Here is a 144179-nt window from a genome sequence, read left to right as displayed (position 1 = left end):
TAGCTCTCTGGCATCCTACGAGGAGACTTTATACCAAAGGCTTAGCAGAACTTCTTGTCATTAAGATTCTTAAATATATACTAGTTAGTATAGTAGGATGGAGCCCCGTATTCCCAATACACAACTACAACTAGTGGCAAATCTTGTTTCCTCTACTCTTCATCCACTCCCTGGATTATTTTGAAACAAATCCTAGTCTTCATATAATTTCATCTCTAAATATTTCAGTATTTATAAATCCATACATTGCAATTGTTGATACAGTCTTTTAATATGTAGCTTTCCTTTCCATCCTTTTTTTTTCCTTGCAACTTAATTTGTTGAAGAAATTGAACTATTTGTTTTGTGAAAATTCTAACAATCTGGATTTCGCTGATAATGTCCCCATGATATTATTTCTTTAATAGGTCTCACCACCTCAAATTTTCTGTAAATTGGGAGCTGCTTCTTTCCTTACCTCCTGCCTGCCTCCCTCTTTTTTTTTTGGCAAGAATATTTCATAGATGGCACTGGGCACTTATATAATGTGTCTTTTCTTGTAGTAGCCATTGCTGATCATTGCATAGGTCAGTTAATATTTAGGGATTGCAAAATGGCAAAGTTCTATCTTTTTGTGTGATTTATTTGGATTACTTCTATGTAAAAGAGAAACTTCCCAATATCAACTATTTGGTTACTCTGAGGTACAATCTCTATAGGAAAGACAAGATAAATGCTTGATTCTTCCACTTGCCTGTTTTTGAAATAATTACTTTGTTTCCTATCATGCTCCAAAAATTTGTTTACCTTGTTTTTTTTTAAACTTGTGTTTTTATGAAAAATTTCAAACATTTTTAAAAGTAGAAAGACTAGCACAATGAAACTCATGTTCCTGTCACCTAAATAATGCATTCGTATTCAGTGTTTTATCTTCTATAACCATACTCATTCTGTCCTACTTGGAAAATTATTGACTTAATTCATTTCACACAGTAGTTTTCAAACTGGTAAAAAGTTGTATATAATATTTAAAATTTTCTGCCTTGGGACTTCCCTGGTGGCGCAGTGGTTAAGAATCCGCCTGCCAGTGCAGGGGACACGGGTTCGAGCACTGGTCCAGGAAGATCCCATATGCCGCAGAGCAACTAAGCCCATGCGCCACAACTACTGAAGCCCGCGTGCCTAGAGCCCGTGCTCTGAAACAAGAGAAGCCGCTGCAGTGAGAAGCCCACGCACTGCAATGAAGTGTGGCCCCAATCAATGCAACTAGAGAAAGCCTGCTTGCAGCAATGAAGACCCAACGCAGCCATAAATAAATAAATAAATATCCTTCTTTAGAAAAAAATGTATGCCTAATTGGTAATTATAGCCATGTTTTTAATTGCTGGTTTTTTCTGCTGTGCCTTTTTTTTTTCCTTCAGTCACCTTGCCAGAAGGATTTTTAAGAACCTGCTTTTCACTTGTTTTGATCCCCCAAATAAGTTTATTTTTTAGTTCATTAATTTTTTTTTAAATGCTGTCTTTGGATTTATTGATATGTTGTGGTTCTTCTGCAAAAGACTTGGTGTGTTAAATCATAGCTGTCTGCTTTGATTGCCTTGTTTATCCTAAGGATTTCCACTGCATATCTATCCCTTATGACAAAAACAATAAATATGGGCTTGAGAGTGAAATAAAACTAGGTAGGGATAAAAACTTACTTGAAAAAAAAAAGTTTAGGATTATCCCAATGATTCTCTCTCTCCCATACCTTTTATTCCTGTACTGCCTTTGTGTAGGCTGATTTTTTTTTTTTTTTTTTTTTTTTTGCGGTATGTGGGCCTCTCACTGTTGTGGCCTCTCCCGTTGCGGAGCACAGGCTCCGGACACGCAGGCTCAATGGCCATGGCTCATGGGCCAAGCCGCTCCGCGGCATGTGGGATCCTCCCAGACCGGGGCACGAACCCGTGTCCCCTGCATCGGCAGGCGGACTCTCAACCACTGCGCCACCAGGGAAGCCCCTGTGTAGGCTGATTTGATAGACAAATATGTTCACTGGAGGGTCCAAAGTAGTAAAAGTTATTCTAACCATGCCATCAAGTGTGTAAAGCACTGGTATGTCGTTTCCTGCAGCATGATACTAGCTTACAAACTAATTCTAAAGAATTTACCTGATTCATTGACAACTAGTGTTTCTAAACATCTCTGAATATGGTGCGGTGGCTCTCAGTCCCAGATTTTCCAGAACAGGCATAGAATCTGTATTTTCAGATCATGCTTCCAGTTTTTTGTTTTTTTCAAAAATATAGTTCTTAGAGCTACAGAAACAACTATTAAATAGTGTGCTTGGCATGTGACAAGGCAGCTCACTTCTAGACTATAAATTCTCACAAAGGCAGAAAGATAAAAGAGATTACAGGGTTCTAATGATAACCCCTATTCACTAAGAAAGCATAGTCTCTCCTTAAATAAAGCACTCCTGCAGAGACCAGTATACAGTAGATTATCTGTTGAATAAAGATTTGCATTTCCTTACAGCTGTTAGGAGCTTCTGGTGGAAGCAGCCCCCCATTTTTTTCCCTTGGCAGTCCCCATCCTTCACCCGTGAAGTAAAACTACTGAGACCATTATAGATAGAACCTTGGTGCTTCTGGTGACTTTGTAGACAGAAAACTGGTTATTATAGACCAATACTTTGTCTAAACCAGGCTGCCCGCTGGTCATTGAAATACACAGGGAGCTTGAGTGAATACTCACAGAAGGAGATGGGGGCCCTGCCTCAACCTACAAAAACACCTACTCTCCACCTCCACTTTAGGGCTTTGGGAATTTGGTGACAAACTCCAACAAAGTGTATGTATTCACAGATTTCTACCCTTAACTGGAACTATTGCCTCTGAACTATGCATTTTCAGGGTAGCCATACCTTGTTCCATCATGACCCCTAAAAGCATAGATTTCCCAGATATTGTCAGTCCAAAGGAAGCCAAAATATTCCCTCGCATAATGTATTAGTTTGCTAGAGCTGCCATTACAAAGTACCACAAACTGGATGGCTTAAACAGCAGAAATTTATTTCCTCAAAGTTCTGGGAGTTAGATGTCTGAGATCAAAGTTGTCGGTAGGTTTGCTTTCTTCTCTGTGTGTGTCCTAATCTCTTATAAGGACACCAGTCATACTGGATTAGGGCCCACTCATGTGACCTCATTTTACCTCAGTTACCTCTTTAAAGGCTCTGTCTCCAAATACAGTCACATTCTGAGGAACTGGGGGCTAGGACTTCAACAAGAATTTTGAGGGGACACAGTTGAGCCGATAGCACACATTTTTCCCTTAGGAGCTCATGGCCCTGCTAAGAATCTTCAGGACCTTAAGAGCAAGACTCTGAGAAAAGCTGTCTATTCTTTAATCTCATTGACTGGGGCCTGTGCTCTTTGTGCAGGGAAAAGAGAATTGAGATTGCAGATGTTTGAAAAGCAAAATTCTTAAATTGTTAAAAACATAAGTCTTATACCAAAGATAGCATGAGTTTAAGTTTTATTTAACTCATTAATGAAGGAGATGGCAGAATGACAGAGCTGGATAGAAAAGAATTAGAAGAACTAGGTTTTGGGCTTCCCTGGTGACGCAGTGGTTAAGAATCCGCCTGCCAATGCAGGGGTCACGGGTTCAAGCCCTGGTCCGGGAAGATCCCATGTGCCACAGAGCAACTAAGCCCATGCACCACAACTACCAAGCCTGCGCTCTAGAGCCCGCGAGCCACAACTACTGAAGCCTGCGTGCCTAGAGCCTGAGCTCCACAACAGGAGAAGCCACCGCAATGAGAAGCCAGAGCACCACAATGAAGAGTAGCCCCTGCTCGCAGCAACTAGAGAAAGCCTGCACACAGCAACAAAGACCGAATGCAGCCAAAAATAAATAAATAAATAAATAAATAAAAAGAAGAACTAGGTTTCATATAATTAGTGGGGAAAGGAATTCTGAAATGAAATTTCTAATTTAAATATAAAACCAGTTAATCTTCTGCAGGCAATTAAACGGTATAACATTTGAGGTTCTCTTCTCTTCCAGATACTTAAAACAAAACAAAACATCCTTAACAGTTTTCTACAAGTTAACCTCTAACATAGGATTGTTAGCCACCTAATCATCATTTGGTATTATTTCAAAGTTTTATTTTTCTTGCATGAATAAAGTCATCAGTCAGAATCTAACACATATTGTCATTTATCCTGAGTCTCCTTGAACAACTTTGCCAGCCATGGACCTTAAAAGACGCAGTTCTAAAGATTGGCTTCTGGCATGACAGCATGAGGGGCTCTGCTGACCTGCTCCCCAGTAAGATTGGTGAAAAAAAAAAAAAAAGGTTTAAGGACTCTGGAAATGGTCCTAAAGATAAACAGCACACAAAGAAACATGTATTCAAGAACATCTACAAAAACCTAGTAAGAAAGGTCAGAGTCTATGGTATTTGAACCAAGATGGCTTCCTCTCTCCCTGGTCCCAGCTCCCAGGCAGACAGCTGCAGCCAAGACCATCTCCCGGCTCACAGAGGATTTTCTTCCTGGGAGCTGCAGAACAACAGCTTTTCTCATCTTACCCGCAGCCATCTGTTGCTGAGACTAAGTCCCGAGTGTGGTCAAGAGGTGGGGGCTTTGCTCTTTCACCCAGCCCCTAATCATGGAGTCGAGACTTGTTCTCAGATGGGGCATGTTGAGAATACTGGGGCCTGTCACTTTTGCCCTGGCTACATCAGGACAGACTTTACATGTCCATTTAAGGAGACTTGACTTTATCTTGCACACAGTGGAGAACCATGAAAGTGCTTTAACTTGTGTTGTCAGTATGGCAGCCACTAGTCACATGTGGCTTATTGAGCACTTGAAGTGTGGCTAGTCCAAACTGAGAAGTGCTGTAAGTAGAAAATAGACCCTGGATTTGAAGACTTGGTACAAAAGAAAGAATGTTAAATATTTTATTAATAATGTTTCATATTTAATACATGCTGAAATAATACTTCGGTATATTGTGTTAAATAAAATATTTTGAAATTAATTTCACCTGTTTTAAAATGTGACTGCTAGAATGTTGTAAATTACATATGAGGTTCAAATTTGTGGCTTATAGTTATATTTCTATTGTTCAGTGCTGCTTTAACTCACTGAATGAAGACAGAAGAAGGTCAAGAGCATGATTTCTGAATCCAGACTGTCTGGGTTCAGAAGAGCTGTGCAAAGATCCTGGGCAAATTTCTTAGTTTCTTGGTATATTAATTTGCTAAGGCTGCCATAACAAAATACAACAGACTGGGTGGTTTAAACAACAGAAATTTATTTCCTTATAGTTCTGGAGGCTGGAAGTCCAATATCAAGTTGTCAGCAAATTTTGTTTCTTTGGAGGCCTCTCCCCTTGCTTGCAGATGGCCATTTTCTTGCAGTGTCCTCACATGGCCTTTCCTCCGTGCTCATGCATCCCTGGTGCCTCTTCGTCTTCTAAGGACACCAGTCGTATTGGATTAGGACCCCATTCTTATGACCTCATTTAACCTTAATTACCTCCTAAAGGCTTATCTCCAAATATAGTCACATTGGAAGTTAGGGCTTCAACCTATGAATTTGGGGGGACACCATTCTTCCGTTACACTTGGCGTTTTGGTTGCCTCTCTATAAAATGGGGACGATGATAATACCTTTCTTATAAAATTGCTGTGAGGAATAAATGAGTTACTATACATAAAGTACTTAGAACAGTGCCTGAACATATTAAATGTTATCCAAAAGCTATCTTTTTTTTTTTTTCAAAAGCTATCTATTATTGAACAGTCATTTGTTCATCCAGGTCCTCGATCACATGATAGACTGACCTTCATCTTCCTGTAAGGAAATGATCCACACCCTCCAGCTAAGCCAGAAATTTGAATTAAACAGGGTGCTGTCAACAAGGTGGAGCCTCTGCAGACACCTATTCCTTATCCCTCTACCAGTGTCTTTTTTCAGCACTATTTTTTCCATTTACAGCAGTTTCTCTCAACTCTTCTTTATTCTCCTTTGATAAACATGCAAATCTCATGCTCCCCTTTAGGGTTATTAGAAAGTTTATAATAATGTAACCATCATAGCTAAAAACAAAACAATAGCAATTTTTTTTTTTTTTTTTTTTTGCTGTACGCGGGCCTCTCACTCTCGCGGCCTCTGCTGTTGCGGAGCACAGGCTCCGGATGCACAGGCTCAGCGGCCATGGCTCACAGGCCCAGCCGCTCTGCAGCGTGTGGGATTTTCACGGACCGGGGCACGAACCCGTGTCCCCTGCATCGGCAGGCAGACTCTCAACCACTGCGCCACCAGGGAAGCCCAGCAATAGCAATTTTTGAGAACAAATAAATGCATATTGGTCTTTTTAAAAAATCCATGTTTTTTAACCTTATTAAGGTGGTTACCAATGTGAGCACTGAGTGTACAGTACAGCTCACCATAAAAGCTTTGCATCTTATGCAGTGTGGAAGACAAAGCATTTTCTAAGTCAAGTCTGCGCTTGCTTGGTTTGCATAGCCAGAGGCGCAGACAAATCATCTCAGCAAGGGTACAGTGTTGGAAATGATATAACGGCACACAAATCGCTTCTCTTCTCTGTGATAAACTGGGAACTACTTTATCCCTAAATTCTCCAATATGCTTTCCTAAATGTTCTCTTATGTAACTGACTCAAACCTGTGTTCATTTCAACCCTTCTTGAGATTTTTCCTGGCAAAGACTAAATATCAGGAAGGAAGAGTTTTCCCCCCGGAGTTTCCCAAAGGAAATTGGGGTCTACCCCTGACACGAGGAAAAGTTATCCTGAATTTATCCTGCAGCTGGACTGGAAGGGGTTGGGATTTGTTTTTCTTGGAAGCCAATCTCAAAATCCTTGTCCTTTAGAACACCATCAAGATGAGAAAATGAAAAGACATTTCAATATCAACTTGAATCTAGAAATGGATTTTTGTTATAAATGCTTACAGGAACAAGCAAGTTTGGTGTTCGACCCTTTATAATTCAGATTCAATGTTTTCAGGGCTTCAATTCTATATTCCAAGCAAAACAAGCTCAACTGCAAAGTTAGGCTTTTTCAAAAATTTTCAAAAGTTAGCCTCGCCCTAAAGTAGGGTAATAGTTTCTTTTTTTTTTTTTTTTTTTTTTTCGGTACGCGGGCCTCTCACTGCTGTGGCCTCTCCCGTTGCGGAGCACAGGCTCCTGACGCGCAGGCTCAGCGGCCATGGCTCACGGGCCCAGCCGCTCCGCGGCATGTGGGATCTTCCCAGACCGGGGCACGAACCCGTGTCCCCTCCATCGGCAGGCGGACTCGCAACCACTGCGCCACCAGGGAAGCCCGGGTAATAGTTTCTAAATTTAGCCAAGTGAATATTTCTTTGGCCACCCACAAACTTCAGTATGGGACTGAAGAAATTTGTACAAATTTGGCACCGTCATTCAGATATTCACAAAAAAGGCCAATAAGCCAGTCGTTTTCTACCCACATCCTGATTGCCTTGATGGCGACCTGCCAGCGACTCTAAAACTTACTGCAGCCACACCCATTGTTTGTCCCTCTTTTCCTCTTTCCCTCCTGTGACCAGGTTCTCATTCCCTCCTACCTCCCCAGAGATCTCACTCTGTCCACCATCCATTATCTATACCCATTGGCTCGTCTCTCCTGCTTCTTCCATCTCATCTGCTTCACTGGATTTTCCTGTCAGCCTTTTAAACATTCTCAACTCTCTCCAATCTTAAAACAAGGAAATGAAACCCCCGATGCTCCTTTGCCTACCATTCTACATCTCATCTTCCCCTTCACAGCCAGACTTCCAAACAGAATGGTCTCTGCTTCTTCATCTTCCTATACTCATTAAAGCCCCCTCTCTCGTGCATGGGAAGGACTCAAAATCAGAACTTGCTTTAAAATAAAAACCTACACTCCCCTTCAAACAGAGAATACTGACTTTGTGTTTGCACAGATGGTACCCAACATGCAGTATAGATGTTTGCTGAGCGCCATCTTGGTCCCGCAGCTTGTTCTGAATGCTTTCTCATTCCATGTTCTCCACGGGCCTGTCACCCTAAAGTGTCACACTTGAATCTCTGTATTTTGCATTAGGAAGTGAGTTTTTTAAAAATAAAAATATTTTCTATGTTTCCCCCCATTCTGAGAGTCTGACATGCTCCCTTCCCACCCCCTGGTTGATAATCACTGATCTAAAGAGAGTAAACATGTAGGGAAATAATAATTCCTTCTTTCTTCTAAGTAGACTATGGACCCAGACTTTCTGCACCAGTAGCAATGACATCCCCAGGAAGTATAGCCGATTAGAATGCAAACACAGCCTTGCAATTAGGGCTTCTGAATGCCAGGTGACCTTTACTCTCACAGTGGAAAGGTCATTGTCATGTTTCTCTTTTAATTTGTGACTGAGAGTGAATGTCATCACCCACCATCTCTTACTCAGAAGAAATTACCAGCCACTATGTAAATAATGCAGCTACAAGTAATTTGATTTCCCAAGACTGCAGACCTTTAAAGGGAGGTGATCCTTTATTTAAGGAATAACAGAGATAAAACCTGGAGAGGTATCGTCCTTGGTGAAACCAAGGCGAATATGAACATACCTCCTGGCTCCAAACTCGGGAAATTATTGGCCATTCATTCAGTACACGGTAAAGTACTTACTATGTGAGGTCCTGGGGTCACAAGGTCGAATAAGACAAGGCTCCTTGTCCTGGTTAGAGGGAGAGAAATAACTAAGCAGGCATTTATTAAGCACTGTAAGAGAGTATTTATAAAACACCAGCGTAGCACAATGGAAGGGAAAGGAGCCAGAGTGAAGTCTGGGCAGGGTCTTGAATGATGTAATAGTCAAGAGAGTGTAGGGCTTCCCTGGTGGCGCAGTGGTTGAGAGTCCTCCTGCCGATGCAGGGGACGCGGGTTCGTGCCCTGGCCTGGGAAGATCCCACATGCCGCGGAGCGGCTGGGCCTGTGAGCTATGGCCGCTGAGCCTGCGCTTCTGGAGCCTGTGCACCGCAACGGTGAGAGGCCCGCGTACCGCCAAAAAAAAAAAAGAGAGTGTAGGTGATGCTGTGATAACAGAGAAACCCTAAAAGTTCACAACTTTCAACAATAAATAAAAGTTCATTTCTATGAACCAGGCAACCATCCTCCATCTTGTAGTTACACCATCTAAAACATGGCCTCCAAAGTCTCCTCAGCAGGGAAAAAGCAATGATTCTTAAAAGCCCCGGTTCTTCTTTTTTTTGGCCAGGACGCACAGCATGTAGGATCTTAGTTCCCCAATGAGGGATCGAAGCCACGCCCCCTGCATTGGAAGCACAGAGTCTTAACCACTGGACTGCCAGGGAAGTCCCAAGGCCCTGGTTCTTTTTTTTTTTTTTTTTTTTGGCCCTGGTTCTTAAATGCCCCACTGCTTGTCTGAGAAGTGACACATGGGACATACTCATATCATGTGAGCCACAACCACAACTACTGAGCCCACGTGCCACAACTACTGAAGCCTGTGCACCTAGAGCCCATGTTCCGCAACAAGAGAAGCCACTGCAAGGAGAAGCCTGCACACCACAACAAAGAGTAGCACCCGCTCACCACAACTAGAGAAAGCCCGTGCACAGCAATGAAGACCCAATGCAGCCAAATAAATAAATAAATTTATTTTTAAAAAATACAGTGTAATTGTGTTCACAGGGTACAAATTTTGAATATATTTTATCAAAAACAGTAAATAAAAATAAAAAATTCAAATTATTTTAATATTTACAATTTAAGAAGTTGTTTTCTAGGGACTTCCCTGGGGGTCCAGTGGTTAGGACTCCACACTTCCACTTCAGGCAGCTTGGTTTGGATCCTTAGTCAGGGAACTAAGATCCCACATGCTACGAGGCACAGCCAAAAAAAAAAAAAAAAAGTTGTCTTCTAAAATAGTCAAAATCCTCTGTTAAAATGAAGAGTAAAATACACATTATGATGGGTTAATATCAACATTTGAAGTCAAAATCATTTTTAAAACCTGACAATTTAATTTTGTAAAGATTTGATTAAGTCTATAAAATCTAAAAAATAAATCTATAAACTTAAAACTATTCACAGTTCTAGCCTTTAATACTCATTTAGCTGCCAACAGTAAAGAACTGGGATCATGCATCATATGCATTAGATGTAGACCAATATATTTACAAATTTAAAAGTCATATGAATTGTTTTTTTTAAAATTTTATTTATTTTTTTATTTTTGGCTGTGCTGGGTCTTTGTTGCTGTGCACAGGCTTTCTCTAGTTGCGGCGAGTGGGGGCTACTCTTCGTTGGGGTGTGCAGGCTTCTCATTGTGGTGGCTCCTCTTGTTGCGGAGCACAGGCTCTAGGTGAGCAGGCTTCAGTAGTTGTGGCACATGGGCTCAGTAGTTGTGGCTCGTGGGCTCTAGAGCGCAGGCTCAGTAGTTGTGGTGCACAGGCTTAGTTGCTCCGCGGCATGTGGGATCTTCCCAGACCAGGGCTCGAGTCCATGTCCCCCTGCATTGGCAGGCAGATTCTTAACCACTGAGCCACCAGGGAAGCCCCATATGAATTGTTAAGGTTACAAAATACTCAACTGTCATGGTTGCAAAAGCTGTGCAAATTCGTGAGTACCTCTAGAGCCATGGATTAGGTATAACGTGAAGATATCCTCCCCCCTAAATTATTACCTCCTCTGTCCCCCTGCTGAGTGCACTCACCTCCAGCTGCCGCTGTGTGTCTATTGCCAGTAATTTATGTGGGATTAAAATGTATATATTTTTGTAAGTCACTTTCTTTTTCTTTTTTAAATTTATTTATTTGTTTTTATTTGTGGCTGCTTTGGTCTTCGTTGCTGCGTGTGGGCTTTCTCTAGTTGTGGAGAGCAGGGGCTACTCTTCGTTGGGGTTCGTGGGCTTCTCACTGCAGTGGCTCCTCTTGTTGTGGAGCACGGGCTCTAGGTGTGCGGCTTCAGTAGTTGCAGCATGCAGGCTCAGTAGTTGTGGCTCACGTGCTCTAGAGCGCAGGCTCAGTAGTTGTGGTGCACGGGCTTAGTTGCTCCGCGGCATGTGGGATCTTCCTGGACCAGGGATTGAACCCATGTCCCCTGCACTGGCAGATGGATTCTTAACCACTGCACCACCAGGGAAGTCCAAGTCACTTTATTTTTCAATAGGGCCAAGGGGCCTGGTGGCTGAAACAGCCTGTGCCCACTGTCACCCATGTTGAGGGGGAGCTGGGAACACAGAGCTGGCCTCCCTCCCCAGACACCTGCTGGCACAGCTGGGGAAGCAGCAGTCGCTTCTTGGATCCAAGTCTGGCCTCGGGCAGGGGCTTGGCAGAGAGGGCTGTTGGAGGGTCACAACCACCGCCAGGCCATTCTTGTCACCACCGTGACCTTACTCTCCTGCCCTGCTCAGGCCTGCTGGTGTTGTGCCTGGGGGAGGGGCAACACCAGTGTGTGGCACAGGCTCTAAAGTGGGTAGTAGGGGGAAAGATCTCTCCCTGGGGTCTTACTCCCAGGCCAGGGGAGATGAGCGTGACAGTGCACTTGTGAGGCTTTCCTGAGGGCAAGGCTCCAACAGCAGCCTGACAGGCCCCCTCCCCACTCCAGTGGGTGTAGCCGAAGCTACAGCCTTGATCCCATCCCACCCCATCCCCCAAAAGACGAAGTCAAATAAATGAGTTGATTGACAAAAGAAAGAAAGAAAGAAAGAAAAACAGATAGCGGACACTCAGCACTACTGGAAAATGGTATTTCATCATGAAAGAATCTGTTACATCCGTACTATCACAGAGATGGGATTTAATAAGTTAATTATCTGTCTTCTCTCTCCTTTATGTACTTTCAGTTCTCAATCCTCCCTACCCTTTGAAGTATCTACCTCTGAGGTCAGGAGTGATATAATGAGAAACTTTCTGGGTATTTCTGGGTATTTGGAAGCTGCCACCTCTTGTTTCAAGAATGTGGGGCAGGGATTTCCCAAGTGATGCAGTGGTTAAGAATCCGCCTGCCAATGCAGGGAACACAGGTTCCATCCCTGGTCCGGGAAGATCCCACATGCTGCGGAGCAACTAAGCCCGTACGCCACAACTACTGAGCCTGCGCTCTAGAGCCTGCCAGCCACAACTACTGAAGCCCGCGTGCCTAGAGCCCCTGCTCTGCAACAAGAGAAGCCACCGCAATGAGAAGCCCGCGCACCACAACGAAGAGTAGCCCCCGCTCGCTGCAACTAGAGAAAGCCCTTGTGCAGCAACGAAGACCCAGCGCAGCCAAAAATAAATTAAAAAAAAAAAAAGAATGTGGGGCAAGAGATGTGGAGAAACATTTCCTGAGTCTGGGTGGGGTTGATCATGGGGGTGGATGATTAGAGTTACAGGTTGCTTATGACAATGCTAAGAGGAAAAGCCTGAGCGATTTTTAATAAATTAATTTTCAGGTTTTTCCTGTCTTTCTTTTCTTCTTTTTTTTTTTTTTTTTTTTTGCGGTATGCGGGCCTCTCACTGTTGTGGCCTCTCCCATTGCGGAGCACAGCCTCCGGACGCACAGGCTCAGCAGCCATGGTTCACGGGCCCAGCCGCTCCACGGCATGTGGGATCTTCCCGGACCGGGGCACGAACCCGTGTCCCCTGCATTGGCAGGCGGACTCTCAACCACTGTGCCACCAGGGAAGCCCTCTTTTCTTCTTTATAATTTTTCTGTATTAAAATGTTTCACTTTCCCAGGCGGCTGCCCAAGGTGGCAGAGGGTCAGGTCCTGGTGCTAATGGCCCCAGCCGTCTCCCTGAGCAGCTGGTCACCCATCGAGGTCAAGCAAGTACTGCAGGGCTGGAAGGTGGTGGACATGCCCTGTGAGGGCACCGACATTTCTGGCAATTTCTACAGAAGCAAGGTAAAATTCCTGACCTTCCTTTGCAAGTGGATGAATGCTAACGAACGTGCAGCTGCCTCAGCTCCCGAGTCCCTTGCCGCATCTTTTGGATAGTGCATGGACGGCTTTCCCCAAAACCAAGTGATGCCAAGCCGCCCTGAGCCCTCAAGGTGTTTGATGGGACCCCACTGCCCTATGACCAGAAAAATCAAAGTGTGGTTCCTGCCGCTCTCAAGGCCATGCGCGTGAAGCTTGTGTGAAAGTGTGCCTCCCTGGGGTGCCTGGCTCAAAGCGTTGGCAGTGACAACAGCCCCTGGAGGAGAAGAGGAAGGAGAAGACCAAGGTCGGTTACAGAAAGGAAGGACAGCTCATGACGCTACGGAAACAGGCTGAAAAGAACGTGGAGAAGAAAACTGATGAATACGCAGACGCCCTCGAGACTTTCAGATTCCTGGTCTGAGCCTAATGAAGACTGTTTACTCCTCAAAGGAAAAAAAAAGAAAAAGTTCCATAATTCACCCATATGACTTTCATAATCAGAAGATGAACCAGAAAGTGCTATTTTGTACATTAATAAATGTAATTCTTAAGAATATGCCTGTCATTGGCAGGGCCCTCTGAAAAGTGGGGTTCAGGGTGGCGCTCTTCTTGCTACAATTTAAGAGCATCCTGGTTTGGAGACACTTCCTGGGGAAGGCCTTTGAGAGCACCGGAGGCTTAGGGCTGGACATTAACAGGATTTTCCTTTCAATTTTGGACTCTCTTCTCCGAGTATCTGTGGCAAACCAGATATCTCCAACCCTTAGGAAATTTCTTTGCAGTTATTTTTTGTTTTGGGGTTTTTTTTTTCAGAGAAAAGCCCTCTTCTGTCTGTCTTGTGTTCTCCTTTGGGTCCCTGTTTTCATCTGTTGAAAATCTACCCATCTTTTAGGGTCTAGTTTGAAGGCTTCCTCCTTAATGATATCTTTCTTGATCTGGACAGCTGGAAGGCCCCTTATCTGAGGCCTCATAGGCCTTTGTTTAAGCCAGACAGATGCTTCTTAGAAACTAGGTTGATCTAGAAGCCATAGTCCTTCCTACATCTTGGCGGAGGCTACAAATGTAGTATGTGGTTTAAGGAAGACACGGAACCTCCCCTTTTAGGCCACTCTAAACAGGTCCTGGGAGCCAGCCTGAGGTGATTTCAGGCTCATTACTTCTGCGTGAGGTGGAGAGCTGGTCTCCAGAAAGCCATTTCTAGTGTATTCTGGAGTCATCATGTTCTAAAAGACCAGAGGTAAGTGCAATGGACTGTATCCAACAATGTGAAATGTAATGGGTAGGCATTTAAGGTCATACACTTGAGTTATACAAGATGTGAGTCTGTTACAAGGGTTTAGTATTAGGACCTGTGGGGAAAGATCCACTTGATTCGACACTGGTCAGACTATTCCTCAAGTATAGTGCTCAGTTTGGGGCATAAATAACTCTTTAGGTAGATGTAGCTTAAAACAAAAACAACAGGGACTTCCCTGGCGGTCCGGTGGTTAAGACTTCACCTTCCAATGCAGGGCAGGTGCGAGTTCAATCCCTGGTCAGGGAGCTAAGATTCCCACATGCCTCATGGCCAAAAAACCAAAACATAAAAAACAGAAGCAATATTGTAACTAATTCAATAAAGACTTAAAACAACAACAACAGTAAAACAAAAAGTAGTGACCCAGAATGATGACACTCAAAGACACGTCCTAGAATGCCACATGGAGAGGGAGTCCAGCTCAAATAAGCTTTGATTTGTGAAAAGGCATATCAGTTAAGTTGAGAAGGGAGGGATTCTGAAGAGCCAGCGTGCTCACAACTTACAGTCACACCTACTGGTTTTGCTGCCTGGCACTATTTACCCTTCTGATGAAACATTACCCTGTGTTTCCATCAGGAACCCCTCCTTCCGAGCTCAGTCCTTGGCGTTTGGGTGAGGCTGACCCCACGCTCAGGCTGAGCCCTGGAAGCTCTAGGTTAATTATTGATCCTGTCCAGGACTATGGTGTGTTTGGTTTACTATAGGCACCTGTCCCCAGGGAGAAATAGGCTTCAGGCTTTTGTGTCACTTCTGGGAAAGAGCTTTCTCTCTCCACTGGATTTGAAGCTGAGAGGGTGTAAGAACTGCTTTGCAGCAGCCATCATATAGTCGTGAGGGGAAAACCTGAAGAACAGAGCAAGCAGAGCTAAGAAGAAGAAACTGGATTCCAGGGGCACTGTTTGTGTTTGGTCAAGTCACACCTTAAGTTAGATCTGCCAGTGAACCTCTTAGGTTATGGGGGCCAATAAATTCCAGTTTTGCTTTCAACATTTTGCATCATATGAAGTCACGTGAACCAAAAGTCTCCTAAGTAGCACACAGCAGGGAAATGAAGCAGAGGGACCCAGGAAAGAGGAATTTTGACAGCAGCTGGTGAGTTGGTAATATGGAGAGCTAGTCGGTTTGAGCAGGTGCAGGTGGCTTGATTTCGATGATGTGTGACACCTGTGTTTTAGGCGAGCATCTAAGAGTTGTGGCCTGTCAGCCTAATATTGTGCCTGTTATTGGCAAATTATATTTAAGAAGTAGCTACCGTGATGAGAAAGAATAATTTGATTTAAAAATTACCCGTGAGTGCTTAAGGTTTATTCCACAAACCTGCCAGAGAAAATCAAAGCATAAGAAATCTTTTGAACTGGCTAATACGTGCTTCATTTTCCATTACCCGCTTTGGCACAGATTCAAAGTTTCTCACTCATATCCATTTTAAACACCACTGTGCAAACAAGTCAGTACAATGTGGGGTGTCATCAGAGTCTAAGAGACAGTCACCTGGGGATAGATCATCTAGGAGCCACCAAGTCCTTGAAAGAACAGGAAATGAGACATGTAGGGAGATGACTAATCTGAAGATTGTCTACATTGGCTTCTTCCAAGGATGCACAGTTGAACCAAATATTAATATCCACTGGCAACCTAGGGCAGACAGTGACTGACTCCAATCTTTCCTTCCTTCCTCAAATATGTAGAATACTTACTAGGTACCAGGAGTTTTGCCAGATACAGGGATAGCTGGTTAATACAGCACTCAAGCGGCCTCGAGCAACTTATAGTCTAATGGGAAGGACAGACAATTAAATTCTGCAAGTGACTTATAGGGCAACTTTGGAAGTAGAAATGTATACTTAATATTTGTGTATTTCACTGTATGTAAATTATACCTCAGTTTTAAAAAACAGAAATTTAAAAAAAAGAATCACTTAAAAAGTGGTACTGGAGGGCTTCCCTGGTGGCGCAGTGGTTGAGAGTCTGCCTGCCAATGCAGGGGACACGGGTTTGGGCCCTGGTCTGGGAAGATCCCACATGCCGCGTAGCAACTGGGCCCGTGAGCCACGGCTGCTGAGCCTGCGCGCCCGGAGCCTGTGCTCCGCAACAAGAGAGGCCGTGATAGTGAGAGGCCTGCGCACCGCGATGAAGAGTGGCCCCCGCTTGCCACAACTAGAGAAAGCCCTCGCACAGAAACGAAGACCCAACACAGCCATAAATAAATAAATAAATAAAGCAAACTGTCAACAAGTAAAAAAATAAACACTATTAAAAAAAAAAAAGTGGTACTGGAAATCCAGGCAGGGTATTATCAGAGCACCAAAATAGAGGTGATTTGTTGAAGATATAAAGCAGATGTCAGATTAATAAAAACATGAAAGAGCCAGTGCACCTCCAACCCATGAAAGCAGAAGAGGCTCTTCAAAAAAGTGAACTTTCTAATTAGAACACCAGAATAACCTCAAGTTCAGAGACAGCAGGGACAGGGAGAAGGAACTGGTATGATGGTGAACTGGTAATTAATTCATGAGCCGCAAACATCTGCACCCATTTTCTGCCTTAGAAGTGGTGGGTCCTGGATTTCTTCCCCAAGTGAAAATTTTGAGTAAAGCTTATTGCTTATCAAATAAGATGAGATTTATGATACATGAGTCTTCCATAGAAGGCCCTGGAGCCAGAGAGTGTAGCCATTGTGCACTTTCCCCCTCTCACCCTCAAAACCATTAGAGCTAGGACCACTGTAACCAAATCTCCATTTACTCCTAAAAAAGCAAGGATTCTCACCTGGCCTGGGGAAATATATCCAAACTACTAATTCTAAACAGATGAGACTCTCATGTAAAAAAGTAACGGGCAATTGAAAATCATGAAACAAATGAGGAAAACCAGCAGAAGTGTCATCCAATGCTACAAATAAATGAACAACCTCCTGATGAAAGAGTTAATCAGGAAAGAAAAGAACTTTAAAATATGATAGTTGGTATACTCAGAGGAAGTCAAGAAGTTATCACATTTACAGAAATAAAAGCATTCTATAAAAAGAAAGAGTTCTTGGAAATTAAAATCATGATTGATGAAATTAAAATAAAATTTCAACAGATGGACTGAAGAGCAGAATAGGTATGAATGAAGATCAAATTAGTGAACAGGAAGATTGCGTTAGAGCAGTCTCCCATATTCAGTGAATAAAGGCAAAGAAGATGATGAGAATAAGATAAATACGGAGCCATGGAGGCTACAGGCATGCTTTTAGAAATTGCCTACCATACATTCCAGAAGGGATAAATAGAAAAAACTGAGAGAACTAAACAATCAAAGAATTAAAGAAAAAATGTCTCTGCTGAAGAAAGGCTCAAATCTACAAATTGAAAGGGCCCAGTGAGTGCTGGGCAAGAATGATGAAAAACTACATCCTGATGAAATTTCTGAATTCCAAGGATAGACAGAAAATCCCCAAAGCTTAGGTTGAGTGTCATGGGAGACAAATCACCTGGAAGGAATTGGTAATCAAATTAGCCTGTGGTTCTCATCTGTAATACTAATACAGAAAACAAAATTCTGAGGAAAAATTATTCTGAATCTAGATTCTAGACACAATTACCCTATCATTTAATTATTTTGAATTCAGAATTCTCAACTCAGTTAATCTTTAAGTAAATGATGAGAGCAAAATCAAGATATATTTGGACATGCAAGGATTCTGAAAGTTTATCATCCAGGAATAGTTTCTGAAAGAGATACGATGTACCAGAAGATGAAGGAGGAAGGGGAGGAAGAGGAGGAGGGGGAGGAGGGGGAGGAAGAGGAGGAGGGGGAGGAGGAGGAGGGGGAGGAGGAGGAGGGGGAGGAGGAGGAGGAGGAGGAGGAGGAGGGGGAGGAGGAGGAGGGGGAGGAGGAGGAGGAGGAGGAGGGGGAGGGGAGGGGGAGGAGGGGAGGAGGGGGAGGGGGAGGAGGGGGAGGGGGTGAAACAGGAAGACATAGGACACAAAAACCAGCAGTTAGTAAAGAAACCAGTAAAACCTGCAGCTAAGTCCATTGCAAAATAATTGAATGCGCTATTTCTAATTTGAAGATTGCACTATTTACCAAGGTCGGTGAATGAGTCTTCACTGTTGGCTGGTATTTATCAAGCAAAGTCTAGCTCCATCAGCCTTCACAGCTGTTGTGGGCTTGGCTTCCTCAGCAATTGTGTCAGTCATGGTTAGAGGCGCCCCACTTCTCCTCAAGGCTGTGGGTGGCTGCAAGGGTCCTCAGGCTGATTCTAGGTCCGGAAATGGGCTGTCAGCAGGCTTCCTTTTGGGGTTTGTGGAACAAACAGACCAACAGCTGAGGCTTCCTCAAGTGAGGCAGGTGACTCTGTGTGTGTGTGTGTGTGTGTGTGTGTGTGTGTGTGTGAGAGAGAGGGAGAGAGAGAGAGAGAGAGAGGGAGAGAATTGGGTGACAGAGCCCCAGTCTCGCTTGGTGTTGCCCCTGCCTCCTGAGATCAGGGGGAGGATGGTTGAATACTATGCCAGCTGCTCCCTGAACTTCAACTGGAGTGCCTGAAGTTTGCTCCAAATTCAAATCTTCCGCTCCTCCAGCTTCTGCTGGTGGGATCACAGGATGTCTGAGTCCTGTCAGAGCGCCCTTGCCAGTGCAAAATGAGGACGGAGGGCCTGCTCTACTGAGCCATCACTTCCCACCCATGTTTGCTTTGCTTTTCTGAGAACACTGGTGTCCTGGATGGGTGACAGGTCAGACAGCACAGCTTCTAGAACAGCCATGTACCGCAGCCAATAGTCTACTTGTAACCCACACTCCACAAACTAACTCCAGGTAGGGTGTTTGGTTTGTGTGTGTGTTCTGGAGGAGGGAGAGGCGTGCTGAGGAAGGCAGAATAATCCTGCTGTTTCTCACATGGCAACAAAGTGTCTGAGTCATTGAGCTTTTAAGAATGGTAAGTCTGGGGCTTCCCTGGTGGTGCAGTGGTTAAGAATCCGCCTGCCAATACAGGGGACACGGGTTTGAGCCCTGGTCAGGGAAGATCTCACATGCCGCAGAGCAACTAAGCCCATGTGCCACAATTACTGAGCCTGCGCTCTAGAGCCCACATGCCACAACTACTGAAGCCCATCTGCCTAGAGCCCGTGCTCCACAACAAGAGAAGCCACCGCAATGAGAAGCCTGTGCACTGCAATGAAGAGTAGCCCCCACTCGCCACAACTAGAGAAAGCCCGCGCACAGCAACAAAGGCCCAACACAGCCAAAAATTTTTAAAAATTGAAACAAACAAACAAAAAAACCCACAGTGATGGTGGCTTTAAGAATGGTAAGTCAGGACTTCCCTGGCGGTCCAGTGGTTAAGACTTTGCCTTCCAATGCAGGGGGTGAGGGTTCGATCCCTGGTCAGGGAGCTAACATTCCACATGCCTTGTGGCCAAAAAAACAAAACATAAAACAGAAGCAATATTGTAACAAATTCAATAAAGACTTTAAAAAGGGTCCACATCAAAAAAATCTTAAAAAAAAAAGAATGGTAAGTCTACCAGTACTTGCCTTAGAGACAGTCTTCAGCAGGGCATTTCTCCATAGAGACAGGTGCCTGTTATCAATCGGACAAATCTGCTTGAGAGGATGACTCCATTCTGGGAGGGTCAATGTGGCCCCTTTCAGGAGGCCTTGCGGTGATCTCAGATGTCATGTCAGCTAGGGATAGATGTGTGTGACAAATGTGTGTGAGTGTGGAGTGTGGTGTTACAGAGGGACTGACTTTTATCTGTTTCAAACCCTCTATTTTTCAACCAACATCATTCAAAGGCTTCAAACATTTAAATCATTCCTGGTAATGCAAACTTCAAGCAATAAGTTCAACACCAGAGTATATCCAACTCATTAGAATTAGATATTCAAACCATTCCCGGAATACCCACAGATAAGCACTTTATTTACAATTTGCAAGCCCGCTAGTAGCATGCCCAAGCCAGCCTCTGGGAAAAGCAGTACGTCATTTCTGGTCAGGAGTGTGATGACCAAGCAAGGGACTTTTCCAGGAAAGTTCCAGGATATATGGTATCCAGCCTCCCTGTCCCTCTTCTCCTTCTGGCTTTATATTTTATCCAGATGAGAACCCACCAGGCAAACCCCAAACTTTACATTGTAAGCAGACACACTGAAGAGCTGCCTGGGGGAAAATGCTAGAGATACTAGGCCAGTGTTCATTTTCTATTTTCCTGCCCTCCTTCTCCTCCCACCCGTGGCTGCCTCATAGCCCATTCAGGGATCTCTAGGAATCCCATCCATTTACGTCTCAGGGGTTGGGGGATGGGGCTTTTCCAAGGGACCTTTCCTATAATTCTGATTTCCCAGGATCCAAAATTGATTTGGGGAGTCCTACATGTTAGTGCCTGCCGGGTAAAATAAAAATTGGTACCTACATTTTTTTCTTATTGATTTTTAAAATCATTTTAATCATGTTTAAATGTACAGTTCAGCGGCATACGTTCACCTTGTTTTGCAACCATTGGCACAACCCACGCACAGAATTTTTTCATCTTGCAAAATTGAAACTCTCTACTCGTTAAACATCAACTTCCCATTCCCCTCTCCCCCAAGCCCCTGGCAACCACCCTTCTACTTTCTGTCTCTATGAATTTGACTATTCTAAGTAACTCACATAAGTGGAAACTTACAGTACTTATCCTATTTTATTTTATTGGCCATGAGGCTTGTGGGATTTTGGTTCCCTGTCAGGGATAGAACCCAGGACCCTAGGCAGTAAGAGGGTGGAGTCCTAAACCCTGGACTGCCAGGGAATTTCCAGTACTTGTCCTTTTTTAACTGGCTTATTTCACTTAGCATAATGCCCTCAAGGTTTATCCACAATATAGCATGTGTCAGAATTTACTTCCTTTTTAAGGCTGAATAATATTCCATTGTATGGCTCTACCACATTTTGTTTATCCATTCATCCTTTGATGGATATTTGGGTTGTTTCCACCCTCTGGCTCTTGTGAATAATGTTGCTGTGAGCATGGGTGTTCTTTGTTGTCACTGAATGTTTTGATTGTGTAGCAAGATGCATTAAGATAGAGTTCAATATTTCTTAACCTTCGATGATGGGAAACAGGAACAAATTGGGAAACTCTCTGGATTATGTATACCTGCTTGATGTACTTTAAGATCACTTCCACGATATATGGTCAGTAATCTCAATATTTTAGGTAGGATTTAAATATTTTGTCTAATCACATGAAGGCTCACTGATGAGTAAATTACTATAAAAAAACTTTTTAAAAAGTTAGAAGTTATTTTTTTAAGTGTGGAAAATTATAGTTTTTCTGGAGAGCCAGGAAACTGGCATTTGGTGGCCTGAAGCCTGAAGAAGCAGATTGTAGTGAACAATATGTACACAGATGAGGAAAATAAAATGCTTTGAACTGGTAAAAAGTGTACTATGCATTTTTTTCCCAACAATTCCTACATAGTGGTTCTAGAGTAAATCTGAAAATATTATAAAACCTGCACAGGGCCTTCCCTGGCAGTCCAGTGGTTAAGAGTCTGCGCTTCCACTGCAGGGTGTGCAGGTTCAATCCCTGGTGGGGGAACCAAGATCCCACATGCCATGCAGCACGGCCAAGAAAACAAAACAAAACAAAAAAACCCTAAAAATATGAACATTGTGTTAATATGTACAAATGGTAACTTGAAGTGTGCATATAATTTAAAACAATTTTAAATTACATGTATTTTCATTTTTTAAAAAAATCTTGATATCATGGAAAAAAAGAGCTCTGTCTAAATTCTCTTTTAGAAGATATTTGTGTATTGGCCATGCTCTCTTAAAATAAGAACATTTTTCTTAAGCTAAATATTTTCTCGGCAATAATCTCATTGCTCCAAATTTAATGCTGGTTCAATATTCTCTTTTAATTCTAGTGACAAATACTGATGAGGAGATAATTTTTCATTCTGTGATTCCATGAACTCACCATTGGGTAGGATGTAGTTTTTTTTTTTTGCAAAAAAATATTTGTTTGAAAGCAAAAAATGAGCCAATAAAAAGAACTGATGAAAGTCACACAATCTAATGTAGAATATGAGTATAATGTATTGTACTAACGTAAAATTTTCAAAATTTAAAAAACATGGTTCATGCAAACATAAAATGAAAACTTATCTAAGATTTTATTTAACCAATTCATGAGGGACTCAGCAAGATGTTGACTTCAAAGGAGAACTAGTAAGATAATAAGGTTTAAAGGAAAATTTGAAGAATATATATGTATATATATTATATATATTTCAGTTAGGAATGATGAAATGAATTTGCTAATAGATGCAAAACTGGGTAACTGATTTATATCATATAAGACAAAATCTAATTAGGTTTATCTTATTTTTTATCTGGCAGAAATCACCCATATCTCTACTGGAAAAATTAACTTGCATTGCTATGGACAAGAATCTTTTGCATTATCATCAACTTTCTGCAAGTTAACTTTACCCCTACAGAGTTATAAATAGCCTAGTCAGTAAAAAGTCCACCAAAGGTGCACAACCCTCTAGAATCAATCTCCAGAAGGGCTATTACACAACACCCAGCACCCCACTGAAAAGATACTCAGTAATCTCTTTTGCCCATTTCAAAGTTTTGGATATTTTTCCCTGACATCATCAATTTAAAAAAATATATATATATATATACTTATACACATATATACACAAATGTATTTAAATTTATTTATTTTTCAGGGGAGCATGGCAGAGAAGGAGAGGTATAGGTTGGCTTAAAAATGTCTTGAATGTATTTTTGTTGAAACAGTGACATGATTTCAAAGTTCATGGAGAGCAGAGCTTAACAAAGAAACTGTCTAAATAATAGGAGATAGTTTGCAGTACCTGCACTGTCCATCTCCTACTCCCCAAAGCAGGCTCTTATCTTTGCTGAGCAAAAAATAATTAGCAAGAAAGCCTGCTGCAAAAGGGCCTCGGAAGTGTATTTTTAACGACTTCTTTTTAAGGCTGCACAACAAGTTGAGCCCTTATATGGGCGTGTTCATGGGTGGTTAGGGTTACAGTGGGCTCTGCTCTTGGGGAGCCCTACAGACATCCCCAGCTGAAAGCCTTCAACCTGGAACTTATTTTTTCTCCCCCTGAAGCCTCTCTACCCTAACTTGCCACAATTCCCTTTGTGTTTCTGTCTCAGTGACTCCTGCCACCATCAACCCAGTTGCCCAAACCAAAAGTTTCGGTGACATCTGTAACTTCTCTTTTCTTGTCCACCACAGTCCACTGGCCATAAAATCCAGTGGATTCCACCCAATACCACTCTCATTTGCCACTTCTCTCCATACTCGTTGTCAGTGCCCTGCTCCTGGACGTGTCCTCTCTTGTCTGGAGCCCTGAAGCAGCTCCAGGCCGTCTCCCTGCCTCCTCAGACCCAATCCCAATCCCACAGAGCCGACCCTGGGAGCCTTTCCTGATGAGGTCGCGCTGCTGAGAACCCCGTGACAGCTTCTGAGCAACCTCCTTGACTTGCTTTATGAAGTCTTCTTTATTTCCGCAGCTCACTGCCGCTCTCCAGCCGTCCGTTCCAATCTGAGGTGGTCCTGCTCGCCATTGCTAGAACACACTCTCTAGTCTGTCTCTTTGCCCACGCCTCTCACCGCTTAGACTCCTCTCCCGCGCCCTTCTCACTCTCAGGTCTTCGCTTACTTCTTCCTGAAGCCTCCTCCCTGACGCCCCAAGCTGAGTGTCCTCAGAGCAGCAGGAAGTCCTGCCAGCTCTCTCGCCCCAGACGGTCTTGTCGCCTGGTCAAGCCTGTCGCCCCTAGGTGGCCTGGACCGGCGGCTTCTCGCCCTTGGAGCTCCAGCCACGTCGCCCGGCTCGCTTTCAGCTCCTGGAAGATTCCCGCTCCTTCTACCCCTCACCCCTCTTCCTTTGCCATCCCGGGGGCAAAGGAGCTCCCGACCGCCTTGGATCCCGCGATCGTTCCACACGCTTAGAGCACGGGGGACGTTTCCTTCTGGCACAGTCCGGGACTCTACGTTCAGCTGTGTCACTAAGCCGGGCCCGCAGCGTGTCCCCGGGCCCCCCGCGTGCCTGGCGCGCAGCAGGGGGCACGGCCAGGTGAAGCCGCGAGTGGCTGAACGAGCGTCGCCCCCGGCGCGCGGGCCTGGCGGGGAGGAAGGGCCCGCGCGCCGCCGCCGCTCCCCGGGACCCCACGGAGCCCTCAGCTCCGTAGCTTGGCCCCGGAAGCGGCCCGCCCGGCCCCCTCCCCGGGGCGCCCGACGCCTTATCTCGGCGCCTTGGGGCCGCAGGAGGAGTCGCGGGCGCGCCGGGAGGGAGGCGGAGGCGGCGGCATGGCCCGGGGGCCCCGGGGCGCCGGCTACCCGCCTGGGCGCCTGCTGCCGCTCCTGCCGCTGCTCAGCCTGGCCCTCGGCGTGCCCCGAGCGCCGGGCGCGGACGGTGAGTGCAGGCGGGGAGCAGGCGCAGCGCGAGGTGGGGGTGGGGGGAGCACGGCGGCCCGGACGACGCCGGGCGCGCCCCGGCCGCTCCCCCGCCCCTGGGCCGGGCTGGCTAGGAGCCCGGTAGCGGGGCGCAGGTGGGGGATCGGAGGGCGGGGCTCCGAGAAGCGGGAGGGCCTCCCGGGCGGGCTTCCCCGCCTCCGGCCCGGTCCGGGACTGCGGGAGGCAAGTGCGCAGAGGCCTGGCCCGCGCCCCCGGCGGACCTGAAGCGAGTGGGGGCCGGGCGCGAGCGAGGGGGCCCCCCAGGAGAGCCGCGCCCGGCGCGCGAGGGCGTGGAAGGGCGTTCCGCCTGCACTGTCACGCTTCCGGCCCGGCTGTGGCTTTTCCGCGACAAATTCTTGACCCGGAGCAGTTGTCTTTCTACCTTTTAATTTGTTCCCTTTGATGAAGAACCAGATGCTAATACGGTGAGGAAGAAGTGTAAGGAGGTTTATGGGAATAAAGCAGCCATTAAGCCTTTCATTCAACAGATGAATGGTCCTTGAATAGTTTCCCTGTGAAGGATGTGAGGCCCTTGTGCTGGTCCTCATTGAGCTCATATTCTGCAGAAGACAGACGAGCAAATAAGCCGTTTCTAGGCAGTTGGAGTAGTTTTTATTCCCCCTGCAGAACGTAGTGTTGAACGTGGTACGAGTTACGCAGAGGATTCAGACACGGAGGGGAGGTGGCATTTACTTAAATAACTGTAATAAAGGCAGAACGCCATCAGTGCTCTGAAGAGGTGGGTGGTCAGAGGAGGGAAAAACTACTTCTGACCAAGGGAATCTGGTGGCCTCATGGATGAGGTGACCTTTGAACTGGGCCAACAACGAGTGGTAATATTTGGATATGGGAAGAGGAGGAAAAGGCATCCCAACTCATAGCAGAGGGCACAGCAGCTCTCCACAAATATGTGTAGAATGAATGAATTCCAGGTGGAGGGGACAAAGTGAGGAACCACAGGAAGGCATGAAAGCATGGGGGCTGTGTTTCAGTTTGACTGGTATGTAGGAGGTGCGTGGGAAATGGGGGGCAGAAAAACAGATTGGATTTAACCAGAAGGCAGAGTGTTGTGACTGGCAAACCAAGGCATTTAGACTTAGTTGTTCCTGGGCAGTGAGTAGCCATTGGAAATCACTGCAGCTTTTAGTATAGGGAGTGATGTAAAAGCTGGTATAAGAAAAGCTTCCAGCTTCCTTCATAAAATGAAACACTCCTGTAGTGGATGGCAAATTCTATGTAAGGAGATATGAGGGGACTTTGTGGCTCAGACTGCTGTTCCCCTCGATTTTCTTTACCTTGGGACTTTTACCATCACTGGACGGTGTTTTTCTTGACAGCCAACCTCCTGGAGTGGCCATTTTTATACATCAGATGCTCTGGTGGGCTTTCTAACTTCCTTCTCTAACGTGGTCTCCCACAGCAGTGTGTGTAAAAGCTTGCAGATGCTTGGAGCCTATTTCAGAATCTTTGTGTTAAGACTGTAGCCTAGGAAACTGTCCACTGGGGTCCCATTGGCTTGCTGGCCTGAGATGGTTGAACAAAGTAACTACCTAAGGCCATCCATCTGCAACTGCTTAACGGCTGTGGGGTGAATTTTGGGAAATGGAAGCCGGGGTTACCTGGTTGAGCCTCCTCTCCTTACGCAGGCATTTTCCCATCATTTACAACCGTGTAGAACCTGGTTTGATTAAGGGCAGGTTTCCTTGCAATGTGGGAACTGACTGGATGCTTAGGGCCATTGAGGAAGTTGTAATATCTGTTCTAGAAGTTCTGAGGCCGGAAGACTGGCCCCACAGTCATGACAGCAGGAGATGAGGACTGCATGTAGGTGATAAGGTGGAAAGGGAACTGGAAGGACTTAATGACAGATGTTAAGGTGCAAAGGAGCAGAAGAGGGAAGTTGGAACACTGAGGGTTTAGGACTGGGTGACTTGGGTATGTGGGTCTGTGGGAGGAGAAAAAAAGATTTTGGAAGAAAGATGCCTAGTTGTTTTGGAGATCCTGAATTCGAGGTAATGCTAGGACTTTCGGAGAGATGAAACCAACAGGGAGTTGAGACTGTGGACAGTAAGTCTGTGCAAATGATGGAGACTCGATGGTCACTTGAAGCCTTGAGGTTGATAAGAGTAAGAGGACCAAGAACAGATTCTTGGGAAGACTAAGTTCAGATGGTAGATGCACATGGAGGAGAAAGAGCAGTGGCCACACAGATCGGAGGAAGACCGGGCTAGTAGAGCATCAAGGAAACCAGGGGAAGCGGAGCCAAGTGAGTGGAGACTGAGAACAAGGCTTTGGATTTGGTGACTCTGTCAGTGGAAGCCAGAGCTAGCAGAGCAGTGAGGGTGAGAGCCAGATGCATAGGGCTCAGGTGAGTGCAGGACTTTGGCTGCAGAGTAGATATTCTTTAAAGAAGATAGAAGATAGAAGGAAAGAGAAGATAGCATTCAGTTGGGCTGGCCAGGTCAGTGCAAGAAATTTTTTTGCTGGGGGCAGTGGTAAAGCAGACTCCGACACGAATGAGGGGAATTATTGGGTAGAGGGAGAAACTGAAAATGGAAAAATAAAGGAGATATTTATTGGAGCAGGTCAAAAAGCAAAGTTGGTCTACAAGTGGGAAAGCTCGATAGGGAGAGAAGAGGGAAGGAGAAGAATGGAGAACAGCTCTTCCCTTCCTCCACAGCTAGCTACTTAGTGCTGTTCATTTTTCAAAAGCAGCCCAATTGTCCTCCCCGCTGGAAGCCCCTCTGTACTGTATTACATGGGCCACTACACACTTACTTATATACATACATATTTATAAGGTACCCTTGCTCTATACACTTACACCATATTGCAATGTAATTGTTTACTAGACTAAGAGCTCCTTGTGAGTAGGGACTGTGGCTTGTATTAGGAATCTGGTATGGAAATAAACGAAGACCACTCAAATGAGAACAGGCAAAGGCTGTTTATTCAGAGCTTGCTCTAGCAAAAGAGTCAGCGATCATCATTTACATTTGTCAGAGACTCACAGGCAGGCCGGGGAGTGTAAAAACTTTACAGTGGAACAGAAAGGAAGGTTTCAGGTATGCCCGGGTTGGTTGGGGGATGTTGCCATGGGGAAGCTGGAGATAGCTTCTCTCTGACAGCAGGCATCTCGTGTGATTGGTTAGGGGAGTGTATTTGGCTTTCTCTGATTGGCCCTAAGTTTGAAGCGTGGGCAAAAATTATGGAAGTTGTCCGATACTGATTAAATCCTGACCACTTGGGACTTATTGCTACAGAGGTTGTGGTTTGACTTCCTAGACCAATGGCTGCAGATTGTGGGTCAGAGTTCTATTTTTATGTGTGGTCTGGGGTTGTCCATTTGTATATTCAGTCTCTCACAGTAACATAGCTGAATTACATTTAATTGTTATCCAAGACGTTTCAGGGAGGAGAGAGTGGGGGAGCCAAAGTCAGGTGGCCTGAGTGTGAAGGAAGTGTGAAGTGGTAGTTGGTAGAGCAGGAGGGTGTTGGTGGCGGACACGGTTCCAAGCCCTAGGGGAACAGAGAGGTTAGGAATGGGCCAGGAGGGCTGGAACCAGTCAGTCCTGTTTCTTAACCTTTTCCTGGCATTGCTCTGAGTCTGGGAGTGGCTGGGGTTTGGGAAGGCCAGAGGGTGGACAGAGGGCAGGCAGAGGCCTTGAGAGGCTTGGGGAGCAATGATGGAGAGGGTTGGGGAAGTTTTTACTGTGTAAAGTACACCTGACTTCCTGAATCGTGCATTCCATAGGCTTGTCTTCACTCCGTCATCATGAATCACAGCAGCGTATTCCCTGTTCAGAGTGAGGAAGAGGAGGAAAGAAGGGAAACGGAGCGGGTGTGTGGTTTTGGAGTGACTTACAGTTGCTCAAAGTAATGTAGCAGGATTAGAGCCAATGAAGACGATCCCTGCCACGGCCTGTGTTCCCCCTCCGAGGACTTGGCCCTGAGCACATCCTCAGCTTCTGGTCAAATCCTAAAATGTGCTCCTAGGTCTCTGCAGCCAAAGGTGGCAAGAGGCCTATTGGCCTTAGCTCTGCAGAGGAGACAGGGGTGTTGAATTGCATGGATCTTAAAAAAAAAAAAAGGTATTCAGCTTGCTCGAGAATGTGGGGCAGCCTGTTCATGTGTGACATTCAGGACATAAACCTAGGGTGTGGCTACTTTGCTCAGAGCTCAAAAGCATTGACATTGGGGTGCTCGGCGTGGGTTGGTTCTGGAGGCCAGGTGTGGGACCCCCTCTGCAAGTTGGTCTTGGTCAAACAGGAAAATGGTCAGAAGAGGGCAAAAGAGCAAAAGCAGCTGCGGGCTGATAACCGTTTTATACAAGGAAAGGTTCTGGGTTCCTGATGGGGAATGGCAGCCCTGGGTTGGGGAGGAGAAGGGGACTGGATGATGGTTCCCATTGCCCCACAAGGATTATACTGCTTGAAACAGTAGAGTGCTCTCTGTCTTGGCAGATTTTTATTTTATTTTATTTTTTATTATTATTTTTAAAATATTTTATTTATTTATTTTCTTTTTGGATGCATCGTGTCAGTTGCTGCATGCGGGATCTTTCGTTGTGGTGCGCAGGCCCCTCCTTGCAGTGCGTGGGCTTCTCTCTAGTTGTGGCAGGCAGGCTCAGTAGTTGTGGCGCAGGCTTAGTTGCCCCACGGCATGTGGGATCTTAGTTCCCTAACCAGGGGTGGAACCCACGTCCCCTGCATTGGAAGGCGGATTCTTTACCACTGGATCACCAGGGAAGTCCTTTGGCGGATTTTTAAAGCACAGGCTATGTTTTTGTTTTTGTTTTTTTCTGTGAGGGATGTTGGAGAGGAGGTCTCTCAGGTTCCTTCTGTCTCTGGAATTTGATGCCGTCTCTTACAAGCAATGCAATTTTCCACAATGTTGCAGAAGACTTGGGAATGCTTTCTCTTCCTGAGCTTTGCGCCCCTTTGCTTATTTCCTCAGGTCATTGGATCTGTTTCCACATGTCTCCACGAGTTTGAGACAGGATCTCAGGAAGGTGGTGCAGTGGGCTTGTTTGATCTGACCGTGAATGGCTGGGGATGAGATTAAGATTTGAACTCAAGCGCTCTATTTGTGCTTTAACACTTCCTTCTTCCCTTGACAGTGGACAAAATCTCTTCACTGTTTTGTCACAGTCCAGCTGCTGTTATTTCAAGAGTGCATGTAAGTTGTTGCTTGAGTATTGAAATACAGAGTGAGAGGGGCAGTCTCAGGCTGGCAGCCTCCACTCCATCCCGTTGTCGAGGTTTATGTGATGTGTGGGGGAGGGGAGGGAGGGGTGAGCAGGGCTGAAAGGGTGAGGAAGCTGAATTTCCAACTTCTGAGTCAGGTATTACCCAGAAGGCTGGGAGGATGTGGAGGAAGCAAGGAGTGATCACGGAAATGAAGGTATTATGGTTCCCAGAATATCAGCCCCATGAATAGTTGGGCATCTGTCCACACAGCGATGTTGCTTTGGGTTTTTGCATCAATGCAGCTCTCCATCACTCTCTTCATTAGTATAATTGGGAGCTGGCTAAGCTGTCAGTACCTTCATTTACTCATTAACAAAGAGCTGTTGAGTGGTTGTATTAATAATGTCTCACATTCTAATTGCTTTATGTGTATTAACTCATTTACTCTTTAATCCTCAAAACAACCATATGAGGTAGGTTTATTATCATCCTCATATTACAGTTTTACAGGCAACTGAGGCACAGAAACTATCAAGGATTACCCAGCTAGCAAGTGGCCAAGCTAGGATTGTAGCACAAGTGAGCTCTCTCTCTCAACCCTGCTCTGAACCAGTGTGTCTCCTACCAGGCACTGCATCATGCATGACTTGTTTCTAACAACAATAACAATAGCTATGGAAAGAGACATAGATATTCATGTAAATTAGCTCTTTGTCTAGTGCTCTGAGCTCATACAGCATTTATATTTCTCATTTAATCTTCGCAACACGATCTCCGTCTTACAGATTAAAACCAGAGCTCTGACAGTTTCATTTGCCTTCCATCACATAATTAGGGAACAAGAGAGAAGACTCCAGCCGAGGATGAGACACCAAATCCTGTCTGGTCCTCTCATTGTTGGATGTGGATTTAGCTGGGTTAGTCACTACAGGGTAGAGAAGGGAAGTGAATCTAGGGTGGCAACCCTCAGCTGGGGGACACAATAATAATAACAAAGAGTGCTCGGCAGGCTTTTCCTCCTAGATTTTTGGAGTCCGCACTCTCCTGTTTCTCTGCCAGTAATTCTAGGCATCCCTAGGGCAAGGGGAAGAGGGGGGTCCCTCGCCCCTGTAGAAGTCCCCTTAGTTACTGTGTGGCAGCCACCTCTCTGCTCTCCTGAGCAGAATCTGCTGAAGACAAAAGTCAAGTCATCCTTGACTTGGATGAGAAGCTGCTGCCTGACACAGTTCCACCCCCAGGTTATAAGGAAAGCACAGTGGTCTTGACACAGGCCTGCAGAATTCTTCTCCACTGGGTTATTCTCTCTGTCATGTTGGTCCCATAGCTATGCTGTGCCTCAGTCTAGACTTGGTGAAAGATGTCTTCGGTATTACCTTTTTCTTTCCCCAGGATTCTGACTAAGTCCTTGAGATTGAGGGAGACTTTTCAGTGTTGCTGGTAGTGTGGTGCATCTGGGATCTTCTTAGAAATGCAGATTCCCAGACCCCACTCACACCTACTGAATCAAACTCTTTGGGGATTCTGTTTTAACAAGTTCTCCAAGTAGGGTGATCCACTGTCTTGGTTTGCACCAAACTGAGGGGTTTCCTGGGACAGGGGACTTTTAGTATTAAAACTGGGTTGAATTGGTTACTCTGTCTCCAGTGATTCTGTGTGTGTGTGTGTGTGTGTGTGTGTGTGTGTGTGAGAGTGAGAGGGGGAGAGAGAGAGAGAGAGAGAAAAAGAGAGAGAGACAACAGATGTTTATTGTTTTAAGTTGCTAAGTTTTGGAGTAATTCATTATGTAGCAGTAAAAAAACTATAAACTAGAAAGGAATACATATGTAATTAATGTCTGCAAAATTTACAATTGTTGCAAAATTGCTTTATAGACTAGTTGTATACATTTATGCTCTTCTCCAGTGATTCTTAACTGAGCTTTTGACCAATGAACACTATTATGTGGTCAGAAGCAGCCCCCAACCCCACCCCAGCCCCTGCCTTTCCTTGTATTGAGGTTGTGCTTCCTACCCCCCCTTTTTTTCCCCCAGAAGACAACTTTGTCCCTCAAGCAGTTAGAACTCAGAGGGCCTCCCTACTAGGCCCTGCAGACTGGGCTAATCATGGCTGAACAAGAAGCTTCAGCTGAGGTCTCTCTACCTCTGGAAACCACTTTCTCTTCTGCGGGTGGTCTGGGAAGCCTTTGGTAGACTGGCACACATCTTGTCTTTTTCGCCAGTATGGGAAACAAACATTTATTGAGCCAAACATGACAGGTACTTCCTTGGGGCTACACTTATGCTAAATTATTCCTAATGGATCATTAAAACAGGTACCCTAAGAATGAAGTGTCAGAACATTAGAGGGAAAGGACTTCAGGGGCCCTTGAATCCCTGCTACTCAAAATGTAGTCCACATGGCAGCTTGTTAGAAATGCAAAATATAGGGTCTCACCCCAGACCAACTGAATCAGAGCCTGTGGTTTAACAAGATCAGAGCCTGTGGGTGGTACTACTTTGCTTCTTAATATTTCGTGTTTATTAGATTCTTTCAACAGTTACATGAGGTAATCATTTTCTATCTAATGTAAGTTTCTGGAACTGGATGGATATAAAAATGCTGCCATCTTTATAAAGATAAGTATTCCATTTAGGAAAAAAATCAAACATCTTATCATTTTATTGTTTATTTCATTAGTATAGTGTTTGTGTCAATAGAAAAAAAGAATACAGATACATACATATATATGTATAACCGAATCACTTTGCTGTACACCTGAAACTAACATAATACTGTAAATCAACTATACTTCAAAAAAAAAGTTTAGTGTTTGTATCTATTATTGTAGTACCCACACACGTTGGGGTGAGTGTTCATCATTATATGGTTGACCACAGCTGGGTTTGTGGAGGTGACCCAGGACCCATTATTTAGAAGGTATTTCCAGGATTTTGGTTGCATGTGATTATGGATTGACAGTGTCCTTATGGTACTGTTTTAAAATGTTGTGTATTAAAATGTTAAAGTGGTTAAATAAATTTACCCCATATTGGTGGACATTTATTATGGGGACTCATTCTCCCTTCAGCTCTGTCTGTTGCCCCTATAATCAGAAGCCTTCCTGTTCTGTTTTCTCCAGGTTGTAAAACTCCATCTTATGCCAGGGTGAGTTAGGGGATCTGAGCATCTAACTACTCCTCCATATTTTCAACTTGTTCCTCAACTCTCAGCCCCTACCCTTTATGTTTGCCTTCTGGGGTGCTAAGTGACTCCATTCTTGAACCTTTCAAGTTGGCTTTTATTTACATTTTAAATTTTATTTTAATTAATTTCCCCTCCCTCCCTCCCTCCCACCCTCCCACCCTCCCACCCTCCCTCCCTCCATCCCTCCCTCCCTCCCACCCTCCCTCCCTTCCTTCCTTCCTTCCTTCCTTCCTTTCTTTCTTTCTTTCCTTCCCTCCTTCCTTGGCTTTTACTTCTTCCTCTCAGGCAGTTCCCATATGTCCATCTCTTTCATCTTCTGAAATATTGTCAACATCCTTGTCTGCTGTCATCTTCTCTCCCAGGGTTTATACCTTTCTGGTCCTTGATTTCATTTTTAAATTTTTGGGTGAGGGTTGCAAGTGTATTAAATCTGCTGTGTTTAACTGGAAGTCTTTCATTTGTAATTTAAAAGAAATTGTTATGTATTTTTTGTTACAAGCTCTTTCTTATTCCTAATGTTGTATGTTTGTATATAACCTTTTTTTCCTTCACTGGTCTTGAGTTTTGACTACTGGTCTTTATGATGCACTGACTTTGGCAAAAGTTTTTTGTTTTTCCAATGAATTTGAATATATTTTCTAATTCTTTAACATCTTTTTAATCTTTACTGAGTCCTAACCACCTCCCTCATAAACCCCTATTTTGTTTTTTCCTTTTTTTCAAGCTTCTTGTATTAAAATTTTAGTTTCTCCCATCCCCCCAGCCGCCTGCTTTTCTTTCTCTCATTTAAAATATAAAAACATGTCAAACTCAAATTTTCTGGTGTAGATAAGCTTTTATGTCTGGTATTAAACATTTCAATGTTGATATCCTCTTTGCCCCAAGAATTATTTAGAAGAGTGTTCTGTAGTTTCCGAGTAGGTTTTCTTTTGGGAATGCAAGTCTTATGTTTTATTTTGTAGTTTTATTACATTATTACATGGTAGTCAGTATGACCTCTATAATTTCTACTTTTTTTAAACTTGTTGCATTTTTCTTTATGGTCTAGGATATAATAAATTTTGTAAATGTCCTATGGTTAATTTAGTATTAGTGATAAGCATGGCTTGTCTCATTTTTGTGTTATATTTTGTTTAAAAAAAAAAAGCAAGCATGGTTAAGAGAATTTATATATATCCCTTTCTCAGTTGGTTTCATGCCTAGAGCAGCCTGAGAGCAAGTCTTTATTGCCTGGGTGGTAATGGGGCCAAGACTAAGATGAAATTCCATGCTGATATGTTCTCCTTACTAGGCCACGCCTGATATTACAGACACTGGGAGTGCAACACAGTATCCCACATAGCCTTGGGTAGAAATTCTTGTTTGATCTTGGGCCATGTATCACCATCTGGTAGATTTGAATGTTTCAGGAATTTTAGCCCCAAACATTTTTGCTACTTATCTAAATAATTGGGATCTGGTCATCCTGCTGGGACCTGGCTGTTATCTCACTGACATTTTAAACACATTCACCACTGTTTCCCTAAAAGGAAAATGGATAGGGCAATAGACGAGTTCTTCTCCCTTCCATTTGCTTTTTAAGTTGTAGGTAGTAGGACTGCAGTTTCCCTTATCCAGTTGGTCAATAAAAATACACTTAATGTTTATACCATGCCATAATGATGTATTGGCAAATGACATAATCCCTGTCCTTGAGAAGCTCGTTCATAATAGCAAGCTGGGAAGACAGAGGTGGAATAGAATATACTGACAAATTAATATGGTTGATATGGAAATGTACAAGTATTAGGGGCGCACAGAGGAAGATTTAATTTTCCTCAAGAATGGAGGAATGCGGAAAACCTTAAGGAGAGTGTGATGATTAAACTGGATCTTGAAATAGGAATAGGTGCTTGTTGGACAGGGAAGGAAAGATAGGCATTCTAGACGAAGGGAACATCGTGACTATGGCATGACATAAGACAGTGGATAGCATGTATGTATGGGAAAGAGTAGCTGGCCTCTTGCCTGGAGAACACTGTGTGTATTTGGGTTTGGGAGCAGTGAGGCTGCAGGAGTTAGTCTGGGGTTAGACGGAAAAGAGCACTGATTGCCAGGTAGAGGGATTTGCACTTTACTCCATGGGCAATGGGTAGCCATTGCAGGTTTCTAAGGATGGGATAAGGTCTACCGTTCATAATTTTGGTATTCAAATTTTGGTTCTCCATTTTAACGGTTTATTACCCAAAATGTGACTCACCTAGAGTAGGTGATTGAAATGTTCTTTTCCTGATATATATAATTTATGATTCAGCTTCAGATGTCTGTGCCACTTGCCATGAACATGCTACCTGCTTGCAAAGAGGAGGGAAGAAGATGTGTATTTGCAAATACGGATTTGTGGGCAATGGGAGGACTCAGTGTATTGGTAAGTTCTGAATCCTGGGTTGAGTTGAAAAGTTGAGTCAAGAAACAAGATTCTCTAGAGTTAAAGAGTTGATGTCCTTGGGGGAAAAACATTATTTTGTTCATGTGTTTTTATTACAAGAAGTTTTGTCAATTATAATAAGTCTTTGTTTTAGTGTTGGGATGTATCCTTTCTCTAGCGTTTCCAAGGAATTATCCCTCATGTTAGAGGTCATTGAACTTGAATCTCTGGAAACTCTCTGACCTAACACAGATTTGAAATCTGTTTTAACTCTTGAGTTTAACTTAACAACTCGAGTGAGTATTGCATTTTTAAATTTCTCTAGTTGTTTTGATAGGAAACTATTTAGTACCATGGGGAAAAACAAAACACAGTTGCCAACTTTTTGGCTGATTAGTGAAATACTGTTGCTTTGAGTCTCATGTCTACCAGAATTCATCCTCCAAATTTTTTGTAGTTGTGACCCTTTAGGGTCTTGGATGACTTAAAGAAATACAGAGACCTTTAGGCTAGAAACATCTGGGATAATTTTTTGTCTCATAGCATTCACCATGCCATGAGAGTCAGACAATATCCAGGTTCAAGCCCCATTCAGAGAGAGGGAGAGTTTCATAGTAACTTTGTAGTAGTGAATGTTAAGATAATCACAGTTTCCTCCCAGCAACCATGTTACCTGCAGTAAAAATATGGATAGTTTTGCCTTGTAGCTGTGGATTGACAGTATATACGGCCTTGTTGTGGTATCTTTGTTTTTGTTTTGTTTTGTTTTGTTTTTCCTCCCTAAAGAAAAATGGCAACTAAGTCCTGAGTTTAAATAGTCATATTCTACTTCACAGGTACATGTTTTCACAATCATACACCATTGCCCGTTCCTGCAGGCTGGAGTTGGGCCTTCTTGACCCTTTTCTCTTTAGAATTCTGCCCATAAGATTCTTCCCCCACTGCTTACGAGCAGGTGCTTGGAAATGAAGTTGGGATTGGGGAGCACAGACAAGGCTTTTCTACTCCCTCCCCTACTGAAGTCCTCCTTTCATGAAATCTCACTGCAATCTTGATTGTTCTTTGACTTCTGAACAATAAAAACTTCTCTGAGTGGGTGGAGGGGGCTTTATTAATTTATGTGGTACTTGCTCCCAAACACTAGACACTGCATATCCCAGTACTTGGCCTGATGAGACCACGCCGTAGGTTACAGGTAAGATCATAGGTGTGCCAGAGGTGCTATAACATGGTATTATGTCAAGGGACCTAAGAATTCTAGAATCTCATACAAACACAGATGTCCCTTCTTATGAAGTCTGCAGGGGAGATATGCCTCAGAAACAATGGCAAAGGACAGGAATATTCCATCTTATGCACAGGTGGACTTGTATCTGAAACCCCCGTGCCCTGCTCAGTAAGCTGGACTGACTGGACACTTGGCCTGGCAATGCCTTGAGGGTCTGTTCTGCTCATCTGAGCTCTCATGCAGATCTTACCACAGATGGTTTTAATGATGAATAGTGTTCCAGGTTTAATTAAATTAAAAAAAAGATAATATAAGAAAAATGAAAAAAAAAAACCCACCAGATTTTGAGTGGGGCTGGCGGAGGGCAGGGGGGTTGGCTCTTGAGTTAGCAGGAATGGAGTGCAATTGTGGGAGGCGACTGAACTGCTTTGAGGGAACCAGTAGTGGAATAAAACACTAAATAACAGACAAGAAAACTCCAGTTCATAAGTTGATGATATCCCCCTGCCAAAAAACTAGCTGGTTAGATCAGCTCTCAAAGGTTGCAAAAGAAATTGGTCACAGGAGTTTCCTCTGATGGTAGAGGCTAGGGCAGAGTCAGCAAACTGGAGCTTGGGGGTGGGGTGGGGGCGGGGTGGGGGGGTGGGGTGGGGGCGGGGTGGGGGGGTGGGGTGGGGCCGAACTTCACTGCCACCTGTTTTTCATTACTAATTTGTTTACTGATTGTCTGGGACTGCTTTTGTGCTCCAAAGTATGGATGAGCAGTTGCAATTGGAGACCTCTGACTGGCCTTTGACAGAAAAAGTTTGCTGACCCCTGGGCTGGAGGACGGAGATGGGAGGGAGGTTTACTTTCATTTTACATTGACGTCAAATGGAGAACAGTATGGAGGTTCCTTAAAAAACTACAAATAGAACTACCATATGATCCAGCAATCCCACTACTAGGCATATACCCTGAGAAAACCATAATTCAAAAAGAGACATGTACCAAAATGTTCATTGCAGCTCTATTCACAATAGCCCGGAGCTGGAAACAACCTAAGTGTCCATCATCGGATGAATGGATAAAGAAGATGTGGCACATATATACAATGGAATATTACTCAGCCATAAAAAGAAACGAAACTGAGCTATTTGCAATGAGGTGGATAGACCTAGAGTCTGTCATACAGAGTGAAGTAAGTCAGAAAGAGAAAGACAAATACCGTATGCTAACACATATATATGGAATTAAAAAAAAAAGTCATGAAGAGCCTAGGGGTAAAACGGGAATAAAGACACAGACCTACTTGAGAATGGACTTGAGGATATGGGGAGGGGGAAGGGTAAGCTGTGACAAAGCGAAAGAGAGGCATGGACATATATACAGTACCAAACGTAGGGTAGATAGATAGTGGGAAGCAACCGCATAGCACAGGGAGATCAGCTGGGTGCTTTGTGACCGCCTGGAGGGGTGGGATGGGGAGGGTGGGAGGGAGGGAGATGCATGAGGGAAGGGATGTGGGAACAGATGTATATGTATGACTGATTCACTTTGTTATAAAGCAGAAACTAATAAAAAAAAATGTTAAAAAAAATTGTTGAATTAGAAATACTCGGGGCAGGTTCTGTGGTCTCATCAAGCATCACATGTTCCAGCCCCTCCTCACTGGGTGATTAACATTATTTATAAGGGTCACTGACGATTAGCAGGAGCTGCTTCTGCCTCAATATTAGCCCTGCCCCTGGGTGAGACTTGAGTACTAATTCCATTGTGTCTCCTGGTAACTCAGAAGTAACAGATTTTCCAGTTAATCATTGGATGTAAAATCATCCTACTCTGGTTTTCGTTAAAAAAAAAAAAAAGCAAGAGAATGGTTGGGCTGGAAAAGTGGGATTCTGTTGGATTTGTTTCCCCAGGCCTATGACAAGATCTTTTTAAGTGTGGAGAAGTTCAAAAAGCATTCCCTTCTCCCAATCTTCAAATAAGATGGACTATCAGATTGAGATGTTGGGCTTCTCTTGTGGTTTTGTAATACACCTGGTGCGAGACTACGAGAGGCCCGCGTCCTGTAGTCTGAGAAGCATAGTGAGAGGAGAAGAGGCTGGGGAATAGATCTTTCTGCTGTTGTCACAGAATATTGATTCTCAAGTCCATAACACAGGAGAACAGTCTGGGTGGTTGGTCGTGGTATGGATTGACAGCCCTTTCTGTGCGTTGTCTCAATGTATCAACAGATAAAAATGAGTGCCGGTTCGGAGCCACTGTGGTCTGTGGGAACCACACATCTTGTCACAATACACTGGGAGGATTTTATTGCATTTGCCTAGAAGGATATCGAGCCACAAACAACAACAAGGCGTTCATCCCCAATGACGGCACCTTTTGCACAGGTACTCGGGAAGGGGGCTGCAGTGATGGCAACGTGGTGACGGCAGGACGGTGCCTGGTACCTGGGATGTGGAGGAGGGCGAGGGTGGGGACAGGACATAGTGTGATTTAAGGGAGGGACTCTCCTTTGTCTATGAGGGAAATTTGGACTTGGACTGAGTATTAGTTCATATTAGGGAATTATTGTTCACTTTGTTAGAGGGAATAACTGTACTGGGGTATTTAGGATAATATTCTTATTTTGCGAGCTGCATGCTGAAGTATCTAGGGGTGTTATGAAGTATCTAGTGTTTATCTGTAAGGTACTTTAAATGGCAAAATGTGAATGATTGTTGAATCTTGGGGGTAAGGGTGGGACTAGGGGAGACTGTAATATTCTTTTTCTTGTTCTGTGTGTTTGAAAAGTTTTATAACAAACAACAAGGGGGGGCTCTCCGAGATGGTGTGCCATCTGCAGTTTCCTTGGAGTGACTCTGGTACCCGCCAGCTCTGTGCACGTTGCCCAGGGGGTGGGCCCTGTGATGCAGCAGCATGCTGCACCTGTTAGAGATGTGGGCTTGTCTCCTGCAGGAATAAGTTGAGTGAGGAGTGAATAAGTCGAGCTTTTAGGACCTCAGTAGCTTTGAAGGTCAGATTTGGGGCATATGTTGGTCAAATACAAGGGGTGGGCAAAACCCTCCTAATTTTCAGTAGCTCCTGTATTATCTGAACTCTATTTACAGCCTGTCATGATAATATAGCTCTTAGGTTTTCTAAGAAAATCTTTGAACAGTAATGAAGAAGAAAGGCAGGAAAAGACTCCTGATTCTAAGATGGTTTTGCATAGTCTTAATGACTCTCCTTAAAAGCTTTGTGATATTTAAAGGTTTGGGGGAGAAAAAAAGAGAGAGGAGAGCATTTTTTATCTTTGTACCCACAAGGAATCACAGATTTTGATGCTCAGATTCATTCTCCCTCTTGACCTGTACCAAGGTAAAAATCCCTCAAAGGGAACATTTGATTTATTCTTGGCATGAATGAACACATTCCCTCAAAGAAAACATTTTACAATATCTCGTTGTTTTAGGTAGCAAATTACTTGCTACATGATTGCAGAAGTGCAGTGCAGACCCGGTGCAGCCCAAATAAGTAAATTAAAAAAAAAAAAGAGTAAGTGGAGAGATATGAGACTGATGTGAAAATAAGGCTCAGGGCTGTCATCTCTCTACCAGCATGACTCCAAATAGGCATGGCCCTGGTGTGTGTGCCAAATAGGCATAGACCCCAGTGTTCAGGGTCTGCTGAAAACTGCAAAATACTCTTTCTCTGCCTTTGAATTCCTCAGCTCTTGGGAATCCATCCTGACTCTATTGACAACAGCAACGTGCTTTATCATAAGCTCATTTCCTGCAGTACAAGGGCCTAATGCCATTTCTTCTAGAGAAATGTAACAGCACTTCAGCTTTGGCTGAGAAATGAGAAAAATGGGGGTTGGGTGTGGCGGGGGGAAAGAACCTGGAGGGAGTGAATGCTTTGCTTTGCCATTCATCATTTCCTGGAACCTGCTGCCCCAAACCTGTATCCCATAGGTCTGCCCATGGTGAAGTAAACACCTTCATTCCTACACGTAAATCACCACCACAGCTGAGACCAGTGTAGTCTGTTGGTGTCTCTCCCAGGTCAGGAGCCTTGTTTTCCATGTGAGCCTTTGCCCACAAGCTTCTCAGCTGCCCTGTTGTTTCGGGTCCCGGAGCAGCCTGCTGTGGTCTCAGACACAAATGCTCAGCCCCATCAAGATGCTGCTTGCTTGATGTGGGCTATGCTCACTAGCCTTGCAGCCATCCTGAGATTTCTCCCAGTGCTATCTCTAACAGAACTCTGCTGCCCAAATCCCAATCCTTTGTTTTAGCTGGATTTATTCCTAGAGTCATCCTTTACCACTCTGGAAGAAAGAAGAAGCAAGGAAGGATAAACCCAAGGGAAAAATCACACTGGGGACATGTTGCTTGCTACTGCCCGGAGCAGTGCTCATAGCTATTAGCTCCTTGCCTTACTCCCTGTGGAATCCCCTGCCTCCTGCTTAGGTCTCCAACTGTGGTGGGTGACGGCCTCAGACCCCTGCTACTGCCCCAGTGCCTTGGAAGGAGAGGCCAAAGATTCTCAATCAAAAGATCGTTAAAACAAAGCTCCATCCCCCCAAATGCCAGAGGCCTTGACTAAGGCCCCATTGTCACTCTTGGGGAGTGATGGGGCTGTGCCTGAGCTCCCCCTGCAGGTTAACATCTCCCACCCTTTACTCTTGCCTCTTACTTGCTCAAGCCCCAGGATATAGATAACCCAGGTTCTTCCCAAAGGCCCTGTTGAGTATAGTAAAATACATACACAGGGTTCTTTTTTACTCTATTAATTTAAAGTTTTGGGAGGAGTAACAGGGACAGGAGCTGGGCTTAAGTTTATTTTTGAACTGTCTGTAAAGTAGGCTTTCCTAAGCAAACTATCAATATTAGCAAGATTGTGAAGGAAATGCTTAGCCCTTTAAGTTCAGGCTCTTTGTTCATGGCCAGCGCATCTCTGAGTATGAATATGGTTTTTGAAAAAAAAATTTTATTTATTTATTTTGGCTGCACCAGGTCTTAGTTGCATGGCACGTGGGATCTTTAGCTGGGCATGTGGGATCTAGTTCCCCAACCAGGGATCGAACCTCGGACGCCTGCATTGGGAGCCCGCTGTCTTACCCACTGGACCACCAGGGAAGTCCCCATGAATATGATTTGAAAATGGTTTTCCACTTATTCAGCTACTGCTTTTGCAAAAGTTATGTGTCAAGAAAGGATGGAGCTGTTACCCTAGGATGAAGCTCTGGAATAGAGTCTGGGTGAATGGGTCATTTACTTCTTTTTTTTAAAATTGAAGTATAGTTGATTTACCATGTTGTGTTAGTTTCAGGTGTACAGCAAAGTGATTCAGTTATATATATATAACTTTATATATATATATTCTTTTCCCTTATAGGTTATTATAAAATATTGAGTATAGTTCCTTGTGCTATACAGTAAGTCCTTGCTGGTTATCTATTTTATATGCAGTAGTGTATATATGATAATCCCAAACTCCTAATCTATCCCTCCTCCCCACTTTCCATCATTTACTTCTGATTATAATGATCCAAAATTGTTCCTGCCAAAAGGAGACAGAAGAATAAGTCAATATTTCCCCCCAGAGAAGAAATATAGCTTTATTTTGTCCATTTATTTTTTATTTTTTTTGCAGTATGCGGGCCTCTCACTGTTGTGGCTTCTCCCACTGCGGAGCACAGGCTCCGGACGCGCAGGCTCAGCGGCCGTGGCTCACGGGCCCAGCCGCTACGCGGCACGTGGGATCTTCCCAGACCGGGGCACGAACCCGTGTCCCCTGCATCGGCAGGCGGACTCTCAACCACTGCGCCACCAGGGAAGCCCTGTCCATTTATTTTTAAAAAATACTTATGTAGATAAGTCAAGCAATTATGGACACATATAAAGGAGAAAGAAAAAAATTACCTAATATTAACCCAGAGTCAACAACTCTTTTTTTTTTTTTTTTTGGCTGTGTTGCATCTTCATTGCTGTGCGCGGGCTTTCTTAGCTGTGGCGAGCGGGGGCTACTCTTTGTTTCAGTGCGCGGGCTTCTCATTGCGGTGGCTTCTCTTGTTGCAGAGCATGGGCTTTAGGCGCGTTGGCTTCAGTAGTTGCAGCTCGTGGGCTCAGTAGTTGTGGCTCGTGGGCTCTAGAGCACAGGCTCAGTAGTGGTGGTGCACGGGCTTTGTTGTTCCATGGCACGTGGGATCTTCCTGGACCAGGAATTGAACCCGTGTCCCCTGCATTGGCAGGCGGATTCTTAAGCACTGAGCCACCAGGGAAGTCCCTGAATGGAATTTATTACATGGCTGTACCATGTTACTTAACTCATTATTTTTTCCCCTATTGTGATTGTTTTTCTGTTTTTTGCCATTATAAGAAATGCTCTAATGAACATTTTTGTACTTACATTCTTACAAGTAATTATCTCCTTATTATAAATTCTGGAAAATAATTTCTATGTCAAAGGGATACATACACATTTTACATTTTGATACATAGTGCCAGACTGTATTCCAGAAAGTTCATACCAATATTCTCTCTCACTAATCATTTCATGAAGGTCTTCATTTCTTTACATCCTTGCCAACACTGGATAATATCAATACATGATATGAATTTAACAGTTCTGATTTTAAATGGGTGTTTGTGTTCCTCTAATGTGGCTTCTTAAGATGTAGGTTTCTGAGCTGAACTTGGCATTTGAGGAGGGAAGGTGGCCTCTGTCTTAGAGCATTTAGATCTAGTGCAACAAGCCATGTGGCCACTCCCCTGATTCCAGCCAAGAATCCTGTGACAGTGAGTGTATGCATGTGCAGGCTCATTGCTCATGGTCAGGGTCAGGGTTATGAAGGAGTGGCTTGTGCTCCAGGGAGAACTGAGTCAGTAGAGAGGCGAGGTCCACTCACTTATTAGCTAACACGTATTGAGGACCAAAGGTCAGCCAGGCACTGTGCTAAGTGCTTTCCACATGTTTTATTTAACCTCTGCAAAAAGACCTACTATAATTAACTTCATTTTACAGAAGTGATTTGGAAAGGTCAAGGATCAGGTATTAGTACAACTAGTAAGTAGCAGAATCAGTTCTCAAACCTGGGTCTGTTTGACGTTCAAACCCATGAAAAGACTTTAAATATAGAACACCAGGGCCCTGGCATGTGGTCAGAGTGTCCTGCTCGGTTTTGCTACTTTCTACCAAGGAGTTGTTCTGGCTGTGGGTAAAATTAAATAATCCTATATATAGAATGGGGCATAGGGAATTTTCTCCCTTGTTTAGTTAAGTATGTTAATAAGGTTGCTCAGAACATTTTTTCTTCACAAGCTAATGTGTTGTAACCTTGGACACCCCATGGAATCTACCACTACGTGGAGAAGCTGTTCTGATGAATTTAATGTGTATCCAGCCAAGATTCTAGAAGTTTATTTATTTATTTTTTTAATTAATTAATTTATTTTATTTATTTTTGGCTGTGTCAGGTCTTAGTTGCGGCAGGCAGGATCTTTGTTGAGGCATTTGGGATCTTTCGTTGCAGTGCGCAGGCTTCTCTCTAGTTGTGGTGTGCGGGTTTTCTCTTCTCTAGTTGTGGCCCGCAGGTTCCATAGCCCGTGGGCTCTGTAGTTTGCAACACACAGGCTCTCTTGTTGAGGCATATGAGCTCAGTAGTTGTGGCACATGGGCTTAGTTGCCCCGCGGAATGTGGGATCCTTGTTCCCCGACCAGGGATCGAACCCGCGTCCTCTTCATTGGAAGGTGGATTCTTCACCACTGGACCGCCAGGGAAGTCCCTCTAGAAGTTTAGAAAAGGGCTGGTCTGTAAGCATTAGGAGGTAGCAGGGGATTAAAAGTCAAAATCGTGTCATACTCATCTCAGTGATACAGGGTAGATACATCGAGACATCATTAAGGCAATTGATATCTTTGACAATCTCTGTGGAAAAGATAGAGAATTGTTGATTGGATGATGGTACAGTTAGACTGTAAAGGGAGAAAGGGTGTGGCATAGTGATTAAGAATAAGGTCTGAGGGCTTCCCTGGTGGTGCAGTGGTTGAGAGTCTGCCTGCTGATGCAGGGGACACGGGTTCATGCCCCGATCCGGGAAGATCCCACATGCCGCGGAGCGGCTGGGCCCGTGAGCCATGGCCGCTGATCCTGCGCGTCCGGAGCCTGTGCTCCGCAATGGGAGAGGCCACAGCAGTGAGAGGCCCACATACCACACACACACACACAAAAAAGAATAAGGTCTGAGAAGCCAGATGTCTGGCTTCTGATCCTGGCTTTTGCACTGCTTAGCCTGTGTGACTTCAGTCCAGTTAACCATTCTATGCTTCAGTTACTTCATCTATAAAATGGAGATAATAATAGCATCAACCTCTCAGAGTTATTGTGAGGATTAAATAAGATGGAAAATAATCAGTAATAAATAATGAAGTGTTTAGAACAGTGCTTGGCATGTGCAAGATGACATGCAGGAGTTATTGTTATTAACAATCATTATAACAATTATTGTTATTAGGCTGTTGAATGATTGTACACAAAGCAAACTGATTAATGCCTATAGTGACTCATACAGAGCTAATCAGTATCTAGAAACTCCAAGTCTTTTCTATACCACTGCATCTTTGCCTTATAATACTTGGAGGCCTTATTTCTAGCAGTCTACTGAAAAATTCATTTTTCCCACTCACTATCTTTGAGGAGTCTGAGGCAAGGGGACAGGCTGGAATATGGCTTCTGTGTTAAAGGTATATATATAAACGCATTTTACAAATTCCTCAGTGGAATAACAAAATCTTGATAAGCTAAAATGATGGATCCAATCTAGGAACACATGTTAGATCCTGCAGTGTTGAAATCATTTCTAAAGTTTGTACTAGATTGAGACTGATTTTATTTTATATTACTTTTAAAAATCCTTTCTTAACAGTTACCAAACCTCCATGATTCTGTTATCAACAATTGTTTGTTTTACTGGTTTCATTTCTTACCACGCTTTGTTGTGTTTTATGATGTCTTCCCCTTTCTTGACATTATTTATTCTGATGTTTTTCACTGGCTCGAGTATTTTCTCAAAATCTTTTTCAGAAAGGAAATGTCAGTAGTGTAGTTCTTGAGATCACTCATGTTCTAAAATGTCATTCCTTTGCTTAAATATAGCACGATGTTTTGCTCTTTTCCTTAGAGCTCTATAAATATTACTCCAGTGCTATCTAGCATTTAGTGTTTCAGACAAGAAGTCCTGGGTCAGATTGGTTCTCTTTTCCTCATAGATTACCATTCCTTTCTCTCAGGAGGTTTATAGATTTTTCTCTTATTCCATGAAATTCAGAATGACTCATTTTTCAACATTCATGCCTGTCACCTTAAAAGGCTATTTGGATTTGAATACATAAGCTGAGAGATTTTTCTCTTGATATTAATTCTTATACATTTACTCCATTCTCTTCTGTAATTCCTTTTAAATAGTATTGAATATTTTGGGTCTGTCCTCATATCATTTTTTTGTCCCATAGTTTCTATCTTATATAATTAATATTTCTATGTGCTTTGGAGAATTCCTCAGGTTGAAATTTGTGAATTTATTTTCTAGCAGTGACCAACCTATTATTCAATGCCTCCATTGAGTTTTTATTTTTGGCATTCATATTTTGTTTTTAATTTCCAAGACTTCCTTGTTTTCTCAGAACCTCCCCTCTTTTTCATTAATACAGTATCCTCTTAACCTTGTTTGGACTTCACAGTCTCTTCGTATGTCAAGAGTGTCTTGGTTATTTCTTACTGCATAACCCCACTCCTCCCACCCCACCATTACCCCAAATTTAGCGGTTTAAAACAACAATTTATCATTTGTCACAATTCCATGGCTACGTGGTTTTGTAATGTGTAGACATAGTCAGCTGGTGGCTGGGCGAGGCTGGACTGTGCTGGCAGATGAAAGAAGGCCTCTCTCAGGTCTTCCCTGGTAGCCCAGTGGTTAAGACTCTGTGCTTCCACTGCAGGGGGCAAGGGTTCGATCCCTGGTCGGGGAACTAAGATCCAGCATGCCACCCGGTACAGCCAAAAAAAGAAGGCCTCTCTCACACATGGCTCGGGCCTTGATGCTGGCTGTTCACCAGGCCACTTTATTTCTCCTCCATGTGGCCTCTGTCTTCACATGGCATCTCATCTTTAGGGCCTCTCTCCCAAGCACGGATTTTCTTCAGCATGGACACTGGATTCTAAAAGAGGGAAAGAGGGGGAACTTCCCTGATGGTCCAGTAGTTAAGACTTTGCCTTCCAATGCAGGGGGTGCAGGTTCAATCCCTGGTCGGGAAGCTAAGATCCCACATGCCTCACGGCCAAAAAACCAAAACATAAAACAGAAGCGATATTGCAACAAATTCAATAAAGATTTTAAAAGTGGTCCACAGAAAAAAAAAAAAATCTTAAAAATAAATAAATAAATAAATTTAAAAAATGACGGAAAGAGGAAGCTACCAGCCATCTTCTCAGGCTGGGTCCAGAGTAGGCACTGTATCACTTCTGCCGAGTTCTATTGGCTAAGGCAAGTCTCAAGACCAGCTCAAGGGGAGGGGAAATGGTTTGCATTCTTGATGGGAGGAGAAGCATACAAGAAAGGAAGGAGAGGAATTGTTGACAGCTATCTCTGGAGCTGATCTCCCACAGAGTTCCCAGAGTTTGCTGCACTAAAGATGTAGGTTGATCAGAATTGGTAACTTGGGTCTCCTCCAGCAACTGAATGAATTACTGGTTCCCAGACAACAATCAGGAAGGGATGAGGTGTTCCTTGGTCCAAAACCAAAAAACAAACAAACCAATATAAAGAATGTAGTGAATTTTAATAAAATCACACTAAACAATTTAAAAGGATTCTGAGATTATATTCTTCCTTTTGGGGGTGGGTTGTTAAAATATTCTTTTTTTAAATGAAATCATAGTGCTAGTTTTTTTAAAAAAAAGCCTTTACTGGCAAAATAGAATATTGGCCACCTTATATCAGTCCTTCCAAAATGACTGGTCTTTGAAATCCCAGAGTCTGGGAACAACCAGGCTTTCTTCAGTCACAATGCCCCCCTGTCCTCTGCCCCCCGATGGTTCTTGCAAATATCCTGGAAAAAGTCCCCTTTTCCTTAAGGTACTTTTCTTTCTCTAAATGAAATTGGTGTGTGTGTGGCTCTGATGGAGTTTCCAAAGTTTTAAATTTTGTTCACTAAGCCAGGTCTGGGGGGAAAAGACTGCTAACTGGCAGAGAGGTTTCTTTTTCAGCCTCTGAATTATTGCGTGGTTTTTACTCCTGGACCTGGTACCACTGGCAATCTTCAGTCAAGGGGAAAAGTCGGCTAAGGAGCATGTCTTGTCCTTCTTAAAGGCTATTTTAAGCCCTTCCAATCTTGGTAAAATTAGCGAGACCCTTCTGAGTTATGTTCTTTACTTCTTGCTGCATTGTCCTATGCTCATGAGCTGGAAAGCATTTTTCACTCTGGTCTAAATTGTTTTGTATTAGGAGTTCTGCTTCAGATATTTTAGTATGAGGTTGAGGCTATCCTTATTTTATAGTAATTGAGTTGTGTTTTTTTTTGCGGTACGCGGGCCTCTCACTGTTGTGGCCTCTCCCGTTGTGGAGCACAGGCTCCGGACGCACAGGCTCAGCGGCCATGGCTCACGGGCCCAGCCGCTCCGCGGCATGTGAGATCTTCCTGGACCAGGGCACGAACCCGTGTCCCCTGCATCGGCAGGCGGACTCTCAACCACTGCGCCACCAGGGAAGCCCAGTAATTGAGTTTTTTTAGCATACTTTTTTGGGTTCATTTTGTTGGGTTATTTGTTTTGTTGATACTTGTTGGTTTTTGTAAATTTTCAGAACACATTGACAGATATTTATTGAGCACCTCTTAGGGCCTGTGATGTGAAGGATACAGGAGAAGAACTCTTAAGGAGTAAAATAAAATTCATGATACAATTACAAACAAATGCATTCACTTATAAGTGTAGATTGTGAATGTGAGAAGTGGCTGTCACAATGTTCCCCCACTTTTTTTCTTTTTTCTGTTTTTCTGTCTCTTATATTGGGGATGGGTCTCAAGACATAGACGAGTGTGAGGTTTCCGGCCGGTGCAGGCATGGAGGACGGTGCGTGAACACTCGTGGGAGCTTTGAATGCTACTGTATGGATGGATACTTGCCAAAGGGTGGGCCTGAGCCTTTCCATCCAACCAGAGATGCCACGTCGTGCACAGGTGGGTTTCTGCCAAAGATGCAGCATCCGAAGGTGAGAGTCTGTTGGTGGTGACTTTCTCCTGCTCTGAGCCTAAGTCTGTGGGTCTGTGTTGGGGATGTGTGTTGGATCTGTTCCTTTGTAACCTATGAAATAAAATAACAGTCAAGATAGAAGGGGCTATATTAAAAAAGCTAAAATTAGTATGTTTTGGGGATTTTGAGTAGTTAATAGATATTCAGATATTAACCATTATGTTAGATAGTAAACAGAGCTGATCTGGTAAGAGCCACCATCTCAAAAGTGACCAGGGAAGTTATAAAAGCCTATATATCTTAAGGTATTGTGCAATTCAGATGTTTTACTTTGCTGGGCTAGGCTTCTCCTCTTTAGTTAGTATCAATTAGTGAGGGTTGATTGCCAAATCCTTTCAGTTTTGTGCATGTATAGATGCTATTACCTGTGGAAGGCCAGAAGAATGAATAGAGACACTCACTGGAAACATGCCCAGAAGTCATGTGGAAATGAACCAGCCTATTTAAAATATGGCTCGGGTGTGTATAGGTGAGGGGAGAGGGCATGAGGTAGAGGTGGAGAGAGATTATGAATTTTGAAAATTCACATTCATATAGTAATGAGTTTGATGTTAATTTGTTTTCAGAAATAGACTGTGGCACCCCTCCTGAGGTCCCAGACGGCTATATCGTAGGAAATTATACCTCTAGGCTTGGCAGCCAGGTTCATTATGCTTGCAAAGAAGGATTCTTCAGTGGCCCAGAAGATACAGTTTCAAGCTGCACAGCCTTGGGCACATGGGAATCCCCGAAATTAAATTGCCAAGGTGAGTTTTCCAAAGGTCCAGCTTCCCAGCTTACACCATCTTGAGATTGTTTTCGTATTTCTCTCTAAATCTCTCTTTGGGGTACTGAATGAATTAAATAAATCCAATAAATTCCTATTGTTTCTAATAGGTTTTCAGTTGATTCTCTTGATATTTATAGGAATAATATTTTATCATCTGCAAATAATGATAATTCCATCTTTTGTTTTTCTATGTTTATAAAAGTTATATTTTTCTCTTGACTGACCACTTAGCTTGTGTTTTCAGAACAAAAATTTAAGTAGTAGTATTGACTTTGAATATTCTTTTCTTATTCCTGACTTTCATGGGAGTGTTTCATTATTCATTCATGATCTTGGCTTTTTGATGTTACATACATCTATTTATATTCTTATGTACACTGAGAGAGTGCTGGGAGCCAAGTGCTGTTCTAAGCACATATATATATATATATATATATATATATATATATATAGACTCATTCAATTACAATATCCCTATGAGTGTGTGCTATTATTATCACATTTTACAGATGGGAAAACTGAGGCATGGAGAAGTTAAGTAATTTGTTTGAGGTTATCCAACTAGTGATAGAGCTGAAATTTGAACTTAGAATTCTAGTTTCTGAGATTGTGTGCTTAATCACTCTGGTATATTGCTTCCATTTTTGTGATGATGTTGGCTTTTGGTTTGTTTCTACTTTTGGCTTTCTCTCTCTTCATCAGTTCACCAGTTTTTGACTATATGTACATAATATTGAGGAAGCCTTCATCTATTCCCATTTTACTGGGATTTAAAAAAAATCAGAAATGAGTAATTTTATCACGTCTTTTAGGCATGTATTAAGGTGATCATATATATTTTTTCTCCTTTTAACCAGTTATATGCTGGCTTATATTTCCTGATCAATACTAGCTGCTGGAATGGATTCTTCTGGGTCTTTGGTGTTTTTTTTCTTTTAATCGGGATTATATTTGCTAAATTTTACTTCGAAGTCTTGCATTGATATTCATAGGTGAGATTGGTCTATTTTCCTTTTCTATGCCATCTTTGTTGGTTTGGGTATTAATGCTATTCTAAATTTTGAGGAAAGAATGTGAAAACATTTCCTTCTTTCTCTATTCTCTGGAATACTATAAATAGGATTTTTAAAGATTTCACCTAGAAAACCATCTGGATGTGACACTTAGGGAGAGGCAGTCCTTGGGATAGTTAAAAAAATTAATACTTACTGGTCCTGTTTAAGTTTCCTATTCTTGTTGATATCCATTTTGGTAATTTACATATTCTAAGAAAAATCATCTATTTCAAGTTTATTTTCAAATTTATTTGTAGAGAGAAGTGTAAGGCACTCACATTTTTGATTTTCTGTAGTTATTTTATAATAGTGAAATATTGAAAACAATTTCAAATGTCTGTCGATAAGGAAATTGGTTAAATAAATTATAGCATGTACATAAAGTGGATATTTTGTAGCCAATAAAAATTATGTTGGGAAGAATCTTTACCGACATAGGTAAGTATTAACAGTATACTACTGAGTTACAAACTGTATGAATAACATGGTCTTAAGTTTGAAAAATGTACATGTAAATGTACATGAAAATGTTTCATATGTACATGTATGTTTATGAAAAAGTTTAGAAAGCTATGTATCAAAATATTAACCATGGTAGTTGCCACTGGGAGGGATCCTGGATGATTTTTTTTTAAATAAATTTATTTATTTGTTTTTTACTTTTGGCTGCGTTGGGCCTTCGTTGCCGTGCCTGGGCTTTCTCTAGTTGAGGCGAGCAGGGGCTACTCTTCATTGCAGTGCGCGGGCTTCTCATTGCGGTGGCTTCTCTTGTTGCGGAGCACGGGCTCTAGGCGCTCAGGCTTCAGTAGTTGTGGCACGCGGGCTCAGCAGTTGTAGCTCGAGGGCTCTAGAGTGCAGAGTCAGCAGTTGTGGCACACGGGCCCAGTTGCTCTGCGGCATGTGGGAATCTTCCCGGACCAGGGCTCGAACCTGTGTCCCCTGCATTGGCAGGCGGATTCTTAACCACTGCGCCACCAGGGAAGTCCTGGATGATTTTTATATTTTATATACTTTCTGTATTGAAGGAATTTTTTTTTAATGTATTAGAAAAAGTAACAAAGTTGTTTCCATTTTGGAAAAAAGAAAAAATAAAAGTTTTCAGTGAATTTATTGCGTGCATAGCTAAGAAACCTCAGTGATGCACTTGGCTAAGCTAATCCTTTTGATATTGATTTGCAATTCAGGCTCTAAACACATTCTGATAATTATCATCCTGCGGGTTAAGAAATTCTAAACGTACAATTGAGTTCTAACATTATCTTTCCATGGATCAATTGAAATACAGAGCTTAGATTAAAATGTGCCATAATGCATATCAAAGAACCCCCTAGAGATTTATATAAGAAGCTCCATATAAGATATTTTGTATTACTTTGAAAATCAGTAGTCATCCGGATTATTGTACTGAGAATGTAGAAAGTTAATTTAGAGGAGAGGGCTTGTTCCATTTCCCAAAGAACTGTCATTTAGCAGGTCTTCACTTCTTTTTTCCCTCCTGTCATAACTGTTCCCTTCGCCTGCTGACACCCTCCCCCTTCTTCCTCCCCCGTTTCACCATATGGCCACCGGCTTCTCCTGGCTGTGCCTGCTTCTCTCTAAACACACCCCTTCTTATTTATCCCTCATTCTTCTTTGGGGCTTCAGAATCTGGGCTATGTGCCAGCCGGCACTGTATTTTTAGCTCAGCGTTATGAAGCCACAGGAATTGGGAATTCCACTAAAAACACTAGCAAACTGTGAACTTGGATGCTGAGGAGCAGGTACTTTTGAAAGGAGCAGCCGTGCGTTCCAGACGGCAGCGTGTGTGTCCGGTAACAGACTTCCCCATCAGAGAAGACACAGCTGGAAGCTCCTGTTGTTTGCCTTCTCCCAATGACCGTGTCCCTGGAGGCTCTGCTGCTGCCTTGGGGGTGGGGGTGGGGGCATTGTGACACAAGTTCTGCACCTAAGCAGGCCTCAGACGTGGATGTTGGGAGTGAGGATGAAATCTTCCAAAATGGGTAGGAATTTGTGGAAACATCCATCACACACTTCCATCCGCTCTCTGGAAAAGACACAATCTCTAGCTTGCATTTCCTGTTATTTTGCTATTATTATTACTTTCTTAAACATTTTTCTGCTGAACATTTTATTTTTCTAATTTATTTATTTTTGGCTGTGTTGGGTCCTCGTTGCTGCGCACGGGCTTTCTCTTGTTGCGGAGCGTGGGCTCTAGGCACGCGGGCTTCGGTAGTTGCGGCACACGGGCTCGGTAGTTGTGGCTCGTGGGCTCTAGAGCGCAGCCTCAGTAGTTGTGGCACACGGGCTTAGCTGCTCCGCGGGATCTTCCCGGACCAGGGATCGAACCTGTGTCCCCTGCATTGGCAGGATTCTTAACTACTGCGCCACCAGGGAAGTCCCTTATTATTATTATTATTTTTTGATTTTCAGAGAAGGTGCCAGTTGTAAGTGACAGCTTAAAGAATTTGAGTTTTTATAATTCAACCAAGCCAGGAGCAAGGTGAGGGAATCACTTTAACTGTGTTATCATTAGCAACAAATCCAGAGTCCAGCATACTTGATAGATCCTGTGACTAGGTAAGTCTGGAGTCTGGGAGCAGAGTAAAGACAGGTACACCACGAACTGTTCTATAAGGGTGAACTCCTAAGTATCATGTGAGAAGAATGGGTAAAGACTAAGAGAGTTCAGGTGGGGAGATTGGGTGGTTCGTGGAAGGGGTGGCATTTGTGTTCTTCCCTTTGGTAGTTTGCCTCCCATGGAAGGGTACAGTGATGAGTGGTTTGCAGTGTAGGCAGACCGGTTGAGGGTTCCGGGACTGTCTTCCAGATTTTCTTCCCATCCTTTTTGGGGCCTTATCTTCCTTTCGGGCTGGGAATTCTCACCAGCAATGTGTCTGGTACTGAATAGTCCCTTTAAGAATCTGCTTCCAAGCTTCCTACTTCTTCTTAAAACCTTTCTAAAATCAGTGAAATGACCACTGCACTTAGAATAAAATCCAAACTCCTAACCATGGGTTTTGAAGCCAACAGGGGTTTGTCCTTTTTGGCTTTTATACAGGTTACGTCTCCCATCATTCTCTCCCAACCAGTATGTCAATCTCTTATCAGTTTCAGGGCCTTTTTTTTTTTTTTTTTTTTTTTGCAGTACGCGGGCCTCTCACTGTTGTGGCCTCTCCCGTTGCGGAGCACAGGCTCCGGACGCGCAGGCTCAGCGGCCATGGCTCACGGGCCCAGCCGTTCAGCGGCATGTGGGAACCTCCCAGACCGGGGCACGAACCCACGTCCCCTGCATCGGCAGGCAGACTCTCAACCACTGCCCCACCAGGAAAGCCCAAGGGCCTTTTCTCTCTACTTGAAATAATTGCCAACCTGTTTTAAAAATTGTTATTGTGGTAAAATACACATAATATAAAGTTTACCATTTTAACCATGCTTAAGTGTACAATTCCACGGTATTAAGTGCATTCACAATGTTGTGCAATTAACACTGCTGTCCATTTCCAGAACATTTTCATGATCTCAGAACAGAAACTCTGTACCCATTAAACAAGAACTCCCCATTCCCTCCTCCCTCTAGCCCCTGGTAACCTCTGTTCTACTTTCTGTCTCTGTGAATTTGTATTGTAGGTACCTCATATATGTGGACTCATACAATACTTGTCTTTTTTATATCTGCTTATTTGACTGAGCATAATATTTTCAAGGTTCATCCATGTTATAGCATGTATCAGAACTTCATTCCTTTTTGTTTCCTTTCAGTTTTATTGAGATATAATTGACACACAGCACTGTATAAGTTTAAGGTGTGCAGCATAATGATTTGACTCACATATATCATGAAATGATTATCACAATGAGTTTAGTGAGCATTCATCCTCTCATACAGATACAACATTAAAGAAATAAAAAAATGATATTTTTTTCCTTGTGATGAGAACTCTTGGGAATTACTGTCAACAATATTCATATGTCATGTTGTACATTTCATCCCTAGTACTCATTTATCTTATGAGTGGGAGTTTGGACCTTTTGAAGAATATCATTCCTTTTTCAGGCTGAATAATTTTCTACTGTATGTGTACACCACATTTTATTTATTCATTCATCTGCTGAGGGAGACTACCTGCTTTCTGCACAGGAAGCTCCTTCTCATCTTTCAAGTTTCAGCTGAAATGTCGTCTCTGACATTCTCTTGCTTAGTACCCAACACGTAAGTATATTATTTATCACTATTTTCATAGTTTTTATCAATCTGCCCTACTGGGCTGTAAATCTGGGAGCTCAGTGACCATGTAGTCTTCTTCAGTATCATCTCTTCAGCACCTGGCACAGTGCCTGGCATACCTAAGGCCTGTAGAAGCACTGTGAATCACCCCAAAAGGTGGCCCAGATGATGGCAGGCATAGTGAAATTGGCTTCCGGACTGCGTCCCAGCTTGTCCTGTGGCTGAGCCTTGCTGAAACCCTGGCACGTGGGCTTCAGTAGTTGTGGCTCGTGGGCTTTAGAGCGCAGGCTCAGTAGTTGTGGTGCATGGGCTTAGTTGCTCCATGGCATGTGGGATCTTCCCAGACCAGGGATCGAACCCGTGTCTCCTGCATTGGCAGGCAGATTCTTAACCACTGTGCCACCAGGAAAGCCCTGTTTATTGGTTTTTGATTCAAATGTTCTATTTACAGCTAGAACATTAAAACAAAGAGTTTTAATGTTATTTTTTTTAAAAAAAGAAAGATTCCTATGCAGCTCAAAGCATCAAAAACCATTTCACCTCTGTGAATGGAAGATCTTTTTAAGAGACATGCTGATAAACTCGTGTTTTTTTCTTCCAGCACTCATGCTTTTACCTACCCTATCACCTCCTCTGCAGTTTCTGAAGTGTTCAGATTCTAGCCGTTTCCATATTAGACACTATTTGTTGACAGTAAGTGTTTTAATGTGAAATGGAAAATTTTCTTTTTCCTCCAAATGATCTATGAATACGATCTGAAGGAAATGTATTATTAGTTGAGGTTAAAGTTCATGGGAAACTTTAGAATAAAAAATCCATCAAAAAGTAATTTTTTTCTTTCTCCTGTCTTAAGGGCAAGTACACTTTTTGTTACTGAAGGGCTTAGTTACAGCCGTTAATAAGCTATCGACACTTTTGAGAATGTGCTTCAGGGAATGCTATAACCCTCCCATTTCCTTCTGATGACTGTGATAACATTGTCTAAATTCAAGTAGCCACATATTGCGATGTTAGATTCCAATGCCAACATCAGTGATGTACGTAATTTAATGCCCAAGTGATCCTGGATTGAGGGTCTAACTAAATTTGGCCAAACTCAGAACATGCCATAAAGTGCATGAAACTTTGTCATAAGGTTACACTTTCAGCCTTATTCCTTAGGCTGTATTTCTTACATATAAACTTCACCAAAATTAATGTTCCTAATGATATTAATAACTCACATGACTACAGGAGATATTCTAAAGATATAGAATATAGACACAGCCCACAAAGAGCTTACTGTTAAGAGGGGAAGAGAATATTTTTATAAATGAAGAAAGTATAGGTATAAATGCTGAATTATCAGATCTAGAACATGAATGTAGTGTAGACTCTGGTATTCATCTGCCTAGACTGTTTGGGCCCTTACCACCTACCGTGTTGCACTAAATTCCAGGTGTTACATAAACCTTCTGATCTGATCCTGAGGCACAATAGAGACTTCTTCCTATTATTGTTGGGTAAAGATGAACACTGGCTTTAATGTGATTTTCTTCCATTTTCGTACTTGTATCTGCCCTTTTACTGGAGTTTTTCATCTAGTAGTTTATTTTTCTTGGAAGATCTTTTTTTTTTCCCTTTGCTCAATATCAATAAGTGGAATAGGTCAATCATTTATTCCCCCAGCATTTGGCAAAATGTCTGCCTCAATTTATAGACATTATTGGTCATTATTTTTTCTTTCTCAGCTTGGTATTTTTTGGTCTCTAAAACAGTCTTAGATTAAGCCTTATTTTACTCTGTTATTTCAGTCATCAATCACATTATTGTGCTGATATGTATAATAAATAGAAGTCATTGGTGATACAGTCAGTTGTTGATTAGATCCCATAAATTGCCTATACCTTTCATCAAACAGATTTCCTTCTGGAATATTTTCTTGGGTAGAATTTTTTTTTTTTTTTTTTGCATTACGTGGGCTTCTCACTGCTGTGGTCTCTCCCGTTGCGGAGCACAGGCTCTGGACGCGCAGGCCCAGTAGCCATGGCTCACGGGCCCAGCCGCTCCGCGGCATGTGGGATCCTCCCAGACCGGGGCACGAACCCGTGTCCCCTGCATCGGCAGGCGGACTCTCAACCACTGCGCCACCAGGGAAGCCCTCTTGGGTAGAATTTTAAAGCTAGCAGTGAGAATAAACATTTTTACCTTCAAGATATGAAACAGAGTTACAATATCAATGTGGTCCTTGAAACTGGCACAACACATTTACCCCCAGGGAGACAGACCTATTTTGAAGTTGATTATTTGAATAAAATCACAGATAATAGGATACTAAGGAAAAATTCCCAGTCATGTTCATAATTAGTTGACTGTATTCCTGATGCAGATCCAAACGTTGTTAATAATGTAATTAGCCAGAGAAACGTGTGCTTTAATGAACACCCCTATGCATATGCAATACAAAATTTGTGCTGCTTATTATTATTTTTCTTTCCTTTGGATGTTAACTGTTTTTAAATGTCTTCTTTCCTTGTGATAGTGATATTTTTATTACCTATTGCAGTATCTGTTGGATTGATTTTTGAATATGTCTTAATAGGGATCACCTGCTTTCTTGGGTACCATTTGGTCTGAGTAGAAGTGGCAGTGGCTGCCATCTCTCTTAAGCATGGTGGGAATATCTGTGATGGGCTTATGTTCCAGGCAAGACCTGGGCCAGACCCCCATGTCATAGGGTTAAACATCAGTACCAAGAAGACTTCAGGGCAAATACAGTGGCAGAGGAATTCCATTTCCAGCAGCTCTCTTCTCTGGGAAAGTTCTTGGAGACAAGATTGGGGCAGAGGGACTTGTCATAGAACCCTTCCAGACTGATGTAAATGCTTTTTTTTTTTTTTTTTTTTTTGCGGTATGCGGGCCTCTCACTGTTGTGGCCTCTCCCGTTGCGGAGCACAGGCTCCGGACGCTCAGGCTCAGCGGCCATGGCTCACGGGCCCAGCCGCTCCGCGGCATATGGGATCCTCCCAGACCGGGGCACGGACCCGTATCCCCTGCACCGGCAGGCGGACTCTCAACCACCGCGCCACCAGGGAGGCCCTAAATGCTTTTTCATGCAACCTTTTCTTCTGAGGTTTTAGCTAAACTATAATATGGTCAGTCCCAGTCAGAGCCTAGAGTGGACCCCTTCAGTGTGAAGCTGCCCAGATATAATGGACCTGGACTTTGGGGTCACAAAAACCATGGTTTGAATACTGGCTCTGCCTTTTTTTTTTTTTTTTTTTTTGGCTGCATTGGGTCTTCGTTGCTGCGCACAGGCTTTCTCTAGTCGTGGCGAGCAGGGGCTACTCTTTGTTGCCGTGCGCGGGCTTCTCACTGTGGTGGCTTGTCTGTTGCAGAGCACGGGCTCTAGGTGTGCGGGCTTCAGTAGTTGTGGCAGGTGGGCTCAGTAGTTGTGGTTTGCAGGCTCTAGACCGCAGGCTCAGTAGTTGTGGCAGACGGGCTTATTTGCTTTGTGGCATGTGGGATCTTCCTGGACCAGGGCTCAAACCTGTGTCCCCTGCATTGCCAGGCGGATTCCTAACCACTGTGCCACCAGGGAAGCCCCGTGGCTCTGTCTTTTAGTAGTGGTGTAATTTTTGAATGTGACACACTCTTAGGACCTCCATTTTTGTATCTATAAACTACATGAGAAAAACCCATCTACCTTGCAGTAGGGCTTTCTGTGAGAAATAAATGAGACAGTGTATATCTAATAGACTACCTTGTGTTTAGTAGGATTTTGATGCATGCTATTATAATTAAAATTATTGCAGTTTAAACAGCTTTCCCAGAATTCACTGGTACAAGACTGATATGTATTAGTTTTTGTGGGTCTTTTTCTCAGCTTTCATCTACTTGGTGTCTGGTAGCTATGAGTTACCTCTTTTGGATACAAAATATAGAGGTAATGTGTTCCTGTCTTGTTATATATACTTACAATTTACTGATGTGTGTTTCCTTCCTCAGGGGTTGTGATCATATCGAAGTAACATATATTGCATCTTGAACAATGATAAAGTAGTAGCAAGCTACCAGTGAACAACTCTTTATTATTTACTATGTAAAAACTACTATTGTAAGTAGGCATTGTGGGGAAGCAAGGGATTATAAGATAAAGATTCTGCCCTTTAGGAACTGTCCATATATTGGGGAAGACATAGTCATTAAAACAAACCCACAGGGGGCTTCCCTGGTGGCGCAGTGGTTGAGAGTCCACCTGCCGATGCAGGGGACACGTGTTCGTGCCTCAGTCTGGGAAGATCCCACGTGCCGCGGAGCGGCTGGGCCCATGAGCCATGGCTGCTGAGCCTGCGCGTCTGGAGCCTGTGCTCCGCAGCGGGAGAGGCCGTGATAGTGAGAGGCCCGCGTACCGCAAAAAACAAAACAAAACAAAACAAAAAACCTACAAAATCCTCAAGGAGGAAATAAAGGTCACATGAATAGGATAGATAAGTATTTTGATTCTACTGCTTCTCTCACTCTCACATCCAGTCTATCACCAAGAACCTTGTTCTGCTTCCAAGATGCATCTCGAATCCATCCTCTTCCTTCCATCTCCGCCATCACCTCTCAAGTGCATCCAAGACCTCATCTCTCTTTCTGTTGGGCTACTGCTGTAGACACTAACTAACCTCTCCTTTTACTCCTGTTCTCCCATCCCTTATCTACCCAACAGTCAAAATGGTCTTTTAAAAATCTGTCAGATTATTTCATTCCCTCGCTTAAAATCCTCCAATGGCATTCCACAGCTTTTAAATAAAACCCAGGCTCTTTCCTAAGGCTTACAAGGCCCTCTGTGACCTGGCTCTGGTCTTCTCTGCACCTTCATCTCATGCCACTCTCCCTCTTGCTAACTGTGCTCCAGCCAACAGGTTGCATTTCCCTTTCTGGAGCATATCAAGAGCTTTCTCGCCTCAGGGTCTTTGCATTGGCTATTTCATTTGATTGAAATGTTCTTCCTCTGGTCCTGGACAGGACTGGTTCATTCTCATCCTTCAGGTCCTAACTCTGATGTTACCTCCTCAGAGAGCTCAAACCGTTCCTGACCACTCTATTTAAAAAGTCTTTCCTATCCTATCACGTTATCTTTCCTCCTATATAACATTTACTACAATCTGCAATTACCTTGTTGATTTATTTTTTTGTCTAATTATTCTCCCCCTAAGTTCTGCAAGGGCAGTGATATTTTCCATTTTGTTCTCTGCTATAGTGACTAGCATAGTGTCTGGCATGTACTAGGTGCTCAGTAAATATATGAATAAATGAACAAATGAACATAGCCCACGAAAGTTCAGAGGAAGAAGGGATCCCTGTATTAGTCATGGAGCAGATTCATCACTGGGAAGGATTTTGCTAGGTCTGAGGGAGATAAGAGTGTACCTCGAGGAGAGAGAGAGGATGAGCAAGGTGGAAGGGGGTAGAAAGGGGGCATATACTGTAGGTTTTCAGAGATGCAGATGCTCTTGAGAGGCAGTGGGTGTAGGAGAAGGAATCTGAAGGATGTGGATTCTGCTCCTAGCCATCACATGACTACCTATGTGACTTTAGATGTTTTATTTAGCCATGTTGAGCCATTTTACCTGTAAAATGGGGGAAATAATCTCTCCACAGAGGGTTACTGTAAGAAGTAATGATATATACTTGGGGCCCTATTGGGATGCATATGATGCTAAATGGTAGCTATTCATACCAATATTTAATTTAGATTCTCAGCTGCGGGTATGCATACAAATCAAATTTGCAGCTTTGTAGAAATGTGGATGCCAAGAACCCAACTCAGTACTACTCATTCAGAAGAGTTATCTCTGGGTGAGGGTGGGGATGTGTGTGTGAGACTCCAGCATGGATGATTTTTCAAAAGCTCCCCAGCTGATTCAGATTGTATAGCTATTGTTTAGAACCATGTGTTTAATCCAAGCCACTCCGGAATCCTCTCTAAATATCTCCTACCAAGGGACTGTCCAACTCGAATAGCTCTGTGATAGGAACTCACAGAGTTGGGTCCAGATTGCCTACCACTGGACATCTACCTGAGTCCCTAGAGAACAGGCTATTGATTTCTTATCTACCCCCAAGTTAATATTAATTTAAAAAAATCTTGGGACTTCCCTGGTGGTGCAGTGGTTAAGAATCCGCCTGCCAATGCAGGGTACACAGGTTCGATCCCTGGTCCCTGAAGATCCCACATGCTGGGGAGCAACTAAGCCCGTGCGCCACAACTACTGAGCCTGCGCTCTAGAGCCTGCTCACCGCAACTAGAGAAAGCCTGCGTGCAACAACGAAGACCCAACACAGCCAAAAAAAAATCTTGTCGTCCCAGCTAAAGCCACCATGCCTTCTATTATTCTTGGTGATGTCCAATATAGGAGCCAATTTAGTTATCTTCTGTACTCTTATTCCTTTAGTATCTATGCTTCTCCCCTAATCCGACTATCTGTCACCAGGTTCCCTCCCATATCTCTCCAATATGCTGTTTAGAATTCCAGCTTCAAGGTCCATAGACCTGCATAAACCTATACCCTCAATCTATTCACTGATGATCCCTCTAATTTCCTGCTGTAACTGAACCCTGGCTTAAACTAGATGTTTTTGATGTCAACAATCACTGGGCAGTCTTAGGAAACATTAACCACCTGTTCGGTTGGTTGCTCATGTACACACAAATATACTCATGTCTTGGAATGTTTTGGGCCAGTAAACATGTCTAAAGGTTTGATGTTGGGAAAACATTCTGAGGGCCAAGGGGTCTTGTCTTGTGTCTGGTCAACATGTATGAGAAGGGAACAAATTCCTATGAGCAAACATGGGACTTGAGAGATAGATAGGGTTGGAGGATTTATTTAATGACCACCTCATTCTGGTCCCATAACTGCTCAGGATTTGCATCTGCACTGACCAGAGCTTAACTCTTTTTGAAAAATCTCAGAGCCAAGTGACTGGTCAGGTGGGTTGAGCTGTTATATTGAGAGTCTTATGATAACTCCAATGACAACAGATGAAACCCTGCTCCCAGAGGCCTCCCTCAGGGAAGTAACTCTGGGGTTCTAGAACAGACCAAACATCCATAAGGGGTTGGAGAAGAGTACAATTACAGTAAATCTGCCAATTCTGTATCAGAAGCTCATTTAAGAGAAGCCACATATTTCTAATGCCGTGAATGGTTAATGGGGAGTTGGGAACAGATGATAACATTTTCTCTGTTTTTGTATGCTTTATCTCCATAAATGGACTCATATTTTAAAAGTCTGGATATCAAGAGTGCTTAATTTTCTTGGCTTTCTGCAGATGGGGGAGAAAACTAAAAATCAGAATGAAGGCCAAAAGTTATGTATTTTTCTTTCTGGATTTAGGTATAACTGGATTACATTTGCAATTATTATGACTACTTTACTTTATATTTTATATTTATTACGTTTTCTTGAATAAAATTGTGTCTATGAGCTCCCCACTGCTGTATGGGAAATTTAGCATGTTTTATTTCTTCTCTTCACTTCGCTGCTCAGATTTTATTGAAATCGTTTGGAATTTAATTTTCAAATTATTAATTTTTTCACATTTTTCAGCCTTTATTGTGTTCTAGAATCCTTTATTGCTAGTTCTGTCCAGCTCTACAGTCACACTTAAATGATTATGGAGACTTACCTGTACATCCTGCTGGTTTCATTGCTCACTAGTGTTTCTTCTAAAGCCCTGTCCTTCTCCTTTCTTAGGGTATTTATTCTGATTCATTTTTTTTGTTGTTGGTCTGAGGTTATTTTTAAACTTTTTTCCAGAAAAGATACATGTATAGATTTTTTTTAAATTGTAAATATCTGAAAATGACTCTTTTATTCTTATATGAAGTAGAGTTTGGCTGGGTCTAAAATGGTAATGTCATAATCCTTGTCCTTCAGATTGTTTTCTGTAAATATTCCAGTGTCTTCTGGTAGTCAGAGTTGCAGAGAAGAAATTTCATGTCAATTTTATAATTCCAGGTTTGTCTCCCTCTATGCAACTGATTTATTTTTCTTTGAAAGGTACATATATATTGAATGTTTAGACTATAAATACTTTCCCCATTAATTTGCTTTAAAAAGTCCAGAGATTTTGTATATATTTCATTTACTCTTCAGTTAGCAAAAAAAAAAAAGAAACTACATTTGCATTATTATCTACTCAGGAGTTAATGATCTGAAGATACATACTAAAAGGTACCAGAAAATCTTAATATGTAAAATAACCCTGAGATGGATTATTTCATTGACCAAGGAATTCTCTATAGTATAAATAATCTCATAATTGGAATATTTTCTATACATGCATGTTAATAAATTTTATTAAACTCAGGGATCTCTATTTTCCTTACTTCTGAACAATCTTATTTTAAATACCTGCAACTGGATTATTTGATGGGGTTAGTGTTTTCTCTTCTCCCATATAACTGGACTCTATCATTACTAAATATTTATTTCTAAAAGGTGAATTATGGTGTAGAAGTCACGGGTCATAACAAGTGCTGTGCTACTTCCCATTGCAGAGATCGACTGTGGCCGCCCTCCGGAAGTGCAGCACGCGGTCCTAGTGGGGAATCACAGCTCCAGCCTGGGCGGTATGGCTCACTATGTCTGTCAAGAGGGCTTTGAGAGCCCTGGAGGAAAGATCACTTCTGTTTGCACAGAGAAAGGGATCTGGAGAACAAGTACTTTGTCATGCACAGGTATAGACTCCATTCTGTGGGTCTCCTGTCTCGTGGAAGCAAACAGCAGAACCTAAAACCTTCGATTGCTTACCCTGTATACTGCCCTGGCTGTGCCATTTACCTGGGCAGGTACCTGGCTTTAGGTTTGTCAGCTAAACCCTGAAGATTCAGAGGGTGGATTGGGAAAATAAGTTGGATAGGAAATTTTATGCATCTAATCTTTTGAAACCCACCTTAAATCACAGTGATTCCTCTCTCTTCTGCTTGGTTGCCAGAGATATTTTTCGCCATGAACCATTTTCTTAGGGGGGAATACTTAAAAGTCCTAATTAAGCACATGTTGACAGCTTTTCAGAGAGAAGGTGGTGTAATGTATATCGAGGTTTTTAATGTTTATTTTTAATTGTGGTAAAATATGAACAACATAAAATCTACCATCTTAACGATTTTCTCAGTGTTAAGTATATTCACGTTGCACAACCAATCTCCAGAACTTTTTCATGTTGAAAAACTGAAACTCTATACGGGTTAAACAGTAACTCCCTACTTCCCCCTTCCCACAGCTTCTGGTACCACCATTCTGCTTTCTGTTTCTGTGAGTTTGACTAATTGACCTCATGTAAGCAGAATCATGTAGTATTTATCCTTCTGTGACTGGTTTATTTCACTTAACATAATGTACTACAGGTTCATTCATGTTGCTGCCAATGGTGGGATTTCCTTCTTTTTTTCTGGCTGAATAGTATTTTGTAGTATATATATAAACATTATGCTTATCAATTCATCCATTGATGGATGAATTGTGTTGCTTCCACCTTTTGGTTATTGTGAATAATGCTGCTGTGAGCACGGGTATACAAATATCTCTTTGAGACCTTGCTTTCAATTCTTTTGGATATATACCCCCAAATGAAATTACCGGTGAGAAGGAGTTTTGATACTTCAGTACATATTCTAGCAATGCCATGTGTTAGCTCTGTGTCATTAGGTAAGGCATTATTCTCTCAGAGCCTCAGTTTCCTCATCTATAAAGGGGAGAAAATAAAACCTGCTTTTCCTACCTCAAATAGTTGTTGAGAGGAAATCAAATGAGATAATCTATGCGGAGCATTTTGAAGTTTAAACCACTGTGCACATGTTAGGTCTTTTACTGTAATTATTAACCTTGCTTGAAAAGGATCTTCTCATGAGTCAGAAGTGTAGACTTCCACATGCTTTATTTCACACCTCGGCCTCCAAGAAATAAGATGGGAAAAGGCAATAGTTCTTAGGTTTGTGGTGGTTGGCTGTGGGTGTGACAGATGGTTGTCACCTGGTCTTGAATGGCTCTGGGAATTTATTTCAAGCTGTTAACTTGCTTGGCTCTGAAGACAGATCTCTGAAGAGTGAAATCTCTAGGTAGCTTTGGTCTAGGTCTCTGGCTTGATTTTGTAGCAGAATTATGGAAGAATGTCTTAGGTGTTGCCAATCAAAGTTTTCCATAGGAAAGTCTAACCAGAGCAAATACCACATGCGGACTGCTGGTGATTATTTGTCCACAGAGGAATGGTTCATGACCATCTTGGGGTTAGGAATTTGATGAAATCTCTCAATTTGTTCAGTAGATGTTTATTTAGCATACACTGTGTGTGAGGTACTTTGCTGGACACTACCTTCTTGTAATTTACAGGGCAATAGGGTAAATAGACTTTTCTCCAAAGAAATGCACATATGGATATACATATAATATTTTACAAAATCATGGACCTCTGAAGGCCTTGGGTAAAGCATCTCTGGAGTAGATGAAGAACTTAGCTCTGCTGCTGAGGCCCTGCCTGTGCCATGCATTTCCCACATTCAGTTAATCTCCACCACAATTGCAGCAGGCTGTAGGCTAGAGATTGCAATCATAGTAACAAGGAGAGGCAGACACGGATGAGAACCCAGAGATCGAGTTCGGCCTTCTCTTAGGTCCCATTGACTTGCCGAACTTGCACAGAGAAGCAAGGGCAAACCTGTAACTAACGCCAAGGACTCCAGAGTCCCAGCCTTCATACTTGGGGACATTGAGAAGAGCTAATGCCGTTTTGAACCAGACTGATAGTCATTCCAAACTATTATTGCACCTCCAGCAGCACCTCTAAGAGTTATTTGGAGGAAGTGAGGCAGCTGCCTCGTGGGTTGCTGAATTCAACATCTGGGGAGGTGGTCTTGGCCCAGAGCTACCTATGGAATCCCTTGGTCAGAGAGCTGGGCCTAGCTTCTGGACCCTCAGCCATTTTCTTCATTGTTCAAGCTGCTGTGCCTCCACCATTCAGAATTCAGTGGGGGTACCAGGATTAGTCACTCCATGAAAAACCAGTGGATCTGCATGGGGCATAGTAAGCTATTAATTAGCTGATGCTTATAGAGCACTTTGAAGAACAAACATGTTATGTAACTGCTAATTATAATTACCAACCTCAGCCTGCCACCGTTCACAAAATCTGTGGCTCCAGCTGCAGCTGTTTCCATGGGTTTATGCAAGCTTTGATTTAAGGAGAGAAAAGGCTTTCTCCCTGAGGGCTGTGATCTTTCTGAGAGGAGGCCTCTATGCCCTCCATCAAGATTGGCAGCTAAATTCAATTTCCGCAGATAAAGGGGGCGATTTACATGCTGATTAATTCATGGCACAGTGCACATGATCGCTGGGTAGGTAGGTACGAGAGGCTTCTGGAACTGTAGTGAGAGATGCCGATTACCATGGCTCTTGCTCAGCTGCCCTCCCTTCCTTCTTTTTCCTGTTTTTCACCAACTTCTTCACACCTCCCCTTCTGTCCCAAATCTCTCTGTGTATTTTGTATTTACCTCCTTCAATGTTCACTTTTGGGTTTTTTCCCCATCTTCTTTTACGTTTCTGCCTAACCTGTGAATGCCTTGTACCCCTGTCCTTTGTTTTCATTCTGTTTACCCATCTTTTTATACATGAGTGTTTCATTCTAAATTGGGTAGAATAATTTATCTTCACTTTACGTGAGTTGTTGTTAGTTAAAAATATTTTTGGAGTGCCTATTTCTTTGGATTAATAGGACAGATCTGTGTGTATGTGTATATATATATATATATATATATATACATATACACACACACACACACATATATATTTAATTTTATTGAAGTATAGTTGATTTACAATGTTGTGTGAATTCTGCTGTACAGCAAAGTGATTCAGTTAGATCTGTATATGTTTTTAATGGAGTGTGAACTCCGGCAAGGTGGTGGGACTTTTTTTTTTTTTTTTTTAAGGCCAGTTTAGACTGGAAACTCCAGAGAGCTGAGAATTAGGCAATTACTTTAGTGTCTGGAAAAACCCCAGGTGGAAGCTTGATGTTCAGTGAGTCGGTTTACCTCAAGATCAAAGGGACTGATTCATTCTTGATAAGACTGTCCCTGGCTTTCATTCTGCACAGGTCGTTTGGCTTTTTACGTTTAGAATCTGAGTTAATAATGATGAAGTTGACGCTCACTCACTCCAGGCTCTCTAAAGAGCAACATCTCTATGGAAACACAGACTGGCTGCTGGGATCCTTTCTGGGCCCCTCACCCGACTCAGGGACCGAGTCCAAATGCCTCCAGGCCTCCTGTTAGCTCCTGCCCCTTCTGTTTTGTTGTTGATCCTCCTCTTCAGCCCAGTGAGTGCTCACTTGCAGCTAGACAGATTTCAGATAGAAGAGAAAGGTCAGCTGGAATAAATGGGCACATTTATGCAAGTAGCCACATGGCTGGGATTTGTTTGAATTTGTGCATACTGTTTAGACCGTCAAGCATTATAGCTACCATTGATCGTGCACCCACTTAAACACCCACGGCTCTGCTAGGAGCCTTGATGCTTGATTTCATTTTGTCCTCAGAAAAACCCTGTGAAGTATTGATATTTTCATTTCATAGATGAGTAATCTGAGACTGAAAAAAGTTACACAACTTTCACAGGGTCTTTCAATGACTAGTAAATGGCAGAGACAGAATTTGAACTCAGGCCTTTAAACCTGGAAAGCCCACAATCTGTCTCCTGCCACTTTCCTAAGCTTGAATTATTTGTAGACCACCCTGACAATGTTTGCCAGAACAAAAGTATTTTTTAATTTAATAAGTTTCTTAAAACAACTTATGTTTAAAACTTAAATTTTTAATTTAAATTTATTGATCAAGGACACAGTAATATATGTGATATCATGAGTTTGATGAACACCTGGGTTTTTTCAAATATACACAAAAATCAATACAAAGCAAACATATAAAAATGTATTCATGTGCCACCAAAAAATCATCCTAAAGTGTATAACGCATTTTAGGAAAGCACTACTTTAAGCCATGCTGCTTCTACCTATTTTAATGATTTAAAAAGAAGAAAGGAAGCATAGCAAAACACTTATAAACACTTATAGCCAAACATGCATTTATTCAAAGTTGTCACCTTGGGAAGCCATACCCTCATTTCAGTGATGCTGCTATTATCAAAGTGTGTTGGTTTTGTAATCTATTTGGGAATTGCCTTTGGAGGTAGTTTATGAGTCATATTAGAAGACTGGTCATATCACTTTTGAAATCAGTTACTAGAAATGACATTGAGCTTGACATTCTGTTAAGGTCTCTTGAATTTATTCTGTAGGACCTTTTACTGTTTTCAAAAGTAGAGAAAATGGATATAAAATTGGAAACCAAGAGCGTGCACTAGACTAGGCCTTGCCCACAATGGGACTTCTGAGAGAGTAGTCTGTGCTCACTGTCTCTGTCCCCTCCCACCCTGTTCTCTTCTGAGCTTCCTGAAGGAGTATCAGGCGTCCAACACCCCACTTCACTGCCGCTCTCTCTCAAGGTCACTAAAGACCACCTGTCAAATTCTTGTTCTAGGGTCAGTCCTCCTTCCTCTTAACCTTTCCACAACATTTAGCATTGTTGATTATCTATCCATACATTTATCCATCTATTCAACCAGTCTACCAAATGATAAATATTTAAAAAATATCTATGTCCAACCAACTGTATTAGTTTCTGGGGATGGAGAGATAGATAGATCTTGTCTTCGCTGTCATAGAGCTTACATTCAGGAGAGATAGACATTAAATAACTAATTACAAAATTATTTAGTTACAAACATGATGAGTACCACAGAGAAATACTGGATGCTAATAGAATACTAAAATACAAAACTTGATATATGTACATTTATACACACACACGCACGCACGCACCCATGCACCACATGCAGAATCTAAAGCAAAGCAAAGGTACTTTATAACCCACGGAGGCTTTGGTCCCCAAAGTCCAATGCAGAGTTCAGTTGGATGCTGTGGGGGCCTACTTTGTTTAGGCCAGAGAAGCCTAAACGTCCTACAACTGGACAAGGCAGAGACCTGCTCTGCCTGCCTCTGTCCAAAGTCAGACCTCAGATCTGATCATGGCACCACGTGCCCTCCACTGGGGAAGAAAGAGCCATATGAGAGAAGAGCAAGAGGTCGAGCCCCCAGTGCTTATGTTCTGCTCCAGGCCCTTCTTGGGTGGGAGTGAGGAGGTTGGGGGGATTGGTGGGAAGGAAGGGAGAGAACGTTCGAGGAAACAGACACTCCTTCAGATCTTCTCTTTCCTTGACTCTCGAGGCATCACACTCTCCCAGCCAACCTCCGACCTCCTTCTGCATTCCTCTTTCTCCTCTAGTTTCCCCTTTGGTTTCCATGTGTCCCAGTGCCCTGCTATCATGCCACCTGCTCTCTATGTCCTACCTGGGCGTGTCACCTGCACCCAGGGCTTCAACTACCATCTACCCATTGATGACCTTCAAGACTGTTTTTTTCACCCAGGTAGATTAACTCAGACTTAGCACGTTCTAAACACAATTCGTTCGTCTCTTTCTCACAAACCCAGTCTGCTTCCTCCTATATTTCTTATGAGCACAGTAGAAGGCGATCTATTCAGACTCTCAGGCTCAGAGACTGGCAGTCAGCCTAGACTCCTTATCTCGCCTCCTACTGCTTTCCTTCAGAATTGCTCACGGTTTTACGTACAGTGCCCTGATTTCATCTTTTCACCTTTTTGCTGAATAACTACTTCAGTGCAAAGGCTCTGGGCTTTGGAGTCTGGCAGGTCTAGCTTTGAATCCTGACTTCACTGCTTACTAGCTGTGTGACCTTTGGCAGGTTACTTAACTTCTCTAAGCCTCAGGCCTGTAAAATGGACACGATAATGTCAAATTCATGGTGTTATTTTGAAGATTAGATGAATGATACATTTAAAGTACTGTACATGCTATCTGGCCCATAGTAACAACTCAATAAATGTTCACTCATTATTGATTTTATGATTGCCTCCTATGACTGCTGGGAAAATGTGATCAAATCTATAAAGACCTATGTATCACTGTTGGATGTATTGTAATCACTGAGTAAAGGGTATCACATTCTTTCCTTGTGACCTCCAGTGTTGCCTTCAAAATACACCAGAGTTATCTTTCTAAAAAAAGAAGTCACCATCATCTTCCTGCTTTTAGCTCTCCAAGGCTTGTCGGAGTAAGTCTGCGCTTAGTCTAGCGAGCAGGTCTTCCCAAGTCTGATCCCTTCCTCTCTCTGCAACCTCACTTCCCCTCTTTCCTCCTCCCCAGCACGTTACACGTCTCTGTCGCCACTCTGAATCTGCCACACCCTTTACACTTGCAGGCATTGGACCTGCTGTTCTGTCTTCTGTCTTCCTCACTCTTCAGCCATTCAGCCTTGAAGGTCATGCCCCCCACGAAGCCGGCTTCCCCAGGTCTTCCAGTGAGAGTTGGTGGCTTCTTTCTCTATACCCTGTGGTACTTGTGTGCAACTTTGTTCTGATATTTATCAAGTTGTAATTTTTCTGCTTCTATGTTTGCTCCCTCCGCTAGAAGCCAGGACTTCTGATCATCGTCACAGCCCAGTGCCTGGCATGGGAGGATGCTTGGCATTCGATAATCGTTCAGTTCAGGGTCACTGGTGAATAAAGTGCCCTGGAGTCAGTTCCAAAGAGAACTTCCAGAAATGTTTTCAGTTTTCGGTACTATTAGCATTAGGGCGTAGCCTCCCAAGTCATCTCTTTTAAAGGGGCAGCATGGATATGGATGTTTAATAGCTGATACATTTATAACGAAGTCTTTCCAGCTGATTCATAGACACCTGGAGGGAAAAGCAACCGGATTTTGTTATACTACTCCTTGGGATGGAATAGCTGACATCCCTATAATCAGATCTGGGTCCCTCTGTGCAGAGAGCATGGCACAGCCTGGAGGCAGATAGCATTTTTGAGATGTTATTTGCAGTTGTCATAGTGAATGAGCAAAAAGGAAGAACAAGAAAGGAAACTTTCATGTTTCCTTTCTAATCTCTGCTTGGGTGGCAAAGAGGTCCCGAGTGGGAAGGAAATGTGCTTTACTGGCAACTCAGAGAGAAGGTGGGGGGTGGGATGTTTCCTTTTCCTTCTGGACCAGGGGGTGAGTATCAGAGGGATGTGGGAATGAGCAGAGGAGTCTAGAACTCTAGGGCTTTGAAGGTCAGTGGAGAGAGAAAGGGCCAGGACTATTTGGGGCTTGTTCAAGCTGATAAAAGACTGGTGCCAACATCATCATTATGCTACCCAAGGAGGTGAGTGGATAGGTCTTTGCATCTATCAGGATACCCATGTCCACAACTGGAGTATTTCTTTGATTTCAAATTATCTGTGCTCCGGGGAGAAACACTGATATAGAGACCCAGGGGTGCTTTAGACAGCCATTGGTGATCCTCAGGTGTCTCTCCAGAAGTTTGCCTGTTTTCCTCTCTCTGCCTCCATTTATTCCCACTTATAGTCAGCTGACCTGGGCTTACCCAAGACCAGGTAATGTGTGACGTAGAATCTCGGCAATGCTGCTGAAGGGATGATTTAGTAAAGATATAAAATCTTCCATAGGCAAAGAGAGCAGTAGACTAGGGTCTGTCTAAAGATAGTATTGGTTCTGAGTAGAGGAGAAATTAGTCAACCCTACAGGTGCCTGAGGTGCAGGCTCCCTTTCCCACTTGGAGGCTGAGAAGAGATTTACTAGAAGGGAAGGATGGGAGCTGAGATGAAGAGAGGCATCTTCTGGGGCGGAGACTTATCTTTCTCAGCCTTCTTGATGGGAGTCTTACCTTGGGTTTCCCAGAAAGCAGGGCCTGAGGCAGAGGGCTTATATTTTTTTCACAATAGGGCGTGCTATCCCAGGAAGCAGGAGTGAGGGCTAAGGTGAGTAGAGCAGGGAAGGAAGCAGAGCCAGTGTAAGGACGCCTTGTTGCAGTGGCCTTCACTGAGTGCAAGTATCGCTCCATCGGTGCGACAGCGCCCTGAGAGGTCTTTGTAGGTCTGCCCTTCAAGGGGAAGAAAGATAAGGGGCAGACTTATCTAGTACCTCCTGTCCCCCAGGAGGTGTTAATGCCCCCCCACTTCCAGGTTGCATGTGCTAGGGTGTGCAGCAGGGAAGCCCCAGCATGGGAGACAATGCACGGTCATGGTATCAAAGCCCACACAGGGCTGGAACAAGGAACAGGAGAAGCTGAGAGGTTCTAGAACATCCACAAGGGATGTCTGATTCAATGGGGAAGCTTGAATTTGGGCTGAGGAACATTCCTGTGTGGTGAGGTGATGATTCCCTTCTCCAGAGGTGATGGTTTGGTAACTTCTACCCGCAGGGAATTTTATTCCTTTTGATGTTGGTGTAAGTGAAATTTTTTTTTTTAATTTCCTTTTTGGACTGTTCCTTGCTAGTGGACAGAAATGCAATTGATTTTTGTACATTGACCTTGTATCCTGCAACCTGGCTGAACTCCTTTCTTAGCTTTGTGTGTGTGTGTGTTTGTGTGTGTGTGTGTTTGTGTGTGTGTGTGTGTGTGTGTACGTGAATTCCTTAGGATTCTTTATAGACAAGAGTATGTCAACTGCAAGTAAAAATAGTTTTACTTATCTGCAGGGAATTTATTAAATGGATAAAAAGCTAGATCCTTGCCCCCTTCCCATCTGGACAACTTCCTAGGTGGTTTACTAGGTTCATTGGAAACTGTGTTACCTCTGGAACCGAGGCTCTAATACTGGTTCCCACATTGCCAAATATATTACATGAAATACACACAGAATATATTAAAAAAAGCAGAACAACCTGAAGAAATTAATGGCTTCCTAATAAGTCAGGATTAAATAGCTTCAGTTAAAGGAGCCCTGGAAGTATCCAGGGACCTTGTGGAGCATTTATTTAGTTTACCCTAACGGGTTACTCCTGAGGAATGGTCCCATGTGGTGATGCGTGTCATTTCCCTCTTGGGAACAGCAGTGACCTGGAAATAACGCTCTGGGTGGGATGAGGAAGCCGGAAGCTGATCTCACCTGTGCAGCTGCAGGGAAGATTCAGGGCTCAACTCTGGGCCACTTCCTATCCCACAGGAGTGGAACACCAATGGCATCCAGTGGCCTGTCAGACCAATCACAGGTTGGAATTCTCACCCACACTTAAGCAGGAATCTTTCCTTTTCCTCCAAATCAGGTAATGGGCCAAGCTCACTCATGGTGAAGTTAAATTGGGTGATTGGCCTGGGGTAGCTTGAATTGCTGATTCGGCTTCTGAATCAGAGCATGAATGGTGATCATCAGAGAGACCAGCTGGGCAGATAAACTAAGTCATGCCCTCTAATGTGGTGGCCATTAGGGTTTTTCCAAAGCCCATCAATGCATTTTGTGAGTGGACTCTCTCTTTTTCTATTTTAGAAATAATTATAGAAATTAATGACGTGTCAGTGTTTAATAACACTTGTGTGAGGTGGCAAATAAACCCAAGAAGAATAAACTCCAAGATCGTATATGTGGTAAGTAAAGTGAGCTCCTTTTTCCTGCTAGGGCAGAAATGGTTACCATGGGAATAAGAGTAGGAGGGTCTTGCTTCCGGAAATGCTTCTCAATCTAATAGCTTCCCAATCCCATAGTCCTTTAAAAAAGTGAACAGAATTTTTAAGATATCTGGATAATTTTATTTTACATGTTGTGTTTAGTATATTTGTCATCCTCCAGCGTGTATGTGTGTGGGATGTATTTATATTTGGCATCGTCATTATCGCTTGTTTGCAAGCTCTTGTATTTCACTCCCCCAGAACAAGCCTAGAAGCATCTGCTGCCTCGGTGACAGTTGGCAGTGAGCGGGTCTCAGGTTGTGTTGCCTCCATTGATCGCTGGTCATTTGAGTGCAGGATAGCACTCCCTGGAGATACTCCTCATTTTATGTCACTTCTCAGCATTTATGGATTACTGGGCTGATCAGATTTCATCATCAGATACCTGATAGCAGAGGTTTGCCCTATTTATCTCCCCTGGGGTGAGCAGTGCAGTATTAAAGGGAATAGTAAGAGAGTAGGTTCCAGCACCACAAAAATCTCTCTTGTTTGTTTTAACTGGAGTCACGGTGGGTTCTCTTGTCTTTTCCCCTCACAAAGATATACATAAAAGGACAACGGTTGGACCCCATGGAAACAGTTCATGAGGAGACAGTTAATTTGACCACAGACAACAGGACCCCGGAAGTGTGCCTAGATCTGTACCAGGGCACCAACTACACCATGCACATTTCTACTGCCTCTCCCAGACGCTCTGTGCCAGCCATCATTGGGTTCCAGACAGCTGGTAGGTGGAGGTGAAGTCTCATTTCTTCCTAGAAAATGCTAAGCACAGGATGTGGGGAAATGTGCTTCAGAATCTACTGGTCAGGAGAGTTCACGGTTGCTTTCTGAGATTTGTAGCCGGGGGATTAATTGCTCTAGGGCTCAGAACCAGAGCGGGTCTGGTAGGAGAGATTCCTATCCTATGGTGCCAGGCTGAATGGTCACTGATGTATTGATTCTCAGCTGCGTCCTCTGGTTGACGTGGAAGGTAATAAGGCATTTAAAAGAGGAGAACAGTAGGTGATGATGCAGTCCATTTCAGTTATCCAAGGCAATAGAGGGTAGCCACATGGCTTATCTTTGGTAGGAAACTCAAAAGTCATTCACTCTTGCCTATGGGAAAGGTGGAGCCAGGGAGGCTGACCCAGGAGCTGTGCTCCAGGATGGGAACTGACCCTAGGACTGATTGGGGGTGGGGAACTGAGCTGAGAGTGGGCAGGTGGAGAGGGGGAGGCAGCCCTAGGATGCAGGATGGTAGATGTGGGGTGAAAAGAGGAGTGGACAAGAAGGAGCTTCAAGAAGTCATAATAAGCCCCAAGGCACATAGTTATCACATGGATTTTTTTTTTTTTTATGGTCCAAAGATTTTTTATTTTTATTTATTTTTATTTTTTATTTTTTATTTTTTGCTTTATAACAAATTTAATCAGTTATACATATACATATGTTCCCATATCCCCTCCCTTTTGCGTCTCCCTCCCACCCTCCCTATCCCACCCCTCCAGGCAGTCACAAAGCACCGAGCTGATCTCCCTGTGCTCTGTGGTTGCTTCCCACTAGCTATCTACCTTACGTTTGGTAGTGTATATATGTCCATGCCGCTCTTTCACTTTGTCACAGCTTACCCTTCCCCCTCCCCATATCCTCAAGTCCATTCTCTAGTAGGTCTGTGTCTTTATTCCTGTCTTACCCCTATGTTCTTCATGACATTTTTTTTTCTTAAATTCCATATATATGTATCACATGGATTTTTATATCATCATGACAATTATGGTAAGTTTTTTTTTTTTTCATAATTCTGGTTGTAGGGTGTCAGGACTAATTAAACTCCTAATAAGCAAACCTTGAAAAGCCACTGGTGTCATTTATTATTTTGGATGAGTTGAGGTAGTTCTCAACTAGCTATTTGATGTCCTAATTAAGAAAACTCAACCTTTAGGTGTTGCTGCCACTAGGAACTGGGAAGTAACATGGATGTGGCAGAAATAATTGAAGTCTGCCAGTCTTAACAATATCAAGCCAACTATGAAATTATACAAAATAGGTCTCAGGGTACTTGTATATAAATAAAACAAAATGATTTATTTCTAAGTAAATACTAGGTAGGGAAAGATATTGTCAGATTAATATAGTAACTAGAGAAAGTTGTTCAAAGTTAAAAATAAACTACTGTGGATTTATTAGGAATATGTCTTCTTTAAAAGAGTATCCCAGGACTCCAAACTCATCTGTCTCTGTTCAGTCAGAATGACAGCTTACTGTTCAGTGTCAGCTGTTTTTACTAATATCCTCTTCAACCTCTTCAAGTTAATTTCCACTGAGAAAAGCATGGCCTTTTGGGTCAGACATACCTGGATTTGCATCTTAACTCTGCTGCTTAAAAGTTGGGTGACCATGGCTGAGTTTTTTAATGTCGCCAGACCTCCTTCCTCTGTCTGAAATGTTAAGTGGAATTGGATTAAATTTGCAAATTAATCTAGTGAGAATTGGGATTTATATTGAATTATTCCAACTGGGAACAAGGTACGTTTCTACATTTACTCCATATCTACTCAAATTTTGTCTTTGCTGTTTCCTTATGCACTCTTGTGAAGGTCTGTCATTCCCTCCTCTATATCCTGCACATTTAGCCATCTGATTTCATTATTAGCGTTATGCTAGTTCTCTTTAAATGAATTGGGAAGTTTTCCATATTTTTTATACCTTGGAAAAGTTTATACCACTTTAGAATTATCCCCTTCCCTTAAAGTTGGACACGTTGCTCTTAATATTATTTAAGTTTCACCCCTTTGGGAGATGATTCTTTGATAACTTTGTCAGTTTCTTCTATGCTTTTGGGGGTCTGTTTATGTTTCTTACATTTTCTTGAGTCAATTTTTATAATTTGTAGTTTCCTAAGAAACGTCCATTTAGCTGTGATTTTAAATATATTGGCAGATATATTGGCAGAATGTCACATGGAATATTTGTTTACAACTCCTCTGGGGTTACAGATTATATAACGCCAGGTTATTTCGATTTGTAGTTTTGTGTTTCTCTCTTTTTAACACTTGATCTGCTTCGCTTGGGTTGTCTGTTTTATTACTGTTGTTTTCCCCCAAAGAGTAATCTCTTGGGTTTTTAAATTGTTTTTCTTTCTCTGGCTTATTAATTTTTCCCCTTATATATTTTTTTTATTATTTCCTTCTCCCTGATTCTCTTAACTTCGTTATATTGTCCTATTACTAAATTCTTGAGTTGAATGCATAGTTCAACTTATTTCCATTATTTTCTGTTTGATAATAAAAGCCTTCAGTGCTTCTTTCTCCCTTCTGGATTTGAGCTTTGGCAGAATTCTTTAGGCATTTATACATGTTCTCTTTATCTTTACTTTCAAGACATGGTATAATTGCTATTCTGATTTTCCCTTGATCGAAGAATTATTTATGAGGGTGTTAATATATGTTCTCTTTATTTTTACTTTCGAAGCATTATATACTTGCTATTTTTTATTTATATATTTATTTATTTTTTTGGCTGCATTGGGTCTTTGTTGCTGCATGTGGACTTTCTCTAGTTGTGGCCAGCAGGGGCTACTCTTTGTTGCAGTGCGTAGGCTTCTCATTGCGGTGGCTTCTCTTGCTGTGGAGCATGGGCTCTAGGCGCATGGGCTTCAGTAGTTGTGGCACACAGGGGCTTAGTTGCTCTGCAGCATGTGGGATCTTCCTGGACCAGGGCTTGAACCTGTGTCCCCTGCATTGGCAGTCAGATTCTTAACCACTGCGCCACCAGGGAAGTCCCTACTTGCTAGTTTGATTTCCTCATTGATTGAAGGATTAATTACGTGTGTTATCAAGTGGTAGGTTTAAAATATTTTTAACATTTACACTTTGTTGTTGATTTCTAGGTTTTTTTTTTACATTTTAGTATTCTTTGTGGGGAATTTATCAACATTTTCTTGGGGCTTACTATTTGGCAAAGTTTTGTGATAATAGGTAGAGTGTTTGCTTGTAAGGTAGGATCTAGTCTTAAATCAGCTCTAGTAGTAAGGTTTTTCAGGACTTCTGTTTTTGTTGTTGTTACTTTGCTTACTTGGATTGCCATTCTTCTTAGTTTCTCTTAGAAATTCTAATTGTTTTGTTTCACACATTTTGATGTTACGATATTTATGTTCGTGATTGATATCTTAACTGTAGATTCTAACTTCCACTATTAAGAAGTGGCTCACTTTAGCCTATTTAATTTTTTTTTGCCCCGATTTTCTTGATTTCTTTGTGCTCTGTTTACATGATATGCCTTTGCCCTGCTTTTGTTCTTCTTAAAAGCTATCTGGATAACATTGCTATAGAGGTACTCTAGGAGACAGCATATGTTGCAAACCTTTTTGAGAAAAATAGTAGTTAAGCAATTTACATTAGTATTGTTTGTGATATGGTTTTCCTTTCTTCTGTCATCTTAATTTTTTCTCTTTTTTATGCTATGTTGTTATGTCCATTGTTTTCTCTTTTTGGTGCACGGATTTTCTTTTTTCAGTGATTCAGACAGTATAGATTTTGCTTTTATTCTATATTACACATTAAAAAACAAAAATAAAAAAATACTATTTGAATGTGTATTTATCTTATTGCCTGTGTTGACTGAAATAATGTTAACTTCTCCCCCAGTAAGATAAGGAAGTTAGCATTCTTTACTTCCTTTTATTCCTTCCCCTTTTGCTTCCCTTATGTTATTGGTTTAATACAGCATTTTATTGCCAGCTTCTTATTTTTAATTATTTTTAACATGTACTACATTTTTAAAGGATTCATTTTTATATTAATTTATAGCAATATTCATAACAATTATTTAAATAGGTATGTGTTTTAATAGTTTCAGTGTTTACTACCAGTCCTTTCATACCAACGCATCTCTGTCTTTCTCTGTATTTTTATTTCTCTCTCTGCACAGTGATTTCTATCTTCTTACTGAGGAATGGGATACTTTCTGAGCCCAGGATTATCTGAGAATATCCTTTTGTTGTCTTCACAAGTGAATAGGAAATTGATTGAAGATAAAATTCTTGGGCCAAACTCTTTGTTGTCAGAATTCTGGTGGCATTTCACATTGGCTTTGGGAATTTAAAGTTTTGAAAGAGGAATTTGAAGGTGTGATTAAAAAAAAAATCCTATGTAGACAATCTGATTTTTCAGCCTGGATATCATAGAAGCTTTCTTTATGTGTGAAGTTCAAGACTTTAATCATTTACTCATGCACATGGTAAATGTTTATTAACCACTTACTATGTGTTTGACATTGTTCTAGGCATCGGGAATTCAATAGTGAATGAGACAGGAGTCCTTTCTTTCATGAAATTTCAGTCATGGGTTATATACATGTTAATGTTTTTCACAAAGTTTTCCTAGTACCCTGTGAGATTTTGGATCTTCAAATTTCAATCTATCTACACATTAGGAATATTTTCTTTCATTAAATCTCTGATTATTGTTTTTGTTTGTTTGTTTTAGCTCTTCAAATACTCCTATGTGGAATTCCTTGTCTGTCTGCATTGGTCTTCTATTTTCTCTTTTTTTATATCCGTGCCTTTTTCCTTTGCCTTCTGTGAGTACTTAGCAAGTTTGTTCTCTATATGCATATATGCATATATGTATTGACATTTCTTTTTTTAAAAGATTAATTAATTAGTTAATTAATTTTTGGCTGCGTTGGGTCCTCATTGCTTCATGCAGGCTTCCTCTAGTTGCGGCGAGTGGGAGCTACTCTTTGTTGCGGTGCCTGGGCTTCTCATTGCGGTGGCTTCTCTTGTTGCAGAGCATGGGCTCTAGGTGCGTGGGCTTCAGTAGTTGTGACACACAGGCTCAGTAGTTGTGGCTCACGGTCTCTAGAGCTCAGGCTTGTGTAGTTGTGGTACACAGGGGCTTAGTTGCTCCATGGCATGTGGGATCTTCCCGGACCAGGGCTTGAACCTTTGTCCCCTGCATTGGCAGGTGGATTCTTAACCACTGCGCCACCAGGGAAGTCCCTGCATTGACATTTCTGATGCACTTTAAATTCTGTTGTTGCACTTTCATTTCTTTTTGTTTTTTGTCTCTTCTAGTTCCCTTTTTATTTCTGCCTCTCTCAACCAGCTTCCTCTCTGCTATCACATTCTCTTACATCTCATCCTTAATCTGTTTGAATCATCTTTAAAATTTTTTTACTGAAAGTACAGAACAGATGTTGCTGAATTTTACCATTATTTTGCTCACTATTTTTTTCAGCAGTGTTCATTCTTTGCCTTCTAGGCGCGACCTCCCTCTTTTTCTTTGTAAAATCATTTCATGGGCTTCCCCCCCCTTCTATATTATTTATCCATGGAAGATAAAAGTTTTATTTAGGTTTGATATTTCCCTCATAATAAAATGGATGGCATTCCCTTTGATCTTACTTTTTATTGGATAATATTGGTATGCTTATCTCAGATCTCATCTTGAAAGATTTACTGCTGGTTGGATGATCCAGTATCCTTTGGAGAGCAGCTGTGAGAAAACCTACTGCCCCGAGTTTTATTTCTGAGCACTTTGCTATCTTGAGTGGTGAAGCTGTAGCTCTTGGGCCAGCTCAGCATTGCCTGGCTTCATTATGGTGCTATAGCCTACAGAGGCAGGAGGGAACCAAGTCTCTCCTTTTGCCAACCCAGGCTGTCTGTCAGGTGGAACCTCCAGGTCCCTAGGCCTCCCCTTAGAAGTCCTTCCCTGTTACTGATCTCCATTGTGCTAAGGAAAGGCTATTATTATTAGAAGTAGAAATAGTGATAACAGAGTATATAACCCTGGGTGCCTATCAGAATTGCCTGGTGAAGTAAAAAAAAAAAAACAAAAAAACCCACAGGTGTCCAAGCTTTACTTTAGATCTGCCATGTCTGAGTGAGGCTGATGTGCATTTAGGATTGGGAACCTCCAGGGTAAATGGCTCCAGCTGGAGCAGTCCTGTGGCCTATCCTTGCTTCCAGCCCCTACCTCTATGGGCACCACTCCTCCCCTATTCCTTCTTTTGAGATTTTGGAACCGTGGTCCTTTGCTTGGAAGGCATGTTGATTAGAGCTCTCAGCATCTTTCTTTACCTAGTCTCTTCCACATTGTGCTAAGCAGAAATATCTTCATGTTTCTGCCTTATGGATGGCAGTCAATCCTTCTTTCCAGCCCAGATGCAAATTTTGACCCATTTTCACTATTCTCAGTCACTTCTGTCAGGGTTGGAGGTGGGAAGTGGGAGCCAGATGCTTTTGTTTTCAGACTATAATGGCTATAAGTGGGAAAATCATATTGAGATGGGAATTCTGCAGACAATACTTCTGCTTTATGCTCTGTTTGTGTACAGACATATACTATATGTGGTATTTCTCACATACATATATTTGGTATACCTCAAAATCATGTGCGTACATGGGGAAATTTTTGTTTCTGGTGTCCTTATGAAATCTTGAAAATGAAAGCTATGAAGATAACGGAGAGCACATTGTGATAGGTCTTCAAATTCTCTCTCATAACCATATTTTACATTTTCCAGCTATAGCTAACCAAGAATATTTTCTCCCACAGCTAATTGCCTGGTGCTGCCTATGTCAGTGATATTTAAAATGCTGTGGACAATTCCAATTTTGAGTAGAATAATTTATTGTTATCATTATTACTTCTTAGGTAACAAAGACTCCCGTGGGAGAAATATAACTATCTTATAGTAATAAAAAGCTTCTCTCTGTAGACATTTAACTTTTTCTCACTTGTAGAAAATGTACAGACCTGTTTGTTAGGAAATTTGCTTTTCCTTGAAAATTAGCCATGGTACTACTAGACTCTCTGTGGGTTCTTTAATTCATTAGTAACAAATTTTTTCTTCTTCTTCTTCTTTTTTTTCATTTCCTGCATTAAGGAAATAGAACATCGAAGGAATGAATTAGGCTGCAGGAGGCATGAAATGCCTTTTTTTCTATATAGCGATGCAAATATATCAGCTCTCTGATTATTTCATTGCCTCATCTGAGTAGCTCTTGAAATACTGTCTGCTGTGAGAATAAACATCTTGCCTGGTCATCTACTTTCTGGTCATCTTCTAGGTTGGAAACACCTGCTCTGAGAGTTCTAATCCCTGACCTTTGACTTTTATTCAGCTTTTTCCTTATTCTCAGACTTTCTGGCTATTGATATACTTACCTTCATGACATTTTACTTATGGACCATCCAAGTGATAGAATGAACTCTCTAAAAATCTCACAGCCTTGTGAGTTTACAACGGTTTTAAAATATGCATTATTTCATTTGATTCAACAGCCTATGATATAAGAAAAGCAAACGTGATTACTTGATTCCACAAATAAGGAAACTGAGGTTCAGAGGGGTTAGGTGACTTAGCTAAGATCACGCAATTAAGAAGTTGTAGAGCTAGGACTTGAAGCCAGATTTGATGCTTCTGCTGTTAAACACTGTTGGCTCTCGGAGTTTCAGTTGTCCTTGGCCATGGTATGTTTTGCTAAGAAGATGTAACCTTTCCCTGTGTTCTTTCTTATCTTTTAGGTGATGATCTCTTAGAAGATGACAGGATTTTCAATATTTCAATACTTAATGAAGCTTGTTTGAAATTGAACAGGCATTCTAGGAAAGTTGGAGCAGAACGAATGTACCAAGTAAGAAGATCTCTTATGCTATTCGTTAATGAATTGTGTCACTTAAAAATTTGGGTGCTCTCCAAGTGGGGATCCAGAGTATTTAAAAACACTAATGGAATGAACTTCTAGACTGTTTGATTTTTGTTTCTAGAGATGGATATGAGATGGCTGCAAGTGAGGGACTAAATTGAAGGAAGACACTATTGGGTGATTTGCTCTCATTTTCTCTGTCTGGTATTTCACATGTATTATATTTTATTTTGGTTCATTTATAGTTGCAGCTTATTTTGTCAACAAATTCACACTCAGATGTGGGTTTTTAAGAAACTTATTGCAGGGCTCTTGGTCCTCACTTAACTTGAATTTATAAACATCACAAATCTCAAGTAAAATTATAAGTATATTCAGGCAGAAACTGAAATTTATTATTTTTGTATCATTTTTAGTGCCTAGCAAATCATCTGGCAAAGAGTAGACTAAGTAAGTATTAAATTAGAATTAATTCATTAACCATTTACCAAAAGAATATCATGTATTAGGACCTGGAAGTTCTATTCGAACTAATATAAACATACAAGTAAACAGACAACTACAATATGGTGTAATGAGAGCTTTGATAAAAAGTAAATAGATGGAATAGGAGTCTGTATGTATGTGTATATATGTCCGGGTACAATTTTTTAAAAAATATATTTATTTGGCTGCGCTGAGTCTTAGTTGCAGCATGCAGGATCTAGTTCCCTGACCAGGGATCAAAGCTAGGCCCCCTGCATTGGGAGCGCGGAGTCTTAACCACTGGACCACCAGGGAAGTCCCCATGTCCAGGTACAATTTTTTTAACAAGAAGCAAAAACATTGCAGAGTCATAAACAGTAAGTAGGAATTAACCAGATAAAAGATGTTGGATGAGGTGAAGAAGGGCAGTGTGGGCAAGTTGAGTAGCTTATTGGATAATTGAGAATGTGGCTTTCTTGGGGAACAGAGAAAGCAAGGGGGAGTAGGAGGAGATGAGGCAAAAATCTGAATAGTGATCATCCCTGTCTCCTGTACTTTTAAGCTTGGATCTTATTTTTTATGTCTGTATGGAGGCACTGAAGGATTTTAAGCAGGTGAGTGAAATATTCAAATTTTAATATTGGAAAGAACACTGGACCTAGAAATATATTCAGGTACCTAAATAACTTAATATAAAACAAAGATGATTTTTCGAATGGGTACAGAAATAAATGGTTCTGGGTCAACTGGTTAACTACTTGGTTAAGAAGATAAATGATTCTCACTTCATGTCCTGCACTAAAATGATTAAAGAGTTCAATTGAAAAAAAATTGCTATTTTTTAATATGTTAGACAAAGGTTAATTTAAGTAACATGTGAAACACTCTTAACAAATCCATTGGAAGGAAGTGAACATTCAAAGGCAGTTTGTAAAAGAGAATATAGATACTGCCAAAACACACATGAATACACACATGAAAAAAAATTTTAAATCATGAGATACCATGATTTTTCTGTAAACCTGGAGAAAGTATTACTACACACAGCTGTGGGCCCTTAAAGTGGCATGACTTTTCTGGAAGAGTTATTTGTTAGGATCCATAAACTTCCACAAGTATACTATAATTAATTATTCAAACATATACAGAAAGATTAAACTGTTCTCTGAAGCTTTATTTATAATATGGGAAGTTGGAAACAAATGTCCATCAATAGGGATTTGATTAAATAAATAATCATACATTTATTGGATAGAACACTATGCAGACACGAAATACCTTCTGCTTCCCACTGGACAACATTTGTTGCTGTGGACCAATATTCCCATTGAAATGGTCTCTTTTTCTCCTGTTGGTCTGAACCTTCTCAGTCTCTTTCACAATTTAAATCTGATTACCCCCAAGGTTGTGCCTTCCCTGTTCTCTTGTCATTCTATACCCGTCTTCGGTTGTCTTACCCATTCTCCTGACCTCCTTGACCATCTCCATGCTGAAGACTCCTAAATCGATTTCTTTAGGGCTAATCTGCTCTCTGAGCTCTGGGCCCTGTACCCCGCAAAAGGCTCCTGTGCTCCCTTTAGCACTGTGTCTTCACATAGGTGACTCTCCTACCTGCAAAGCCTTTCCCTCCTTTACCTGGATAACTCCTGCTCGTCCTTCAGTGCTCAGCTCAGTCATCTCCCTGGTGGGAGGCCTTCATTGACCTCCTCCCCCAAATGCTGTCCCTGCTCTGAATTGTTTTTCCTACCCTTACTTTTCACATCACCAACTCACCTGGTTAATGCTAATTTCTCTTTCGGTCCACAATTAAGATGAAGAAGCCTTCCCTGATTCCCCAAAGAGGAGGGTCAGGTGTCCCTCCTGGGTACTCCTCCAGCTTCATGTATTATAAAACTTATCCCTGGGTATTTTATTTGCCTAGATACTTACCTGTGAGTTCCTTGAGGTTAGGACCTGTATCTTATTTACTATTGTATAACCAACACTGTATACTCTGGCTGGCAAATAATAGGCAGTCTGTCTATTTATAGAATGAATTAATGATAGAGAAAAACTTTCTAATATGTTGTTAAGTAAAAGGACTATATTATAAAATTGTACAGACAGTGTGATCCGAAGTTTGTTAACTAGAAAGTAATTTTTTGTTTATAGACTGAACTACATGTAGTTTAGAATGAGACTGACTTTGTATAGAAATGCAGCCTCCATAGTTGTGAGGTTTTTCTCCAGCAGAGGGCAGCAGTCTGAATGCCGAAGTGGTGAAGTGAAACATCTGGATTGGCCCAGAGCTTTGAGTTTTCAAGAATGGGTGAAATTGAGAACAAAGTGGCAAGGGTGTTGAGGGTATCAGGCAAAGAGAATGGTGGAAGTGATAGACAATGGTATCCGAGATAGGTGGGAAGATGAGGATGGGGGTGTTAAAATATTGGTAGAAAATCTTGAGTGAGGAAATCTTGGGGGATTTCCTGAGAGAGATCAGACTGAGTGGGGATGAGTGGTCCAGAAGAACAAGGAATTGTGAGATCTTGGTGGAGCAGCTCAGAAGATGACAGTCAAGGATGTGGCGGTGGATGTGGGTAGCTGAAGCAGAGTGGAGGAACTTCACAGCACTGAACTCAAGCAACTCTGAGGCCAAGTTTTGATGGCTTACCTATAAGGACCTTTATGTTACCCAAGAGAATGCTAGGAACTGGGGGAGAGAGGAATCTCCCAAATGAGCCAGGGTCTTGGATGTCTGTGGAAGAATGACAGTGATGAGGAAGGGTAGAGGGTGGAATAGCCAATGACACGAGCATCAAAGGAAACACTAAAAACATGTACATCCAGCTAAAACACATTGATTGATCAAGGGCTGATCATATTACTTCTGGGACCTTCACATGTTTTTTTTTTTTTTCTCTTATAAATCCCTATATTATACATACATCTTGAGTTGGCAGTGGTTAGAGCATTATTGGGTTACCAGTGTGTGTGATGACTCTGTGGACCAAGAACTGGTTTACAGAACTCTAATAGGAAGCCTCCAGTGAAGTACCATGACTCAGTTGCTTTGAATGCATAATTTGGGGTAGTCCTCATACAGTGTAAAAAGTCTGTTCCATGAGGCTTGTCTATGGATGCCTTATGAATGAAAAAAAATGAAAAGAATTTTGCCCAGTAACTCCAGTACTGTCTCCTTCACCTGGGAAGGCTCAAGGGGTTACTTTAGAATAGCCTGACATTTTGTCCATCTGAGATGTAGTTATGCATTTTAAGCTTAGGTTGAGAGGAAGGTTGAATAGGGCACATAGGGTAGCTTTGTAAAGTTCTTGTCCAGTTTAGCCTGCTATTGTATTAAAAATAATTCTGTGTGGGTGAGGACAAGTAGAAGGAACCTTCCTGCTTTCTTTCCATTTTGCTTATAGTCTAGACATCTGCAAGCCAAATGAATTTAATGCATCACTTTCTTTTAATCTCACCACAGTTTAAAGTTCTAGGTCAAAGGCGGTATCTGAATAATTTTTATCACGCAACATCATTTAACTTCACAACGAGGGAACAAACCGCAGTGGTGTGTTTAGATCTGTATCCAGCAACTGAGTACACAGTGAATGTCACCCTCCTGGGATCTCCTGAGCAGCACTCAGTGCAAATAACAATAACAACCGCACCAGCAGGTGGGTGTAGTTGTCTTTCTGTTTGGTATCTCAAGACAACAAGTTAAATATGTGTATTGAACTGTACAACATGGGGCAGAACGATAGCCTCAGAGTCAAGAGACCTGGGTTCTAGTTCTAACAAACTACCAATGTTCTCTGGGGCACAGTGTCCCTGAATCTTACCACCTCTCCCCTTTCCCACTTGGGTTCTGGCTCAGAGACGGTACAGACCAGGAGTGGACTGCTTTACTCAGGAATTCCTAGGAGTGATGGATTGAGAATACTGTAAGGCTTCCTATCTCTCACCTCAAATTTAAGACAGCTGAACCCTAAGGGTAGTCATTATGGGCAACTAGAACTAACTTCCAGGAGATCAGAAATGTGAGCTGCAGTGTGTTGGACATGGGTAGGACAAGGAGGCCTCCTGACGGCGCCGTACGAGTACATTAATCCGACGCAGAGAACAGTGGCCTAAAGCAGGTCAGGCTCCTTCTCCTGTAGCTTGCAAGGAAGCCCAATAGAGGCGGCTGTGTCAACTCCACAGCCCTCCCTGGTGGGGAGGGATGCAGAAGTCTCTACCATTTCTTTTGTTCTTTCATCAGTTGGGTTGCTTTTTTTAAAAAAAATATTTATTTATTTATTTGGTTGTGCTGGGTCTTAGTTGTGGCTCGCGGCCTCCTTAGTTGTGGCATGCGAACTCTTAGTTGCCGCATGCCTGTGGGATCTAGCTCCCTGACCAGGGATGGAACCTGGGCCCCCTGCATTGGGAACGCAGCGTCTTAACCACTGTGCCACCAGGGAAGTCCCTCATCAGTTGGGTTTAACGGACAAATTTATGGGCAACCATTGAAAGAAAACAGTAGAATAAGATAGGTCTCGCTCCTACCTTCCTGAGGCCTTTATCCTGTTCACCGACTGATCTTTGTGGGTCAGTAGTGGGCACGCTGGTCTTTGTACTTGGAAGGCTCTGAAATGCAGTAGACACAGATGAGGGCCACGCAGCACCGGAGGCCGAAAATTCACTCTTTATTATATTTTTCATCTCAAATTGTGCCTTGTATCAGCAGAGGTTGCACGCTGAAGACCTCCTGACAGCATAAACCTAGCCCCCACATACATTTCTGGCTACAGAATAATGCTCACAACTTGAATATGCATTTCCTCCAATTATTAAATCCTCAGAGAAATTAAAGTCTAAAAATAACACCCACCTCTCCCTGTAAATTAACGTGTAAAGGCACTCAAGTCTCAGGTTCTTTCCTCCCCAGTGCCTTCTCTGCTAAGCCTCCATTAGAGTGGCCTCCCTGAGACAGGGAGTGTGTTCTAGCTGTTACATCCTATAAATCTTTTTTTTTTTTTGTAGTAGTAGATGTTACTTCTTAGGTACCTCCAAAGTTGAATTAATCTTATTCCAAGTTTCATTGTCCCATTTTTCAACATGAGTCCCAGAGATACAAAACTTAGAAAAACGAAGTTACGTGATAGTTATACAGCACTGTGAATGTACTAAATATCACTGAATTGTATACTTTAAAGTGGTTAATTTTATGTTGTGTGAATTTCATCTCACTTAAAAAAGAAAAGCCAATGGCTTAGATACGTTCTTCTTGCACCTGGGCCTCAGTTACCTTCTGAGTGATTCGTACGTGACGTAATGCAAGTAAAATGTTTAGAATGGTGCCTAGTACATAATAATGATGATGACAATACTAGCTTTGTTTATTGAGCACTGAAGATGTCCAGGCATTTTTCAAAGTGCTATCCTTCGGTCAACCCAAACCTACCCAACCTTTTGAGGAAGGCATTATTTTATTCCCGTTTTACAGATTAAGGATCATGAGGCACAGAGAAGTTAAGCAACTTGCCCAAGATCACACACTTAGTGAGATGTACAACTGGGATTTGAATACAGGCATTCTGGCTCCAGGGCCCTCAGTTTTAATCAGTACATCTACTGCTTTTTACTAAATATTTAGTGCTTAAAAAGAAAAAAAGGAGAATTTTGTTCCTAGAACCTAGTGCGTAAGTCAGTCTAGACCCACCTTGCTTTTTTCAACCTTGGACCGTGAGCAAAAACTTCAAATGCCATGGATGTGTAAATGCATTCGTTTAATAAGTGTTCATTTCTTATCTACTGTGTGTCAGGCAGGTTCTGATAGCTGACAATGTAGCAGCAATAAAACAGACTCAGCTGTCATGGGGTTGGAGTCAGGAGGTTGGAGAGGAGACAGATAAACAAGCAAGGCAATATATGTTAGGTGGGGCTAAGTGGTAAGATGAAGAATAAAGCTTGGCAAAGGGAGTGGCAATTGATGGTCAGGGAAGGCCTCTATTATAAAGAGACATGTAAGCACAGGTCTGAAGGAAGTGAGGGGGAACACCAAATGACAGGCATGTCCTTGGCATGTTCTGGGTACATCAAGGGAGCCAGCGTGGCTGGAGCAGAGTGAGCTGGAGGAAGTGGTGGGAGATGAGGTCTCTAGCTTGAGTATAACGAGGGGGCCATGGTGTCAAGTTCAGAAAGCGAGACTATTGTTACCTCCTCCTTTGCAATGTGGACCCCAGATTATCAGTAGTGCGTATAATCTAGCATGTGATGTGACAGCCTCTATAGGTTACTCAGCCGTCTGAATTCCACCCCCTGTGAATTTCAACTTAATTTGGGAAATCTCTTCTCTTGAAGTTATTGGATTCAGTCTGACACCAGGCTTCCCATCTGTTGTGGGGGAAGGAAATCTATGCTTTTTGAAAATTTTGGAACTTTGCCAATGGTGGTTCCAGGTCTTTCTTGGTGTCTATCCCAAGTATTTAGAACCTTTTATTTTCATGTCTCCTTTGAGTCCTTTTTCTACCTACCCTCCACCATTGCTGAAGATCTTGATCTGTGCAGTGAAAGAGCCTCCTTTCTTTGTGAGCAGGACATCCCATATTTATAATAGGAAGCTCTTCAAGTGTAGCGGGGGGGCAGGGGGAGAGATAAATTAGGAGTTTGGGATTAACCTATACACACTACTGTATATAAGGTAGGTAAACAACAAGGACCTACTGTATAGCACAGGGAACTGTACTCAATATCTTGTAATAACCTATAATGGGAAAGAATCTGAAAAAGAATAGATATATATGTAAAATTGTATACCTGAATCGTACACTTGAAACTAACACAACATTGTAAATTAATTATACCACAACAAAAAAAAAGAAGGAGGGAACATACCAAATGGGGAGAAAAGTACTTCAATAAACTCATATTTAACTAAAAAAAAAAAAAAAAAAAAAAAAAAAGAAGTGCATTGTCTTGCATGCCTGCCTCCTTCACACTCCCAGTTTCCTGCTGTTTTCTCGGAATTTTTCTATCCCCAGGAAGATCCTAAGTATTGCTTTAATTCTGAGCAGCGTGGCTTCCTATTATTGAATGCCTTGCTTCTGAGTCCTGCTTCCTGGTTAGGAGGTTTCCTTTGTCTTCCCTGGAGTATCACCCTCAGCTGATCCTTGAGCTGCTGTTGAGTTTCTGGAACCTGTGTTTTCACTGGTCTAATGAGGTCTAGGAAGTCCCCTAGTTTTCGTGGTTTTTCACGCAAGCCCCACTCTTCCTTAGAACTGAATTTCTGAGACTTGAACTGCCTGTGCTTCTTTGATGGGAACTGAAGCATTCTTTCCTGCCACCATTTCTTTTTCTGCGTCGGGAGAGATAATCCTCCAGTGTTCCAGGTCCTTCTAAGTATTCCTACTGCTCCAGCAGGCCAGCTGAGTAGTAAGCTTTCAACCTTCCATGCCAGCTGCTTCTGTTCCTTCTTCCTCCCCAGGCCTGGCTAATACCTTTTGCTCGGTCTTAGTACTTTCCTTCTCTGTATTTCCTTTTTGTTTTCATACGTACATTTTTGTTCTCCTAACATATTACTTTCGATTCTGCCTGTGAGGTCTCTATAGAGCAAGAATGGTGCCACGTTCACCCAGTGTTCAGGTAAATTCTGCCCACCTTCCCTTTTGTTAGGAGGTATTTATTTTTATTCAGTTCAGCCTATAACCTCAGCCCTGATCAAGGGTCATGCTCCCTGGATCCTCCTTAACATTTCTCTGCTTTTCTGTTCCTTCTTTTCAAGTTCTAAATCCTTGCATTTCCCAGGCAGGCTTCCTTATAGCCTGGGCTATACCCTCTCTTTCATCTGTAAGAACAGTGCCACCTTGGAATTCATTTAATGATACCTGAAGAATTCTACACTGATCCTTCTAGTATTTCTCTTTTTAAATATGTCCACATTTTCTGTAACTACATAGCACCACAACTCCAGTTATTAAAGAGTTCTCCATTAATGCCTACTCTGGGTTCCCTATTTAAAACTGTGAGAGGATCCTTTTTGATAGAATAATACCTGACTCTGGGTACCCTTTTAGGGGAGTCATTTTAGTTTGTTCTCCAAAACAGTCCCTTTATTCTTCTCTTTGATGATTTTCAGCCATTTCCCTGACCTAGTAAATATTTCTACTTTTCTAATCTCTTTAGAGCAGTTATGTTTAGATATAGCTCCTTTTCCTTGTCATAGATTTCTAGCTGGGCTAATATGATTTCAAATTTCCTTCTCCTCCTTGGTGTGCTTTCCTTCACTTTTTTCCATTCTCTCCTAATCTTGTCCCATTTGCAAGATCAAAACCTGTTTTGTAAACTGATTTCATTCCTTGTTCAGAGGTTGGGCAAATCTCATCTTTAGAAACAGAGGGTTCTAGGCATACACCTTTTATGACTCCTTCCCAGCACTTGAGGTTGTAAAATCCCCCTGGATTTTATCCTCTCCACCCAAGAAGAATCCCTGGTATAGAATCCCCAGTCTGGGGCTCTGTAAAACAATCCAGAGCAATTTGAGAGCCTGTGATGTTGGGGTGACTCCTGAGCTTGTAGACAAACCATGGATTCAGTCTTTTCTCAGATCTCTTTCTTCTGAACAAGATAAAGAGGGACAGAATTTTGGGCAGCTAATCTCCTGTTGTCTGCTAATGTCAGGCTCCCCCAAATGCTTTCTGAAATCTATCAAAATCTTCCACTAATGCTCTCTTTGTGCTTCTCAAACTTTAGCGAACAAAGAATCAGCTGGAGAGCTTATTAAAGCACAGGTCCTTGGGCTCCATGCTAGAGGTTCAGATTCAGCAGGCCTGGAGTGGAGACCCCAAATTTTCATTTCTAGAAAGTCCCAGGCCTTGCTGATGCTGCCAGTCCATATTTTGAGCAGCACTGCTCTAACCACATAGACCTTAGCTACTTCTGGGCAATTTAAAGCCCTCACTTGAAAGAAAAGACCCGATAAAGAGAAAGACAAAAAAAAAAAGTGATAACCAAAATAATTCAAAGTGCTCATGCCTAAGAAACCTAAGTGTTTTTGCCTGATTTGTGAAGTTTTCCTGGTAATCGAATATCTACCTCATCTATTCTTGCAGTTCCAGCTATAGAGACCAAGAGCCTCCATCTTCCCTGATGGTGCTTTGCTCCCCTGTGGCGGCTCCTCTCTTTATATAAACTCAGAGTCCCAGTCAGTGTATTCACATGTTGCGGGGGGAGAGACTGAATCTTACCCCTCCTTCCTGCAGACTGACAAATAAGAAGTCAAGTATCAACTTTATTGCCTGAGCAAGTTCCCAGGAACTACCCCCAACACAGTTTCTAGTACTAAAATTTATATTGGAGAATGAGGCTTAGAAATGGCCAAATGGGGTTTTCTACTGCCTCTCCCCCTGGAAGTATGGGCAGTTGGATCTGCACAGGAACCTTGCCTGGTTTACCCACCCAGTCTTAGGCTGAAGATCTGAGGAGAGGGAGTGGGCAAAGACAGGTTACTTACCTCTTAGAGACTGGAGATACACATGCCCCTTGTGCCTAAGCGCAGGCAGGTCCCAGAGAGCAAAAATCTGCATCTTTTTTGGGCAGTGACCTGTAATATATGAACTCCACCTACTAGGAAATGTGACCCAAGGAATAGCAGTCTCCTTCTTACCTGTCAGATTACATATTTACTGTTCATTCCTTGAGGATTAGTGAGTAGGGAGTGGAGAGAGGCCAAAATTGTCCTTTCCTTTATAAAAATGAGAAGACAGGTAAATAGCAGCCTTGAACACACATGACCTCTGTAATGTTAGAGGGTTGATCAGGAAAGGTCCATTCTAGTTCTAGGAGTCTATGTTAGGAAAGCAATTTTAAGTTCCTTCAAATTCATTTATTTCAACATCCAAATTTCTTGACTGATTTATTTACCATCATTATTTCATTTATCTATTCTATTTTGTGTTCTTATTGATATATACAGCTTATTCATATAGTAAGAGTTTACTATTTGTGTCAAATATTTCTCCTGTTTTATCATTTCTTTTAATTCTCTTTATGGTGTTTTTGACATGTAAAGTTTTTAGATTTCTAAATAGTCCAATCTATTGAACTTTTCCTTTGTGATATTACATTAATATTAAATATAGAATTTTTTTTTTTTTCAGTACGCGGCCTCTCACTGTCGTAGCCTCTCCCGTTGCGGAGCATGGGCTCCGGACGCGCAGGCTCAGTGGCCATGGCTCACGGGCCCAGCCACTCTGCGGCACGTGGGATCTTCCCAGACTGGGGCACAAACCCGTGTCCCTGCATCGGCAGGTGGACTCTCAACCACTGTGCCACCAGGGAAGCCCTAGAATTTTTTTTTTTTTTTTTTTTTTGCGGTACGTGGGCCTCTCACTGTTGTGGCCTCTCCCGTTGCGGAGCACAGGCTCTGGACACGCAGGCTCAGCGGCCATGGCTCATGGGCCCAGCCACTCCGCAGCATGTGGGATCTTCCCGGACCGGGGCACAAACCCATGTCCCCTGCATCGGCAAGCGGACTCTCAACCACTGCACCACCAGGGAAGCCCAGCCCTAGAATTTTTTTAAACAAAATTTTAAATTTATATCCCATCTTTTTTCTAGGAAGGACTTTAAGTGACCTGCATAGGTATATAAAATAAAAGAAAATAAGTTAAATAGGTAACCTAAAGAAGAATGAAAACAAAGTCAGGGACATAAAAAAAGATGTCAGATAAGGCTAAGAATAGTTCATATCCTTATAACCTATTTACTTGTTCATTAGTGTTCACACGTTTAGGTTTAAGTTTTCAACCCATCCAGTCAGAAAGGGAGCCATTATATTATCCATAAGGTTACAACAAAGCAGTGTTTTTTGGGAGAAGTACAATTATTTTCAACACCACGATCAGATAGGAATTTCTGATTCTGGGGGGTTTCATAAATAGTTCCATGTATGAGCAGCATTTTATGAGGATTTTATGATGCTGTTTCTTACATCATCCCTCAACATGGCTCATTATATTTGAGGAAAGCACAATTCATTGTGGGGTAGACAAGGAAAGATTCCTTAGAAATGCCTGTGCTCTGCTGACCTGGCTTGATTCAGGGGTAGGATTAGGTTATTTTAGATTATTTGGAGGAATGACTGGAGTCCATGTTTTTCAGGCAATGTTTCCTAAATATTGTTTCTCTCAACTCAGATTTGATAAATGATGGGGCCATTGTGCTTCAGACAGTCCTCTTTCATCCGTACCAAGGGAGCAGTTGGTCTGTGTTGCCAGTTGAATAACAAGAATCTGTGCCTGAAAAGAAGGCTGGCCACCTCGGTTAGAAGGTGGAGCCGAGCCTAGGGAGCTGAGCTAAGGGAATTGTATGAATCTGCTTCTCCATGGTTGAATCCCAGTTCCTCTCCATATAATGTGACCACATACTTTTAGCTTGAAAATCTCATGGTAGTTGTAACTAGATACCAAATTTGTCTTAAGAAAAATTTCAACAAAATAACAGTCAAACTCCCAACTTTAAAATATGTTATATCCTTCTAAGACAAACTGAAATGTACATCAAGGACAACTAAAGGATAATAAAATGATACCACTATTTATAGAGCTATAGAGGTGTTATAAAAATAGTAACTTTGCTTTCAAAATAGTTGACTTGTAGCCATTCTTTCCAACAATACTTACCCTGCAAAACCAACTGTCTATTTAGGCTTCTCCTAATTAGAGGTTTTAAAACCATATCATTTATGATCAAGAGAATACTGGTTTTTCTGTTCTCTTTAGCAGAGGACTGCATGCATTTAGTTACTTCTAAAATAGTGTTGGTAAATTAAAAAAAAAAATCTAAAGAAGGGACAGACCACTTTTTTCCTCTGTTCCCTGGTAGAACGCCTAACTGATGAGGTGGCTTATGATGGCAGGTTTTCTAACAGTATGCGTAATTTGAGATCTACAGGGACCTTATAAAACTTTCCCCATAACTGATTCCTGTTCACAGAACCAAAGTCCAAACAAAACATAATAAAGAGTAAATATTTTAACATTGTTTCTGACATTTTCCCACAAAATGATAAATATTGTAACAGTATTCTGTAGTGGAAAAGTTATGTCTGAAGGCAGCCTGCTTCTCTTATAAACCATCAGCCTGAGAAACTCATACTTGCAGTTGGCCAAGCCAGAAATTGGCATATGTTTTGTATGGAATATCCAATCATCTGTAACACGCCAAAACTGGGGAGAGTAAACAGTTGTTCTTTATAAGATAAGATAATGACATTGTAAGATCCAGCTAGGTAGAACCATACCCATGGGGTATATAAAGATGAATAAGTTATTTGGAATCGAAGCCCATCACTAAATGGGTTTTAAATGGCTCTAGAAGCAATGGGTTCATCTCATTCTTTTCAGGGCCACAATATTCTAATCATGTGTACAGACAAAGAGGCTCCACGACTGTCTTCTAGGCTGAAATCAAAGACCGCTTGCTTCTTAGTGTACTCTATCCAGTAATACAATGCAAAGGAAAGCTAACTACAAGATGTTCTTTTTTATTTCATTTCCTTGTGACTTTTTAATTTGATATAATTTCTTTTTTTAAGAAATTTTTATTGGGGTATAGTTGTTTTACAATGTTGTGTTAGTCTCTACTGTACAGCAAAGTGGAGTTCCCTGTGCTATACAGCAGGTTCTTATTAGTTATCTATTTTATACATATTAGTGTATATATGTCAATCCCACTCTCCCAATTCATCCTACCCCCACCCCGCTTTCCCCCCTTGGGTCCATATGTTTGTTCTCTACATCTGTGTCTCTATTTCTGCCTTGCAAACCGGTTCATCTGTACCATTTTTCTAGATTCCACATATACGTGTTAATATACGATATTTGTTTTTATCTTTCTGACTTACTTCACTCTGCGTGACAGTCTCTAGGTCCATCCATGTCTCTACAAATGACCCAGTTTCGTCCCTTTTTATGGCTGAGTAATATTCCATTGTATATATGTACCACATCTTCTTTATCCATTCGTCTGTCAATGGACATTTAGGTTGCTTCCATGACCTAGCTATTGTAAATAGTGCTGCAGTGAACATTGAGGTGCATGTGTCTTTTTGAATTATGGTTTTCTCAGGGTATATGCCCAGTAGTGGGATTGCTGGGTCATATGGTAATTCTATTTTTAGTTTTTTAAGGAACCTCCATACTGTTCTACATAGTGGCTGTATCAATTTACATTCCCGCCAACAGTGCAAGAGGGTTCCCTCTTCTCCGCACCCTCTCCAGAATTTATTGTTTGTAGATTTTCTAATGATGCCCATTCTAACTGGTGTGAAGTGATACCTCATTGTGGTTTTGATTTGCATTTCTCTAATAATTAGTGATGTTGAGTAGCTTTTCATGTGCCTCTTGGCCATCTGTATGTCTTCTTTGGAGAAATGTCTATTTAGGTCTTCTGTCCAGTTTTTGACTGGGTTGTTTGTTTTTTTGAGCTGATAATATATTTTGGAGATTAATCCTTTGTCTGTTGATTTGTTTGCAAATATTTTCACCCATTCTGGCTTTTCGTCTTGTTTATAGTTTCCTTTGCTGTGCAAAAGCTTTTAAGTTTCATTCGGTCCCATTTGTTTATTTTTGTTTTTATTTTCATTACTCTAGGAAGTGGGTCAAAAAAGATCTTGCTGTGATTTATGTCAAAGAGTGTTCTTCCTCTGTTTTCCTCTAAGAGTTTTATAGTGTCCAATCTTACATTTAGGTCTTTAACCCATTTTGAGTTTATTTTTGTGTATGGTGTTAGGGAGTGTTCTAATTTCATTCTTTTACATGTATCTGTCCAGTTTTCCCAGCACCACTTATTGAAGAGGCTGTCTTTTCTCCATTGTTTATCCTTGCCTCCTTTGTCATAGATTAGGTGACCATAGGTGCATGGGTTTATCTCTGGGCTTTCTATCCTGTTCCATTGATCTATATTTCTGTTTTTGTGCCAGTACCATATTGTCTTGATTACTGTAACTTTGTAGTATAGTCTGAAGTCAGGGAGTCTGATTCCTCTAGCTCCGGTTTTTTTTTTTCTCAAGATGGGCTATTCGGGGTCTTTTGTGTCTCCATACAAATTGTAAACATTTTTGTTCTAGTTCTATGAAAAATGCCATTGGTAGCTTGATAGGGATTGCATTGAATCTGTAGACTGCTTTGGGTAGTATAGTCGTTTTCACAGTGTTGATTCTTCCAATCCAAGAACATGGTATATCTCTACATCTGTTGGTATCATCCTTAATTTCTTTCATCAGTGTCTTATAGTTTTCTGCATACAAGTTTTTTGTCTCCTTAGGTAGGTTTATTCCTAGGTATTTTATTCTTTTTGTTGCAGTGGTAAATGAGATTGTTTCCTTAATTTCTCCTTCAGAGTTTTCATCCTTAGTGTATAGGAATGCAACAGATTTCTGTGCATTAATTTTGTATCCTGTTACTTTACCAAATTCATTGATTAGCTCTAGTAGTTTTCTGGTAACATGTTTAGGATTCTCTATGTTTAGTATCATGTCATCTGCAAACAGTGACAGTTTTACTTGATCTTTTCCAATTTGGATTCCTTTTATTTCTTTTTCTTCTCTGATTGCTGTGGCTAAAACTTTCAAAACTATGTTGAATAATAGCGGTGAGATTGGGCAACCTTGTCTTCTTCCTGATCTTAAAGGAAGTGTTTCAGTTTTTCATCATTGAGAATGATGTTGGCTGTGGGTTTGTCATATATGGCCTTTATTATATTGAGGTAGGTTCCCTTATGCCCACTTTCTGGAGAGTTTTTATCATAAATGGATGTTGAATTTTGTCAAAAGCTTTTTCTGCATCTATTGAGATTATTATATAGTTTTTATCCTTCAGTTTGTTAATGTAGTTTATCACATTGGTTGATTTGCATATATTGAAGAATCCTTGCATTCCTGGGATAAACCCCATTTGATCATGATGTATGATCCTTTTAATGTGCTGTTGGATTCTGTTTGCTAGTATTTTGTTGAGGATTTTTGCATCTATATTCATCAATGATATTGGTCTGTAGTTTTCTTTTTTTTGTGACGTCTTTGTTTGGTTTTGGTATCAGGGTGATGGTGGCCTTGTAGAATGTGTTTGGGAGTGTTCCTCCGTCTGCTGTATTTCGGAAGAGTTTGAGAAATATAGGTGTTAGCTCTTCTCTAAATGTTTGATAGAATTCGCCTGTGAAGCCATCTGGTCCTGGGCTTTTGTTTGTTGGAAGATTTTAAATCACAGTTTCAATTTCAGTGCTTGTGATTGGTCTGTTCATATTGTCTATTTCTTCCTGGTTCCATCTTAGAAGATTGTACTTTTCTAAGAATTTGTCAGTTTCTTCCAGATTGTCCATTTTATTGGCATAGGGTTGATTTAGTAGTCTCTCATGATCCTTTGTATTTCTGTAGTGTCAGTTGTTACTTCTCCTTTTTCATTTCTAATTCTGTTGATTTGAGTCTCCTCCCTTTTTTTCTGATGATGAGTCTGGCTAATGGTTTATCAATTTTGTTTATCTTCTCAAAGAACTTGCTTTTAGTTTTATTGATCTTTGGTATTGTTTCATTCATTTCTTTTTCATTTATTTCTGATCTAATCTTTATAATTTCTTTCCTTCTGCTAACTTGGGTTTTTTTTGTTGTTGTTGTTCTTCTTTCTATAATTGCTTTAGGTGTAAGTTTAGGTTGTTTATTTGAGATTTCTCTTGTTTCTTGAGGTAGGATTGTGGGTCATCATGTTTTCATTGTCATTTGTTTCTAGGTATTTTTTAATTTCCTCTTTGATTTCTTCAGTGATCTCTTGGTTATTGAGTAGCATATTGTTTAGCCTCCATGTGTTTGTATTTTTTACAGCTTTTTTCATGTAATTGATATCTAGTCTCATAGCGTTGTGGGTGGAAAAGATACTTGATACAATTTCAGTTTTCTTAAATTTAACAAGGCTTGATTTGTGACCCAAGATATGATCTATCCTGGAGAATGTTCCATGAGCACTTGAGAAGAAAGTGTATTCTGTTGTTTTTAGATGGAATGTCCAAAAATATCAATTAAGTCTATCTGGTCTACTGTGTCTTTTAAGGCTTGTTTCCTTATTTATTTTCATTTTGGGTGCTCTGTCCCTTGGTGAAAGTGGGGTGTTATAAAGTCCCCTACTATTATTTTGTTACTGTTGATTTCCCCTTTTATGGCTGTTAGCATTTGCCTTATATATTGAGGTGCTCCTAGGTTGGGTGCATAAATATTTACCATTGTTATATTGTCTTCTTGGATTGATCCCTTGATCATTATGTAGTGTCCTTCTTTGTCTCTTGTAATAGTCTTTATTTTAAAGTCCATTGTGTCTGATATGAGTATTGCTACTCCAGCTTTCTTCTGATTTCCATTTGCATAGAATATCTTTTTCCATCCCCTCACTTTCAGTCTGTGTGTGTCTCTAGGTCTGAAGTGGGTCTCTTGTAAACAACATATATACAGGTCTTGTTTTAGTATCCATTTAGCCAGTCTGTGTCTTTTGGTTGCAGCATTTAATCCATTTACATTTAAGGTAATTATTGATATGTATGTTCCTACCAACATTTTCTTAATTGTTTTGGGTTTGTTATTGTAGGTCTTTCCTTCTCTTGTGTTTCCTGCCTAGAGAAGTTCCTTTAGCATTTGTTGTAAATGGTTTGGTGGTGCTGAATTCTCTTAACTTTTGCTTGTCTGTAAAGGTTTTAATTTCTCCATCAAATCTGAATGAGATCCTTGCTGGGTAGAGTAATCTTGGTTGTAGGTTTTTCCCTCTCATCACTTTAAATATGTCCTGCCACTCCCTTCTGGCTTACAGAGTTTCTGCTGAAAGATCAGCTGTTAACATTATGGGGTTTTCCTTGTATATAATTTGTTGCTTTGCCCTTGCTGCTTTTAATATTTTTTCTTTGAATTTAATTTTTGATACTTTGATAAATTTGTGTCTTGGTGTGCTTTTCCTTGGATTTATCCTGTATGGGACTTCCTGCACTTCCTGGACTTGATTGACTATTTCCTTTCCCATGTTAGGGAAGTTTTCAACTACAGTCTCTTCAAATATTTTCTCAGACCCTTTCTTTTTCTCTTTTTCTTCTTGGACCCCTATAATTCGAATGTTGGTCTGTTTAATGTTGTCCCAGAGGTCTCTGAGACTGTTCCTCAATTCTTTTCATTCTTTTTTCTTTATTCTGCTCTGCAGCAGTTTTTTTCCACTATTTTATCTTCCAGGTCACTTATCCATTCTTTTGCCTCAGTTATTCTGCTATTCATTCCTTCTAGAGTATTTTTAATTTCATTTGCTCTGTTGTTCATCATTGTTTGTTTGCTCTTTAGTTCTTCTAGGCCCTTTTTAAACGTTTCTTGTATTTTCTCCATTCTGTTTCCAAGATTTTGGATCATCTTTACTATCGTTACTCTAAATTCTTTTTCAGGTAGGCTGCCTATTTTCTCTTCATTTGTTTCATTTGGTTGGTTTTTACCTTGCTCCTTCATCGGCTGCATATTCCTCTGTTTCCTCATTTTGTTTAACCTACTGTGTTTGGGTTCTCCTTTTTGCAGGCTGCAGGTTTGTAGCTCCTGTTATTTTTGTTGTCTGCCCCCATGGGTGAGGGTGGTTCAGTGGCTTGTTCAGGCTTCCTGGTGGAGGGGGCTGGTGCCTGTGTTCTGTTGGGTGGGGCTGGATCTTGTCCTTCTGGTGGGCAGGGCTGCATCTGGTGGTGTGTTTTGGAATGTCTGTGAACTCAGTATGACTTTAGGCAGCCTATCTGCTAATGTGTGGGGTTGTGTTCCTGTCTTGCTAGTTGTTTGGCATGGGGTATCCGGCACTGGAGTTTGCTGGCCTTTGGGTGGGGCTGGGTCTTAGTGCTGAGATGAAGATCTCTGGGAGAGCTCTTGCTGATTGATAGTACATGGGGCGGGGAGGGTTCTTGTGGTCCAATATCCTGGACTCAGCCCTCCCACCTCAGAGGCTCAGGCCCGACACCTGGCTGGAGCACCAAGACCCTGCCAGCCCCATGGCTCAGAGGAAAAGGAAGAAAAAAACAAACAAACAGACAGAACTCTAGGACAAATGGTAAAAGCAAAGCTATACAGACAAAATCACACAAAGAAGCATACACATACACACTCAGAAAAAGAGAAAAAGGATGAAATATATATATATATATATATATATATATATATATATAAAAGGAAGAGAGCAACCAAACCAATAAACAAATCCATCAATAAGTACTAAATACTAAACTAAGATAAACATAAAACCAGAAACAAATTAGATGCAGAAAGCAAACCCCAAGTCTACAGTTGCTCCCAAAGTCCACCACCTCAATTTTGGGAACATTCATTGTCTATTCAGGTATTTTTCAGATGCAGGTTTTATCAAGTTGATTGTGGGGATTTAATCTGCTGCTCCTGAGGCTGCTGGGAGAGATTTCCCTTTCTCTTCTTTGTTCGCACAGCTCCTGGGGTTCAGCTTTAGTTGTGGCCCCGCCTCTGCATGTAGGCCACCCTCAGGAGTCTGTTACCCACCCAGACAGGAGGGTGTTAAAACAGCAGCTGATTAAGTCTCTCTTGCTCACTCAGGCCAGGGGGAGGGAGGGGTATGGTAGTCATAATTGGAATGCGGGGCGAGCCTGAGGTGGCAGAGGCCGGCGTGATGTTGCAACAGCCTGAGGCATGCCGTGTGTTCTCCCGGGGAAATTGTCCCTGGGTTATGAGACCCTGGCAGTGGCATGCTGCACAGGATCCCGGGGGGGTGGGGTGGGTAGTGACCTGCACTTGCACTCAGGATTCTTGGTGGCAGCAGCAGCAGCCTTAACAGTTCATGCCCATCTCTGGGGTCCGAGCTGATGTCTGTGGCTCATGCCTGTCCCTGGAGCTTGTTTAGGTGGTGCTCTGCCTTCTTTGGGCACTCTGGGAAGGAATCCCTTCTCTTCGCACACCCCGAAACAATGGTCTCTTGCCACTCTGGCAGGTCTAATCTTTTTCCCAGACTCCCTCCTGGCTATCTGTGATGCACTAGCTCCCTTCAGGCTGTGTTCATGCAGCCAGCCCCAGTCCTCTCCCTGGGGTCCGACCTCCGAAGCCTGAGCCTCAGCTCCCAGCCCCCACCTGCCCTGGCAGGTGAGCAGACAAGCCTCTTGGGCTGGTGAGTGCTGGTTGGCACCGATCCTCTGTGCGGGAATCTCTCCACTTTGCCCTCTGCGCCCCTGTTGCTGCGCTCCCCTCCGTGGCTCCAAAGCTTCCCTCCCCCCATGCCCCATCCCCACCAGTGAAGGCGCTCCCTAGTGTGCGGAAACGTTTCCTCCTTCACAGTTCCTTCCCAGAGGTAGGGGTCCCATCCCTATTCTTTTGTCTGTATTTTTTCTTTTGCCCTACCCAGGTATGTGGGGATTTTCTTGCCTTTTGGGAAGTCTGAGGTCTTCTGCCAGCATTCAGTAGGTGTTCTGAAGGAGTTGTTCCACATGTAGATGTATATTTGATGTATTTATGGGGAGGAAGGTGATCTCCACGTCTTACTCCTCTGCCATCTTGAAGGTCTTCTCCTGGTTTATAAGTTTTTAAATGGCATACTGTAACTTCCATGTATTGCCTATATAACATTCAAACTAGTCTATTCTATTTCCCTTTTTCTTTATTCCTTCTCCTCTCAATTTTTCAGTTGCCTTATTTCTACTTTATCAGAACATATACTGTTTATATTTTATCCTTCCATCTTGCCCCACCTTTATTTTAGTCTTAGATTTACAGTTTAATATATCAGATGCTCACCATCAGTCTTTTTACTGAAGTTTCTTCAGTTACCTCTTGGATGAAGCTCATTTTCTAGTAGATTCCTTAAGAGTACAGTATTCCCTGAGTTCTTAGATGTTTAAAACTGTTTCTCTATGGTCTTGATACTTGAAAGATAGAATAGTTGGATATAAAAATCTTGATTTACACTTTCTTTGTTTGAATTTCCTTAAAATAACTTCTTTTGTTGCTTTTTTATGTAGCTTTTGAGAAGTCTGATGCAGCCTAATTCTTTTGCCTTTGGATCTTAATTGTTTATTTCTTTGAGTGGAGATGCTGAGGAGTTTTTCTTTATCTTTGAAGTCTAATAGTTTTACTTAGCTAAATCTTAGGGCTGATTGTTCTGGGTGAGTTTTCTCAGGTATCTGGTGAATCCTTCCAGTATTTATATTCAGGTCTTTTTATTTTTGTAAGGCTATCTTGGATTATAGTTTTAAATATTTATTCTGTTTCCATGTTTTTCTTCTTTAGAGACTTTAATTATACATATGTTGGATCTTCGCCTATATTCCATGTCAACCACTTTATTTTTTATCCTTTTTACTTCCTTTTTAATCTCATTTTTATTCTTTTTGGTGGTTTTCTTGTATTTTTTCAATACATTTATATTCTAATCTATCCTTCTTTGGGCACCATGAAATTTAGTCTTTATTTCTAATGTGATTTTGTCTTTTCCTTTGCTTTTTTCCTGAATTCAGTCACTTGTGTTTCATTTCCTTCCTGCTTTTTGTTCATTCTGTTCTTATTTTCGAATTTCTAACTCAAGGTGTTTTCTTTATATTCCAAAGGCTTGTTTGGGCACAAGCCTGGGCACAGCGACGAAGACCCAACACAGCCAAAAAAAACAAAACAAAGCAAAACAAAACCCAGGAAATTAACACTAAAAAACAAAACAAACAAAATATATATATATATATATATATGAATCATAGATAAACATCTAGTAAATAAGAAACATATACAAACCTGTGGTGTTAAAATTTTATAAAGTGTGAGAGATTAGGGGAAAAGATGTTTAAAAAGGCTCCATGTAGGGCTATAATGAAAAAAGGTTGAGAAATACTGTCATAACTTTATAATAGTTACTGAAACCTGGTTATGTCCTGTTTCAATATTTTTATTTTAACTTTTTTCTTGTTATTCTCATTAATCTTCCCCCCAAAATTTAGCAGTAATTGTGTTTTTGTTCATTGAGCATGCCAAGCTGATTCCTGCATGTGGGGTTTTGACCTTGGAGCCCCCTCTGTCTGACCCCTCTTCCTCCACTCTTGATGCTCACTCACTCATCCTTCAGGTCTCTGCTCACATATCACCTCCACAGCGGACCTTCCATAACCATCCTTTCTATTCTTGTATGATGCTTTTCATAGTCTTTACCAGTGCACAAAATTTTATACATATATATATATATATACTTAAAAAATAAATTTATTTATTTTATTTGTTTATTTTTGGCCACGTTGCATCTTCATTGCTGTGCGTGGGCTTTCTCTAGTTGCAGCGAGCAGGGCTACTCTTTGTTTCAGTGCATGGGCTTCTCATTGCGCTGTCTTCTCTTATTGCAGTGCATGGGTTTCAGTAGTTGTGGCACATGGGCTTCAGTAGTTGTGGCTCGTGGGCTCTAGAGCACAGGCTCAGTAGTTGTGGTGCATGGGCTTAGTTGCTCCACGGCATATGTTGGATCTTCCTGGACCAGGGATCTAACCCATGTCCCCTGCATTTGCAGGCGGATTCTTAACCACTGTGCCACCAGGGAAGCCCTATATTTTTAAAATTTATTTTTTCACTTGTTTATTTTCTGCCTTTCTCACTAGAATGAATTCCACTAGGTGCAGGGACTTTGTTTTCTCACCACTTTATCCTTAGCCCCAAAGCATGCCTGGCACACGGTGAGAACTTTCTATTCACTGAATAATGTGTAAACTTATCACGTTCCAAGAAAGTCCATTGGAATCACCATTGGAAGTATATTCCACTTACAGGTTAATTGGTGGAGGATTGATATCTTTTCACGTTTCAATCTTTCCATTCAAGGATGTGGCATTTTCTCTTTATTGTTTTATTTTATGTCCTTCTGGGGGAAAAAATCGTCTTGTAAGTCTTGGACATTTCTAGTTACATTTATTGCTAGGTATCTGAAGTTTGTTCATGGTTTCTTCTCTTGTGAATAGAAGTTTTTTAATTTTTCTATTATATTTTATTTGTGGTTTTAGTTTATTTGTGTCAGCAGGCCTGTGTTCATTGTGGGGTCTCAAAGGGAGGATCTATTTCCTTGCTCTTTCCAGTTTCTAGCCCCTGCCTACATTCCTTGGCTTTTGGCCTCATCCTCCATCTTTAAAGCTCATCAGTTCAACCTTAAGTTCTCTCTGGCCCTGATTTTCTTGTCTCCCTCTTTTAAAGACCCTTGTTACTGCATTGGGCCCATCTGGATAATCCAGGATAATCTCCCTATTGTAATTACATTTGCAAAGTCTTTATGCCATGTAAGGTAACATGGTTACAGATTCCAGGGACTAGGATGTGAACATCTTTGAAGGGACCATTATTCAGCCTACCATACTTGTGCTTACAGATATGTAGAAAACGATTAGTTTTTCTATGTTCTTGTCTTTGGGTGCATTTTGCCAAACTTCTATTATTTTTCTGTCATTTTCAAACAATTGCATATTTGTTTTTCAGTTTTTTTTTTTTAAATTTACTGTCAGTTGCATAATTTGTTCCCTTTCTTTCTGGTATTTATAGCTCATTTTTTTCCTTGCCTCATTCTGCATTGTCTAGAATCTCCTGACTAATGCTAAATAATAGCTGTGAAACCATGCATCCTTGGATTGTTCTTAACTTTATTAGAAATTGTTTTACCACTGAGTGTGGTGGTTTCTAATAAACATTCTTTTAAATCAAGGAGTTTTTATCAAATTAAATCCTAGTTTGCTAAGATTTTTAGGCAGGAATGTGCATTAGATGTATTAACCATTATGCTTATAAAAGTGACCATATGGTTTTTCTCTTTCAATCTATTAATAGCTTTCCTAGTAATGATCATCTCTGTATTCCTGGAGTAAATCTCCCTTGTTTATACTGTATTGTTCTTTGAATGTACTGCTGACTTCTATTTGTTAATATTTTATTTTTGTATTTATATTAATAAGTGAATTTGGCATAGTGTGTTTAGTAATTTGTTGTGCTGTCCTTGTACACGTTGGACATTGTGGATTATCCAGTCATACTGAGTGAATTGGGAAATTTTCTACCTTTTTGTATCTGGAACTGTTTAAATACTACTGAAGTTATATGCTTTTTGAAAGTTTCATAAATGTGAGTTTCCTTGGGCCACTACTACTTATCTCTAAAACCATCTTCCTTACCTTCCTTAAAGGTTGCTTTATCCTGAATCATCCATACTTTATCCCTTACTCTGTCTTACAGCATTTGAAGAATAGCTTGTGACCTGTGGAACAGGTTTTCTCTGGGCAAAGCTGTCCCATCCATAAAGAGGGGTCACATCGATCAACTAGGCTTCATTCATAGGAGCCTGTTGGTCCAGGGGCTTACACAATAAAGGTTTGGCTCCTGTGAGATTTTCTTTTTTTTTCACGTGCTTTGGGAGTTCTTTATCATTTATTAATCATCACAGTGTTCCTATGAAACTTCTTAGCAAGTCTGATGTATTATTTTCAGTTTAAGGACAGGGATCATCATTGAAGGAAATAACCTTTGATACCAGAGTTTTGAATAACAAGTCTTTAAAAAAAATTTTTTTTTAATTGAAGTAGAGTTGAATTACAGTGTTGTTTGAATAACTAGTCTTTATTTTAAAAAGCTTGGGGGGGGGCTTCCCTGGTGGTGCAGTGGTTGGGAGTCCGCCTGCCAATGCAGGGGACACGGGTTCGTGCCCCGGTCTGGGAAGATCCCACGTGCCGTGGAGTGGCTGGGCCTGTGAGCCATGGCCGCTGAGCCTGCACGTCCTGAGCCTGTGCTCCACAGCGGGTGAGGCCACAGCAGTGAGAGGCCCGCGTACCACAAAAAAAAAAAAAAAAAAAAAAAGCTTGGGGGATGTGCCTCTGTATTATATGGTACAGTACTGAACTGTCTTTTGGATTCATTACCATGAAATTGAGCAGAGACCACTGAATGCTTCTTTGATCATAAGAGATGAGGAAGACCAAACCGAGAGGGACCACTCCCCCCTTTTCATCATGAAAAGCCTGACTGCTTGAGGTAGTCTTTTTCATTTCCTCAAGGAGTAATTCTCAGTTCTCTGCCGAAACGTTACTCTCAGCTCAGAATTTCAAACTGATGGTTGTTTGTCTAAATGAGGTTGTCCAAGGCCAGGACAATGAGTTGCTGTTTTAGCTTACTAAACCGAGGGAATTTGCAGTGGATCGACTTAAATAATTTTTTAGGAAGGATTCTCTGACTGGGTATCTTTTGATCTTAAATCTTTCATCAGGACTGTGTTTATATAAATATAAAAATGGTGTTTCTTGGACTGCTACCACTGATTTCTAAATTAAAATACTGCTGAAGTCATCCTCTGTAAATGCTTATCCTTGGAATATTGTTCAATTAAAAGGTAGTATTTTGGTATAAGGTGTAAGTTGATTTCTCATTCTTTTCCCCTTGCAGTAAAGCAGACCATCAGTAACATTTCAATATTTAATGAAACCTGCTTGAGATGGAGAAGTATGAAGACAGCTGATATAGAGGAGATGTATTTAGTAAGTTACTGAAAGTTACTTTGTTTATAGGTGTTTGTCTTGTGTGGGAGGTTCAAAAAATATCAACAAACCAAAAAAACTATGTATATAGCTGCCATTATCAGTGGAAGATTTATAGTGACAATTGCAGTAAGAAACAAGAAAGTGGGAACTTCTGCTGCATATTTGAAGACAGAGACCTTGGAGATTGATGAGAAAATCATGAGAGATTCTTTGTGCAACATAGCCTGATGCAGAGCTGATGTTCAGGCAGTGTCATGGAAGGAAGCCAGTGGCTTTTGCAAGTGTGTGTCTCTCCACACCAGTGCCTCTGATCGGGGTCTGAATGTGTTGCCTGGAGAGTCAAGGGGAACTTCTAAAGCTAGATATGGTTGTGAGTAAGAAAGGTAAAGACCATGGGATGAGCTGCTACTAGGAGCAATTAAGTAGGAAGAAAAGTGCATCTATTGGCCCAGGTGCTGGTATGTTAGAGTAAAGTGTAGGAATGTCAGAAGGGGGCGGGCAGAGGAGAAAAACTCTTCCCAGGTTTTACCAAACCGACTAGGATTACCCTAATGCAGCAGTCCCCAATCTTTTCGGCACCAGGGACCAGTTTCATGGAAGACAATTTTTCTACCGCCAGGGGGCGGGGTGATGGGTCAGGCGGTAATGCAAGCGATGGGGAGCGGCAGACAAAGCTTCACTCCGTCCACCACTCCCCTCATGCTGTGTGGCCTGGTTCCTAACAGGCTGTGGACTGGTACCAGTCTGCGGTCTGGGGGTTGGAGACCCCTATCCTAATGCACGTTCTGGGAGAAGCCTTAGTTCAGATTCTTAATTTTCTTTCTAGGAAATTGTTCTTTGGTTTTGCTCCTGTGGTTTAGCCAACAGACTTTCACATTGGGCATGTGCCGTTATATGTGTGAGAACAAGAAAGGGAGAGTTGTCGGTGTTGGGGCCTCGAGTTTTTGTGCATTTTGATTTAAAAATATGTTTATGATACTGATAATATTGTAATTACAATATTTATGGTATTAAAACTCTAATATTTGCTTTCTGCTGTATTTCACTTTCTGAAGGAACTTTAGAATCAAGAGTAACAGAGTGTGAGAGAAAGGGTAGATATCCAGGCATTCAGAGCCTTTCAAGCTAGCAATTCATCTGGTGAACTTTTCTATGTTTTAGTTCCACATTTGGGGCCAGAGATGGTATCAGAAGGAATTTGCCCAGGAAATGGTCTTTAATATCACTGCCAGCAGCCAGGCTCCTGAGACGTGTTTGGACCTGAGGCCAGGTACCAACTACAGTGTCAGCATCCAGGCTTTGTCTTCTGAACTTCCTGCGGTCATCTCCCTGACAACGCAGATAACAGGTAAATCTTGAATAACAGCATTTGGATGAAGGAAGTCACCGCAGAGCTGTATAGGCTCAAATAAAGAGGCACACTATTACTTTCTATCTTTACATAATGCACTTTAAGAGAAAGAGGAAGAAGGATGTGAAACTGGAGAGGGGAACTAAGGGGACTGCAGCGTGAACTGCAATGTTTTATTTCTTAAAAAGTTACCTGAAACAAAATAGGAACATTGAAGAAATCTGGGTAGTGTGTACCTGAGTGTTGGTTAAATTCCTTCTGGATATTTGAAATATTTAAAATATTTCATACTTAAAAAGAATTTTTCCTATTACTCTTTCTTTCTCAGTAACATATTTAATTGTTATTCTGTTACAAGTACCTTAAGAGTAGGTTACTCTCAGGGAAAAATGACTGGGAGTCCCACTCTAGTCCCCTAGAAAATCACTCTCCACTCATTTTCTCATGTCTCCTCAAATCTGTGATGCTCACTCCATCCCCCAACACACACACTCTGAGCTAATATTCCGACTATTAGCTTCTTGTTTCTTATTTCACTGAGGAATTAGAAGTAATCAGGTGAGGGGGTGGTGGTGGGATGAATTGGGAGACTGAGATTGACATATATACACTAATATGTATAAAATAGATAACTAATAAGAACCTGCTGTATAAAAATAAATAAAAATCAATCAATCAATAAATAAAATTTTTTTAAAAAAGGAATCAGGTGAGGACTTTCCACTCCCAAATCTCCCATTGTTGCCTTCATGCAGAACCTATATTTTATCTTCTCTCTTGTCCCCACTCCTAAGGCGAATCCTCCCTAAACCCGTCATCCCTTCTTGCCTCATCCTCAATTCCCTCCAGTAAAGAATTAGTCCCGGGCTTCCCTGGTGGCACAGTGGTAGAGAGTCCACCTGCCGATGCAGGGGACACGGGTTCATGCCCTGGTCTGGGAGGATCCCACATGCCGCGGAGTGGCTGGGCCCGTGAGCCATGGCCGCTGAGCCTGCGCGTCCAGAGCCTGTGCTCCGCAACGGGAGAGGCCACAACAGTGAGAGGCCCGCGTACTGCAAAAAAAAAAAAGAAAAGAATTAGTCCCAACACTGCACAAGCATGTTGTAATATCTCATTTTTAAATGAAAACAGAAAAGATAAACACACTTCTTTTGATCCCATATTCCCTCCAGCTACTCTGCCTTCTCTCAGCCCCTCTTTACAGCAAAACTCCTTGAAAGAATGTTGTGTAGGCTCCACATCATTACCTCCTCTTCTTTCTTTAACTGGTTCCAGTCCAGAGGCATTTGTCCTCAATGCTTTACTGGAAGTGTCTCCATCTTGCAAAACCCACTGCCCAATTTTGTTCTTATATGATTTTCTCTACAGCATTTGGCATTCCATCCTTGAAACACCTTTTCTCTTGGCTTTTGGATCCTTCTACCTTGCTGGCTGTTCCTTCTCAGTTTTTTTTTCACTAGGTCCATCTATTGGGTTGGCCAAAAATATCGTTCGGGTTTTGCCATAAGAGCTTCCAAAGAACCCAAATGACCTTTTTGGCCAACCGAATACTTTTATTGATGCCCCTCCCCTCGCCGTCTTCTATTCCGTTTTCTTCGTTATTTACTCTTTCTGCCTAGGTGATCTCTACCAGTCAGACATTACCTATGTGCTGAGCATTCCCAAATATGTATCCTAGTCCCAATCTCTCCTCTGAGCTCCAGACTCATGTATCCACCTGTGTCCTAAACATATCCTATTGAACATCTAATAGGCAAACCCAGTAGAACTTTTGATTTCTCACCTCTTCCCTCACCCCCAAATCCATTTCCACCCAGGCTTCTCTATCTCAGTTATTGGCATTCCTATTCACCAACTGCTCAGGCCAGAAAGGAATCATAATTGATTCTACCTCTCCCACCATTTCTAGTCCATCAACAAGCTGGCTTGTTTCTGAAATAAACGTTCTGAATCCAACCACTTCTCCCCACCTTTGCCTTTACCACTAGCAACCTAATCCAAGCCAGCAACTTCTTGCTTGGACTCCTGCAATAGCATTCTAACTCTTCTCCCTGTTTTCACAGTTGCCTATCACCTGCTGCCCTAAGTCTTAATCTTCACCATAACTTTAAAAAATCACTCAAAGTGTCATATTGAATGAAGTAAGTCAGACAGAGAAAGTCAAATATCATGATATTGCTTATATGAGGAATCTAAAAAAATGGTACAAATGCACTTATTAACAAAACAGAGTCACAGATGTAAAAAACAAACTCATGGTTACCAGGGGAAAACGAAGGGAGGGATAAATTGGGAGATTGGGATTGACATATACACACTACTATATATAAAATAGATAACTAATAAGGACCTACTGTATAGCACAGGGAGCTCTACTCAATACTCTAATGACCTATATGGGAAAAGAATCTAAAAAAGAGTGGATGTATATATATGTATAACTGATTCACTTTGCTGTACACCTGAAACTAACACAACATTATAAATCAACTCTACTCCAATAAAAATTAATTTAAAAATGCATATAAGAACATGTCATCCCCAGCTCAAAACGGTCCTATGAGTTTGCATTAGCGTTCTAACGGAATCCACGTTCCTTACCATGGAACATGGAGTCTGGCCCCTGCCTACCTCATTGACCTCATCTCCCTCTGCCCTCTCTCCTTCTCACTAAGCAGCAGCATCCTTCCTTGTTATTTCTCAAACGGGTCAAACTTGTTCTTGCATCCAGGTCTTTCCATTTGCTGGTTAATCTTCGTGGGGCACTCTCTCCACATGGCTTCTTTATAATCACTCAGGTTTCTGCTCAAGTGCCGTTACCTAGAGAGCCTCTCCCTGCCCATCCTTTCAAAAATCATCTCCCATTGCCACCCCATCACTCTATCCATTTCCTCTGCTTGAATTTCTTCATAGAACTCATTTTCAGGACTCGTATTTTAAAATTTACTTGTTTATTTTCTTTTCCCCTACTAAAATAGGAACTCTTTGAAGACAGAGACTTTTGTCTGTGTGTTCTACATTGAATCCCCAACACATAAGGACAGTGTGAGCACACATAAGGACAATGATAGCACAACAAAAGAATATTTTTGTAATGAATGCATACGAGGGCTAACCCCCAAATGGCCAGCAGGTGGTATTGGCATTGAAGAAATGCCTGGTTAGTTAATAAAGGCTTTAGACCAAAACGAATTCACCAACTTTGGGGCTGGAAAGAGATGTTCAATTTGGGCATTTTTTCCCATGGTGATTTATCAAAATGGATAGCTATTCAGTCTCCTACTCTTTGGTCCTTCTCATGTTTTGATGGTTTGCATTGCCGATTCACATTAGCAGTTCATATTTTTTGAGCTGGGGAGAGGGTGTTTCATCTTGATGAGACACTTACTTCTACCTTGTTTTTGTTTTGTTTTTGTGGTACGCGGGCCTCTCACTGTTGTGGCCTCTCCCATTGCGGAGCACACTCCGGACGCACAGGCTCAGCGGCCATAGCTCATGGGCCCAGCCGCTCAGCGGCATGTGGGATCTTCCCGGACCGGGGCACGAATCCATGTCCCCTGCATCGGCAGACGGACTCTCAACCACTGCGCCACCAGGGAAACCCTTCTACCTTGTTTTGTACGCTAAATATTACCCTGTAGCTCAAGCACCCTGTGTCTGTGTTCATGGCCACCAGGGGACACTGTTGAGCTGTTTAAGTTCATTGAAACCATGACTGCATATTTTTCACTCTACTTTAAAGCATTAGCAATTTTTAAAAAGTGTGAAAATTCACGCTGTTAAGATCTTATGAAAGAGTAACTAAACAAATAAAATAAGAACAAACCCCAAGCCCTCTCTTTAATAAGGGAACCATATACTGATGTGAAGAGGTATGCCTGTTTGCCTAAGATGTGGCTTTGTTTCAGCAAAATTGTGAACTTTTGAATTTTACCAGAAATGTGAGGCAAGGGGTTTGGACGTGGAATACGCAGCAGCTGATTTCCCAGAAGAAAAGTGAATGGAATTTCCCTTCTGAGTGTCTTACATTAAGCTAAATCTTACGGATGGGAACAGGATGAAAACGAGCACTTTAAATATATTGCTGACCTCAGAGGAGAGTGAAAGCTTTTGGAATGTTGAAGGACAGAGGCAAGTGTTGTAGTGGCAATGGAAGAGGGTGCTGGTGAGAAAGGTGGTGAGATGGAGGGCTATCACAGTGCTTCTGACTCATGGCCCACGTGCTTCCGCAGCAGCCCATTGATGGGAATTCATCAGAATAGTGCCACCATTTATACACCCTTATGTAAGAACAAACTTTCATCCTTGATGTAAACCCAAAGGGTCAGAAGAGCTGCCCCACACTGGCTATGCTACTTTCTAGCCAAGTCAAAAAGCTTGTAGGCAAAATTTTCTTCTCATAGAGAGAGGGAGAGAACCAGAGAGGGGAAAGTGGGGGGAGGGAGAGAAAGAGAGAGAGAGAGAGAAAGCAAGTGCCTGCAGGAATGTAAAGAGAAAACAACTTGTTCCACGCGATGTGGTGATCATTTGAGGTTGAATGTTTATTACGGAACCAAGAATGCTGGAAGAGAAAAGGGAAACGAATATGTAAAGGAAATCATTCCTTCCCAAGTCCACCTTCAACACCAAGGCTGGCAACGTACACGGGAACTTTCCCATCTCTACCTGCATTCGTAATAAGAAAAACAATGTACTTTTTCAGATGTTCAGGAAAGCCACTGAAAACACAGGTATGTCCCAAGCGTTCTCAGGCTATCCCTCTAACAGAGAGGTCCAGTCAGGGTAGCTGTAATTCCTCCTACAGGGCTGGGGACCACTGCCCCCTCCTCTGACCCCTCCTCTCTTACTGTTAAGTGTCCTTAGGAAGGACCATGCAGGACCAGGTGTCTTGATGTTCTTCTGCTGTGAGCTTCTCTTCCACAAACCATCCAAGGACTGTGCACTCCTGTGTCCTCAGTGAAGACCTTGTCTTCTCAGGCTGGTTCCAGGGTACCACACTTATTCCTGCTGTTTCCCCTGGGTAGGAACTGCCCCGGAGGTTAGGAGAGGAGCTGGCCTTCATCCCAACTGTTTTTCTTCCTCCAAGCTCTCTCTAAGTCTTTCACGGACACAGGTTCTTTGACATCTGAGGACCTAATGTTAGGTCAGGCCAGGAGGGAGGCACACATGTCCTTCCATACCTCCATGGGCCACCTGTTCCTCTCATGCCCAGAAATCTCTCAACTACTTTCCAGCTTCAAATCAAAACCTAGCCTCTCAAGGAAATGGCTATATGGGGATGGATATCTCCCCACTCTTCTCACTGAAAACATCTGCATCCCTGCTGAGGCCCCACTGAGACAAGATGGTACACCACAGAGGAAAATGGGCTGGATTGTTATGTTCCTATATTAATGCTAGCTTTTTACAAAATATGGATGGGAAAGTTTCTTTATATCAGAAGCCTAAAAAACAGTGTTTCTCTGTGTTATAGAAGTGGGGGAAGGGTATACTGCAACTTAACAATTTAATTCAGTGAATACCTATTGATTGGTTATGTACAAAGACCAGTGCCAAGTGCTGAAGGGGAGATAAAGATAAAAAGAAAATTGTTCCTTCTTCCTGGGAAGCCAAGTCTCATAACCTTATTGATGGGGAAGATGCAGCTCACCTTGCGATATCTGATGACTTATGGTGTAAGCTCCATTTGCTCTATTGCCATCAATTTCAATTTATCATGCCTTGAGTGGGGGCTGTGGTCCAGTTGGGGAGATGCTGAGGATTAGAAAAGAACCATTGGGTGTCTTTATTTTTATATATTTATTTATATGTATTAGTTCCTTGCATTTACTTGAAGTTTATAGCATAAGGTTGCGACCTTTGTTTAGATTTGGTGCAGATAAAATTTTCTTTTACTTTTTTTTTTTTGGTTCATTTTAATGGGTTTTAGAGGAATTTTAACACATTTGCACTTCTGTTACCTCCTTCCTCTCATTGATTTTAATAGCTTGCCTACATAAATGGTTTTAATCTTTTGTTATACATATTACACCCCCAGGTTATTTACTCTTTAATTTTCTTGTCAATATTCTTTTTGACATTTAGACATTTTAAGTTTTCATGTAATCAATTCTATTGATTCTTTTATAGTTTCTGCCTCTGGTCATGCCAAGAAAAGCCTTCCCCACCCTGAAAATCAGATCAATAATTTTTATTCTCTACTATTTTCAAATGCTTCTTAATGGTTTTGCTTTTCACATTGAAGTTTAGACCCATTTGGAATTTGTTTAGATGCGTGTATAAGGCTAAATTTACATGGTAATTTTTTTCCCCCAGATGATAAGCCAAGTTTCCCCATCACCTTTGGAATGACTGTCCAGGCCACACACTATATTCTCATTTATTTATTTCGGTCTCTTTCTCGATTGTCTAGCTTCTTCCATTGCTTTGCCTGTCCTGTGCTTGTACCTTCCTATTTCAGTTATTGTAAATTTATAATATATTTAATATTTTGTAGGACAAGTCCTGCTTCATTGCTTTTTTCCTGACTCTTCAAAGTTTTCTCAGATGGTAGCCTCCATAATTTCCTTTGTCACTTGCTTCTAGTAGAGAATGGATACTGTTGACGCCTAGGGGTAGTAATGAGTATGTCCCCTCATCTCACATACTCAGGGTGAAAGAACTCCAGCCTAGACACGACCCATTTCTTGCCTTGGGTCTGATTTGGTTTAAATCAGTAATGAAGCCGATGGAAAGGAGAGCAGGTCTGCCATAGACCGCAGGTTGGGGGATGGGAAGCAGCACCTTGGAAAATATGGCTGGAAGTTAAGGTTATTTAAACTCAAAAATGTGGCGAAGAACCAGCCTGATGAAATCCAGGCTTTCACATTCGAGAGAAAAGGCAGACTGTTTTTAAGGTGGGGAAGGCCTCGAGCAGGCAGAGCAGAAAGCAGTCTAGAAGTCACGTGTTGATGGAATCAACTGCATGGTAGTGGCACATTTAGAATGGCAACAACGATGCTGGGACTGACAAGGGGCAGCGTGGTACAGAACAAGCAGGCGATGGCCTTCCTGCCCCTGCTGTGGGCCCTCCTTCTCCAAGCTGGGCGAGCACTTTGTTCTGCTGTTCCTGGGGTGGGTGAGAAAGCTGGTGGTTTTAAAAGGTTAGCCAAGAGATTAGAGGACCTAGAATTATTAATCTCAGAGAAGAGCAAACAGAGGAATAACGTGAGCTTAAGGAGAGTTCTCACACAGAAAAGAGTAAACAGTTAATCTCCCTCTGGGCTGAAAACAGGAAATGTGTGATAAAAACCACTTACTTTACTGTGAGGACAAAACATCATGAATGAAAGGGCATTTCATTGATAGCCTGAAGGGCTGAGTGCAGAGATACAGTAAATCCCCTACATATGAACCTTCAAGTTGTGAGCTTTCAAGGATGAGAACGTGCATTCGCATGTCCAATCATGTACGTTAGTTCACGTGTCTGGCATACATTGTCACATGTGTGCATCCTCTACAAGTGGTTGTGCTTTTGCGTACTTTACTGTACAGAACTGTATAGAATACAGTAGTACGGTATCTTTATTTCAAGCCCAGGATGACCAGAAGCAAGTGTAAAAGCCACGGTGATGTAGCTGGTACTGCTAAGAAGCGCCAGGAATTGGAGGCCCAGAGAAAGGATGAAGAGAGACAAGAGGAAGAAGAAGTAACTGAAGAACTGAAGAGATTCACAACACAGGAAATGGCCAGGGGATTTCCTTTGTGTGAGGAGGCACTGTTAGTTTTTGAGGCACAGCACCTGCACATAGAATGGTACACGAAGGTTGCAACAGCTGTTCAGGATGCAGTCCAGTGCTACCATGTCATCTATGATGAAAAAAAAGAGCTACTACCCAGATATCACTGGATCGTATTTTCAAGAGGGTAGATAGAATTGAATCCAGCAAGGAACCAGAACCTGTGCCATCAACGTCAGGCCTGAGTGAAACTGCAGCTTGCCCTCCATCTCCTGTTGCTGACGATCCTTCAGCTCTACCATCTCCCACCTCCTCTCCCTCCTCCAGTCAGTAACTCTTCTTGCCTGTTCACTCGATGCCAGCCCCTGTATGCCAGCTGTTGTACTGTACTACTGTACCTTTCAAGGTACTGTACTGTAAGATTAAAAATGTTTTCTTTGTTTTTGGTTTGTTTGTTTTTTATGTATTATTTGTGTGAAAAGTATTATAAACCTATTACAGTACAGTACTATATAGCCGATTGTGTTAGTTGGGTACCTAGGCTAACTTTATTGGACTTACGAACAAATTGGACTTAACAGAATCACTCTTGGAACGGAACTCGTTTGTACGCAGGGGACTTACTGTACTCAAATGCTCACATTTCCCTGGGGAACCTGGTGGGGGCTTTTTAAACTGCATTTTCCCCTCTCCCCATTACCGCTGCAGGAAGCTGGCCGTTGTCTTCCTCAGGAGTGTCAGTTATGGAATCTCTTACTGGACACCTCTTGGAAACAGCATAGACCTTCAACACTGTAGCGTGAGGTCTTAACTGTAGGTGGGGGATTGTTCCCTAACAAACCCACGGATTTATGGAAAACCTAATTTGTGTGGCGTATCGGGGTGACCTTGGAAGAAATTCTAGACTTAGCACTGTTTAATAAGAGCTATAGGGGACTCTCACTCATCCACCTGGTCTTAGATGCCTGGGTTCCCCGGTGGTCGCCTTAGGCTCTCGCCTCTTCTCAGATGCATTTCTACCTTCCCCCATGGGCAGCCATAGCCTCTTCTATTGATGACTGACTCCATATCACGATCACAGTTTGCTCCTAAGCTCTAGACCCGCATTTCTAACTGCCTGCTGGACGATTTCACAAGCACTTCAAACTTAACAGGTCTAGAAGTGAGCTGCGTCTGAACCTTCCCTGCAGACCTTGATGAATGACATCACCACTGACTCAGTGGCCAAAACCAAAGCCCAGATTCCTTCCCCTCCCTTATCTTCCACCACCTTCTGTTCCGTCTCCGCCCCACGTGTCTCCTCCATCTGCCCCCTCTTCTGCCTTCCGAGGGCCATCACTCGCTTCAGACCTCAGGCACTTCTTACCTAGATTTTGGAGAACCTGTGCTTTTGCTCTTTTCCAATTCATCCTCCAACAGGCGGTCCAAATTGTATTTCTAAAATACACATCTGCTAAGCATCGTTAGGTGGCTTCTCGTTATTTCTAGGACCTCAGATCTGACCTATACTCACATGTCTCACTTTATTGCCCACTTCTACCCAGCTGGGACTCAACCTTTCAGACACACTGAACTCCTGCGGTTCTGTCTCAGCCCGCACTCTCTCTCACCTCCTGCCCCTGAGTCTGTTTCTGTATTTGATAGGCTCACCCCCCTGCCCTTGGTGTTCTTCCTCTGCACTCCCACCACCCTCTTGTGGAACTTTCTCGTAGTTCCAAGCACTGCCTGTTTATAAGACTTTCTCCACTATTAGACTCTGAGCTCCTGGAAAGCAGAAACCATGTCTTCCATAGCTGTTTCTCCCAGCCTCACATAGAGGTGGCTAATAAATATTTGTTGAAAGGCAGTGTATGAATAACATATTCAGTAGAGCTTTAAAAATTAGCTAGGAAGGTCTAAGTTTTTATTTATTATAATTTGAATTGAGAATTTCCACCCCAAAGCTATTTTCTAATTGGGTAAATAGAGTCTTGAGTGTCTATTTTGGCCTCTTAGTCGAAATTTCACTGTGGCAGGATTCAGAGGAATTTCAGGGGAGGTGGTGTTCATATTTTATTCTTCTCTTTTTTCCTCCCTCCCTTTATAAATCTCATCCACTTGATAGCACTGTGGAGAAGATTAAATGAGATGAGGCATATATAGGACACATCTATATATGTGTTGTGTGCCCAACACATGTAAGCTGTGTTACTCACAAGGCAGAGTGGCAGCTGGTACATTTATACCATGAATATAACTCCCAGTTAGATGCTAGAACGCTGGTGTCAACCAATCAACCAACACTCTCCTCCCTGTGGAATATCTACTTGGGAAATCTGGTTGCTGGGGACAGCAAGATAAGGACAGACAGCTGTGCGATTATAAAGGATCTAGAAGTCTAGGGAATTCCCCGGTGGTCCAGAGGTTAGGACTCTGTGCTTTCACTGCCGAGGACACAGGTTCGATCCCTGGTGGGGGAACTAAGATCCCACAAGCTGCATGGTGCAGCCAAAAAATATATATATAATAGTAATAATAATAATAATAATAATAAATAAACTGTTCCTAAAGGATCTAGAAGTCTGATAAGCTGGTCTCCCCACCAAATAAGAACCTATTTACCAAGTTAATTGAAATGCCCACAGCATCCACCATCTGTCAGTGCTGGGGCATCATTTTTTTTTTAATTGTAATAAAATATATGCAACATAAAATGTACCATTTTAATTACTTTTCAGGACACAATTTATTGGCATTAAGTACATTCACAATGTTGTAAACCGTCACCATTATCTATTTCTAAAATGTTTTCACCCCAGGCAGAAACTCTGTTGACCATTAAGCAATAACTCCCCATTTCCTACACACCCCCTCAACCCTTGGCAACCTCTAATCTATTTCTGTCTCTATGGATTTACCTGTTCCAGATATTTCATGTAAGTGGAATCATGCAATAGTTGTCCTTCTGTGTCTGGCTTATTTCATTTAGCCTAATGTGTTCAAGATTCATCCATGTCGGAGCATGTGTCTGAATTTGCTCATCTCTTCTTACATGAAAACTTTCCTGTTGATGCCCCATGAGGACCACTTTTTTTTTTCAGTACGCGGGCCTCTCACTGCTGTGGCCTCTCCCGTCGCGGAGCACAGGCTCCAGACGTGCAGGCTCAGCGGCCATGGCTCACGGGCCCAGCCGCTCGGTGGCATGTGGGATCCTCCCGGACTGGGGCACGAACCCATGTCCCCTGCATCGGCAGGCGGACTCCCAACCACTGCACCACCAGGGAAGCCCAGGACCACTTTTTCATGCTTCTGCTCGTTCTGATCATACCCCCTTTCTTCTTTTCAACATGTTTTCAGAGCCTCCCCTTCCGGAAGTAGACTTTTTCACTGTGCACGGAGGGCCTTTACCACGCCTGAGACTGAGGAAAGCCAAGGAGAAAAATGGACCCATCAGGTCAGTAGAGGCCTCTTTTCCATGGCTGCCCAGTGATCTCCGTGGAGTGTTTTGAAAACTTTGATTTGAGTGAGGAGGAGACTTCTTTAGGTGGCTTCACTGGAGTAGTTGAGTCAGTGCAGTCAGGGCCTCATTTTTTGTTTCCTTGGGTACAGACTGGGCCTTTAATTCCAACTAGCACCCTCCCTAATGAATAGAGAGACTTGTAAAGTACCAGAGACAAGCATTTGGGCAGCTGAGCTTGAGAAATTAAATCCGTTCCACTGGTCATTAGATGAGCACTGGTTGGGTGCCCGTGACATGTCAGGCTATCACTTTGCACTCACACCTCCAGGTACATCCTTTAGTGATGGTGGATCAGGAGCATCATTTCATTTACCAAAGACAGAATATATTTTCCTTTATTTAAGGATGATCTTGGGGGGGGGCGGTGTAGTGCTTTCTTATTTATTTATTTATTTATTGAAGTATAGTTGATTTACAATGTTGTTACAATCTCTGCTGTACAGCAGAGTGACTCAGTTATACACATATAGACATTCTTTTTTTTAAATATTCTTTACCATTATGGTTTATCACAGGATATTGAATATAGTTCCCTGAGCTATACATTAAGACCTTGTTGTTTATCCATTCTAAAATAATAGTTTGCATCTACCAACCCCAAACTCCCAGTCCATCCCTCTCCCTCCCCCACTCCCATGTGTGCAGTGATTTCTGGAAGAGTCATTTGGATAATTCTTTTAATTCATTCATGTATTGAGATGTGAGCAAGACACTGCATTGTTAACAACTGCTTCTGGGACTCCAGGTGGTATTAGGATGGAATTAATTTACCTCAGTTGCTGGACTACCTTGTGTGCAATTAAGCTTTTTATTTACAAAGGTCATGGCAGGATTAGGAAAGCAGAATTATTCCCTTTTTAGAGAGGAAGATTGAGGTTTGCCTGGAGAGATGAGTAACTTACTGACAGTAACAAATCAAGGAGATGGCAACAACCTGTTTCCTTGACCTAACTTACACCACCTATGTCTCTCCTGACCCTTCGGTCTAATGACCCTGCTGTACAATCAAGGTAAAATTTGTGAGGTATCACAAAACTATAAAAAAGAAAGCATCGATATTATGTGTCCATTTGTAATGAAACTTGAGCTTTTTGTGTCTATTAGTTTGAGTTCAGTAAGTGCTCAAAAGTCTTTCCAGGCATGGATATGGCCTAAGTTGTTCTGTTTCTTGATTCCTGACAAGTTACTGGAAGGCATTGTAATTCTGTTGCTATAAGGAGAACAGAAGTTGTGATCTCACTGCCTGAGAGAATTTGCAAGACGTACGTGATATTTAGGCCAGATGATTATGTAAGGCAGAAAGAAAAGCCAAATGACAGTCTATCCTTGTGGCTCTGTGCCGGCCAGTGCCTCCAAAACAGGAAGTGGAGATCTGTGAGTCATTCAAGGGAGGGTGGTGGTGAGAAAGAGGGGAGAAGTCCTTCCAGAGCAGTCATGCTCTAAACAGCCACAACTGCTTCCCCAACATCATTGGAGCTAATTACCAGCAGGCAGTTGGGGGGTTTTCTTGGCCCGACTACCTGGTTTGAGCTGGGGGTAGCAGCACCGCCAGTGTGTTACAGTCCGGAGTCTGCCTTGTACATTGTCAGGGGACAGTGGCTTGGGCACATGGTGGAGCAGGGGCTCTGGGGCCACACTCCCTTCCTTAGCTTGGTGATCTTGGGTGGATGATGCAGCCTGTGGCTGGGCTCTCTTAATGCTAGTGTCTCCCACACTTTCCAGATTACAAGTGTACCTGGGGTGCTTTATCAGCTGTATGAATTCTGAGACTCTACTGGAGATTTTGATTCAGTAGGTCTGGGATGGGGGCTGGGAATTTGTGCAATTATCAAGCAACTCGGGTGATTATGATCATGCTAATTTGGGAGACTGCTTTATGCGTCATGAATGGTGCCTCTACTGGGCAACGTTCAGAACCAAAAGAGTTCAGGTGAGCCTTGAACTTTCACTTGAATATCACCACCTACATGGAAAGATGAGAGGGACTTGAAGATGTACTTACGGACAGCATGGAGTCTGCTGCCTATTTACTTTCTTACCTGTGGCAATGATTCATAGGGATGTCTTCAAGTCCCCAGGAAAGTTTGTTGTTATAAGTGTTCCGTTGTCGGCAGTGGAGGCTTAGTAAATGTTTACTGGTGATGGCAGTGACAACTCATTGCCCAGCAGCCTTTACTTTGTCCCTTTTGTAGAAAGCCCTATGCTGAAAGTGAACCCAGAAACTTTGTGGAAATCAGGGGCCTGAGGACACCTAGGAATTTGGGGAGCCTGGTTGGTGGATAGTTTCCAAATCCAACACCTGCTGTTGGGGAGGACTCCCTTTTCTTAACCTAGTAACTCATGAGCTCTTAGGAAGCAGGAGATAGGGCGTTAGGAATGCAGAGCAGGAAGCGTATACTTATTGGTAAAATAGAATTATGTGTGCTAATGAGTTTTGGAAAGTACCCTAATCGTATTTGGTGCTGATGCATGTTTTTCTTCTTTACTGAAATTTCAACTCAAGAAACATTAGTGAGGAATCAGTCACAGCCAAAGAGCTGTGCAAGGATTTGCAAGGATACAAGAGTAAATCATTCAATAAAGACGCAGATGTAGAGAATGGACTTGAGGACACGGGGAGGGGGAAGGGTAAGCTGGGACGAAGAGAGTGGCATGGACATATATACACTACCAAATGTAAAATAGATAACTAGTGGGAAGCAGCCGCATAGCACAGGGAGATCAGCTCAGTGCTTTGTGACCACCTAGAGGGGTGGGATAGGGAGGGTGGGAAGGAGATGCAAGAGGGAGGAGATATGGGGATATATGTATACGTATAGCTGATTCACTTTGTTATAAAGCAGAAACTAACACACCATTGTAAAGCCATTGTACTCCAATAAAGATGTTAAAAAAAAAAGCACCCCTATGAACTTACAAAAAAAAAAAAAGAGTAAATCATTCAAATCCCTGCTATCAAGCCTGATAGAAAAAGCAGACATCCCAACACCTACTATACTAGAGGCAGGAGATGAGTCCCAAATAGATGGGAATAAAAAGAAAGGCGTGATTCATTCTCAGAGTGTTTTTTAATTTTTTTAAATATCTTTATTGGAGTATAATTGCTTTACAGTGGTGTGTTCGTTTCTGCTTTATAACAAAGTGAATCAGTTATACATATACATATGTTCCCATATCTCTTCCCTCTTGCGTCTCCCTCCCTCCCACCCTCTCTATCCCACCCCTCTAGGTGGTCACAAAGCACCTAGCTGATCTCCCTGTGCTATGCAGCTGCTTCCCACTAGCTATCTACCTTACGTTTGGTAGTGTATATATGTCCATGCCACTCTCTTGCTTTGTCACAGCTTACCCTTCCCCCTCCCCGTGTCCTCAAGTCCATTCTCTAGTAGGTCTCTCAGAGTGTTTTTGTTCTTACACTTCCTTTCACTGACAGATTTTCTATTTGGTGGGATAAATAATACTAAAACACATGACAAAAATGACACCTGATTGCTAGCGTGTTTCTTTGTCCACATCCAGGGAGCATATGAGATTTTCCCTTTCCGGCTCTTTCAGGATATTGTCAGACTAGATGAACTCATGGTGATCTGTACTCCATGCTTCTCATTCATTTCACAGGAACTTTGGTATCAGTACGTGAACTGGAGGGAGTGTAAATCACATGAGTTCCGTTTTAGGTACTGCATGTGATTGCGTGGAGCCTTTTTGCAGACTTAGTGCATTAACTCTTGTAGGCATTTGGCCTCCATGTGACTACTAAACCCTTTCCACAGCTGGGCTTTATTTGCCCATGTGAAAATCACTGATTAGATCAACTTTAAGACACATATACTCGTGCAGCAACTTCTCCCAGCTAAAGAGGATTTACCGGATAGCCATCTGCAGCCAGAACTTGGAGAGATCCCTCACCCAGTGTCATCTGGCATTAACACTGTTGGTTCCAACTGGAGTTCCATGACTGTGGGAGCTGTCAGACCATAAATCCCACATGGGCAAGGACTTTTATCCAGTGTTGCATCTCCAGTGTCTAGAAAAGTGTTGATCTCATAGCAGGTGCTCAACAAATACGAATAAATGAATGAACGAATCCCCCAAGCAAGGATCTGATAGACATTTTCTTTTCTCTTCCAGTTCATATCAGGTGTTAGTGCTTCCCCTGGCCCTCCAAAGCACATTTGTTTGTGATTCTGAAGAGGCTACCTCATTCTTCAGCAATGCTTCTGGTGCTGATGGATATGTGACGGCAGAACTGCTCGCCAAGGATGTTCCTGATGATGCCATGGAGATATCTATTGGAGACAGGCTGTACTATGGGAAATATTATAATGCACCCTTGAAAATAGGGAATGATTACTGCATTATATTACGAATCACAAGTGAATGGAATAAGGTATATTTCTTTAAAAACTCTTGTGAATTCTATATTTTCCTCTTCATGTGAAATTTAAATATTTGAACATTTGTTTTCCCAATATTTGAGATGAACACTGCTTGTAAGAACAATAAGAATGTGTTGAATCTTTTCACTTTATAAAGGATGAGCAGGTGAAACCTTTTTGGAGGCTGATATTCTGAACTTGCTGGGGGACCTGTTTGGACTGAATTAGTTTGGATTCTTCTTCTTAAGCTTCACAAATGCCCTCATTCTATTGCACTGTTGAAGCCTAAGTTGGAGAGGAACATCTAGATCTTTCTGTCACTTCCCCGTACTCCTGCCAGACTGCTGCCTCTCCTCATTCTCCAGGAAGCCAGCAGGAGGGGCAGATTAAGCTCAGCACTATTTTCTGGCTCTATTTTCTGCTTCTGTTATTTCCTTGGCTATTGCGTAAGCCTCACTCTCCTCTCTCCATCCTTTGAAAGGCTATGTTTTTCCAGTGCTGGTTCTTTCTTGAGACATAAAACTATATATTCATTTCAGAATGAATAGATGGGGACTTCCCTGCCAGTCCAGTGGTTAAGACTCTGTGCTTCCAACGCAGGGGGGCGCAGGTTTGATCCCTGGTCGGGGAACTGAGATCCCATCTACCATGCAGTGCGGCAAAAAAAAAAAAGAATTAATAAATATAATGAGCTGGACAAGCAGAATAGCAAGAGCTGGATGGGTCAGTCAGGGGTGGAAGATCTAGAAGAAGCATTGTGATCGTTGCCTTAGGAGGACTCAAGGTTTGGTATCAATTCATATCGGTTGGTAATGGAAACTAGAAAAAATAATATTAATAGAAATATCTCTTGACTGATGAATTTGAGCCATCGTGTAAGGTTCATCACATATTTAAAACTGAAACACGCAATTAAGTTCTGTATAGGACTCAAGTCAATGTGCCATTATCATGCTTGATATAAAACTAAGAATATTTCCAAGTAGCAAAAAGTTCTGGTGGTGTTTTGTGGCAATTATGTAGGGATTAAGAATTGGAAGACTAAAGTCCAGAATATATTGCCCTGAATTTGTTCCACAGGTGTTTATGACTTAGACAAGGCCTCCTTGCTGGTAAATTACCCGGAGATCCTGACTTGGTGTTTCTAGCCATAGACAACACTGGCAGCACCATATGTGTGCAACTTAGAGATTGCTCAGAGAGCTGCTGTCTCAGATTCAGACTTTGGTCTGGGAGGGTGTATTAGTTATCTTGGGCTTCCATTTCAAAATACCATAGACTGCGTGACTTAAACAACAGACATTTATTTCTCATAGTTCTGGAGATGGGGAAGTCCAAGATTAAGGTGCAGGCTGCTTTGGTTCCCTGGGGAGGACCCTCTTCCTGGCTTGCAGACAGCTGCCTTCTTGCTGTGTCCTCATGTGGTGGGGACTGAGTGAGCTCTGATCAGTCTTCCTCATCTTATGGACCCTGATCCCATCATGTGGGCCCTACCCTCATGACCTCATCTAAACCTAATTACATTCCAAAGGCCCTGTCTCCAAATAACATCACATTGGGGGTTAGGGCTTCAATATGAATCAATATCAATTTGGGGCACAGAGGGAATGAAGTGGGAGGTTACGATAAGAGTTCTAGTTTATAGGGAACTTTCCTGTGATGTCATTGATGCCTCTTTTTCATACAGCTAAGTGGAACACGTGCTTGTTCTTTGAAATCATTTATATTTGGACTCACATATTTGAATTGCTATTACTTCCCCTGTGGGTTTCAAATATATTAGTGTTGCAGTCATATTAAAATCAGTAGTGATTTATTTATTTATTTTTCTTTTAAAAACAGCTTTACTGAGATGCGATTCATATAATTCTAAAGTGTACAATTCAGTGGTTTTTAATATGTTTACAAGATGGTGGTAATGCAACCATCACCATCTAATACTCAGACATTTTGCAGTGATTATTTTTAATATTTATTTTTAATTGTGGTAAAATACACATAAAATTTACCATTTAACAATTTTTGTTTTAGTTTCTGCTTTATAACAAAGTGAATCAGTTATACATATACATCTGTTCCCATATCCCTTCCCTCTTGCGTCTCCCTCCCTCCCACCCTCCCTATCCCACCCCTCCAGTCGGTCACAAAGCACCGAGCTGATCTCCCTGTGCTATGCGGCTGCTTCCCACTAGCTATCTACCTTACGTTTGGTAGTGTATATATGTCCATGCCACTCTCTCGCTTTGTCACAGCTTACCCTTCCCCCTCCCCGTATCCTCAAGTCCATTCTCAAGTAGGTCTGTGTCTTTATTCCTGTTTTACCCCTAGGTTCTTCATGACATTTTTTTTTCTTAAATTCCATATATATGTGTTAGCATACGGTATTTGTCTTTCTCTTTCTGACTTACTTCACTCTGTATGACAGACTCTAGGTCTATCCACCTCATTACAAATAGCTCAATTTCGTTTCTTTTTATGGCTGAGTAATATTCCATTGTATATATGTGCCACATCTTCTTTATCATTCATTGGATGATGGACACTTAGGTTGTTTCCATCTCCGGGCTATTGTAAATAGAGCTGCAATGAACATTTTGGTACATGACTCTTTTTGAATTATGGTTTTCTCAGGGTATATGCCCAGTAGTGGGATTGCTGGGTCATATGGTAGTTCTACTTGTAGTTTTTTAAGGAACCTCCATACTGTTCTCCATAGTGACTGTACCAATTCACATTCCCACCAGCAGTGCAAGAGGGTTCCCTTTTCTCCACACCCTCTCCAGGATTTATTGTTTCTAGATTTTTTGATGATGGCCATTCTGACCCGTGTGAGGTGATACCTCATTGTAGTTTTGATTTGCATTTCTCTAATTATTAGTAATGTTGAGCATCCTTTCATGTGTTTGTTGGCAATCTGTATATCTTCTTTGGAGAAATGGCTATTTAGGTCTTCTGCCCATTTTTGGATTGGGTTGTTTGTTTTTTGATATTGAGCTGCATGAGCTGCTTGTAAATTATGGAGATTAATCCTTTGTCAGTTGTTTCATTTGCAAATATTTTCTCCCATTCTGAGGGTTGTCTTTTCATCTTGTTTATGTTTTCTTTTGCTATGCAAAAGCTTTTAAGTTTCATTAGGTCCCATTTGTTTATTTCTGTTTTTATTTCCATTTCTCTAGGAGGTGGGTCAAAAAGGATCTTGCTGTGATTTATGTCATACAGTGTTCTGCCTATGTTTTCCTCTAAGAGTCTTATAGTGTCTGACCTTACATTTAGGTCTGTAATCCACTTTGAGTTTATTTTTGTGTATGGTATTAGGAAGTTGTCTAATTTCATTCTTTTACATGTAGCTGTCCAGTTTTCCCAGCACCACTTATTGAAGAGGCTGTCTTTTCTCCATTGTATATTCTTGCCTCCTTTATCAAAAATAAGGTGACCATATGTGCATGGGTTATCTCTGGGCTTTCTATCCTGTTCCATTGAGCTATATTTCTGTTTTTGTGCCAGTACCATACTGTCTTGATTACTGTAGCTTTGTAGTATAGTCTAAAGTCAGGGAGCCTGATTCCTCTAGCTCCATTTTTCTTTCTCAAGATTGCTTTGGCTATTATGGGTTTTTTTGTGTTTCCATACAAATTGTGAAATTTTTTGTTCTAGTTCTGTGAAAAATGCCATTGGTAGTTTGATAGGGATTGCGTTGAATCTGTAGATTGCTTTGGGTAGTATAGTCATTTTCACAATGTTGATTCTTCCAATCCAAGAACATGGTATATCTCTCTATCTGTTTGTATCATCTTTAATTTCTTTCATCAGTGTCTTATACTTTTCTGCATACAGGTCTTTTGTCTCCTTAGGTAGGTTTATTCCTAGGTATTTTATTCTTTTTGTTGCAGTGGTAAATGGGAGTGTTTCCTTAATTTCTCCTTCAGATTTTTCATCATTAGTGTATAGGAATTGCATGTTATCTTTTATTAAATGCACTTGATGCACTAAGCATCAAGGCAAAATTTAGTCACATTCAAAACCTTGTGGCCATTTTAAGCTTTTCCCAGAATTTATCAGTGTAAATATAGTTTTTCAATTTTTAATAAAATAAACCAAGAATGACTAAGGCTGTCACTTGAAAGAGAATTACTTAATGAAGTTGAAGGGATCTTTCTCTAACCTCTACTATTTGGTTTCCTTTGGGAAACTTTTTGCTGACTTTTATCATAGATCAACAGTAATCCTAGCATCCCTAACAGACAAATGTGCCTATAATATCAGCAGGGGAGAAGAAGAGAAGGTATTTCATTCCAATGAGTTTGTGGGTTGCTTCTACCATGGATGAAATTTCATACATGTTCCTTTAGCTTTCTTCCTGGTTCTTGGCTATGTTTTGGGTAACTGAGTTTGCCTGGTAAATATCATCTAGAGAAGTGAAGTATTCGTATATACTAGGCCGTCTCATAGCCTTGCACATAACATGCATCACTACTTCTTGCTGAACCTGGATGTGACCCCAGAATCCTTTTCAACATACTGTAGCTCTCCAGGCAGTCAGTGCCAGTTGCTGAGAGCTGGCAAGGGGAATGGAACTTACCACCATCCCTGCTCTTTCCTCATAGCATGTGCTTCCTGAGATCCATTGGAAAGCTTTAGGGTCATCCATTCCTAGGGTCACTTCTGTCTCTGCTGCCCACGCCAGTCCCTTCGAACACTTGGTGATCATAAGGCTAAATTGTAAGATGTTAGAACTAGAAGAGATTTTAAAGATCGTGTGGTCCAAAATAAGAGATAAAACCCTGCAACTTGGAGGGCTAAAGTATGTTATTTAAACTGACATCACATGCCACCCAATTATATGTGTTGCTGTGTTTTCCTTTATAGGTGAGAAGACGCTCCTGTGCAGTTTGGGCTCAGGTAAAAGGTAAAACCATTTTCTGCCTAAGACTGTTCTCCTTATTTCTCCTCTGTCCACTCTGCAGCATCAAGTATATGTTAATGAGATTTCTTTTTAAATTGTCACAGGTGACAAAAACGCATCTCAGACTAGCCTACAAAAAACCATAGCTGAAAAGGATGAGGGGTGGGAACTTATGGAATTAGAACCAGAGTGGCATCACCAGGCCTCCAGAAACTGGGACTTGGGACTCAATACCATAAGTAGGACTGTCCCTTTCTATCTGTCTCTATCTCCTCTCTAAGTGTGAGTTGGCCTCATTTTCTTCTACTATAAGCTATGTGGTGGTGGTGGTGGTGGGGAACCAGCTGCCCCAGCTTAGCCACTTCAGTGGGAACAGACAGTTTTTCAATTCAGGGAGTCTCTTCTCCTAGCTAAGTGACTATCCATTGGATGAATCACTATTAAGAGGAGATAGGGTAGTATGATTAGCCTACCATGGGTTTGGGGCTTACTCTTATGGCTGCTTGGGGGCAGATCAATGTGATCAGCAACCTCACCAGGGTTGCATTGAGAGGGGGACATGATCCCCATCAGGAAGAAGCACAGAAAACCATGTTGGCAGACCAAAACAAAGAGCCACAAGCAGTCCACTACTTTCAACCATTTGGCTACTTAGCATGTGCACACACATACACATACACTATTTAGAAAAACACCCTCCATTAAGAAAGTGAAATTATCCTCCATACAACCAAAAATGGAACCCAAGTAGAAGACAGCTCAAAGGTGGATCTCTTACTGAATCCAACTCCAAGACCAGGGTTCCTGGGGATGATCTGTCCCTCTTGATCTAATTAATCTAGATGTGCTTCTCATGATCTGTTAGCAATCTATGATTAAATGGCAAACTTAATCATTCTCAAACCACAGTATATAATATGAAAGGGAAAGGTGGATAATCACAATAAGTATGTTCATTTAGAAAGGAAGAAAAGATAAAGAACCGTGCAGTGGCCAGGGGGCCGATAACAAGGACCACATCCTGCTGGACAGGAAAAGCAAGCATCTCCTGCCCTGGCAGCAGAATGGGTCGCTTGGTCAGTTAGTTTTGGCTGCCTCGGGCTCTGCCTGATGGGAGAGCAGCCTTGTCCCTTTCCTCCAGAGCCTTCCCTAAGAGATGCAGAGAGAAGGAGCCCCACTGAGTGCCTACAACTTAAACCTTCTGCTTCATGGGGGCAGTTATCTGGGTGGCGGAGTTGCCTTAGGGATTGAGCAATCACAGGTCCTTCTTTGCCAGGCTGGGATTTCCCTGGCAGTACATTTCTTTAAACCAGCAGGCAGCCAGCCACTGGATTTGATTCATAAGAATTCCATTAGTTTGTAGCTAATACCAGAAATCTTGTCAAGTTTATGACCTTTTGAGTCTGGAACTTTTCCTTGTGGTTCATGAATCCTAGCAACAGCCTGAGGAATTCTGCTTTTAGCCCAGAGTATCGGTTTAACTCCTTACATCCTGTCCCTCACCTAAGAGCATCATAAAACAATAGGCTGGGGTGCTTCCAGGAGGGTTCCAGTGGATGGTGCCTTACAATTGGGGGATTTGTTACCCTGTCTGTAGAGGGTACCTAGCAGGAAATGTTTGGGAGGAACCTGGAGAAATAAGCTTCCTTCGTTTTCTGCTTATCCCCTAATCTCATTTCCCATGTATTTATCTCTTCAACAAGGGTAGGGGACATGGATTTTCAACTGGGCAAGGCACATTACCTGACTGTCAGCCATCTTGGATTGTACATTGCCAGGCAGCAAGGGCCTCTCTCTCTTTTTTCAATTTTCTTGAGAAAATAATTTACATATAACGTTGTGTGAGTTTAAGGTGTACAATGTGATGATTTGATTCACTTACTTATTGCAAAATGATTACCGCAGTAAGGTTAGTTAATACCTCCATTACCTCACATAATCACCGTATATATATGTAATTTATGTATATAGGTATACGTATATATTTATATATATAATTTGTGTATATGTATGTGTGAATATTTAAGAACTACTCTCCTAATATCTTTCAAGTGTGCAATACAGTACTGTTAACTACAGTCAACATGCTGTACATTAGAATATGTCCCAGAACTTAATTATCTTACAACTGGAAGTTTGTACCCTTTGACCATCATCTCCCCGTTTCCCCTACCCCCTAGCCCCTGGCAACCACCGTTCTATTCTCTATGTCTACGAATTCAGCTTTTTTAGATTCCATGTATAAGTGAGATCATTCCATATTTGTCTTTCTCTGTCTGACTTATTTCACTTAGCATCATAAGTGAGGGCCTCTTTTTTTGTTTTGTTTTTTTTTGCATTTTCTCTCTGTATATTTTTAATATCTTTATTGGAGTATAATTGCTTTACAATGGTGTGTTAGTTTCTGCGGTATAACAAAGTGAATCAGCTATACATATACATATATCCCCATATCCCCTCCCTCTTGCATCTCCCTCCCACCCTCCCTATCCCACTCCTCCAGATGGTCACAAAGCACCGAGCTGATCTCCCTGTGCTATGCGGCTGCTTCCCACTAGGTATCTATTTTACATTTGGTAGTGTATATATGTCCATGAGTGAGGGCCTCTCTTAACAAAGATGTGCGCTCTTACATTTCTGCGTGCAGATAGACTAAGCCCCTTTCTTAGAATTGAATGATGGCCACAAGAAACAATCATGCATTCCAACATTTGGAAATTTTTCTGCCAATCCATTCCCTGGAGATTTAAGGGTGGGATGGAGTTCCTACAGGAAAAGAGGCGCTTTTACCAGAAGAATGGAGATGTGCAAGCATCATGGACAGGCACAGATACAATAGCTTCCAGAATCCGCTGCTTTCAGCAGCTGTTCAGTGTGATTAACAAACTCAAACTGGGTAGAAGAAATGGCCAAAGAGCTGGCTACAGTCATTCTACTGTGATTAAGTTAACAGGAAGGATTTTGCTTTGGAAATATCTAAGTGGCTTTTGGCAATGCTTTTTTCCCCTCATGTTGAAAGAGAATCTGAACCTTTGAATTCAAGCTACTGGAAAGAGCTGAGATAATAGAAAACCCAGTTATGTTGAAATTTTGAAGGCAGCTCTAGCAGATATACATCTACATACGGAATGGGTTGTGCGCTCACCTGGCAGTCTCCTTTTGCAAAAATTTTGGAGCCTGCCATTTCAGAAAGTAATTTGGAGAGAACTAGGATCCAAATAAGTCCTCAAATTGTTTCACTTCACTCATGCCAAGCAACAGCCCCATTCTTGCCCTTGCCCTCTGATGAATTATGCTATTTACCTTTTGCACGTTGCCCCTAAAAGAGCTTTGTGATGACTATCAGGGAGCCAGCAGTCAGTTTGATGGGAAGTGCAGAGGCCTGGGCTTCTTTGCCCGAGTCCTGCTACTAATCAGCTGAGTGTCTTGGAAATTATATGTAACTTGGCTGGTTCACTGTTGCCTTCCTCCAAGATCTCTGCGATCCCTTCCAGCCACAAAGTACTATGATTCTGTGCTTTCTTGAGTCACAGAGCAAGGTCATTTGATATATGTGAGATGATGATAAACTGTAATCAGGGAACATCCTTTAGTCATAGGCATGAAAGCTCTGAGTCATTAGTGACTACTCCTCTTTCTCATTTAGCCCACATTTTGCACTTGGGCAGACCTCTTTGACTGTCATTTCTGTGTTTACTCCCTGAGCAGAGGCCTTTGGATGACTGGCCAAGCCTCTTTCTCATCTCCCATCACAGTGTTCAGGCTTCCCTCTTCACTCAAGCCTACACTACCACCTGACATGTTCCCTCCACAGTTCTCCAGTATTTCTTTTTCTGGTTTCCAAGGCCTCAGTTGGACACCAATGTACCCTTCTGATTGCATCTCTCATTCTTCTCCATTCAAACCGATGTGCCAGCTCTTCTCTGGATATGGCCCTTTCTTTCTCTCCTTAATGTCTTGCTCATACGATTATGTACTTACCTCCACCTGGATTGCCCTATAACCTTCCTGTAATTTCTGTTTGTTACAACCCCTCCTGTTCTTCAAGATTAAAATCAAATGCCATCTCCTCCTTGACACTTTTTTAAATTTCCTCAACAGGGCAGGATCTCTCTCCCTCCCTCTCTTTAGCCATTCTGCCATACTTTCGAGTCACTGGTATACTTGTTTTTTCTTACTAGATTTCGTACGCTTGAGAGAGAGCATTTGAAGGGCTGGAGCAGTGCCTGGCACACAGTAGGTGCTCAGTCAGAATTTATTGAATTGAGTTGAATGATTACTGGGGAACCAACAGTACAGTCTGGTGAGAAAAGAAGCATAGTGGGTGCAATACTTATCAAATAAGCCAGAGAAGATTAATATCAAGGTATAAGCCTAGTGTGTACATTATCTATGAATATACTATGTGCATGCATGTATACACATATACACTCACACTCATTTTATTTTATTTTTTAACATCTTTATTGGAGTATAATTGCTTTACAATGTTGTGTTAGTTTCTGCTGTATAACAAAGTGAATCAGCTATATGTGAGCATATAACCCCATATCCCCTCTGTCTTGTGTCTCCCTCCTACCTCCTTATCCCACCCCTCTAGGTGGTCACAAAGCACTGAGCTGATCTCCCTGTGCTATGCGGCTGCTTCCCACTAGCTAGCTATTTTACATTTGGTAGTGTATATATGTCAATGCTACTCTCTCACTTCATCCCAGCTTACCCTTCCCACTCCCCGTGTCCTCAAGTCCATTCTCTACGTCTGTGTCTTTATTCATGTCCTGCACCTAGGTTCTTCAGAACCTTTTTTTTTTTTTAGATTCCATATATATGTGTTAGCGTACGGTATTTGTTTTTCTCTTTCTGACTTACTTCACTCTGTATGACAGACTCTAGATCCATCCACCTCACTACAAATAACTCAGTTTCGTTTCTTTTTATGGCTGAGTAATATTCCATTGTATATATGTGCCACATCTTCTTTATCCATTCATCGGTCGATGGACACTTAGGTTGCTTCCATGTCCTCGCTATTGTAAACAGATCTGCAATGAACATTGTGGTACGTGACTCTTTTTGAATTATGGTTTTCTCAGGGTATATGCCCAGTAGTGGGATTGCCGGGTCATATGGTAGTTCTATTTTTAGTTTTTTAAGGAACCTCCATACTGTTCTCCATAATGGCTGTATCAATTTACATTCCCACCAACAGTGAAAGAGGGTTCCCTTTTCTCCACACCCTCTCCAGCATTTATTGTTTGTAGATTTTTTTTTTTTTTTTTTTTGCGGTATGCGGGCCTCTCACTGTTGTGGCCTCTCCCGTTGCGGAGCACAGGCTCTGGACGCGCAGGATCAGCGGCCATGGCTCACGGGCCTAGCCGCTCCGCGGCATGTGGGATCTTCCCAGACCAGGGATCGAACCCATGTCCCTTGCATTGGCAGGCGGATTCTTAACCACTGAGCCACCAGGGAAGTCCCTCTAGAAAGTCTCTTGACAACATTTTCTGAGGTAATGATTTGCCAGGCTCTTTAGCAAGAGATATGTTCCATGGCTGCTTTTGCTGGTGCCAGCTCTCCTGTAGAGTCTCCAGTAGACTCAAACTGCTCTCAACCTAGTTGTAGAGATCTGCGCAGTGCTGATCAGTAGAAGTCTCTGCAGTGATGGAAAGATTTTAACGCTGTGTTGTCCAGTATGGTAGCCACTCACCACTTGTGGCTACTGGGCACTTGAAATGTGCACTTAAAATAGTATGACTGAGAAACTGAATTTTAAATCTAATTTAATTTAAATTAATTTAGATTTAGATAGCCACCTTGTGGCTAGCGGCTACTGTATTAGACAGCACAGAATTGATGATGAAAAAGTTAAGCAGCTTGAACTGTTCTCAAATGTGCTACATTCACTGCCAGGGAAATAAGTCATCTATATTTTGAGGGTCTCAAGTCCAGGGGCTATTTTTCCTCTTAAGCCCCTCTCCCCTTATGGTAACAGATGTTTGCTTTTGCTGTTTTCAGCTCTTCAATGGCAGTGTTGGATTACCCAGGGGGAGCACTAAGCATATGCCTGGTGCATTGGTAAAAGGAGGGTACAGACAAATGAAATACAGTTGGCCCTCCATATCTTCGGGTTCCACATTCATGGATTCAACCAACCATGGATTGAAAATATTCAGAAAAAATAATTCCAAAAAGTTCCAAAAAGCAAAATTTGAATTTGCTGCACACTGGCAACTCTTTACCTAGAATTTATTGAATATGTTGTATTTACAGCTATATACATAGCATTTATGTTGTTTTAGGTATTATAAATAATCTAGAGATGATTTAAAGTATACAGTAGGTTATAAGCAAATACTACACCATTTTACATCAGGGACTCAAGCATCTGAGGATTTTGGTATCCAAGGGGGGCCCTGGAACCAATCCCCCATGGATACCGAGGGATGACTGTAATTTGATATTCCAACAATGACAACTGCAACAAATCATCTGGAAAAATTTGGAATTGATTGCACTCCCTTAAACTTATTCCATGACTTGGTGGTATTTTTATTTTTAATTCTATACATGCAAAGTCAGCCCCCCAAGATCTTCTCAATGTCTGGTGGCACCATTGTACAGATTTTTGTTCTTCCAAAGAGGAATTTGAGCAACCACAGCCCGAGGCCCCATAATCATCAGCCTGTGGAGGAAAGATCTGGGCCAGCACCCCTGACTTCTGGGGGAGAACATGACCCACTCTGCTGCAGAAAGAGCTGGATTCAGATCTGCACTGGGAAAGCATGGTGCTGTGGTCAAAAGCAAAGACCCTGGAGCCAGGCAGCTTGGGTTTGAATCCTGGCTCTGTCATTTACTAGCTGGGTGACCTTGGGCAAGTTTCTTAACCACTCCATGTCTGGATTCATCATCTATAAAGTGGGAATAATAATAGTACCCAGTGTAATAATACCTGGTGCCATTATTATGGTACCCAGTGGGTGGTTAGGAGAGGTTTTAGAACAGTGTCTGGCACATAGTAAGTGCTAAGTAAGTGTTTGCAAGTTAAAATGAGATCTTTAGTTTAGAACATGATGCCCTGACTTAGTCACTTGGCCCAAATGTACAACTCAAATGTGCGTGTTTTTCAGTTAACAGCCAGGGATCTCCCTGGAGTTGACATGCGGTACACCTCTGAATAGAACATACGAATGTCTTTCAAAGAGCTTTTACATCAATTTTCTTATTTTATCTTCACGGCAACCTGCTGAACAGAGCAGGGAGGTACTACCCTTGCTTCCTGTAGGGGAAATGACAGATGACTCTACCCAACAGAGAGGATTTGTTTGCTATGTTTGTTTTTCTTTTAAAGATTTATTTATTTATTTTATTAATATTTTTATTATTATTATTATTTTTGGCTGCATCGGGTCTTAGTTGCAGCATGCGGGATCTTTGTTGAGGCTTGAGGGATCTTTTGTCGTGGCATGCGGGCTCTTCATTGTGGTGCTCGGGCTTCTCTCTATTTGTGGCAGCAGGTTTTCTCTTCTCTAGGTGTGGCGCGCAGGCTCCAGAGCGCATGGGCTCTGTAGTTTGCGGCATGCAGGCTCTGGTGGAGGCGAGCAACCTTAATAGTTGTGGCTTGCGGACTTAGTTGCCCAGCAGCATGTGGGATCTTAGTTCCCCGACCAGGGATCAAACCCGCATCCCCCAGTGGCAGATTCTTTACCACTGGAGCACCAGGGAAGTCCCTGTTTGCTATATTTGATCACTGGAGCTATCATTTTTGGAGCAAAAGTCCAAATTACATCAGAATGACATCTTCCTCGACGCAAAGGAAAACTGCCGGTAAAAATCGATCAAGTGTAATTGACTTGAGAGAGGACCAACACACACAACACAGGATGCTGTATGTGTGTGCCCAACAAATCAGCTTTTATCCCTTGTAACTTGAATGTGGCCCGGTTTTACGCTTCCTTTTCAAAAATGTCGTGGAACGGTTTTTCCTGATGCCCTGTTCTCAGGGCCAACTGAGGGGGCACAGAGGAACTCTGGGCATTCTTGGGATGGTTTGTTAAATGGGGCCAACCTCTGGTTAAAACAGAGCGAGGACAGGTGGATGTGCACCTCCGGGGAGGGCCGTGATTCTGTGCTCTGTGGGTTCAGCGTGTGGTTTTGTCCCGCAGATTCATCTCTCACGCTGCAGCAGATGGTAGGCGTTGGGCTAGGCTCCCTGGCTGTTGTGATTGTCCTCGCATTCCTCTCCTTCTCAGCAGTGTGGTATGTGCGACTGTCATTTTTGAGGAATGAGTGGAATGGAGGGAGGGTGGGGCTGGAGTCAGAGAGAACAGCTGGGATTGAGGAGGGTCAGAGGGGGAGTGCGGGAGGTTGTCCCAGGCTCAGCAGGTGAAAGGCATGGGTAACTCTGCACCTCAGGAGGGAGGGGCATGCCCTCCAGTCCCAGGAAGAGAGCAGGGTCAGTGATGGCGCCCTGAACACTCACAGAGTGGTGGCTCACCTCCTGTACCGCTTCCCGTGCACACGGGGGTGCACCACAGGAAAACCTGTGTCAGTGATCTCTCTTTTCCTCCACCATGTCTAGATTGCCAATGCTGCATGAAGACAATGCACTGCTGCTGGGGCAGATGTTATGACAGCTTCTCAGGTGTCTGCACAAAGGCCCTGTGTGTGCGTGGGCCTGCAATCCCATTCCTGGATTCAAGACAGTGACTCTCTCTTTGGAATCCCCCAAAAGGAGGACACTCGGGAATCGTTGATGTCTTCCCTGCTACACGACCAGTTCTGTGTCTCTGAACTTGAGAACCTTGATGTACAATGTAATATTGACCACAGGCTACAGGTCACATGGACTGGCCTGTGTTCTCCTCTGAGTGATGCCTGAGAGTCAGCTCCTCTAGGCACTGAATGCAAGAGACTGTCTGCCTCTTCCTTTATAGCATCTCTGTCATTAATTCAGAATCCATTCTTTTACAATAAGTAATGAGATAGACTTAAGTGTGGGCTAGAATTTGACTTTATGAAGGAGGTCATTGCAAAGGCTAGAGATCATTGACATAGGCAAATACGGTAAACACTTTAGAAGCCCTTTTCCGACAATTGGTTGACACACTAATTAGAAAGTATGCTAGCCTGGCCACCCCAGTAAGTTCCCTGCAATATCTGTTAGGCAGTGTTGCTTTGATACAGTTCCTTTTGTCTTATATGTATTCAAAAGCCATAAGTCTTCATTTCAGTAAAAATATTCTGTTAAGTTAGACAGTTCTCTTCCACATGAATGTTTAAAACAGCCTTGGCAAATTATTTTTTCCACTGAACATTTCCTAAAAATGCTCTGTGCCTCCTTTTAGACTTGGGGGTGGTGTGGTAACAATGGGTTGCAACACTATGAAGCCCACGGCCAGAGTCCTGTGTTTACAGGGGAGGGGAACAACGCTGGTGACACGATCATCCCTTTTATCTACAACATCAGTAACTATGAGTGTTACTTTATCATGAACCATTTCCCGGACCTACTGTCAATATGCTGAATTTACAGATGGAGTGGATTCGATTTGACTTTTAAAGCCCGAATCAGTGTTCTTGAACTTTCCTCCCTAACCAACAGTGTAACTCCAAGGCTCAGCAAGGAACGAAGGGAGAAGAAGGACAGAGGCTTGTGGCTTCTCTAAGTGACGGTGGTGTCCTCCTCTGCCTTCTCCCTCCCTCTCCAGGCCTAGAGAATAGAAAGCATGGGGAGGGGTGGCGGGGCAGTGATATTGCCCAACTCGGGGTGCAGCATATATGAACGTGGTCCTAGAATTGGGCAACACCACAGTGTTGAGGAAAAGGGACAGTCTTTCCCACATGGTGGGCTGGTGTGTTCTCCACCGGGTCACTGGGCACCGGTGAGGGACACATCTGAGCAGCCTGGGCTTGTAGGCAGATGAGGAGACATGAGCAATGATAGGAACAGGTGGCAACTCTCTATGAAGCTGCTCCCCCAGGGGGATCTGACCCAAAGCATATCCTCTCAACTGGGAAGAGTCAGAGAGAGGGAAGTGATACCCTGATGCTTGAGTTTTCAAGGCCAGCTGTCAGCCCTGGCCCCAGCCAGTACTGGGCAGTATTAGGAATAATTGTCCTTTGTCCTCTGAGGTGTCGTCTCAGACTACAACTTAGGATCAACATGTAGAACACTTCCTGCTCTCATTCAGGTGAACTGTAGAGTAGAACTCTCAATAGACTAATACAAATAGCTTCCGACTTTTAATTTTTATGTGCAACAATTCAAACTCATACAGTTTTCACAGCTCTTGAATTAAATTTGGAATCTTTACAAATTATTTGCTTAGTATTAGGTAGGGTCTCTGATGAGTAAGGATTTTCCTCCAAGCCTCCTCTAACCAAAGAGAGAATCTGAGTTTCTCCCCCTTATTATTATTTTTTACCAGTTCTGTAAATACCATATGTTTCTGTAGTCCCCCTAATTTCAAGTTCTAGAATTAACTGCCAAAGAAGCTACATTTGTCCACATGGGAACTTAGCATAATTGTCATTGAAAAGAAGAAGTCCTATTTGCTTGGTGTGAAAAGTTTCTCGTTAAGAAAACTGACTAAATATGAAGTAAAATGTACTTCTGGGTACAGTGCAGAAATGTAAAAGCAGTTCATGAAAGAATACTGAAATAACAAAACCATAGATTTTGTCCCTTCCTCTAAATGTTCCAAACGATAGCACAGAGTTGCTCAGTGTTAATACTTAACAGAAGTAGGTGCTGAGCATTTGCAAGAAGGATGTGCCATTTTCCTGCAGTTCTTTTCTGATCATTTTCTCATGCACATGAAGGCAGCCTTAAGTTCTCTGAATTCGCCTGGTAGCTTAACCACAATACCGTCCCTTTTCTTCCCAAGTGGATTCCTGGTTAAGGCGGAGAGAGCATCTCAGAAGACCAAGAGTGGGTCTTTCTAGAAGCATGCAGGGTCCTTCTGTTGACGGACTGATCAGGTAGCATTCAGAGTTGGGTTATGAGTGCCACTAAATAAAGCTAGATCCTCAGATAGTGATGGAAGAAAGATCTTTTCCTTATTAACTGTCTTGGAGACAGTGTGTAGAGGCGAGTGCCAAGATCCAGTCTTGAGCTCCCTTCTAGACTAGGAATCAAAATGGAGGGTTGCCCAGATATGGAGCAGATTGTTCCCTGGCTGAATTTTTTATTTTTTTATTTTGGTGCCCATAGTTTTTATTTATCTCCACCATAGTTTTTGTTTATATATGTTCTTTCATTCCATCCTCACAGCAGTTCTGTGTGGTGGGAAGGTTAGGAGTTATCATTTTCCCATTTTAGAGTGGAGAGATGGGTTCAGACAGAGAAGTAACTTCAATTGTGGGGCCAGATATTCTGCCTGCAAGTCCAGTTCTCATTCCTGGGACTTGACAGGACATTTGGGTTCCTGGGAGAGTTAGGCCTTTATATTTCTGAACTGTATATATATATACATATATATATATGTATATATATATACATGCATTGCTTTTACTATTATAGCACCTGTGTCTTTTTATACTTATCTTTTCACTGTGATATACCTTTCCCCATCACTTCTAGAAGGACCACAAGCAACCAAAGTAGACGGAGGTTAACTAGGGAAAATAGGTAATAGCCTATCCATGACCCCAGACCTAAAATTGCAGCTGGGCCCTTAAGATTAAGACCAGAGCAAAAGTCATTACCTTGAAATTCCATAGTGGATTGGAATAAAGTTAGTATTTAAATTGATTTTAAAGGAGGTAAAAAAGAATTCTCAAGGCTCCCTTTTTTTGCTAATCTCATATTCCGATTTCCTAACCCTTTAATTTTTCCATTCCCTTCATCAGAGAGAAAACCAGTGGGTAGTAGATGTCAATCAAATGGTGTTTTAAGGACCATTTGCCTCCCACAGCCGTCGTTGGTTAAACTCAAGTGCCTGATTTTGAGAGGAAAGTGCGTGTGGATTTTTCTGTGTCCATTTGTGGGCAGGTGATGCAGTGAGGCAAATCAATTTAAAAAAGTGTACGTCCATTGTTTCAGAAAGAGAGAGAATGAATGAGTCATTCTGGTGACATGTGTGTGTGTCTCTGTGTATGTGCATGTGTGTATCCATATCCATACTTTTTTGGCATAACTCAAGGTTACCAAAATGGGGTCAAACTAGGCATGTGGTTTGTAACATGCATTGGACACATTTTTCATGTCAATCATGGTGGCATTAAAAGTTGGTACCATAATTTATTTAACTAATACTCTGTTGAGTATTGTGCATTTAGAGTATTTCCAGATGTTTACTATTCTTATATATGTCTGTGTAATTGTATGCAGTTATCACTTACGCTAAATTCCTAGACTTGAAGTTGTTGGAATGAAAACTATATACATTGTAGATTTACTACATATTGTCAGAGGAATCTCAGAAAGTTTATACCAGTTTATGCTCTCACCAGCAGGAAGCCTCAACATACCTGGGCATCGTTGATATTCTTAATCTTGATTAATCTGGTAGGTGAAAAATGACCTTTCAATGTTTTGTTTGCATTTCTCTGACTAATTTGCATGTTAATTGGTCATTTGTAATTCTGTTGTGGTGATGTGCCTTTTTTCTCAGTAGTTGGCTTGTCTTATATTGATTTGAAAAAGTTCTTTGTATTATAGTAATTTTCACTTTTAGCTGTCACACATGTTGTAAACAAATTTTCTACTTTATTATTTCCCTTTTGACCTGTTTGTGTCATGCATTGCCACACAAAAACTTTAAATTTGTGTAGTCAAATATATCAGTCTTTTTCCTTATGTATTTTGCCTTTGGTACCATGCTTAGAAGGACCTTCCAATCTCAAGGTAATAACTATAATTCAGCAGTTAAAAAAAAATTTAAATCTTTAATCCATCTGAAACATTTTAGTATAAGGAGTGAGGTCGGGAGGGGTCTTTTTTTATTCTTGCTAAATGGTTTAGCCAGTTGTTCTATGAATATTCCTTGACTGTTATTTTTTTTCCCCTCGTGATTTGACTCGTATACTGAATCATATACTAGAGTCTATTTCTGAACTTTCTCTTTTGTTCTGCTGATTTATTTCTGTGCCAATACCACCTGCTATAAGTTTAAAATAGAGGTTTTTTTTAGTACCAACTAAAAGTAAGTTACCACCCTTTTTCTGTTAATTCTCAGAGTATTCTCAGGTTTTATTATATATTTATTCATGTATACATATTTATTATATGTAAACTAAAGAATTATTTGGTCAAGTTCCCCCCAAAATCTTCATATTTTTCTTGGGGATATATTAAATAAAGAGTGCTCTTATCCCAGAACATAGTATGTGTCTCCATTTAATGTTGTGTGTGTTCCTGTCTAGCGTGTTCTAATTTTCAACTTACAAGGTTATTCATACTTATTTTTGGTTGTGTGTGTCTAGATATTTTACATCTTGTTATCCTGAACCCTTATGTCACTACCTCTGATCCTGCCCCTGAAAGTGCATCCCACAGCCTCTTACTGCTGGCATTGTTAGAGTTCTATTGCCCTGGCAATCTGCCTTTTTTTGGGAAAAGTCACATCAAGATGGCTCCTCCAACTCCTGGGTATCTACTTGACTCATGGAAACTCACAGACCCTTGCCATGCCAAATGAGGGATTGCCCCACCATCACAGATCACTCCAGCCACAGACTTTAGTTTTCTTACCCATTAGACCCTTTGGCCTCCATCAGTGGAAGTGTAGCTTCTACTACATTCCAATGTGGTTCCCACTTTTTTGTCCTGATGCTGGCCTGACAGCCTCAGCTTCTTGACCCCTGGGTTTCTTATCCTTGGAGTCAGGTACCAGGCCTCTGTGTCCTCTTAAGTTTTAGGGGACACAAAGTCTCTGAGTGGAGGTCCCCTTGAAGCTCCTCTTTCCTGACTTGCACTGAGGAAGGTCCCCTTACCTCCTACCGTTATGGTGGGGAATAGAAAATGCAGAGAATGCCAACAGCTTTCCCTAAAGAACTACTTTCTTTTGGCCTTTTCAATTTTAAACCCCTTTATAGCCTGGGTATTGGGCTAAGGATCACAAGACCATTTGGAAATCCTTATTTTAGAATATGGGAGTGTTTGCAACCTATTATTTTCAATTTTTTGGAACGTTGGTTGAAACAAAAAGCATCCAATTTGAGGCCAAATGATAGGAAAATACAGTTCACAGAAAAAGAAATGCAAATGGCTCCCAAATGTAAGAAAAGATGCTCAACCTTACTTTTAAGAAAAGTGCAAGTTAGTGAGGTTTCATTTCTCACCCGTCAGTGAGAAAGCCAGAGATTTAACAACACAGTCTCTTTTGAGGCTGTGGAGAAATAGGAACTCAAACGTTGTTAGTGAGAGTACAGAATGGTACAACCTTTATGGAAGGAAATCTGGCAATATTTACATTGCCTTTGTCTTTAACCCAGCAATCCCACCTCTGGGACCTATCCTATGGATTCACCTGCACATGTTCCAAATGACACATGAACAGGGTTATTCATTATGACGTGGCTTATGATAACAAAAGCTTAGAAACCACCCAAATGCCTCTCAGGAGGAAATTAGTTACATGAACTATGATACTTCTATGTACACAATGGAATACCCTGAGTTGTAAAAAAGGAATGAGGAAGGACTCTATGCATTGATATGGGGAGATCTTTAAGCTGTATTGTTTTAATGAGGAAAACAAGATGGAGAATAGTGTATATCATATGCTATCTTTTATGTAAGAAAGAGAGGGAATGAGAATATTTATTCAATTTTACATAAAGAAACACAGGAATGATAGCAATGAGTTGATGTAAATGGTTACAAATGGAGCAAGAAAGAATGGGGTGGAGGTGGACAGGGTGAGAGTGAGTCTTTTAAGTGTTTATCTTCTTTTTTGTGTGTGTGTGGTATGCGGGCCTCTCACTGTTGTGGCCTCTCCCGCTGCGGAGCACAGGCTCCGGACGCGCCCGCTCAGTGGCCATGGCTCACGGGCCCAGCCGCTCCGCGGCATGTGGGATCCTCCCAGACCGGGGCACGAACCCGTGTCCCCCGCATCGGCAGGCGGATTCTCAACCACTGCGCCACCAGGTAAGCCCTGTTTTGTTTTTAAACAT

The 144179-nt window shown here is 42.0% G+C and overlaps 1 protein-coding gene across 1 annotated transcript; it reads left to right on the top strand.

The window, feature by feature from the left end:
- Positions 1–24522: 24522 nt before the first annotated feature.
- Positions 24523–137850, top strand: SUSD1 (sushi domain containing 1; the record flags this gene model as incomplete). The annotated part of the gene is made up of 17 exons (XM_079706884.1): positions 24523–24628; positions 35335–35448; positions 38896–39051; positions 48728–48880; positions 49520–49699; positions 63539–63718; positions 73436–73533; positions 74155–74341; positions 82128–82237; positions 86178–86370; positions 107121–107212; positions 108377–108563; positions 119621–119717; positions 123915–124173; positions 129029–129068; positions 137225–137318; positions 137641–137850. Coding segments are annotated over 17 exons (2247 nt in total). The 3' UTR covers positions 137642–137850.
- Positions 137851–144179: the final 6329 nt, after the last annotated feature.

The sequence above is a fragment of the Hyperoodon ampullatus genome (genome assembly GCF_949752795.1).
Source record: "Hyperoodon ampullatus genome assembly, chromosome: 6".
Lineage (NCBI taxonomy): Eukaryota > Metazoa > Chordata > Mammalia > Artiodactyla > Ziphiidae > Hyperoodon > Hyperoodon ampullatus.
The sequence above is the reverse complement of the archived record's forward strand: the minus strand, read 5'-3'. Positions and strand labels throughout refer to the sequence as shown.